General features: G+C 37.9%; 1 protein-coding gene and 1 pseudogene across 2 annotated transcripts; one reads left to right on the plus strand and one right to left on the minus strand.

The window, feature by feature from the left end:
- Positions 1 to 25,974: 25,974 nt before the first annotated feature.
- ITGAV (integrin subunit alpha V) lies at positions 25,975 to 113,303 on the plus strand. Of its 2 annotated transcripts, none has more exons than XM_058549385.1 (30): positions 25,975 to 26,460; positions 36,873 to 37,000; positions 60,328 to 60,419; positions 62,922 to 63,036; positions 68,016 to 68,077; positions 70,032 to 70,077; positions 72,633 to 72,758; positions 73,951 to 73,995; positions 74,806 to 74,849; positions 74,937 to 74,993; positions 78,212 to 78,264; positions 78,673 to 78,875; positions 82,515 to 82,706; positions 84,907 to 84,952; positions 86,339 to 86,446; positions 88,126 to 88,184; positions 89,740 to 89,894; positions 92,688 to 92,825; positions 97,049 to 97,116; positions 97,778 to 97,925; positions 98,457 to 98,549; positions 100,391 to 100,470; positions 100,844 to 100,924; positions 101,408 to 101,513; positions 102,130 to 102,288; positions 103,116 to 103,229; positions 108,258 to 108,371; positions 108,472 to 108,579; positions 109,164 to 109,286; positions 109,545 to 113,303. In XM_058549385.1, the coding sequence occupies exons 1-30, from the start codon at positions 26,279 to 26,281 to the stop codon at positions 109,638 to 109,640; spliced, it is 3,141 nt and encodes a 1,046-aa protein (XP_058405368.1). In that variant the 5' UTR covers positions 25,975 to 26,278; the 3' UTR covers positions 109,641 to 113,303. The 2 variants fall into 2 exon arrangements, with proteins under 2 accessions (XP_058405368.1, XP_058405367.1); XM_058549384.1 differs by having other exon boundaries at positions 25,976 to 26,460; positions 36,870 to 37,000.
- A 4,958-nt stretch (positions 113,304 to 118,261) lies between these two features.
- LOC131410458 (tRNA selenocysteine 1-associated protein 1-like) lies at positions 118,262 to 119,111 on the minus strand (annotated as a pseudogene).
- Between the last annotated feature and the right edge of the window lie 6,682 nt (positions 119,112 to 125,793).

Genomic DNA, 125,793 nt, shown 5'->3' on the forward strand with positions numbered 1-125,793 from the left:
CTCTGGCATTCCTGGTCCCAGACTTTTGCTTGCTGCCTAAATTTTGCCTATGTGCCAGCTTTCTTCTGAATGACACCTCAGCTGTACTGTCTGCCTGGATTTTTATTTTTCCTTTAGACACTGTATCTCTGTCTGCTGCATTTCCTATAGCCTGAGTGCCAGGCCCCGCTCACTGCTGTGTCCAACCTAGGCCATTCCGGGGACAACGTCAGGTACTCTCCCTGAGAACACATGTGGTATATTTTAGTAACTTTGACGAATTTTGCTTGGTGTCTCAGGTACTCGCAGATTCCAGACTTCCCGGCCTCTAACTCCAGGCATGATCTTTTGAGGGGAGTTTCACTGTTTTCCTCTTGGCTGAAGATCCATATTCCACTTGTCCTGGTTGATCAAAACTGCTCTCCAGGGGCTGGCCTCTTTTCACACTCTGCTTTGCCTTGTGTCCAGATGAAACTCCTGGGCTGTTTGGGCTCTGTGTCCTATGCGACCATCATGTATGCTCTGTACTTCTATCGTTTCTTCCCGTGACCCTAAAATATGACTCCCCTTTGATGTTAGACATTGGATAACTGGCCATCACTAGACTGAGTTTGCAATATCCAAATTTAGCTTCTGGTATTTGGCCTTTTATCAAATTGTTGATCTCATGAAGTGTCAACAGTCTTGTCAGAGATTACTCCCAGGAGAATCCTGATAACACCAGTGATAGCATTCAGCCAATAAAGGCTTACATTTATTATGCAGTTAACTATGTACTGCCACATCCCTAAGCACTTTCATCCTATTTAATCTTCACTGAAACAGTATGGGGTACATGCCATCAGAATCCCTATTTCACATATGCAGACATCCAAGGTTTGAGAAGAAAGAAAACGATTCTGGTGGCAGGTTGGATGAAACGAATAGAGAGCCCTTCCTGCCAATACCTAGAACTGTTAGACAAAATAAATTATATTTTAAATACCTAGGTGAGCTTGCAAAAAAGAATGGGAAACCATCAGACATTAAGAGGGAACCAAGACTCAGTGTGGTAAGGTAAGCTGACACCACATCTGCACTGGGCTGGTTGTAAGTTTAAAATAGACCTTACAGACTAGAGATTTGGGTTTTATTCCGCAGAAACAAGAGGCCAATAGAGATTTGAAACTGAGACCTCCATATGAACCAAGATCCATACAGGTCCCCCACTTTGGTGAAAGGAGAACTAGAAAAAGTCTGCCCATGGGCACCAAGAAGAGTTCAAGGAAACTTACCTCCGCCTCGACAACTGGGTCCAGACCAGTGATGTTCAGCAATGCCTGGTAGAAACAAAGGAAAGTGCATTATGAGGAGTACTTCCATAAATAAAGCCACAGGAAGTCCCCATAGCAGAAGCAATCCCTGACGAATTCTAAGATATATAAGAAAATAATTTGTCACGAGCGTGAGTCAGCAGATACTGGAATTGGGGAGACAAGCACCTCCATGAACTAGAGAAAAGAGAATAATATGAAATAGGCTATGAAATAAGTATTTTGACAATAACTAAATACATGAAAGAAGGACGAGAAACATAAGAAAAAAAAACAAATTACAATGAAAAAAGAACAGGTGGATTTGAAAAGGACCAGATAGAACACCTGGAAAAGAAAAATATAGTCATTGAGAGGGTAAGTAACTTGCTTGAGATCACTCAGCTAAATAGTCATGGAAGTGGAACTCAAAGTTCAGCTTCATCTGTCCCACACTATGTTCAAAACATCAAGGGGCCGGCCCGGTGATGTAGCAGTTAAGTTCCTGCCTTCCACTGTGGCAGCCCAGGGTTCAACCAGTTCGAATCCTGGGCGTGGACCTACTCACCGTTCATCAAGCCATGCTGAGGCTGCATCTCACATAGAAGAGCTACAACTCTACAACTATGATACACAACTATATACTGGGGCTTTGGGGAGAAAAAGGAAAAAAAAAAAAGAGGAAGATTGGCAACAGATGTTGGCACAGGACCAATCTTCCTGGGGAGGGGGCAACACATCAAGCGGCACTAGTGCCCCACAGATCAAAATGTAAGCTAATGAATTCCACAGGAAAACCTCACTCTTTCGACTTGGCGAAATCTCTTTACTGAAAATCACAGGCAGGAGTTTGAGCTAAACCAAAACTAAACACTTGCTTTTCTATAGGGAATTAACAAGTTACAACAAAAAAGGTTTTGAGATGGGCAAGGTCAACAGGAAGATTTTTATAAATCACTGAGTGAACAGAACCATCGGCGGCTTTAACCATGAATGACACAACTCATCTATTTTCCTCTGTGCTTCTGAACTCTTCGTCCTTTGCTGTACGCGGCGTGTGGAGGAGCGGAGTAGGAGGCCGGCTGAGATTACCGGGTGGAGATGGAGGTGATATTTAAGAGAGTCGAAGGGTATTTGCTGTTTTGAAAAATTCAGATTCTGCTCCAGTTAGCTCTCTTCTTCTCCTCCCTAACTATTCTGCCCATCCTGACAAACAGGCAATTTATGAATGATTGTTGCAAACTGAGTAATGATGGCAACTGAGTTTGCTCGAGTTTATTGCTCTAGAGAACTCGCAATAACCAAATTACGGAAATGCTCTGTGCCATATCTGGGTCATGGAGCTAGATTTTTTTATATCAAACTGTTCTCATGAGGTTTGTCGTATTGGACATTTAACAAATACATCGTTGTTTTCAGGAAATATAGTCTCAGTGCCAGGACCTATAGAGTTTATTTTTAATGAAAAATTCATTATTTTGCCCTTCTCGTAGATTAGCACTGTTTTGCAGATATTTATAGCTGCATTCCCAGGATCTAATGTCTCCTACTGTTCTTTCCACACTTTCATTATGTCTTGGGAAAGCCATCTCCTGTATAAAGTGCTCAGAATGTTAGCGAACACAAAGAAGAAGAGAATGTGAGAATTATGTGGCTGATGCCAGGTGGTAAGCTGTAATGACATGAACGTGATAGACCCCTCTGTCCAACTGATGCCTGATTACAGGGCGGATTGTGTCCCCTCTCCTCCAAACATGCTAGAACCTTCGAAAAGGTGTGTATTAAAATCTGAATCATGAAACTAGGGGTTTAAATGATCTTATACAGCTAACTAGGACTGGTCTGGTGTCTTCTGCTTTGTGTATTTTCAGCGTGTAATTTGATTTTAGTTTTTGTCAGGCGACCAGAACCTGGAAGATTTAAGGGCACTAACTAAAATTGGGCCGTCTGTTGACTCCAGGACGTGCTCAGCAGCAGTGCGAAGCTGCTCATGCAGGTAAGCAGCTCTGGAGAAGCGTCCCTCTGCAGTTAGTCATTCAAGAAAAGGCAGCTTGGTCATCCTTCAGGCTGTAATTACATTCTATTCCGGTGACCGGTGGTAATTAATTGAACTGTGTGCCCAATGTAAAAATAAACAAACACAGGGGAAACAGCAGTGTCTGGTAAATGCCACAGGCATTCTTGGAATTCAGGCTAGTTTCTTTGAATGGCTGAAAGGAAGTGAAAGCCTCCTTTTCTCCTGGAACAATATCAGGTTGTAGCAGGCAGCTGACCTGCGATAGAGCCCCAGCCCCACCCCAATGAGCCTTGGTTTGGTAACTTTTGGTAACAAAAACAGAAGCTTTACAAAATAAAGCATTAACATTGCTTATAGTCTCGCAAAAAACATCAGTTACTTGTACAGACCTACGCAAAGCTTCGCCTAGATGAGCACTTCGGAAGAAAGGCAAATAAATGCACAGACCATTGAGGATGCATTGAGTGCAGAATCACAGACTAAAAAGCTAGAAGAAACAATTTAATTTCATCCTTCATTTCTTTCTTTCTTTCTTTCTTTCTTTCTTTCTTTCTTTCTTTCTTTCTTTCTTTCTTTCCTTCCTTCCTTCCTTCCTTCCTTCCTTCCTTCCTTCCTTCCTTCCTTCCTTCCTTTCCTTCCTTCCTTCCTTCCTTCCTTCCCTCCTTTCTTTTTTGTGAGGAAGATCGGCCCTGAGCTAACATCTGCCAATCCTCCTCTTTTTTTGCTGAGGAAGACTGGCCCTGGGCTAACATCTGTGCCCATCTTCCTCCACTTTATATGGGATGCTGCCACAGCATGGCTTGACAAGCAGTGCGTCGGTGCGCGCCGGGATCGGAACCAGTGAACCCCGGGCCGCCGCAGCGGAGTGCGCACACTTAACTGCTTGCACCACCGGGCAAGCCCCCATCCTTCATTTCTTGATGGAGACACTGAATTTAAGGAAGGTATTAGGACCTACCCAGGTTAGTTAGTGGCAGGGCTTGGATCTAACCTGCAGCCTCTGCAAGTGAGTCAAGAGGTCTTTCTATAATAGAATACATCCTCAGAGCATGAAAGGAGGAATAATTTTTCTGTAGTCTAGAACCCCGGAATCTAGAGGCTAGGGGAATTCAAAAGCAGTTAACATTCTGTTTTCTTTAGTGTTAGACTTTTAATTTCGTCCTTAATTCAAGCATTTTCACGCAGCTAGTGGAAATAAGACTGCAGAGTCTTTTTTTTCTTGTTTTGTTTAAAGTACTCTAGACAGTAGCCATTGAAGTACTAATGGCTTTTTGACATATCTGCATATCAATTCTACTAAGCACTTTTTAAAAATGGTATTTAAATTTAATTTTAAGAGGATATATATCCCTGCCATAAATGGAAAACAAAAGAACACGAAACAAAATCATTTGTCATAAATAGAAGGTAACCTTAAAAATGAATACAAAGTAATGTTACTAAGTTCTCAGTAGATACTGTTGTCTACTAAAGATTTCCAGTCCAAGGCTGCCCTTCTTTGTTAAAAAGGAAGATTAGCAAATGTGAGTGGGAAATGATTGATAGAAATCAGCGCCAATCTGAGACCTGACTTTTGTTACAATCAGAAAGACTGAAAGAAAATTGAAAGGGGAATACAATTCTTACTGATTCACTTATATAACACTTCAAATAACCTCCTTAACCATTGGTTCAGTTTGGAGAAAACTACTACTGTTAATGCATTTACTATCACTAATACTGAAAATGAAGGTCCTCTAAGATCCTGTCATTCCCTGCAAGGACTATAAGAGGCAGCGCCACACAGTGGAGCCCCGGCTATATTCAGATAGTACAGGATTTCACCTCTAACTTGACTTGTTTGGATTCACCTCCTGGTTTTACCACCAATTATCTGTATGACCACGGGCAAATCCTTATTCTCTAAGCTTCAGTTCCTTCATCTTTAAAATTGGAGTAGCAATAGTACTTGGGGTTGCTACAAAGATTTAAAGGTCTAATGCATATAACAACACATAGTGAGTGCTTAATATACATTAGCTTAGTTACTGTTTTGTTATCGTATTGTACACTGCACTGCTGTACTGGGGGCCAAGTCTTAAGAAAATGTGTATAAGCCTCTCATGGCCAGAAGAGTAAACTACCATTATTTAGAACAAAAACATCTTTAGGTGGCTACTCTGTGTGCAGGACAGATCAGGGTAACTTCCTCCTCATCATGGGAGATTTCTGTTGCCTAAGAGTCGATTTCTACTTTGCCCTCCGCCAGACAAAAGTTCTCTGCAGGGGCACACTAAGGAGAGAACCCACAGTTAAATGTGTGCACAACAATTTGCCACCCACCCCCTAATGGTCTTGTTGTACCTCTTCTGAGCCAACTTTTCCTGTTGGCAGCCTTTCAACCTGCTGATGGGGCCACCCAAGGTTGGCGGCACATGTGGGCTTCTTAAGGTTGTTTCCCAGGCCACGGTAACTATTGCTAGAGTTGGTGAGGGAGGCAGGTGAAGTAAAAAGTCTGGTCACAGATTCCAGAATGTTTGGACACAAGGTAGGGAATTGAGCAGAGAAGTGACGGAGGGTATAAACTAGGCATGAACTAGAGAAGAGAAGAGTATGCATGATGAAGGAGGTAGACAAAAAAAAAAACAAAACAACCCAGGAGAGAGAAAAAAACAGAAAAGAATATTCTGTGGAATAGCACTCCAGTGCAAAGTACAAGAAACCCCAAAAGCATTCTTCAAGCTAAACAATACTGCAGAAAAGATTGTGATGTAAGGAAGATGGCATAAAAATGGATGACACTAAAGTAACAAAATTCCAAGAAAAAAGAGGAGGGTGTTTGGTTAAGAAATAAGGCTTTTGTAGAAGTTTCCCACAGCTAACTTTATGTCAGCACCTGTCTGTTTTGTGTAAATATGTGCCATGAAGTAGCTTTGAAGGCACACTTTTATTTTTGTTGACATGTCTTTATGTGAAAAACAACAAGAACTTAAAGATTTGATTTTCTTCCTTAAGTCACATTCCTTGACTCTAGCCAACCCTCACAAATGGTAACAGAAGATAAATTCCAGTCTTTTCCAAGCCAGGCTGACTCTGAGGTGGTGACTGTTTGGTTTCCATTAGAAACAATAAGAGGAATAAATTATTTTAAACTCACGGAAAAATGTGTGCTACAGATATAAAATTTCCAAATTTGGAAAATATTTAGCGATCTAACAGTTAAAATAAAATCTACTGCTTTTCTCAATTGCTTAGAAAGCATAACTGAAACGTGGAGGCATTGAAAAGACTGTTCTTTGGTGGTGTTCCTTCACATTTCAGTCTCTCAAGATCGCAGTTAATGTGTAATAACCATCATGCCAATTTTTTTTAAAAAACTTTGCCTCCCAGCCAGGTGATAATAAGCATTAACCAGCATCAGCGTGGCCTCATCAGAGACAGCGGTTCCCCCCATTGGCTGCAACTGAGGAGGTGCTGGCTCCTGCCTCCAGCAAGTCGGATTTAATTTGGATAGATGCAGCTTGAACATCGGAAGGTTTAAAAGCTCACCGGATGATTCTAACATGCAGCAACGTTTGAGAAACACTGAAACCTTGCTACTAAAAATTGTAGTCCATGGAGCGGCAGCATTGCTACCACCTGGGAGCTTGTTAGAAATGCGGAATGCCAGGCCCCACCTCACGCTGCTGAATTAGAATGTGCATTTTGCCAAGATTCCCACGTGGCTTATATGCACATTCAAGTCAGAGAATCACTGCTCCGGGGAATTGTCTTTGATAATTTTTTCTTCCTCTGATGTTAGACAGTAATTACGTGATTAATAAAAGATGAAAGAAAAATAGCTCAACTTTAGTTCTGTAAAAGTCAGAAAGACAGACTTTCCTCTCTGTGACATTCTGCAGAGTAATAAAAGGTGGATGATATGAAGTGAGATCCATATATGTAGGGCTGCCAGATAAAATAGAGGATGCGAGGTTAAATGTGAATTTCAGATAAGAGATGATTTTTTTTTAGTAAAAGTATGGCACAAATATTGCCTGGAACATACATATGCTAAAAAAGGATTCACCGTTTATCTGAAATCCAAATTTAACCGGGCATCCTGTTTTTTTATTTGCTAAATCTGGTAACCCTACATGTATTCCCAAGAGTGTCTCTTTGCTCTCTAGGCTCTCCCAGTAAAAAGAGGGAAATGATACCATAAATGGCCAAGTGGCTGCCCTCTAAGCTGTCTAGACTGATTGACTGTAATGTTGGTTCTCATCCCGCCCAGACACCGGGACTGCGACTTCCCTAAGCCGGGCTGGTGACTCACCCAACTGGGAGAGTAATGGGAAATTTACTTGCTGACTCAGGAAGACATAAACCTTGGCAAACTTTTCCTTCAGTCTAAACCAAAAGAAAAAAACTTCCAAAAGCAAATGTTAAATACAGTACAATATGTTTAAAGCGCTCTAACGTGAGGCAGCAGACAAATTCAAGGCTTTGTCATAGCATGTTTTCCGTTTGTTGAATAGAAGACATTTTCATGGTTTGTTTCACTATTGCACTCAGAGGCCGGTATTTTTCTTAAGAATTACTGCTATGTAAGCCCCCTCAGAGGCCACTTTCCAAGAATACATTTTAGATCCCTTTTCTTGATACTGCATGTACTTTGCAAGTGAAGTGGCAAATTCTCAGAGCAGAGACGTGGGTGTGGCTTGGATGGCCACCCTCCCTTTGTCACTGACTCACAACAGGCCTTGCAACTCTCAGCAAATCCGATATCTCAGTCCTTCCTCCTGGAATGATTGTTGAATTTTATAACCTGAACCTAACTCCTCAGGTCGGCTTCAACCCACTTTATTCTGTCCCACCATTTTACCATTTTTAAATAAGACTTCTTGCTGTTCTCAAAGTCACAAAGGATAGGCTATGGTAGAAGAGGAAACTAAATTTATATTAGCCAATTCCGACTTTTTTTTTTAATTTGGAAAATTTTTGATCAGAAAAATCTGAATAAAATAGTTGTGAAAATATGCAATCCTGTTATATTAATGATTTTTTTAAGTAACTCCATAGTTGCCTCTGAGTAGGTTGAAAATGAAAGGGTAGATATCCCCTCTCTTTTTGACCTTCTGAATCTTGTCTGCTGACCCTTATATTTAACGTCATGATATTGACAGTCCTGGTTTCAGGACCTGAAAGCAAACCAACTTGTTTCTAGCAAATACAGGCAGAAACTTCCGTTTCAAAGCAAAGCCCACAAATACCGTATTCCAGAAGTTTCATAACCACTTCAATCACCGCAGACATGATGATGAAGGCTAAAAGTATTAAGTACCTAATATATACTTAGCAATACACTACAGTGTGTGGGTGAATATAGCCACACGCTTTGCAGGCGACTCTATCAAGAAATGGAGTCTATTTTCCCATACTTTGAATCTGGTCTGGCTTGTAACTTGCTTTGGCCAATAGAATGTGGCAGAAATGACGTCGTGGGAGTAAAGCCTGGGCCTCAAGAGAGCTTGTAGCTTTCACCTTTGCCCTCTTGGAATCCCACCTTGAGAATGCCATGTAAGAAAGCCGCTCCCGGTTTCTGGAGCCAAGTAGAGGATGAGAAGCAGGGAAAGGCGAACTGAGGCACCCCACCAACAGCCAGCACCGACTGGCAATGTGCAAGTGAGGCCATTTTGGACCTTCCAGTCTAGTCACGTGTGTCTCCACCAGAATGATGCTGCCTGAGTGGGCTCCCTGGAAACTGCTACTCAACCCACATAGAAACATGAGAAATAACCAATCATTGCTTTAAGCCACTATGTTTGGGGGATGGGGAGAGGATTGTTGCTTAGGAACAAGTAACTGAAACTCCCCACAGGAAATTGTTAAAAAGGCAGACCCCAGGTCTCCAACCCAGAAATTCCGATTTAGTAGGTCTGGTTTGGGATCCTGGTATCGCATTTTGCACGCAAGGACCCCCAGATGGAGGTGGTCCTCGGGTCACCCCTTTAGAAAACATTCTAGGGAAATTTCCTTCAGTCCAGAGCAGGCCCGAGGCAGGTGGCCACATAATGGTGCATCGCACCTGCCAGTGGTTCTGCGGTTGTGCAGCACACGTCTGCATCACCATATGAGTGTCCAGAAGAAGCAATTTTTCAAATGTTTGTGTGAAAAGATAGAGCCAATATATATATTTATATTTTTATATATTTACTTATATATGTTTATATATTTTATATAGATATAATTTTTTACTTATAAAATAGAAATTGAAAATGTTATTTTTATTCTTCCCCATTTGCCTTATGTGGATTAACTGGGGAGGAGGTTGAGCGAGGCAGCAGTAATAGCACAGGCCTCCTGGAGAAACAAAGATTTAGGGGGAGATTTTGAATGAAACTGATAAGCGCTGAAGTCTTGAAATAAGAGGTTAGGTATTAAAAATGCGGCAGAGTTGAGGCAGATGCAAAAGGAATGTGCAGATTTTCTTGAGCATCTTGAAAGGAAGAGACAGGGGAACAGGGAAGGCAGATGCTCAGGGAGGTTTATTTGAGTGGAGAACAATAGCAAGTGCAGGTGAATATTCTGAAGCAACTACACAAAGACGAAGGTCAATCTGCTGGAGTGAAACGACAGAATCTTTTACTTAGATGGCCGCCCCTCTCATTATCCCCGCAATGGGGGCGTCATAGAACTAAGCTGGTTTGAAGTGTTGAAAGTCTTGGCTTTCGGTTGTGCTGGATGGTGACCCTTGGAGCGTCTGGATCTGGCTTTTATGTGTTTTATATATGTGAATTCTGCTGACATGCCATCAGAAGAGAGGGTTCCACTGCCAGGAAGTATTTGAAAACCAATGAGTTAAAGCGTGAAGGAAATGTTATTTAATTGAAGAGAAAGGTTAGTTATCAGACAAGTGTTATTTTAGTTTCAGAGATGGGCTCTCCTCGGGCGTATATGAAAATTCCCACACAGCCTTCTCGCGGTTCCCTTGTGCCCTCAGGAGGTGATGAGGACCAGAGACCCTCAACAGCTGCTCTCTCCCAGGCCCTTCCAGGAGGTCAACCTGCATTTTCTTTGCCACAGTGAAAGTGAAATAACTTGTGGTAAAATCCCCAATTTCTAGTGTAGTAACATAACTTCTACTCAGAAATCCCTCTTTTCAGGAGCAATTTGTGACGCTTCAGTTGCTGAAATAGAGTAAGAAAAAAAATCAAAGCTATTTACAGGTAGTTGGCATAGATGATCCTTCCTGGCTTTTAGGGGCAGAAGACTCTCTGACACCAAATTATGATTTTTTTTTCCTCTTTTCTCTTGGGGAAAAGATGGAATTAACTGTCACTCTTGAGGAAATCACACAAATATATGCAAGTTTTTGCCTAGAATATAAATTACACATATTGTACTAAGGGAAAATATATAATATTTGCATAATTATGGTGAGAATCTTTTTGTTTATAAATTATGATTACTTGCAACTTAACACATCTGTATTTGTCGGGATTGGCTAGGGTATAATTACAGTATCAAATTAACTCACAAATCTCAGTGGCTTAACCCAACAAAAGCTTGTATTTCACACTATTGAATGTGAGACACATTTAGTAAAAATACTGTCTTTCTGTATACCAAGACAGCATGAGTAGAAAACAACACAAATTATGCTTTCTAGCCAATAAAATTCCCATAAAAATAACGAGAAGCTTTTCTGTCAAGGCTAAAATAAATTGTCACTAAATATAGTAGCAACCAAAGTGTTATGAGGCCAAGAAACCATTTTCAGACCATCACAGCCACAAAACTAGGGTTAACTGAGGAAACAGCTTGTTAGATTGACATCATTTTCACAACATCTAAAGATAAATTTATCATTTATCTTACAGAGAAAAAGTTTTAAGCCAACATTGCCTTTTGACCACAAAAATATTATGCCAATGATCAAATAATTTTTACACGTAGTTTAAAACTAACGAAACCAGGTTTACATAACAGTAAGGACTGAGAGAATATTTAAATGTTTTGTAACTGAGATAACTGGTTAATACTGAAATTATAAATTTGGGGCACCTGTGGGCATATTTTCCTCCCTGCATAAGTACTAAGATTTATATGGGAAAAAACTTCTTGAGGACAAGACACGTTACTTATGAATCCACAGTGGACATGTATTGTATTTGTATGCCTGGCTGCATTCCTTTCTTTGCAGAACCACCCTCCCTTCATCCTGAGTGGTTAAGAACATTGTATCGATTACAGTGCTGTGCCACGTCCTCGCTACGGAGTGATCACCTGACCCAGACATGGCCAATCATAATATCTCACTCCTCTGAACACAGTGATTGGTTGAGCAATTATTATAAACAGAGCAGGTAAGAATCATTGCATAGGACCGGTCCCGTGGCTTAGCGGTTAAGTGCTTGCCCTCTGCTACTGGTGGCCCGGGTTAGGATCCCGGGCGCACACCGACGCACCGCTTCTCTGGCCATGCTGAGGCCGCGTCCCACATACAGCAACTAGAAGGATGTGCAGTTATGACATACAACTATCTACTGGGGCTTTGGGGAAAAATAAGGAGGAGGATTGGCAATAGATGTTAGCTCAGGGCCTGTCTTCCTCAGCAAAAAGAGGAGGATTAGCATGGATGTTAGCTCAGGGCTGATCTTCCTCACAAAAAAAAAAAAAGAAGAATCTTTGCCTAGAGCTGATATACTGATTTGAGAAGAAGGCAGCTTTTTAAGTTAGGATGGGATTGCTAACCTATGACACATGGCCTAAGATTGCAGGTAACTATCTTCCCTGGTCAACTAGGAGAGGATAAGACTAAAACAAAGAAGGAAGCAGAGCTGGAAAAGGAAGAGGGCAAAAAGAGGAAGGGTGGGGTGGCGGGGAAAGGCTACATTCCCTGGGAATTGTGTTGTGTCTGAACCAACTCTGAGTTTCCTGGTTATATGAACCAATCCATTCTCTTTTTGCTTTAGCTAATGTGACCTGGGCTATTGTCACTTGCAATTGAAAGAGTCTACACAAACATTTCATTCTTAAAAGCCCTGTAGGATCTACCAGCATGCCTTGGAATCTTACATGTAGTATGGAGTCAGTAAAGGTTTTAATTCAATGAAAACATAGATGGATCTATCTTCTGGCATCATTGAAACGTGTTGTAGGTGACATGGCGTAATTTTGTCAAAATAATTATTATCTACTTGCTTCTCTAACTCAACTCCAAGAAAAAAAGATACTCTTTTTTTAATTTTTTGAAGTTCCATTTCCTCTATGTAACATTGGATCCTCACAGTATGGCTGAATTCTTAATTAATGTTCCCATGTGAAGTAGCACAAGATAATCTCTTTTTCTCTCTCTCTCTCTATATATATGTCAAGCTATTTTCAATCACTTTTTTAATCCATACAGTTTTCATTTTCATATGATTTATTTTCCAAATGTTTGTCCTGCCATTTTCTAGTGCTCATGGGAGACAATATTGTAAGTGGTTGTGAGAGTCTCAGACCTGTTTACAAAATCTTATTTAACCCGTATTGTTTATGGCTGTAATATAACAGAAACAGAAATGCTCTTCAAGAGCCTTGCCTTCTAGTCCCCATAATACCTGATTCTATGACCAGGGCAAGTCTTCTCTGAAACCATTTTATAGTAATATATAGTTATATAGCATATATAGTTACATGAAAAAGAGAAAATTTTATTTCAAAATCTGGAACCAGAATCCTTTTTAGGGTAAGAAGATTTTTTTACTTAGTTTTTTATGTGAAATTTTGAGTCTGACAATATAAGTCCCCAACATGGTCTGAAAATATAGGGCAAAACAAAGAGAAGCCTGAATTGTTCAGAATAAAAAAACGAGAGAGATTTAGACATGGCCTTGGCCCAGAGGGAAGAAATGGGGGCCTGAGAATGAGGAGAAGAGACAAAAGAGGGTCTGGTGCAGGCAGTACAGACAACATGATGGGAGGTCGGGACTCTGAGGAGGAGACACAGGCGGGGAGAAGTTTCCACAGTAGGAATGCTGAGGGCTTTAAAAACAGGGCTATCTAATATTCACCTGCGACATAGCCCACTCCGCCATTACCCTCAAACTTCTACGGAATTCTGCTACATGTAACCACCTTGCATTTAGGTCGCTTGGTGGAATCAATGTAAAAGGGACCGTGTTCCATCTTTGGGTTGAGATAGGGTACGTGCAGGGTTGAGAGAACAGACCAGATGCAGAAGTGAGGTACAAGCGAGACTGAGACCTCCACACAGGCTGAAGCCACTTTCAGACTCTTGGGAGACACTGGGAAGGATGCTGGCAATAGCGGGAATTATTTACAGCCCACCAGACGCACACCTCAGATGTGCAAGGAATAGCACATTCTTTACTTTACAATCAACTTGACTCTGATTCAGAACCCTCGTTACTCCTGCGCGACCCCATCAGTTCCTGTGGCTTTGCTCCATCCGGGCGGAGATCTCTCCATGAATCTAGAAGTGCCTGCGTTTTGGTCCGGCCTCCACAGCCTGCTACCCGGCCATCACATTTGAAGACGAGAGAGGGGTCCCAGAGAGAAAGGGCTACTGAAGGCAGTAAGATGGGAAATCAAGAAGGTTAGAAATGTTAATGCCAGCGCAGATTCTGTTTTTTTCCACTACACTTGGCACACTGTAGTTCTGTGACGACGAAATGAATGAATGAATGAATTCCAGAGATGAGAAAAAAGGAAAATTTGATCCAGAGTGGAGAAGAAAATGGAGAAGAAATAGAATTTAACCACTCATTGTTTGCAGCTATGGTGATATAAAGTTGGAAGAGACCTTAGAATCCCTTCAAATCTAATCTTTTCACCTCCGTATGAATACTATACTATTCTATAACTATACTCTCCAATTTGGGAGTCACTAGCCACATGTGGCTATTAATATTAAATAAAATTTGAAATTTAATTTCTCAGTCATACTAGCCACATTTCAAGTGCTCAATAGCCATATGTGGCTAATGTAAGTGTTTGAGACAGGATAGATACAGAATATTGCCATCATTGCAGAAAGTTCTATTAGAGAACACTGACCTGTTACATGCATATCCAATGATCATCCAGCCTTAGCTTAAGTTCTTTTTAGTGAATGTCATTCACTATTGCATTTTGGATCAGACATAATTGTTCGGTTGTCCTTGAAGTCTTCTTCCATGTATTTATCCTAGGCTTTTTAGATGTATGAAAAGATTTATTCTCCACAGGGAGCATTTTATTGTAGTAACTCTTTAAAAATTTTGTTAATGATAAAGATATTCGAAATTGAGATAGAACAACTAACCTGAAATGGTTAGAAGTTAACTCACTTTCTTAAAGAGTCTCATTTACGCCTACAAAAGTAGCACTAAATAACCATCTCTACAATAGTAATTGTTTTTTCAAAACTCAGAAGAAAAAAAAAACTAACTGTAGAAATACCTTTATGCTTCACAAAAATGCTGAACAGGTGCCAAACTTTTATTTAATTCTTTTATGTTTCTATGAGCTAAACCTAATGTAATTATGTGATTAAGGGCTCTGTGTCTACCTCCTCAGAGAGTGTAATCATTTCCTATTAAATCCAAATATTTAACATTTCATGAAAATCCCCTGGCACATTTCCATAGTGACTGAAAGGTGGAAATCCTTAATTAGTCTTCAAGTTTTTAGAGGAAGTAAGAGTGGAGAGTTTAGAAAAACTCCCAAATGAATCATTTAAAAGGAACAAAATTGGTGAAGGCACCAGCCCCTCTAAAAGACTATTGCTCACAAGAACTTAATTCATACCTGTTTTATTAATACCAACAATTGAATGAGCTTCCATAGAGTATATGAAACTCTATTAGGCACTAAAAACTAAACTGACTCTGCTTTCTGTAAATAATAATAACCTTGTATCGTCAAGAAAACCGTCAGACAATGCTTCTGTTTTAGCTACTTAAAAAGGTAGGAAGAGTGGTCAACATATCTAGAACAATTTCTATCAAAATAAAATAAGAATACAAATGTTTGGTACTCAAAATTTAAATATATTGTTTGAGAAATTAAAGTGAGTATATCAGTTAGGATTAGGTTAGTCAAGGTATAACTGAAAAACCGTAGTAATATCTGCTTAAACAAAGATAGAGGTACATTTTTCTCTCATATAATATAGTCTGCAGGTTTACTGTCCAAGGCAGGAATGATGCATTCATGGTTATAAGAAACCCAGACTTTCTGCTCTGTAATTTTTACATCATGACCTCTATTACCAAGTATGCCTCCCCATGTTTGCAATCAGGCTGCTGCAGCTCCAACCACTACATCCATGTCCCAGGCATCAGCTGTAAAGAAACTGCAGAGGAAAAGTGCTCCTGATAGTTAAGCTAGCCCTCTTCTAAGAGCTTTCCTAGTAGCTTCACCTGACAACTTCTACTGACATCTTCTGGAGATATATAAGGGAGCTGGGAAACAGGGTTTTTGTTGTTTTTTTTTTTTTTTTCCAGCTAGACACATTATTGCCACCACACAATATGGGGGTTTTATTACCAAACAAGAAGGGGACAATGAATATTGGGTAGGTAGCTGGTAGTCTCTGTCAGAGCAGGTGGATTATCAATTCCCTGTGCTATTCTTCCATTGTTGGACTGGTCGCATTATATACACTTATTTATACAGGAGACAGAGTTGTGTAGCAGTAAAGAGCATAGGCTGTAATTAGAGTGATCCTATGTCCCAGTTTGCCCTAGAAAGTCCCAGTATATAGCTGTTGTACCAATATAATTATCATCAGGATCCCTATTACTCTCTAAAGTGTCCCAGCTGGACAATAAATTATACAGTCACTTTAGCTAGGATAGACTGGCTGGAACAGCTCTAACACTTCTTAGCTCTGTGACCTTAGCAAATTACACAACTTCTCTAAACACATTGTATTAGTTACCTCTGGCTGAATAACATATTATCCCCAAAATGTGTTGGCTTGAAGCCACAAATATTTACAGCTCACAGTTTCTGTGTGTCAGTAATGAAAGAGCAGCTTAGATGAGTGGTTTCTGGCTCAGGATCTCTCTTGAGGCTGGATGTTGGCCGGGGCTGCTACCATCTGAAGGCCTGACTGGGGAGAGGGACCCTGCTTCAAGATGACTCACCCAAGTGTCTGCTGGGAGGAGGCCTCAGGTCCTCACATGTGGGCCTCTCCATAGGGCAGCACGTGTGTTCTCCCCACACAGTGTCTGGCTTCCCCACTGAGAGAAAGAGAGAGAGAGAGAGCAGGAGGCAGGGAGGGAGGGAGGCCACAGTGCCTTTATGACCTAGTCAACAAAGTTGCACAGTCACTGCTTCTTCATTCTGTGCATTCAAAGCAATTCACTAAATCCCACCCACACTCAAGGGGTGGGGAATTAGGCTCCACCTATTGAAGGGAGCATGTTTTAACGTCACCACGCTTATCCTTCTCCTCTGTAAAATGGGGTAAAATTATCCACATGCAGTAACTGTATTGTTATGAAGATGCATAATCCATATAAAGCATTCTAATAGAGCACTTGGCACATAGTAAAATACATCCCTTAATAAATGTTAGCTAATATTATTTACTTAAGTACTTGTCTAATTAAATTGTAGGCTTCTGCAGGGGTCATGTCTGACTTTTTTGGTAATTCAAGCTCCAATTAAAGTGTTGGGGATATGGGGGGACTTAATAACAAATATTTGGTGAATAAATGAATTATCAACATATTCTTTAATAAGACCAATTAAGTGTTTCTGTAAGTGGAAAGAAAAATAGTTCAATAGTCATGTGAATAAATTTATTTTATTGATGTTAAAAATCAGATTTTCATAGCTCTATATTTAATAGTGTCTGAAAAAGTGCATACTAACGTAATGTGTACGAAGTTATGTAACTTGAATAATATTCCCTGGTATATAATGCTATTATAGGATCACTGTCTTACATTCTTGATATTAAAATTTCTCCTGCAAAATTGTGTTTTGTAGACATATGTCTAGCTATGTCTTTTTGAGACATATAGATTCTTTTTACTTACCAAAGAAAATATTTCAATAATCATTTAGATAACATATTACTAAACAATAATAGGATTAAAGCATATATCTAAGGAAAAGAATTTCAGGAACTATACACACATGTAATATATAAACGGTATGTTTTTGTCATTAATGAGACATTTTCTTGCCATTTTTTCCAAGGAAAAAATAAATATAAGCGTAACTTTGTAGACTATAGTTTTTAAAGATCTTCTGGTTATGAGTGTTTACATTTATCATAAACCTGAAGGGAAAAAGAGTTAGAAGTTTTGGTTTCTAATCTCCAGTACCAGCAAGGCTACATTTATACAAAATGATTAGTGGGAAGAAAGTATTAGCAATCATCTATGAAGTGCCAGAAACATTTTAAATTATACCACATGAATCCTTTTATGAGTCATGACATAAATAAAACATAGGGACTTTGTTATGCATTATGTTTTAAAATGTATTTGCTAATTATGAATATACCACAAATACTTTGCTTTCTATAGCTAAGCCTTTCACTTGACTTTTCAGTGATAGAAGAATAGCTTGGAGAACGTTACCCTCTTCCAAACATGGATTTTCTTGTGGAATAAGTGCTGTTCTGAGAAATGTGATCCATTTCTTAGTGCACATCAGAGCACACATCAACACTTCAAGCCTTTAAAACGGATTAAATCCCCTTAAGTAGTTATAATGCAAGAGGATGCTGTAATCTTTAATTAGTTTAAATGGACTAGTAGACATGATTTTCCTTTTACATTTTTACAATATGTTGATCATTTGAAGGGAAATTCCGAAATCCACCACCAGGCATGTCCTTGAAATAAAGAAGGCGTATCTTTTGTTTTTTTGGTGAGGAAGATTGTCCCTGAGCTAACATATGTGCCAATCTGCCTCTATTTTGTATGTGGGATGCCGCCATAGCATGGCTTGACAAGTCATGTGTATGTCCGCACCTGGGATCCAAACCCCAGAACCTGGGCTGCTGAAGTGGAGGGCACAAACTTAACCAGTATGCCACCGGGCTGGCCCCATCTTTTTTTTTTTTTTTTGCTGGGAAAGATTGGCGCTGAGCTAACATCTGTTGCCAATCTTCCTTTTTTTTTTTCCTCCCCAATGCCCCAGTACATAACTGTATATTCTAGTTGTAAGTCCTTCTAGTTTTTCTATGCGAGCCACTGCCACAGCAGGGCTACTGACAGACAAGCAGTGTGGTTCTGCAACCAGGAATTGAACCCCGGCCGCCAAAGCAGAGAGTGCCAAACTTTAACCACTAGGCCATCAGGGCTGGCTCAAGAATGCCTATCTTGAGAGCACAGTGGCATTTCACAATGAGAGGCAGAGCACTCCAGGAGTGCACAGGCCATTTCTTGCTATTTATGATTCATTTTTATCTCCTTCATAAACCCCAAACCCTAATCCTAAATTGCAACAAGGAATGAAAAACAGCTACAAAAGCTTAGAAACACTATTCTAGATGAAGTTAGGTGTTTAATCTTATTTCTTTGTTAGTTATACAATGAATCTACTAGATATTCTTGGGCTTTTCTACTTCTTCAAAAGTATGTATTTGTTCATTCTTTATTCAAGAATATTTATTGAGGGGCCGTGCTCTCTGTTTCAGCAGCCTGGGGTTCACCGATTCAGATCCTGGGTGCAGATCTACACACCGCTCATCAAGCCATGCTGAGGTGGCGTCCCACATAAAGCAACTAGAAGGATGCACAACTATGAAGTACAATTATCTACTTGGGCTTTGGGGAGAAAAGCAAAAAAAAGAGGAGGAAGATTGGCAACAGATGTTAGCTCAGGGCCAATCTTCCTCAAAAAAAAACTTAAAAAAAAAAGAATATTTATTGAGTTATTACTTTCATGTTAATTTATAAAGGTCACAATTGCTTTTTTATTCATACATTCATTCATTTATCCTTCAACAAATACTTCTTGGTTTCTTGCTATTCAATAAGAACAGTGCTGAACATTGTACACATAATGATGGATAAGATCAACATGTTCGTTAGAATTTTATTTGTCAATTATACCTCAATAAAGCTGGAGAGGGAAAAAGATCAACATGTTTGCTTTTCTCATAGAATTTACAGACAGTTTATCAACAACTTGTGATTTTTTGAAGTATACATTCAGCACTATATTGAATGTTATGGGAGAATATACAAATTAAGAAAACATAGCTCCTATTTTTAAGAAACTGATAATTTCACTAGGAAAAAAAATACTAAGATGCCTGAAAGCATCAAGAATTGATATTAAATAGAATTATATTCAATTATTGTCAAAAACACCAGGAAATAAATACAAGAATAATTAAACGCTAAGTTGTGAGTGGATTAGACCTGGAAATACAAGCCGTTTTAAAGTGAAGGGAGGGCTGGCCCCGTGGCTTAGCGGTTAAGTGCGCGCTCTCCGCTGCTGGCGGCCCGGGTTCGAATCCCAGGTGCGCACCAACGCACCGCTTCTCCGGCCATGCTGAGGCCGCGTCCCACATACAGCAACTAGAAGGATGTGCAACTACGACATACAACTATCTACTGGGGCTTTGGGGGAAAAAAAAAAGGAGGAGGATTGGCAATAGATGTTAGCTCAGAGCCAGTCTTCCTCAGCATAAAAAGAGGAGGATTAGCACGGATGTTAGCTCAGGGCTGATCTTCCTCACACACAAATAAATAAATAAATAAAGGGAAGGGAAAAATGAGGCCATGTAAAGCTCCCTGGAGAGGATGAGTCTTGAGCTGAACACTGAAGTTTGAGTGGAATTGGGATGGGCGAGCAGGGGAAAGAATGCTATTCCAGGTGGAAGAAAGAAGACCGTCAGGAACACAGGCACAGAGGAAGTGGTGCGTGTGGCATATTCGTGAGCCTCGGGAAGACCTGCACAAGTGCTCACCTACCGAAGCTTCCCCCACAAGATGCTCTGCTCCCTTCAGGCATGGAATGCCAAGTGCGTGTGCTTCTAGTCACAGGTCTGAAAGTTACCTTGTGTTGTGATTTCTATTTTGGTGCTTTGAATCTCAGATTTCTAGGATATCTTCTAGCATAGGTTTTTCAAACCCTGAAAGATTGTTTTACAAAGGACCACAAGGGAAGTGCTCAATAAATGTATGTCTCCAGGAGGAAATATGGCTGGATATTTAAAATATAAGTTTGACCCCAAGAGAAACAATATGTTTTATATGTAGTTTGTGTGTGTGTGTGTGTGTGTGTGTGTGTGTGTGTGTGTGGGGAAGATCAGCCGTGAGCTAACATCCATGCTAATCCTCCTCTTTTTGCTGAGGAAGACCGGCTCTGAGCTAACATCTATTGCCAGTCCTCCCCCTTTTCTTTTCCCCCAAAGCCCCAGTAGATAGTTGTACATCATAGTTGCACATCCTTCTAGTTGCTGTATGTGGGACGCAGCCTCAGCATGGCCAGAGAAGCGGTGCGTTGGTGCATGCCCAGGATCCGAACCGGGGCCGCCAGTAGCAGAGCACACGCACTTAACCGCTAAGCCACGAGGCGGGCCCCTATATGTAGTTTCTTAATCCGCTCACTTTCTCTTCACACTTGAGGTTATGTAGTGATGTCATTGTTAATTTTCAATTGTGGCATTCCTATATGTTACATTCTTAGGATTTTTATACAACAGTAATCAATATGGTCTATTCAGTTTGACCTTTAAGGCACATGGTATTAAAAAGAAAAGATGAGGGCCAGCCTTGGTTGCCTAATGGTTAAGTTCAGCACACTCCGCTTTGGCGGCCTGGGTTTGGTTCCCAAGTGCGGACCTACATTGTTCTCTTAGCAGCCATGCTGTGCTGGCAGCCCACATACTAAAACATAGAGGAAGACTGGCATGGATGTTAGTTCTGGGTGAATCTTCCTCAGTAAAAAAAAAAAAAAGATGAAAAATTTAAAACAAGATTTTTTAAGCGAAATGAGTAAACTGAAAGCATGTTGGAGAAAAAGGAGATGTTCAGATAGTGAAACGTTATCTATTAATCAAGCTAGAGATAAAAGACAGTACTTATTTTATTTGGCTTGTCAACATACTCAGTCCTGAGGGGAAAAATCAAAAGAAGCTTCCTGCATAGCAAATATTTCTATTAAGCAATAGTCCATTTAAGTTAAACCCATTTAAAAACAAAAACAAAAACAAGACAGGAGAAAAGAGTTGCATTTTTGTTTTTGAAACTTCAAAAGATTAGTTATCTATATTTTGTTCTTTAAACAAAGGAACTAAGATATTTCCACATTTTCCCCAACGTTTATCTGAAACTTCTTAAATTTGTAACTAAGTTTTCCCAGTATATGGAAGGAGTGTCTGATCTAAAGGCAACAAATGATTGACTTCCTACTGTTATGAAAATATATTGCTGAGGATGAGAAACAATTCCCTTTTTCTTTTTTTGTTTGGTGAGGAAAATCGGCCCTGAGCTAACATCTGTGCCAGTCTTCCTCTATTTTGTGTGTGGGTTGCCACCACAGCATGGCTGCTGACGAGTGGTGTAAGTCTGCACCTGGGAACCGAACCTCTGAACCCAGGCCTCTGAAGCAGAGCATGCAAACTTAACCACCACACCACCACGCCAGCCCTGAAACATTTCCCTTTCTCATTCCCAATATTCATGGATGTGAGCCAGTTTATGTTATTCTGCCTAATGTGAGGGAAGGATATTTGAATGGGACCAGATGACTTTGTTTTGGGGGGGGGGGCTGTCAACAACCACCCTAGTTACTCTGCGAAGGTCACCGAGGCCCCAGGCTCTCAGCGATGGAGAAGACCTTGGAGATCATCACCAGCTCCCTTTCTTACCCACAAGGATATGGAGGTCAGGAGATGAGAAGAGATTAGCAGAGGGACTAGACATACAAAATTGTCTCTGCTCTTTCATATTAACCCCACAAAATATTCACTTACAACTATTTTCTTCATAGTAAAACTTTAATAGATAAGGACCATTTTTAGTCTTTACTGAAAGCTTTGTTTAATTACCCTTTCATAACTTCTTCTTTGACAAGCCTTGCCAAACTAGTGGAACTAATTTGATAAATACGATCAATAATAAAGTTTGATTAAAATATTTTATTGGCAAACATGCTGTAAAAAATTCAGATTAATTAAGGGTAAAGATAATCTGTTAAGTAAATTTTCCAATCACTTTGAATATATTACATCCCTTTTATCTTTGTTTATTCTTGTATTTTTGTACTGTAAAAGGCAACCTCGTACTAATGATCGTGAGCTTGGAGTTGGACCATCACAAGTTCAAAATCTGCCTCTGCCATGCTACCTTTGTGACCTTAGGAAAATTATTCAATCTTGTAGAGAATCAGTTTCTTTATCTTTAAAATGGGGCTACTAATAGAGCCTACCTGATAGGGTTTTATGACTAATAAATGACTTAATATATACCAAAATGCTTAGGACAGTGCCCAGCACATAATAAGTAAGCTTAATAAAAATGTTAGTTATTATTAAGTCTCTGGACAGTAAAACTAATTCCATCATGAAGCTCAGTGTTGAGCTCAGACGATACAAAGACAATAAGGCATGGTTCCTGATAGAAGGCTTCCTGAAGGACATGATGATGCCTGACACACATCTTGAAAGAAGAGTAGGAAACAGCCAGATAGAGGACATTGTGTAGGTTTGCATGTGGCAGAAGGATGAAGGCTGGGGGAAGTGGTTAAGGGGCAGCGCTAATGTTTTCTAGGAAGATAGAGCCCTGTGACCAAAGATGGCGTTCTGGGGAAAGAGTAAGTAATTAATTTAATATGCCTACAGCTACTCTGTGAGGTGGGGAGTGGTGAGAGCATGACGATGAATAAGACCACGCTGGGGACATGTAGAGCAAGGAATGCAGTGAATCAAGGCCGGAGACCTGGACAAGCCTAACACTGAAGGGGTAGCTTAGGAAGCAAAGCCCAGAAAGGAGGCAAGTCTCCCGCCTCCCTTCTCTTCTCTTCTACCCACCCAATGAGCAACCAGCGCTGGCTGAGATCTTTTGTAATACAGACCAGATAGGAAAAGGCAGCACTGGGGGTGGGAGTGGGGACGAAGTCCGAGAGGCCATCTCCTTAATAAGTAGCTGAGAGAGGAGAGGCAGGAGGGAGTCAGACAAAAAAGCAACAGCAAGAAACACCGTAGGGTTGGATTTAGGGGATTAAAGGCTCTGACGAAATGGAGAGTAGAAGAAGGGGATTTCAGAAGGGTTTCCGTGGATTATGAACTGAATCCCCCTTGATGTTCTTTGAGAGAAAAAAATCTGAAATTCCCCTTAAATTATTCTGGGGTAACTGGACTGAGATTCTTTTTGTGCAAAGACAAAGCCAAGCGGACCTCTGTTTTGATGATGGTTATGGAAGGCACCGTTGGATAGGTACCGGGAGAACTAAGAGAGTATAATAATAGTCCTACAAATTTCCTGTGACTGCTGTACTAAATGGATAGTAGAAGTATTAACAGCAACAAGCACTGTTCAATTCTACAGGGTAAGTGTTATCATCATTTCCATTTTATAGATAAGAAAACTGAGGCACAGAATGGTTGGAGTGATTTGCCCAGAGTCACACAACTAACTAGCACTTGGCGAAGCGAGGAATTGAACTCCAGCATTTGAATTTACAGAAACCAATGGAATCAAGATTTTTGCTAAAGGACAGAGGGGTAGAGGGTAAAATTCAATGTCAGAATTCTTTCTACTATCTAATATTTTATTTTCTCTGTAGGACAGTGATTATACTTAATGTAGGTATATTATGCAGCTCTTTTAAGTTGGAAAATTGTTCGAATATAGTTTAAACAGTTGAGCCATAGGACTGGGAGAGGGGCATAGCTTTTCTTCCGTAGAATGAAATATGCTTTTCCCTTTCCCGTGCACAGAGTACCCAGCACATTGTGGATTCTGGATAAGCACTGGCTGAATTGATTTGTACTGTAATAAACTCCCTCAGTTTGCAAGGCTCTAGGCACATGACTGCTCAAGCATGACTACACTATTACAAAGGGTAGTCATGTGTAACCCAGGGTGCCTTAAGGCACTGGGTTAGTCTGGTTCACTGTCTCCTAACAGAAATGTGGTCCTGAGTTCACTCAGGTTTTGGTGGACACACGGGTGTTGCCATTGCTTTGGCTTCTTCCTTTCCTTGGACTTCTCTTCTTTCTTTCCTCCCCTGCTCTGGTCTGTTGATCCTCTGTCCTGGGTCAGAAGCTGGGGAATGGAAAGGCTTACTGGACCCAGCCAGAGTTTAAACCCCCACACTCTTTTGCCCTCCCTAGCTGGATGGATTTCCAAAGGGAGTGGTTCTCAGGCTTTTAAGGCGTAAAAGACCCTTTGGGTTTATGGGTACATACCGGCCTCTTGGGTGTACCAGGGACGACTGTGAGGAGAAAGGAATGTTTGTATTTATATGTAGGTATTTGTGTAGGCTTGCCTGTCTCACACAGTAATTTCCTTTAGGCAAGTGCTGGACCATGGCTTGTAAAACACGCCCAAGGTTTTGCTGCATATCTTTTAGCCAAATTTAAAAATCAAAATATATAACGCAATTAAGTACTATAAATTCAAATTAGATGTTTCATTTCAATTTATATACATATCCCTTCACAGGATTAATTAAGAGCTTTAGGTTAATATGCATAGTGATTGAGTTTTAACAGCTACTTCCGGAAAACAATTTGAAATTACTCTTCTAGTACTTGTAAGTTTTTAAGGTCCACACAATGCATTTATACTTTCAGTCTTGTTCACCAAATTCTTTAGCCTGTGATACGCAATATGGGAAAGTCACTTCTCTGGGCAAAGCTTACTCATCATTTCATCTCCATTCATTCACTCAACATTTCATTGATTGCTTGTTATCTGCCTGGCAAGGTGCTAGGATTTGGGAATATAAAGAAAAAGGTCAAGGTTCCTGCCCTCAAGGAAGTCTCTCAGTGTGCCGTCAGGGGCCTGGGCGTGGTGCAGCCTCCAACAGCAAGGAGCCTTATTTCCATGGTGCATATTCCTTCTTCCAACTCCAAAATTATGTCTCTACCCAAATGTCCTAAGTCGAGTTATCCGAAATCATACAACTTCAGCTGGTAAATCAAGAACAAGGTTTCGACTAGTCTGTCTTGATTGGGAACGATTACAGCTGATTCTTTGCCTTGCTAATTCTTTCGTAGACCTGAAGATCTTCTTGAACACAACTCGCCTGGGAGAGGGTATGCTAGCATTCTGGAAGTTTATAATTAAGTTCAGCGTTTGCGTGTGGGATAGAGTGGGGAGGAAAACGACCATTAATTATAGAGTTTCGTTCGTGAGACCCTGCCAGGCTTTTAAGCAGCATAAACGCGAGAAGCGAATAAAGCTTTCCTCATTTTCAAACAAATGTCGCACGGGAGTGCCGAGCAGGACCGGGGAACGTGGGGTGTCCTTGGCGCTCGGGTGGCCGAGGGCGGGTTGGGACGCTCGACCATGCTCCCACCCTCCGCCCATCCTCCGGGGGCTGGGGGCGAGGCCGCCGCCCGGGGCTCTGACGGTCTGGGGCCTCGGCCCAGGCGCCCGGCTCTCGGGACGGGAGGTAACAGCGCGCACGGAAGTGCGCTCGCCTCTCCCAGTCGGAGGACGCCTCTGCTCCTCCACTTCCTCCTGCGCGGCGGTCCAGCCTCCCGGGCCGGCTCCTCCCCCTGCTCTGCCTCCTCCCCCTGCCCGGGGCAGCTCTCGGGTCGGGGGTGCGGCGCTCACCCCGGCAATCCCAAGCCCGAGACGCTGCGCTGAGCGGCCGAGCGGGAGGGAGGCGAGGGGCCGCCCGCGCTGCTGTCCCCGCCCCGCGCGCCCTGCGCCCCACTCCCCAGGCGCCTCTCCGAGGCTCAGCCCTCCTGCCTCCGGCGCTGTCCCGGACCCGCCGGGAGCGAGCGGCCGGCAAGTCTCGGCGCGCTCCGGCGGCGGGCCGAGGGCTCCGTGCGCTCCGGGGTGGGTGGCCGCGGCTCCGGGCTCCGCGCCCCGCGCGCACTTCGGCGATGGCCTCGCTGCCGCGGCGGCTGCGCTTTCGCCCCCAACGCCTCCTGCTCCCTCTCCTCGGATTCCTGCTGCCTCTTTGCGGCGCCTTCAACCTAGACGTGGACAGTCCTGCCGAGTACTCCGGCCCCGAGGGCAGTTACTTCGGCTTCGCGGTGGATTTCTTCGTGCCCAGCGCGTCTTCGTAAGTGGCCGCACTTGGGAGGGGACTCGGCCCCCTTCCCCCCACGCGCACCCACCCTGCGTTTCCCCACTGGGAAAGATCTCTGGGAGAGATCCGGGCGTCTGTCTGTCCGTCCCCCTCACCCCCCACAGGGTGGTTTAGATTCTGGGCGGATGAGATTTGGGGGAGATGAACCCCCGCGGCACCCACCACCCAGTTCCCCCGCCTCCTCTCTTCCGAGGGAGAGCTTTGAAACAGACCTGTGCTTAAAATTGGGGGCAAGTGGGAAATCAACAAAGGCTGGTCGGGCGGGACTCCGCGCCGCCTCTGCCAGTGTCCGGGACTTGGTCAATTTCATCTCCGAACTTCTTTTTCTCCCGCACCAGTGAGCCTTCCCGGTCGTCTTTCTGCTTCACAGACTTAGACACCCGACCTTTTCGCTCTCCCTAAACAAGCCCTCCCCCACTCTTTCCGCCTCTCTGTGTGATTGTTTCTCCTCTTTTACTCCTTTTCCAGACGTTCTGATGACTAAAATGCCCATACTGTCGTACTAGATTCATTGTGTCTTATCTCTGGGACTGCCAGACCTCTGAACATTTGAGGGTGAACAGATGAATTGAATGTGTCATCTGTTCTTTTTATAGTGATTCATTATTTAGGTCATTGTTCAGAAAGAACAGGGGTGTTTGCTGAGTTTTCATTCACTACAGGTCATTTGAATACTGCAGTGTTTAAGAATTCAGTTATGTTTTCAAATTGCCAACGTTTCGAGTTGCAAAGACCGTTAGGGTTTGTAACAGAGTTATTGTCATTATTGGATTAAAAATTGTCTCTGACTTTACTGAACGCTGACATCATTCGCACCACCCCACCCCCAAGTTAGCGTTAGAAATACTGATTTAATGTGTTCACTGGCTGTCTTCTGATGTTTAAATCTTGTTTTCAAGAAGGAGAACTGTTCTTAGTGTTCTTTCTGAGCTCTTAGAAATTGTAACAACATATTTTTGTTTCTAAATTTTCTCTATATTTTGAGGTTTTGCTTTTTGGGGGGAGACAGGATAATTTTGATGGTCGGTATTTAGATAGGACCATTTTTCCAGTTCATCCATGCCTAATTTGAGGATGATCTAAATATTTTTCCATGACTGTTAGAACATTCAGCAGGGTTTATTCCTATCTTCTTTCTGAATGTTGCTGAATATCATTCGTCTTGGCGACAACCTGTGCAGCAGTAAGTAGGTTGGAAGCAGTTGGGAGTGGAAACTAGACAGTTTTGTGTAGTGAACTCACTTTTGTTGTTTCCAGGTTCAGTGCTTTCTGTGAGACCTGAGTACAGATTTTCCAAAACAATAAAAATAATCATTAACTTGAGCAACATTTACTACCTTCTCATTTGATTTAATCATTTGTCAGCCTTATCTGTTATTTAAGAAATTTTTGTTTCCAGATATTTTTAAGTGTACACCTTTATGGTACAGACGATGTTAGTTGCTCCCAAGGGTGCCCTCTTAGACTTAATTTGTACAGAAAATCTAATAATTTTGAAAATATATGTTGTCTTTTGTGAAGAGTTAGTACTTAAAGTAGCGAGAGTTAGCACTTAGATACTTCAAAGTTGATGGAGTGTTTTGCAAATGTTGCTTTTGGTTCTGTGGCGACCCTCTGAGTTCAGCAGTGTAAAGATATAGAACCAGATGATAAACTTTTAAGTGTTTTTACCATGGAAAATGCAGTGATATTGAACTGTTGGCATGAGATATTTACTGTTTTTGGTTACAAGGCTGGATGGCTCATCCTTCTTGAGTAGTCACTGTAGTTGTTGAATATACTATGACCTCACAGGTTTACATGACCTCCCATGAGGCGCCTTCAGTGCTAAGGTAAAATTGAACTTGGCTTGGTTTCATATAATATTTTGAAATCTTCATCAGTGACTTTGTTGTTGGTAGACTAGTGACCTCTAGGTCTAGCCTAACTTAAAAAATAGAAATCAACTTTGAGATTTTTTTAAAACAAAATATTTATAAACAAGGGTTTCTGCTTGCTGAATTTTTCAGATTTAACAAAGATTAATGCAAAATTATTCTTAATTTTGTAAAAAGGTACTTTTAAATTTAACAAGCAGTGAAATGCAAGGTACATGGGGGTGCCATTTGCAATATTACCAGTTGTGTTTATTGTTGTTGTTATTTGGTGTGATCATAAACTTCTAAAGGAAAAAAATTCACATTATGTAAAAGTGTTTGCTAATTAAAGATTCCTTTCTTCTGAAGGAAGAGTGCCTGGATTAATGAGGAAGCAAAGTTAACAAGGTCTCTGGCTGTTCTGGTTTCTGTAGGTGTCTAGATACCTCCGGCAAGCTATGGAATTGTTTTATGTCTCATTTTTTTTATTATAGAAAATTGTTATTGAATTATTCCCATATTGTTGTGAAAACTAATGAATCAGTGTTTATTAAGAGAAGGAAAGATAAAATACTCAAGAAAATCTCTCCAGAAATGAGTTTTAGGTTTGAAGTGAAAAGTCACAAAAATAGTGATTTAAAAATCACGAAAAATAAAAAATTAGCATTCTATCTATTTTTTCCTGTATGTGTTAATTTATGGTGACTATATTGCCAAAAAATTTAAATTACATAAAATTTAAAGATTGTATACAGGCCAAGAAGTCAAGTCATGTTTTTTGGTGGAGAATAATTGGACAAATTAAAAATTGCACCCTAGGTTTAATTGTAATAATGATATCTTAGATTAATTAACCTATTTTATAATTTACAAAGCACTTTTACTCAGGATGTCTCATTTCACTCGACAGCACAAACCACCAGGGGAGCTAGTGAAGCAGAGAAACACATTTTTACGGATGAGGAAACTGAGGCCAGAGGAGTGGGTAGTCTTTAGTTGTTTGAGTAGGTTGGTGGGGGGGTAGGGGGCGAGGTGGGCTCACAAGACAGAGGGTATGAAATTCAAATTTCATTTAATTTTTATATTCAAATTTTAATTTTTTTTTTCCTGAGGAAGATTTGCCCTGAGCTAACATCTGTTGCCAATCCTCCTCTTTTTTTTGCTTGAGGGAGATTAGCTCTGAGCTAACATCTGTGCCAGTCTTCCTCTGTTTTGTATGTGTATTGCTGCCACAGCATGACTTGATGAGTGGTGTATGTCCGTGCCCAGGATCTGAACCGCCAAACCCAGGCCGCCAAAGCAGAGCATGCTGAACTTAACCACTATGCCATGGGGCTGGCCCCAAATTTTTAATTTTTAATAACAAAATAATTGAACAGTGTACTTATTTGTTCTTCAAATATGCTATATTATACAGTTCTCATTTCACATATATATTTATTTTTAAATAATGCTATAATGAGCAACAGTGGATTGGAATTCTTGCCTTTTTCCATATTAAACACTAATGGAGCTTTATTTACAGTTATTTCAAGTGTTCCTGTGCCCCCAAAGACCAGGTGTCAGTGAGTGTGCCCTGCTCGCAGAAGGTCCTGCAGAACATTCAGTGGTTCTCAATCCTAACTTCCTGTTTGCAACATCTGGAGAACTTTTAAAATAAAACTGCTGCCCTGTGCATGTTAGATCTAAAAGCAGAGCTCTCACTCCATATTCCAACAGCCTGGGGATCATTTCTCCTTGACTAGCCCATCTTACCTCAGTTTGACTAAAAATGAACTCTTGTACCAAGTGATGTCTGTTGCACCTGTTTCTATTAATAGTACCATCATTTTCTCTGTCGCCCTGGAAATAGTTTCATATTCCTCCCTCTCATTTTCTATTTTTCTTTGTCTCTCCTACTGTGCTCTCCTAATATTAGTCAGTGATTAGTCACCAGGCAGAAGGTCCTAGAAAGTCATCCTTCTTAATGTTTCTTGCATCTATCTCTGCTTTCCACTTCTACTTTGACCTTCTTATTTCAGTCCAGTCATCACAAGTGTGGTCTATGGTACTCAGGTCCTCATCCTTTTCTTATCATTTGGCTCTTAGACCTGTGAAACATCTTACACGTTTCTAATAGTTTTATCTTTCTGAAGTAGCTTTTTGATCCAGGTATTCTGCTGCTAACATTTCTTCAACAATGCTTCCATGGCCAGAGAGCAAGTCCAAACTACTTAACTTCGATGAGGGCCCCTTTCAGTCTGTCCCAGTCTGCATATACTTTTAAAAATTCATGGCCTGTTTCTCCCCTCACCATTGTGACTGTCTTCACAACCCTTTACAAAATGATGCCAGCTCATTTTCGTGAACTTAGTGTGTCTCTGGCTATGTTGGTTCTTATTTCTTGTCATAAATAGTATACATGCATAGACTATAGCCTTATTATTTAGAAAGCAAATCCTATGTTGAATACTCCTGATGAAGGCCCAAAGTTTATAGGACATTATAGAAGAGAAAGGAAAATGTATAGAATTCGTAGTTACTGCAGCTGTTTTACATCATATAAATGTTGATTCTAGCATTTTTTGTTTTAATGAAAAGTAAATCTAAGACGGAATTATAGCCCTGAAATAACATTCAGCACTATTTTATACACATTTTTTTCTATATAGGTACAGTATAGGATAATTTTTCAGAAATTCCTTTTGGTGAAGGCTCACTGGTCAACCCAGAGTCAGCCAAATATATTAGAGATGCTTTATCTTGGAGAAGGCAGTGCTGAAAGCAGCCAAATAACTTAGTTCATTTGGAGGGTTTAAAAAATGTGCATATTGTTTGGCTGGTCACCTCTCCTTGGTAGTTGAGGTCACATTCCCTGAAGCTAGGGCCCTTACAGTACTCTGTGGGTAGAAAGTGCTGCATCCTCTTGGCTGGTGTGTCTGATCCTCTTGTCTGTCTGTCTCTCACTCCCTTCCTCTGCCTTTCCCTCCCTGTCTCTCCTTTTTCTCTCCTTCCACCTCCCTGGTCCTCTCTCCTCTACCTCTCCTCCCCTCCCTCTCCCTCCATCATACTGTCCTCCCTCTCTCCCTTCTCCCTCATTCCCCGCCCCCTCCCTTTCCCTTAAAGTCATTTAATGGAAATGTCTCAAGTCATTTAAAAAGAATGGTGGGGATGGGGATCCTGATGTTGTTCATGGGCATAGTTTTTGGAGGGAGATGGAGTCTGTCAGGAGAAAGTTGCAGGCTTGTGAAACTTAAGTTGCTGGGCTTCAGATTTTTGAGGCTGATAATCAGTGAAATCTCTGTCCGCCTCAACCAACCCTATGTATCTTCCCTGGTCTCCACCATTATCAGGAAGTATGCAAGCCAACTGTTTTCTACCCTTCTCTTTTTTTTTCTCTTGAGATCTGGTATTTGAGTTAATTAATGGCCCTTCCAGAAAACTGAGGAAGGAAAAGCCCTTTTAAAAACAGATTTTAACTTTTATATTTTCTACTTAATTAGGGAGTATTTCGTTAATTGTTATTTTTAGTTCTGATGCTATCATCTTATATTTTTATGATGCTTTCAGATTTTCTAAGTTTGCTTTTATCTAGTGTCCATGTTCAGCAAATTTGTTTTTTAGGTGATTACAGTGGGCATTGTTGTCTCCATTCAATAGAAGAGGAACCAGGCTCAGAGATTTCAAGTGACTTTCTCACTTGTGAAATGGTGATTATAACCTTTGGTCCCAAACTGTGTGTCTTAGACAATGCTGCTTGTATTGCAAAAATTTTTTTTTTCTGGTGTGTCACTTCTCTTATTCTAATTAAGCTGTTGTAGACATTCATTACACCTTCTTAGATGAATTTTGAGTAACAATTATTTAATTTTTTTATAAAGCATTTCATTAACAGGCTTTGTTTTGTTATTGTGGCAAAACACATGACACGAAATTTACCCTCCCAACTCATTAACAGGCTTCTGTTTCTATATGTGTTGCTTTTATATTCCTTAATTTTCTCAGGTAGTACTTTTTACCATTCTTTACCCTTTATTCTATACAAATATTTAATTTTTCTCTACACAACTCCCTCTTAAGACTTTAACATTTGTCTAAGACAATTTTACTTTCTCCATCTCTCCATTTTTCTCTTTTAAAAACTTTCTATAATACTCGTAAAAAGTAGCGTAAATATCATGTTGACATTTTAGACAAAGAACTATATTCCTCAGCTTTTTTCCCCCATTAATCTAGCATTTAGAAATTGACAGTACTCATACATTCCTTTTATATTATTCTCCCATTTCTGTGGCATTTCACCAGTGTGCAAGACTGCACATGAAGGTATGCTTAGGGAAACTTGATGAACTCCCACGTTAGTACATCGGATTACCATCCTTTTATGCCTGTGATGTGCAGATGGTCTCATGAAAAGCAGCAGCCTTGTTCCTGGTCTTATCCAAGGAACTAAAGCCCTGTGCTGCCAATAGAGGGCCGTTTTCATCCAGAACTCTCCTACTGTGCTCTTTTTTCTCTGTCTTTGCTGAAGGCCGAGTCCACTAATAACTTTCCAGCCCTCTCTGTCTTACAGTGCCAAGTAAAGAAAGTATCTGAAATCCAAAATAAAGAAATTATTTTAAGGATAATTTAGATAATTGGATGTTTAATAGAAGGGATTTCTGTGTTCTATAGTGGAAATGGCTTATTTATACTATATGGCTATTTTTTGGTGTGTGTGAGGAAGATTAGCCCTGAGCTAACATCTGTTGTCAATCCTCCTCTTTTTGCTGCCGAAGATTGGCCCTGGGCTAACATCTGTGCCCATCTTCCTCTACTTTATATGTGGGACACCTGCCACAGCATGGCTTGATTATCAAAGCGGTACGTAGGTCCATGTCCGGGATCTGAACCTGCGAACCCTGGGCTGCTGAAGCGGAGCACGTGGACTTAACCACTGCGCCACTGGGCTGGCCTCACTATATGGCTATTTTAAGATTAAGATCTATTGCTATCTGGGCCAGCCCCGTGGCTTAGCAGTTGAGTGCGCGAGCTCTGCTACTGGCAGCCCGGGTTCGGATCCCAGGCGCGCACCGACGCACCGCTTCTCGAGCCATGCTGAGGCCGCGTCCCACATACAGCAACTAGAAGGGTGTGCAACTATGACATACAACTATCTACTGGGGCTTTGGGGGGGGGGAGGAGGAGCATTGGCAATAGATGTTAGCTCAGAGCCCGTCTTCCTCAACAAAAAGAGAAGGATTAGCACGGATGTTAGCTCAGGGCTGATCTTCCTCACAAAAAAAAAAAAATGACCTATTGCTATCCAATTTACTTGCTACTCAGCTGTCAGTTTCCTTCCTTGAGCGCTTATTATGTGGCAGGTACAAAGATAAATTAGAGTCCCCTTTGTTCAAGGAGGCAATTTATTGTAAAGTGGGAAGAATAGCTTTGACAAAAAATTATAAAATTTTGTGTAATGTGCTATGTGATGACAGTCTAGAAATTAGTTTTGCTTATAGGTTTCTAGACAGATTCTGATAACTGGCTCTCCTGTCCTGATGTCCTAGAACTTGGCCATTATCCACACCACTAAAATCGTAGGTATACCTGTGCTTGTGCTATGCTCATTAGGCCCATTGCAGGAATGGCCCTGTGCCTTTTCAGGTGTAGACCCTGAAAACTACACTTATCTGAAATATTCTTTTTCCCTATCATGTCCTCAAAAATAATTTAATTCAGATGAAGGGCGAAGTTGTTGTTTTTTTTTATTTTTTATTTTTTTGTGAGGAAGATCAGCCCTGAGCTAACATCTCTGCTAATCCTCCTCTTTTTGCTGAGGAAGACCGGCTCTGAGCTAACATCTATTGCCAATCCTCCTCCTTTTTGCAAAGCCCCAGTAGATAGTTGTATGTCATAGTTGCACATCCTTCTAGTTGCTGTATGTGGGACGCGGCCTCAGCATGGCCGGAGAAGCGGTGCGTTGGTGCGCGCCCGGGATCCGAACCCCGGGCCGCCAGTAGCGGAGCACGCACACTTAACCGCTAAGCCACGAGGCCGGCCCGAAGGGCGAAGTTTTGTGGTCAAATTTTTTACCTGTTGAAATGAAAAATTTCATATATATGTATATATATAATTTAGCTGTTACCCAGCTCTCCTGTAGAAAAGGAGGGGGTGATGATGATGAGCTGCTCTCTTATCCGTAGCCTAACTTTTTTTCTTATAAAAACTTCTTGCTGAATGAAAACTAAGTTGATTTCTTACCCAGAGTCATTTGGCTGTGATGAGAGAGTTAGCCTTGGTGTTTTACTGATGCCAAATATGACTGCATAAAGCTTTATTACACAGGGTGTGGTTTGGTTGGGAGTTTTTTCTTTATTTTGAGTACGGAGTTTTCAGATAAGTGTCAGAGAGCAGGATTCCTGTAACCTGGCAATTCACGCAGCCAGCTCTTGACTAGTCTAAATGTAATTTGGCAGATACCACCCAGAAGGAATGAAATTGAAATTGACAATAAAAGTAAAATGAATGCATTCCGTATTTAAGATGTAGGTTTGTTCATAATTGCACAAAAAAGTGAAATGCAGTTGTACATGTTTCCTCTATTAGAAGAATTTAAGTGACAGTGTGTAATGAGGAAATGAAATGGTAATGGCGATAGCATTTATCGAGGGCCTTTTGTGTCTAATGGCAGCCCACTTTCTTCTCCTGTATTTCAGTCAGTTTCTTCTCAGTCTCTTTTACTTTATCCTCTTTCTCTACCTGACTCTTAAATGTCGTTGCCTCGCAGAGCTCACTCTCTGGTCCTCTTCTCTCTGAAGCTTCTCCCTGAGTGTTGACATTCTCAACACATTATCTTTATGGCAGAACTCTCCTCAGAGCTCTAGAAGGCCAATTAGGTGTCTCACAGATATTTCAGACTAATGTATTGAGAACTGAATTCTTGGTTTTCCTGTAAATACTTAATCTGCTTCCTGCTTCCCTTCTCTCTAGGTTTTTCTAGCAAAGTAAATGGTTCTCCCATCCATGCACTCCAGAACAAAACCTAGGTGACATTCTTTAATCTTCCCCAAATTTATCCTCTGCCATTCCCAGCTTGCCCTCCTACGTCAGCCACACCTCTTTTCTTGTAAGTCTTGGGGACCAGGCTCTTTCCTGCCTAGGGTGTACCTCTGCTTGGGGTGCTCCCATCCACCTCTTCATCCCACCCCTTATCCCACCTTTCTCCCCTCTCACCACACCCCCAGCACACAAACACTCCTTGGCGACCTTCTAATCCTGTACATCTCAATTTACTTACAGTCCCCTTGCTACTTTATCTAAAAGAGGTCTCTCCTCCCCATTCGTTAAAGATAACTTCCTTAGACTTCCCTTTATCTAAGGGAAGTCTCTCTCCTCCATTCCTTAGAGGTACCCTTTACCTAAAGGTCTCCCCTCCCTGTTCTCAAATAATCTCTCTCAGCCAATTGTTGAGTTCTTTCATAGCACTTGTAACAGTGAGTGATTTCTTTCTAGGCTAGTTTCTCGTCCTCTTCCTCAAGGGACTGTAAGCCCCCCTGAGAGCAGGAACCAAGCTTGTCTTATTCATCCTGGTATCTCTGGTGCCCAGCACTGTGCCTTATGTAGAGGAGATAATCCATATCTTTTTCTGAATGAGTAGTAAAGAACCAAAGAAAAGATCTCTTGTACTTAAAAATTTGACTCCTGACTATTTTATCTTCCCCTAATTTTACCCTGATAAGAAATTGAATAGTTATCCTATTCTTTGACCAGGGATTGACTAGATTAATTTTGTGAAGAGAAATTTGTTAGTCACTATTTAAAAAAAAAAAAAGCGAGGTACAGTAGTTCTAGAATAGGATAAGTTTTCCAAATGGAAAAATGGTAATATTTAGAACTACCATACTTTATTTTTTTATTTTTTAAATTATTTTATTTTATTTTTTCCCCCAAAGCCCCAGTAGATAGTTGTGTGTCATAGTTGCACAGCCTTCTAGTTGCTGTATGTGGGACGCGGCCTCAGCATGGCCGGAGAAGCGGTGCCTCGGTGCGCCCCCGGGATCCGAACCCCGGCTGCCAGCAGCGGAGCGCACGCACTTAACCACTAACCCATGAGGCCGGCCCTAGAACTACCATACTTTAGAATAATTTTTTTTCATTCAGCATTCAGGATATAGAAAGTGTATAGCAAACTACAAAAAAAAAAAAAACAACAAAAAACAAAAATCAAAAAACTTCTCTGACTCTATCCAGCATATATTTTTTAATACCTTTATTGAGATATAATTGACAAATAATAAGCTGTCCATATTTAAATTTGACGAGCATAAGTTTTTAAATGACCTATAACCCTGAGGTTGCCTTACAATATGCTGTTAGGAGGAATAAACCATGTTGGATAATGTATGCATGTAAGAGAGCACCAAATGAATAACGAAGATTATGCCCTCAGTGAATGGTTTTTAAAAAATATTTGTGGATAATATCCAGAGAATGCTCTTCCTAAATCATAAGATATTGTTTATAATTTGTGCCATTTAAAATCTTGTCTTTCCTTTTGTCTTTTAGCAGGATGTTTCTTCTGGTGGGAGCCCCCAAAGCAAACACTACCCAGCCTGGGATTGTGGAAGGAGGACAAGTCCTAAAGTGTGACTGGTCTTCTCACCGGGGCTGCCAGCCAATTGAATTCGATGCCACAGGTAAATGTTGATGTGATGGCCCTTTGTCTTATTTTATGTCACTTGATTTTTTTTTTAATATCATTTAATTTTGAAAGCACTTGCTTTGGCTTAAATGTAAAAATTTAATAAATAATGTACATAAGCACTTCAGATCCCCAGAGAAAGTTGTATGAAGACAAATGATTTACTATATGATTTTTTCCTACAATTTTGTGGCATATAAAAGCTTTAAAAATACATTGTGTTGGGGGCCGGCCCTGTGGTGTATCGGTTAAGTGCGCTCGCTCCACTGCTGGCGGTGCGGGTTCGGATCCCAGGCTTGCACCGATGCACCGCTTGTCAGGCCATGCTGTGGCGGCGTCCCATATACAGTGGAGGAAGATGCACATGGATGTTAGCCCAGGGCCAGTCTTCCTCAGCAAAAAGAGGAGGATTGGCATCAGATGTTAGCTCAGGGCTGATCTTCCTCACACAAAAAAAGAAAAATACATTGGGTTTCCATTGCTTTGGACATCTTCAACTTTAAACTGATAGCGTCAGTCTGCAGAAATCTGGGGAAAATCTTTTAAGATGTTTTTGCACCTCTGCTGAGAAGAGGGAGCTCGTAGCAAGGCTTTTTGTCCTTTCTTTGTCAGCAAAATTAAAGCATGATTCACTGACAACTGTAGAAGATCAGCTTTCTGATCATGAATATATCTAAGCCTGGGGTTGTGCTACCAAAACCAGTTGAGGAATCTTTTGTATTCATGTAGATTTGGTTGACTTTTAAAAAATCATTATCCAAAATTTCTTGGGAAAATTATGTGTAATGGTTCTGATAACATTAGAATTTTATCTAGAGTGACAAATTGCAGTGTCAGGATTGTGGTAGTAAGGAGAAAAATTGCATAAGGAAGATGGGAAATAAGATATAACTTAAGTTTTACATTTACATCAGTGAAATAAAATATACATTATCCTGTACACGTTTGTATTGGTATATTTATGTATATTTGTGAAAGCTTAGAGCATCCTCAAATAGTGTGACATTCTTCTGGTACAATAGGTACAAATTTTTTTTAACGATTCTGATTTGCTGGCTTTGACGGAATATTTTACGATAAGCCTGAAGAAAATTAATCCTTATTTCCATTTGTTATTTCCTGCTAGTTCTAAAATATATTCATTCTGGGAATTATAATTTCATGAAACAGGAACTATGATGCGGACTGTTCCATTTGACATCGTGATCAGGGCCAGAATGAGTGTCAGTCATTAAGCCAACTCTTATAGGAGTCAGATCACATGTTTGTTTTTTTCCATTTGAAACCATCTACCTTAAACCCTATTGTTTTTCCATATATGGCTGACATTTGGAAAACCCCGAGTATGGAAATAAGCTCAGTTTTACCACAAATGGAGAAATACAGTCATGCGTCACATAATGACATTTTGGTCAACGACAGACTGCATGTATGACGGTGGTCCCATAAGATTAGTACCATATAGCCTAGATGTGTAGTAGGCTGTACCATCTAGGTTTGTGTAAGTACACTCTATGATGGTCACACAACGACGAAATCGCCTAACAATGCATTTCTCAACACGTATCCCTGTTGTTAAGCGACATCTGACTGTACGTGCGATTCAGAATATTATGGGTCAGGGCATTTGTATCTTCTAACAAAATATGAATACTCATAAAATGAAACTGTAGTTCAGTTTTCATAGGTTGAACTGTTCAGATATGTTTCTGTATTCAACACCATAGGTTTTTATGTAGTGCAAGATAATTTATTAGTGTTCTTTTTTTGAAATTTGGCTTTATATAATACTTTATTGAAAAAATAGTATATGCACCTGGTAGGAAAGATTTTGAACAGTCCAAAAGGGTATACAATGAAAAATAGGACTCCTTTACATCAGATTGCTCAGAGGCAATTATTCTAAACAATTTCTTTGCTCCTTCTAGAATTTTCTTATTCCTACACATGTACATATCCTTTAAAAAAAGGGCAGTTCACAAATAGGAATATACTAAGTATGCTGTCAGGCACCTGACTCCCCCCACAACCCCCCCATACCTAACAATGTAAATCTCTTATAGATCTTTCCATGTGACATACATGGATTTACCTCATTCTTTGCAAATCACTGATAGTATTCTATTGTATGTACAGCCCAATTTATTTCACTAATATTTTCTATTGATGGGCACTTAGGTTGTTTCCAGTCTGTTGTTATTATAAACACTGCTATAGTGAAAAGCTTATACACAGGTATTTGTGCAAATGTGTGAGTATGTCTATAGGATAAAGTCCCAGTGGGGGATTTTTAGATCAAAGTATATGTATATTTAAAGTTTTGATAGACACTGCAAATTATTCTTCACAAAGGTTTACACCCCTCCAATTGTGTTTTCTGACACCCATGCCAATACCATTTATCACCATATTTTTAATTTTTGTCAATTTTATATTGTTATAGTGTTATTATATATTATGTATATATATATAATATATATCTTATATTCTTATAGTTTTATATTGTTAGATTAATTTGCATTCCTTTAGTTAACAGTAAGACTAAGTATCTTCTCATTTGTTTATAACCCCTAGTATTTCTTTTCCTGTGAGCTACTTTTAATGTATTTGCACATATTTCCTATTGATTTGTGAATATAAAAAATGAATCTCATTTGATGGCACTCCATCCTTTCAGTTGCTTAGGCCAAAATCTGGAGTCATGCTTAACATCAAATCTGTCAGCAAGTCAGAATCTAACTGCTTCTCCTCATTCCACTGCTGACATCCAGGTCCAAGCCACCTGGACTGTCGCCCTAGATTCCTGAATTAGCAAGGGTGTTGCCGGGACACAGATGGCACGCTTAAATTGCGATAGTTTGCCTAGTTTTTAGTAAACGAACTATTTACAAAGGATTGTGGAGGGTCTCAGGGAATGGTAGTACCTGGGCACTAGTTAAAATTCGGCCTCCAGGCCTGAAGGGAGAAGGGGAAGGGAGCAGTTACCAGAATCCAGACAGAGGACCAAGTGGAGAGCACCACGTGACAGGAGCTGTGGCTGTTGTCAGAGGGCAGTAGCCAGCCCAAAGTGACCGGAAGGGAGGAGCAGGGGAATAAACCCTGACCTCACTCTGCTGCCTCTCTTTGATCCTCTGTGCGTGCCTCTCACTGGCTGAATGCAGTTGGGAGCCAGCGGGCAGGGCAGTCCGTGAGTTCATACTGGTCAGCGTCCTGGGCAGAGAGCGGGGTGGAGAACGGTAGAGAGGAGCGCTGGAGGGGTAGTTGGAAGAGAGCCGGCACACCTCCTCACTGTTCTCCCCACTTCTGCCCTGGGCACCCTGATTGTTGATTCTCTACAGCAGCCAGAGTGATTGTTTTTTTTTTTCTTCTGGTAAGGAAGATTGGCCCTGAGCTAACACCTGTTGCTGATCTTCCTTTTTACTTGAGGAAGAGTGGCCCTGAGCTAACATCTGTGCCCGTCTTCCTCTGTTTTGTACGTGGGTTGCCGCCACAGCATGGCTTGATGAGTGGTGTTGGTCTGTCCCCAGATCCGAACCCACCAACCCGGACTGCCAAAGCAGAGTGTGCTGAACTTAACCACTACACCACCTGGCTGGCCCAGAGTGATTCTTTTAAAATATTCAGATCATAACACTCCAGCCTAAATTCCGCTAATATCTCCTCATATATGTCACAATAGCCGAGAGGACTCAGTATGCCAGCCCAGTGTTTTGTCTTTACCTTCATCTTCTAGTTTCCCCTGCTTCCCTCTCTTCCAGCCTCTCTGGGTCTTTTTGCAGCCGCTTGTAAACCGTAGGCACATTCCCACCTCACCTTTGCCTGGGCTGTTTCCTCTGCCTGGAACGTTGTTTCCCCAAATGTACGCTGGGTACCCCTCACCACCAGCTTCGAGAATTGCTCCGACATCATCCTCTCAGTGATGCCCTGACCATCTTATTTAAAATTGCAATTCCCCTTTCCCCAAATGCTTCCAAACTCTTCTCTGCTGTGTTTTTCCCTGCGGTACTCACATTGCTGTATAAGTGATTTATTTTTAGTTACTGTCTCTTTCTCTCAGTGAGGATGTATGTTCCATTAGGATAGCTTTTATGTGTTTTGTTCACAGCTGAAACCCCAGGGCCTAGAACAATGCCTCGTGCCTGGCACAAGTTGGTGCCAATAAATTGAATAGGTGAATGAGTGAATGAGTCATCAGAGCTTTTTCTATAGTGAAGAAATGACTGAAGTCCTTTAGTTATGCATGTACAAATATGTTCTCTTTTGTCCTTGCTGATGTTTCTGTAATCATTTTGTATAACTTCTGAGACTTATGAAAAGAATATACAAATTAAGATTTCATTTTTTAAATTAGAAATTTTATTCAAATAGTTTGAATTTAAGAAAAGAGGACAATATAGATTTCAGTAGTTTAGTCCTGAAAATGTATATCTGCAACAGCACCATTAGACTGTGTTTTGACTTTATGGAAGAAGTGCTTACAACCTCCAGCATCCTCCTGAGCTGTCCTCACACCTCTGTCCCGAGGAGCTCTCACCCCGTCATAGCCCAAACACGGAAACATCTCTGCGCCACAGAGGTCTTTTATCTTTTCCATCGTCTCGAGGGAGATCGTGGCTTTTCTCTCTTTGCCTCATTGGGGCTTGTGTCAAGGGAGATGGCAGCTGAGCAGATAAATATGGTTTCTGGAGGCAGACTGCCTGGGGCTCAGACCCCGGCCCTGCCACTTACCAGCTGCTTGACTCACACAGGTGGCTGTCAGGTTACCGCCACCATCTCCCAGGTGCAGTGTCCTCATCAAACCTGCTCCATAGGTATGTGTTCAACTGAATAGGTTGACTTATATGCTGGTTAAGACATACAAGTGCTTAGTACAGGGACTGGTGCATTGCAACAGCTCAGTCAATTTAAGCCGTTTTATATTGTTATTATGTGCTCACTTCGCTGGGACCCTGCCTGTTCCTTCATTTATCTCTATGTCTCTGCTGTACACTTGCCCTTTTCCTTTTTTTTTTTTTTTATTTAGACTTTTCAAACATCTTAAATTTTTTCTGCCTGAAAAACTAATCAAAACAGCTTTCCCATGAAGAGGTGTCTTCTCTTAGTCATTTTCCTTTCTCCTTTTCTTCACATCCAGGATATTGAATACTGTGCCTCTCATTACTTCCCGTATTCAACCACCTCAATCTGACAGCTACCGAACCCCAGCCCAGCGATGGCCCTAATCGTTAGTGGCAGGCACTTCAGTGGACACTTGTGCTCCCTCATTGAACTTCTCTTTTACGGTTCACCGCATCGACCGTTGCTTCCTTGTTTCAAGTCTCTGCTCTTTGTCTGTCTGAAGTTATCATGTGCCCTTATTCCTCCTAACCTTCTTGATACTTTTGTGGATTTTGCCCTTCGCCTCTTCTTTCTTCACTCACTCCGTATTTGCTGTGTATCATGGTGTCATGAAAAGGAAATAGGCCTTGAGTCAGACAGACTTGGGTTCAAATCCAGGCTTTGTCATTTTCCCAGTGTTACCGTGGGAAAATTACCTACCTTTCCACATGCTATAATACATTCCTGGGGTGATCATGAAGTTTAAATTAGTTAGTTTCTCTGCTTTATTTTATTGTGTGTCTGAGTCTAGAAGAGACTTTAATGCTTAAAAGGGCTCCATCCTCATGTTTTAATACTTGGGAAATAAAATTTATAAAATTATTTAATTTAAGTTAGCTCTGATTTATATGATGTGGTAGATATTACAACTGTTCATCAGTATCATGTTTCTAAAACTTTTGTGAAACCCTTGAATTTAGGTATGCCCATGTGAGTTTTTCTAGCCAATAAAACATGAGCAGAAGTGTGTCACTTGTGGGTAGAAGGGTTTAGGAGTTGGGGCATTGTTCTGCCTCTCCCCTTAGGAGATGCCATAGTGAGTAGTGATAGTTTGTAGAACCTCCATCAGCCTGGGTCCCTGAGTGAGGAAGACCTGAAGCATAGACTCGTACTGACCCACAACGTATGTGTACAAAATAATCCTCTGTTATTTTTGACTAATAGATTTTGTGGATGCTTGTTACTACAGCATAATGCAGCCTAACTGAATAATACATATAGGGACATTAAAATTGGATATTATCAGTAGTCAGCTGTTGGAAAATGGCTATTAAAACCCTTTTCTATTCTACATGCCAATTAGATCTTCTGTTAAGTTTCTTGTTCTATTGTACTGGGTCCTGAGTGGCTAAGTGACTACATATCATTGCTTATGCTAAAAATGGGCCCTGGTTGGTAAATTGCATTTAGACTGGGAGAAATATAAATAGGCTGTAAATACCTGATGGAGATGTCCCAGCTTTGGATTCCCTGAGTACAGTGACTCTAATAGCTGACATGTTCTTCGCGGGAACTCTGAAAGAAATGGCTATGGAGTCACTACAAGAGATACCAGTCCTATGGGGCGTGAGGCTTTGAAGCCAGGGTAGCTCCTTTACCCACCAGATCTCATTTCTTCATACCTGAGTTGTCACCTGGTGAGGCGAAGAGAAGAGCTCTGGACAGCTGCGTGTCCTACTGCACAGGGACGTTCATGTCAGGACTCTCCTCAGGGAGGTGTGTCTGCTTCTGTCCCGTATCCTCTGAATAGACTGGTGCTACGTGTGGCCCTGGGTAGTTTTGTGAGTCTGCAAGTTTAGCTGAGCCTTGAGAAGCTCCCATGTCGGTTGTTGCATCAACATTTGAAGTTTGTAACTGTAGGAAGTACTTCAGGCTCATTTGTTTCTTGGGCTGTTTCTCCCTACAAAAAACGGGATAGTGACTTTATCCCTTCCTGTAAAAAGAACACACCTCAGCTAGCTCCAGAATCACAATAAAAATTTTTATAGTCAGGTGCTTTTTGGAGATGCTATATATGGTTGGTGTTAAATAGTGTATTGTGAATGGTCCTTTGCCATTTCCCTCCTCTTCCTTTTGGTCAGGTTCTGCTATACAGGCAGTCTTAGTGCACTGAGTACAGCTCTTTTTTTCATTAAGCTGAAATTTACGTTGATTTTCTTTTTTTTCTGGTTATCTTATGATATGTTTGTTTTCCTGACTAGACTGTAAGCTCTCCAAAGCAGGGAACAAATTTATTTCTGCTCACCATTGTTTGCTAGTATACGGAGAAGTCCCTGGCATGGGGGGTAGGTTGCATATGTGTGTATATTGCACATGGGTGTTGGGTTTTTCGTGAAAAGCAATAAAAATAGACTCTGGTTAAGTTTAGCTGAACTGGAATTTATTGAAAGTATATTGCTAAGTCATCAGTTTTCTGAAAAATGAGCAGGAACCAAGAGAAGCTAACAGAACTGTTAGTGCTGGGTTTTTCTGAACTGGAATTGCTGTTGCTGACTGTAGGACAACATCATGAGAATAATTCTTACCCATCCCTGCCTCTGCATCACTTGCTAGAGAGTCAAAGCTTTTGTGGGGGGCTGGCCCACTGGTGTAGTGGTTAAGTTTGTGTGCACTGCTTTGGCGGCAGGGGTTCACGGGTTCGGATCCTGGGTGTGGACCTATGCACCGCCCAACTAAGCCATGCTGTGTGTGGCAGGCATCCCACATATAAAGTAGAGGAAGAGGGGCACAGATGTTAGCTCAGGGCTAATCTTCCTCATAAAAAAAAAAAAAAAAGAAGCTTTTGTGGTGGTATCTGATTGGCTGAGTCTAAGTCTTATGCCTGTGAAAGTCAGGGAAAGCCTGTCTTGTCTCACCCGATTAAGAAATGAGAGATTATGAGCTTGTATAGGGAACTAAAACTTAGGGTCCTTCAAAAGAGGATAAAGAATAGGAATCAGAGAAGTCTTTCTCTTTTTGGTTAGAAAACAAAGTAATAAAAAGAAAACATTCTTTACGAATACAAGGTGTATCTATTACTGGTCAATATAATTCATGGACTAATTTTACTTTCAGTGTTTACCAAAGATATGCCTAGATATTAGACAGTGTATAATTTATTAGAAGGCCATTTCGCTGTAGCTTGTCACCTGCATTAAGATGTATAGTGGTAGCTGAGGAAGACAGTCTGGATTTTGGTTTTAAGATAGCATAACACTTAGTTTCTAGCTTTTAAAGAAGAAAGATGATCTTTTGGCTTTCCTTCCTACCCCAGGGCATGATTTTGTGTACTGGGGGAAGAGGGCAGATTTTAAAAATATGTTTGGAAGACTAATCTAAATTTATTTCACTTTAATTCTGGTATAAATTCAAATAGATTTATACCAAAATAAAAGAGGCATAACTGGAAAGTATCTAACTCTGCCTTTGAGGAAGCCTTCCCAGATCGGTTGGTGACCTTTGAGCTAGCTAATGAAAAATGAGATGGAGTTGACCAAATGTGGAAGAGAGTTCTAGGGAGAGGAAACAGTATGTGCATAGATTAGTAAAAGATGCTTATGAATGAGAATCAAGTAATTCCTTGTCACACTCATATATATATGTGTCTATATGTGAGTGTAAGGTTTGTATGTGTAGAGTGAGGGCAGTGAGGCGTTGAGGGCATGATGAGAAATGAAACTAAAGTAAGCTGAGGAAGGATCTAAATTAATTTTAGTAAGTTACTCTAAACTAGCAGTCTAACCAAATAAATTCACCACACAGCCTGACAGACACAGAGCATTGTATTAAAAATGAAAGGGTCTGGAGCTCAGTGGATGGATCTAGTGTCCTTGGTTCCGGGCCCTGCTGAATAGATTTGACATGAATATTCCAGAGAAAATGACACTTTCAGTACACAATCTGTTAATTTTCCTAGTCGTTATTTTTGGTAGACTTGTACAGGTTACACAATTCTCTTTTAAACAATTAAGGGCAAATATAGGGTTCTGTGATGAAAAGTTTAATATAGTAGAAAATTCAATCCAAGATGGCAAGCTTACTTGCTGCTTTGATTTTTTTGAATGATGTTTATGCATTAGTGAGCCTGCAGGAACAAAAGGAAACCTCGGTCTAAAATTTACCCTCTCTTGGATTTGTGAAATTTAGCTCCGAAACGTGCTAGCTGTTAATTTTCTTTCAAACTGTTGACCCTTGTTTGTCTTCTTTTTCCTGCTGGTTTTCTTGACATAATATGTAAACAAAGCCACAACTAGGAGGAAAAAGGAATGCCTACTGTCTCATTTTACATGTTTGTATAGTGATTGGAATATTACAATTTGCCATGAGATAGTAGTTTCCCTCTTGGATATTTAAACCCTACCATCTAGTGACACCACACAATTTGTAGGTTTTAACCAAGGTCTGCATAATGGCTGAAAACTGATGTTTCCCTAAATTGACAGAATAATATGAACTTGGAAGCATTGTGGAATTAGTGAAAATGAAAAGGTCATTTTGGGATATGATTTGTTTGTTTTACACTAGGAGGATTGATATGTAGAAAAGACAGTTTATCGAATGTGGATGTGGAAAAGTAGAATTTAAGCAAAGATTAACATATGATTTAATTTTAGGATTAATGATCTGTGTATTTTAGGAGGTAAAAATATTCCCAAACTGTATTATATTCGGATGCAAAATAATATGGGGAATATGCATGTAGCAGGCAAGGGGTAGTCTATTATCTCAACTTTGTCTTCATGCCTGAATCAGTTTCTTATTGCTGTTGTAACAAGTTCCTGTAAACTTGGTGGCTTAAAAACAACACAAATTTAATATCTTCAGTTCTGAAAGTCAGATGTCAAAATGGGTCTCACTGGGCTAAAATGAAGGCATCTGCAGTGCTGCATGGCTTCTGGAGGCACTAGGAAAGAACCGTGTTCATGCCTTTTCCAGCTTCTAGAGGCCACCTACATTCCTCAGCGTGTGGCCGCTTCCTCCATCTTAAAAGCCAGCAGTGGCTGGTCACTCTTTCTCAGGCTACGTCACTCTGACAGTAACTCTTCTGCCTCGCTGTTGTGATTACCTTGGGCCTCCTGAGATAATCTAGAGTAACCTTCCATTTCAAGGTCCTTAATTTAATCACATTTGCAAAGTCTCTGTTGCCATATAAGGTCACATATTCGCATGTAAGTTTTTGACGATTAGGACCTGGACATCTTTGGGGGGTGGTGGTGGGGAAGGGGCATTATTCTGTTTCTGCAGTGCCCTTTTATGTATTTTGTTGTTTGCTGTTGGTTATACTACAAGCTACTTTAGGGCAAGAACAATGCTTACGTAAGTAGGCCTTGTTCCCTCTCGTTCCTTTTGTCTCGGCTCTGTGATTATGAGGAATGCGAATCAGGCTTAGAAGATCCAGGCCCAAATTCAGGCTCTGCCACGCACTCCGTGTGACCTTGGGCCAGTGACTGAAGTTTACCAGCCTCAATTTTTCCCATTGTCAAATAAACATAATACCTACCCCTCAGGGTTGTCATGTGGGTCAAATGAGATAATGTCTGTGAAGGTACTTTGTAAACAGTGAAGCAATATACAAGTGAAGAAAGGGTTGGTTGTATCATGCCCATATTGCAGCTGTGGGGAAGTGAATAATTACGGAAAAGGAAAGAAATAAAGATAATTGTGGATATTCTTAACTAGATTATATCTTGGTTTGTATTTTAACCTGTTATGATGACATTTGGGAAAATCCTCTCCTTGCAACATGCTTTCCTTTTCTAGGAAGCGCATGTTACTGACAGACTGACCATTGCCCAGTTGTCTCAATAGCAAGTCTTTTCCAAAAAGATAGACTGATGATGCTCCCCGAAGGAGGAGAACATGTAGCACCTCGCGCCATCAAAGTCTCTTGGTTTAGGAATACCACCTTGGGCCGGCCCCGTGGCTTAGCGGTTAAGTGCGCGCGCTCCGCTGCTGGCAGCCCCGGGTTCGGAACCCCGGGCGCGCACCAACGCACCGCTTCTCGGGCCATGCTGAGGCCACCCGTCCCACGTACAGTAACTAGAAGGATGTGCAACTATGACGTACAACTATCTACTGGGGCTTTGGGGGAAAAAATAAATAAATAAAAACAAAAAACAAACCCAGAAATACCAGCTTGTCTGCATGATTGTTTAATACATCCCTGAAAAAAGGGAGAAGCTCCTCTCTTTATATTCCCAATTCAATGAATGGATGTCACTTCTCACCAACAATATCTGTCCTAGAAAAAGTCAGAAGTCCAATTACTCCCCTGCCCACCCAAAACAGCTTGCTGGAACACTCTCTGCTTATTCCCAGAAGGGCTTGGCTGTAGGCTGTGGGCAGACCCCGGCCATGCCAGGTCTCTCTGGTCAAGAAAAATGCTTAGGAGTATTTTCTGGGTATATTCCTGCTCCTTGCATTTAATAGCAAATAGAAAACTTTAAGCCTCCCTGTGGCCTCTATGCCATACAGTTTTCAACTCCTTGCAATTAAAACAATCAGACAGACTCAGAAACGGCCTCTTTAGTTTGACTTTGTCCTCTTGGTGAATTTTCTGTCTTTCGGGGTTGTGTCTAGATATCCCTACAGTTGCGACAGTCCTGCAAATTAGAAAGTTAAAAACACAGAGAAAGGTAGTCTCCCTTTCCTTGTTAATACAAAACAAATTTATTCTAAAGATTTGTGTGAGTTTTTTTAATGAAACTGTTTTTCTTGATATAATCTGTTATCCCTTGGTGCAGAATTATACAATTGAAGAGCTGTTAGGCAACCTAGAAGTCAATTAATCTAATTCTTTATTACTAGTTGGCTAAGATTCATGCAGTTAGTCAGTATTTTAACACTTTAAATGTTTCACCCGAATTAAATTCATAGGATCCTTTAAAGCCCATCCCCTTCCCTTCCCACTTTGACCTGACTCATACCCTTTATTTTAAGACTTAACATTGACTTGGCTTTTTTTTTTTTTTTAATCTTCAGTAAAGAGTTTTTGTTTTAAAATGTTAGATGCTTTCAGGATCATTTCCTTCTCATCACTAGGAGGAAACAAGCCAGCATTGATAAAGCAGTGGGTGTTTTCAAAGGGCCTGTATTCTTTGTGCTGGCTCCAGCCAAATCATCGGAATTGCTCATGGAAGGACAGGGAGATTTTGAGTCTCTGTTCCCTGTGGTAGTAATAACTCAATAAATAAATAAAAACCAATCCCAGCTTCATCCTGTTTTCTTGTGACTCTTTTTGTTTGCTCTTGGAAAACAGTTTTATCTAACTTTATATAAAAGGTGTTTCTGGACAGCTCTGTGTAAATTAGTAACACTTTCTCATGTTTGTAGATTATGAGTTCAGAACTTATTTTTATATTCACAACTGATGAGTTTTTCAGTAGTCTGGACTCCAGACACTTTGGATTTAGAGAACTTTATCTCTTGTCATTTTAAGTCAATATAATTATGCATCTAGAGACATTTGAAGACACTTTGAAGTTTTTAAAGCAAATCATCCTTTCACTGTTACTAATATCTAACCACTACTTATTGTCTATCCGAGTTTCTTAAATAAACTAAGAAACCATGTTTTCTTACTAAGTCAAAGAAATCATTAACCTCCATTTTGGTCTTCAGTAATATCTGGAATTTAGATTTTTTTTAATGAATTATGTTTTGCAATATTCTACCGTTAATAATTGGACTGTAAGACATCGAGGAATGGGAAGGATAATGCTTGTCAAAATTGCTAGGAAGAACTTGTTCAATTTAAGTGTTCTTGAATTTTATGAACTAAAACTCCTTTATGTGCGGGAGATGAAAATGTAAACATAAAGTTAACTAAGGGGGGATCTAGAAGCTCCTAACTAAGCTTTTGTATGTGAAGATTAGTGGATACATATCCACACTACTTTTTTTTTTTTTTTACCTTTTAAAACATTATGCAAATAATGCATATTCATTGATTGGAAAAATGAGAAAACACTTGAGAGGCAAAAAGAAAATAAAAATCTCCCAAATCCTACCACCCAGGAAACCGATGGCGACAGGATATATTTGTATGGGTGTGTATAACATGTTTGCGTATGTACCTTGTGGCCTCTGTATATACTCTGCGTGTGTCTGTGTGTGTGTGTAAATATATAAAATTATAATGGTTACTCAGTCTGTCTCCTATTGTGTTGGGCATTTTGCTTTTTTTTTTTTTTTGGTGAGGAAGATTGGCCCTAAGCTAACATCTGTTGCCAATCTTTCCTCTTTTTGCTGAGGAAGATTGGCCCTGAGCTAACATCAATGCCTATCCTCCTCTATTTTGTATGTGGGATGCTGCAATAGCATTGCTTAATGCATGGTGAGTAGGTCTGTGCCCGGGATCCGGACCTGTGAACTCCGGGCTGCCGAAGCAGAGCATACGAGCTCAACCACTACGCCACTGGGCCGGCCCCTTGCGGTTTTTTTTTTTGTTTTGTTTTTTGTTTTTTGTGAGGAGATCAGCCCTGTGCTAACATCCACCAATCCTCCTCTTTTTTTTTTTTTTTTTTTTTGCTGAGGAAGACGGCCCTGGGCTAACATCCGTGCCCATCTTCCTCCACTTTATATGGGACGCCGCCACAGCATGGCTTGCCAAGCAGTGCGTCGGTGCGCGCCCGGGATCCGAACCAGCGAACCCCGGGCCGCCGCAGCGGAGCGCGCGCACCTAACCGCTTGCGCCACCGGGCTGGCCCCGCTGTTTTTTTTTTTAAACTATCATAACAATGCTTTGAACATGCTTATTAAGTTTTTGTTCATATTTTTAATTATTTATTTAGGATTAATTTCTAAAAATTTAGGAATCAAGGAAATGTGTTTTTAACACACTTTTGATACGTATTTGCCAAGTAGGAAAACATTGATACAACTTGTCTGCAAACCAAGCTTGATAGTTTCTTTCTTAATCTGACAGGTGAAACATTTATCTTATTTTAATTTGCATTTCTTATTTCTAGGGAGGTTGAGTCTTTTCTCTTTAGCTCTGTCTGGTTTTTTTGTTTTGTATTATCTATTCTTATTCTTGGTCTGTTACCCTACTGATGCATCTGTTTATTTTTCATTAATTTTGAAAAAGTCTTATTATATACATACATTTCTGTTTATTGTTGCAGGATTTCTGAAACCTGACAAGTTTGTCATTTGTTTTTTTAAACAGCTTGAGGTATAATTTACCATAAAATTGACCTAAGTGTACAATTCAATGAATTTTACCATATTTTTAGAGTTTTACAGATATTATTAAAATGTAATTCCAGAGCATTTCCATCACCCTAAAAGGAAACCTTGTGTTCACTATTAGCCACTCCTCATTTGTACCCCCAACCCTAAGCAATCACAATTTCTATGTCTATGTATTTCCCTTTTTTGGATATTTCATATAAATAGAATTATATAATATGTGGTCTTTTGCGTCTGGCGGTTCATCCATGTTGTCTCAGGTGTCAGTGCTCCCTTCTTTTATTATTGCCCAGGAGTATTCCATGATCCCTTGTTTATCCATTCACCGGTAAAGGCACATTTGGGTTGTTTCTACTTTTTGTTTATTAGGAATAATGCTGCTACTTGAACATTCATGTGTAAGTCTTTGTGTGGATCTATTTTTCATTTCTCTTGGATAGATACCTAGGAGTGGAATTGCTGGGTCATATAGTAACTCTATGTTTAACATTTTAAGAAACTGCCAAATTCTTTTAAAAAGTGGCCTCACCATTTTACATTCCTGCTAGCAATAGATGAGAGTTGTAGTTTCTCCACATCCTTACGCACACTTGTTATTTTTTGTCTTTTTTTTTTTTTATTATAACCATCCTAGTGAGTGTGAAGTGGTATTTCATTGTGGTTTTGATTTGCATTTACCTATGGCTAATGATGTTAAGCATCTTTTTATGTACTTGTTGGGCATCTGTATATCTCCTTTGGAGAAATATCTATTCAAGTCCTTGGCCTACTTTTAATTAGGTTGTTTTTTATTCTTTAGCTGTAAGAGGGAGATATGTATATTCATTCTGGATACAAGTCTCCAGTCAAATACATGCTTTGCAAATATTTTCTCCCATTCAGTGGGTTGTCTTTCAGTTTCTTTATGGTGTTTTTTGAAGCATAAAAGTTTTAAATTTTGATTAACTCCAATTCATCAACCTTTTATCTCTTGTACTTTTGGTTTCCTAAATCATTGTCTAACCTAAGATCATGAAGGTTTATTCTTGTTTTCTTATAAGCATTTTATACTTTTAGCTCTTACATTTAAGTCTGTGATCTATTTTTAGTTATTTTTTTGTATGGTTTGAGAGAGAGTTTCCAAATTATTCATCTTGCATATGGATATCCAATTGCCCCAGCACCATTTGTTGAAAAGACTGTTTCTTTCCCATTGAATTTTCTTGACCCCTTTGTCAAAAATCAGTTGACTGTAAATGTAAGGGTGCTTTTGATGTTAAAATGGACTATTTACTTACTACTAAAAAATCTTGCTAATTATAAGTCACCATTGGCTGTAATACATGTTCAGATTTCAAAGATGTTAGTATCTGAATATTTGCAGCTCTGACTTGATGAAATACATTATTTCACAACGGCCTTACTTTACAAATACGTGATAATAGCAATGTCTGACTGCCTCTTCATCGTCTTCTCTCGATTTTCTTTTAGAGCGTTTGTGACTCTCCAGAAATATCTTATATAATTATTATTTCTCTCCCTTGAAAGCAGGGACCTTATCTGTCTCATTTACTGCTATATTCCTTGCATTTAGACATAGGAGGTACCCATGATTTATTTATTTAAATGAATGATCAAAGAGATTTCTTCTGACTTGTTAATTTTCACTAATGTGATATAATATAAAAATAAGCAACATGGGGAAATTTTTCTTTCAGGCAAATTTGTTATAGGAAGTTCAACTGAGCAAAAGTGATGTTTGAGGTAAAAAACTGCTTAAGGAAGCAGATTGTCTATTTTATTAGATGAATGTGGGGGTGGCATTGTTAATAAATAAAAACCAAAACAGGGTAAATTTGCAATTCATCATAAAGGAGCATTGACGTCGGTTGTACGTCAATAAAACAAAACAAACACACCAGACCTGGGTTTTATGTTTTTGTCTTCTTAGGCTCTTTTTTTTTTAAATTAAGATATAATTAATATATAACATTATATTAGTTTCAGGTATACAACATAATGATTCACTATTTGTGTATACTGCAAAATGATCACCACAGTAAGTCTAGTTAACTATCCGTCACCACACGTGGTTACAGAATTTTTTTTCTTGTAATGAGAACTTTTGAAATCTAATCTCAGCAACTTGCAAAAACGCAACAGAGTATTATTAACTATAGTCACCATGCTGTACATTACATTGTTTTAATAGCCACTTTTTTGGGCTCTCTGATGACCTAAATCATTTCATTATTAATAGAGTCATATAGGAATGAATGGGAACAAAATGACTAAAAATACAGGTAACTTCCAAATAGCGGTTTACTGTCTTGCTTGTCTGATGCTTTGGCATTCTTCTTGACTTTGGCCCTTTCCAAAAGGATGACATAATATTGTTGCTCCAAAAGATATTTTTAGGCGTGAAAGAAGAAACAAAAAATTTAGCTTTAGGGTAATAAGATAACTTTGTCTTAAAAATAAGCACCCCCTGTAATTCTGGGGTGTTGAATATTTGGCAGTGTCTTTGAAACACTCCAAGGAAATGGGAAGAAATGAGGAAAGTTGGCAGAGTCTAAAGCTATGACAATTCGCTCTGTTCAATATGCTTCTGTCCTCAAATATTCAATCACGGGAGTCTAGTAAAGTGCAATTGACGAATTTAAAAGCTGAAAAATAGACATTAAATTTTCGTTTCTAGTGATTTACTTGCTAGTTAACTTCAGGTTTCTTTTTTTTTTTTTTAATTTTATTTATTTATTTTTCCTTCAAGGCCCCAGTAGATAGTTGTATGTCATAGATGCATATCATTCTAGTTGCTGTATGTGGGACACGGCCTCAGCATGACTAGGGATGCGGTGTGTCGGTGCGCGCCCAGGATCCGAACTCAGGTCGCCAGCAGCGGAGCGCACGCACTCAACCGCTAAGCCACGGGGCCGGCCCCTGCTTCAGGTTTCTTTAGCAACATTTTTCTCTGTGTATTTTTGAAAGTGATAGTACAGAGACTTATGTTAATTTATATAATACAGGTCAGTTTCTTCTCATCTTTACCCCATTGTGAGAGATACTCTTTTTCCCTTTAATTTATTTGAGAGATGAGAGCCAATTCCAAGGTGTTTTACAGAATTACAGACAGAAATCCTTGTTCGTTCTTGACCGCTGCCTGAGGAGGCATTTCTTCCAGCACTGGAATTTCTGCAGTTGTCTTTATCCGATTTCCCTCTCAAGGCTGGTGGCATGGTCCAAACAGCCTGTGGGCTTCCGGCATCACTTGAAATGGTGACTTCAGGGCTGTGACTCAAAATATTTGCTTCACTCATGCTCCTGGATTAGCTGCCAGTTTCAGCCAGCTCATGAATGAACTTCTCATCAGTCTGTTTGGAGAACAGGCTTTCCTTTCCTTTCTCCCCACCCACCTCTATTCACACTTCCTGCAAGTGAAACTCTGCCTGATGTTGAATCAAGTATTTTCAGACTTAATCTCTGGAAAAAAAGTTCTGGTTGGTAAAAAAGAACCTCCTATTGAGCAAACGGTAATTTGAGGTTATGACCCTGTTGAAGCTGAAGGCCTTCAAAGCAATGGGTGATAGATAGTTTCTTGAAGACTGTTGACAAAGTTTTGGATGCCAGTATATGCCAATGCATTATATTCAGATATATTTGACTTCTTTTGTTTGGTAATGTAATTGAAAACACATTAATCACATGATGCTTTAAGACATGGCTGTTGTTTTTGAGCACATCTAAGTTTTAATAAAGCTCCAGATTTTTCAAATGTACCTTTTTATCAAAAACAACCACGTTGCCTGATGTTTTTTCACATTTGACTGGTGCTCCTTCATCCTCATTCAATACTATTGATAAATAGCTTGCCATATGGAAAGAACTATGGATTTCTGTGCTCCACAATACTTGATGATGTAAATAAAACCAAAAAAAAAAAAAAATTGTAAAAATTGTACTTATTTTCCATGACATTTTCTAGCTTAAGGGCAACCTGATGTCCACAAAGGCAGATATCATAATCATTATGGCAGGGGATGTTTTCGATGCTTTTTTATTTTTTTATTTTTATTTATTTTTTTAAAATTTTCAGTTTTTATTTTATTTTTTTTTATAATTTTATTTCATTTATTTTTTTCCCCCAAAGCCCCAGTAGATAGTTGTATGTCGTAGCTGCACATCCTTCTAGTTGCTGTATGTGGGACGCAGCCTCAGCATGGCCGGAGAAGCGGTGCGTCGGTGCGCGCCCGGGATCCGAACCCGGGCCACCAGCAGCGGAGCGCGCGCACTTAACCGCCGAGCCACAGGGCCGGCCCTCAATGCTTTTTTAAAATAGGAAATAGAACATGGTAGCAATGAGAAGCCTATGCCGCTTGACAGAGCACAGCAGCGGCCTGTGCCGGCACATGCGCATTTGGAGAAAAGTCCATTTGTTCAGGGAAAAAAAAATTCACGGAGACAATTTTTCAAAGTGAGAGGAAGAGAACAGGATAACATTTTACGAAGAGGAAAGTCCTCGTCAACCTTTCAGGAATATAATTAAAGAAAAACTGCTTCGTGTAGAGGGCAATTCAAAAACCCCATGAAGCCTGTTAGCATTCTAGAAAAGCTCTGAACAACCGCTCCCCTCCTGACCCTTCTCGCTAATCACAGTGAACAACTCAAAGTTCTCTGGAAAAATCAAGAATATCCACTCTTTCGTTTCTTTGCACAGGATGTTCTCTTGGCCCAGAAAGCACTCCCTCCCTTTTCCTGTGCCACCCTTCTCCCGGTACTCTTTACCTGTCCTCTACCCATAGCTCTACCGTAATTACTTGTTCCCGTGACTGCCTCTCTTGTTAGACAGGTATTTCCTTCAGAGGCAGACTACCATTTCATCATGTGTTGGGGTCATAAATGGACAACTGCAGCTGAATTTTCAGGTAGGGTTTGAATCAAGAGTGGAAGGAAGGTTTTCCAGGCTAGAGGGCCTTGCGTACAAAGGCCTGCAGGTGGGAATGAGTGTGACTTGTTTAGGGGACTGGGGACTGAGGGTAAGGGAACTCTCACGTATAAAAAATAGGTATATCTTGGACCTTGTTAAAAATTTACCCATCAGAATAATATTGTATATTACACATCATTTTCTGGGGAATTTATCATTTTATTTTAGCAATGAGCCCATGTCTCAGACCCTAACAATAGTTTTATGCTGAGCTTTTTGTGTATATTGGAAGAGGAAGTAGATGTGACTTTGAGGGAATATGTAAGTCTCTTAAATAAAAATAGAAATATTTCTAAATTTGCAACTGAAGGAGATACAGGGGATTGGTTAAATAAACTACTGTATGGCTGTATAATGATGTACCACACAACAATGAAAATGATGCTGTAGGTCTACCTTTGTGACATACTGTTAAGGGGAAAAAAGGTACATACATTTATATATAATAATAACTGGAATGTTTTTTTTTTTTTTTTTTTTTTTTTGTGAGGAGGACCAGCCCTGAGCTAACATCCAATGCCAATCCTCCTCTTTTTTTGCTGAGGAAGACTGGCCCTGGGCTAACATCCGTGCCCATCTTCCTCCACTTTATACGGGACGCCGCCACAGCATGGCTTGACAAGCCGTGCGTCGGTGCACACCCGGGATCCGAACCGGCGAACCCCGGGCCGCCACAGCGGAACGTGTGCACTTAACCGCTTGCGCCACCGGGCCGGCCCCATAACTGGAATGTTTTTTAAATAGTGGCTTAAAAATATCTATTTTACGTATAAAAGGATTTTCATGTATTCATGAAACAAGTCTTTAGGATAGACACCAAAATATTAGCAGAGGTCATTTCTTAATGGTGGGGTTGTGGTATTTAGATTCATCTTTGCATATGGCTTTATTTTATGTTTCATGTTTTAATTTGGTAATGTTTTGTAATCAGAATAAATACAATAAAGATTCAAATAAAGAGAAATAGAAGATATCCTGTTTGTCCCTTATAGTACATATCATGTGTACTTGTTGGTTGCTGTAGTTTTATTTCGAAAATTTTCAAACTTATGGAAAATTTGGAACTGTAATACAATGAACAACACTACACCCTTCACCTAGACTCACCCCTGTTGCAGACAGTGTGACCCTTTACCCCAAAATATTTAAGCACGTATCTCCTAAGAACTAGGACCTGCCCTTACATAACCAGGGTACTATCATCACAGACTAGAAAAGTGTCATTTATTATTGCAGTACTGTTATCTGCTCTACAGTCCATATTTAAATTTCCACACTTATGCTAATAAAGTCCTTTGTAACATAAAAACAATGTTTAGACACAAGATTCGAAGATCACATCCTGCCTTGGGTTGCTGTGTCCCTTTGTTCTCTTTGAATCTTGAACAGTTCCCTGCTTTTTTCGTCTTTCACGACATTGACATTTTTGAGGAATCTATATCATTGTCTTAGGCAGGAATACTTGTATTGGCAGGAATAGAGCGATTTGGTTCTGTATCATTTTGTTTTTGAAGTTTTAGAGATGAAGAGAAACTATATGGAGCCTTAATTTGAACCTTTCTGATGTGGTACTTCTGTTCAACCTAAGATTTCCTCTCATAGAAAAGCTTGGCTTCTGCTTGGACATCTTTAAAGTCTTGCTGAAAAGGCTTTGTTTTAAATGAAAACAGAAGCAGGAAGGAGCGGTTGTTGCACGTTTTGTTCAAATACAATTAGCTCATAAACGCGGTTCCCTCGGGCTAAGATTACTTGAGTTGATCATGATGCTGTGATCTTAAGGGTTGGTGAGTAGAAGTGAATCTTCCCGAGCAGCAGCTGTTTCCTTCACAGTCTTATTTCTCCTGATTCACTAATGTGAGGGGGAAAATGCCCTCATTTCCTTTGTAGAAGGGAATAGAATAGAAAGCCAGCAACACAGTAGGTTAGCTTGAAGTGGAATAAAAAAAGTCCTATTAAATATCTTGTAACCATAAATTTTATGGTTAAAATCCTTGAAAAACTGTCAATTGAATTTAGTTCTTCCAGGGGCTAAGCTTCTTTGTAGTTGTAGGTCAGGCCCTTTTGGAAATAGCATTATATCTTTAGAATATATATTACTCAGACTCCGCTGGACTATACTTTAGTAACAGCATGCTTTATTTACAAACAAAACCCCAGATCTTACTTAAAAAAAGATTTTTTCTTGCTCATGTCATCATCTAGTGTGGATCATTTGGCTGTTCTTGTGGTTTAGAAACTTGGACTGAGGCTGCTTCCAGCAAGCAATTCTGTCTATTCTTCTCCCTCAGGGATGGGAGAGAGAAAACATGGGGAACTCATATCCACTCTTTTTTTCTTTGTTTTTTAATGAGTTGACTATTTTTGATTCCACATATAAGTGATATAATGAAGTATATGTCCTTGTGTGTCTGGCTTATTTCACTTACCATAATGTCCTCCAGATCCATCCGTGTTGTCTCAACTGGCAGAATTTCCTTCTTTTGTTTGGCTGAATAATATTCCATTGTATGTATATATCAGTTTCTTTTTTTGTTCATCCGTCAATAGACATTTAGGTTGCTTCCATGTCTTGGCTATTATGAATAATGCTGCAGTGAACATGGGAGTGCAGATATCCCTTGGAGAGAGTGATTTCATTTCCTTTGGGTATATACCCAGAAGTGGGATTTAATTTCTTGAGTAACCTCCATACTGTTTTCCATAATGGCTGTACCAATTTACATTTCTACCGACAGTATACAGTCTTTTTTCTCCACGTTCTTGCCAACACTTGTTATCATTTGTTTTTTGATAATAGCCATCCTAACTGGTGTGAGAGGATACCTTATTGTAGTTTTGATTTGCATTTCCTTGATGATTAGTAGACTCATATTTACTAACTGATTTGAATTGGAAGCGACACCTGCCACTTTGGCTCTTAGCTTATTGGCAAGAACTAGTTATGTGGCTTTAACCTAACCATGGAAGGATGGGAAAGGTAAGGGAGTCTGTGGACTATCTGGTGATCTGTAGGTCACTGATGTGTATTGTTTCCAGTGGGGAGAGCGTGGTGCACATACGCTTCAGAGGCAAGCCAACCGCTGTTGGGAAACCTTGGTTTTCATGGTAAAGGGCATGTACTAGCTAGTTCTGTGTATGTTCCTCCTTTCCTCTACTTACATAACGGTTCCTTTGTCACCACTGACAAACAACAGTGGTGTTTACAGATAGAAAGAGACCTTTGGAGAATGACATATTAAAAATTTTTTTTCCGAAACAACGAAAAAGTTAAAAGCATAGTACAATGAATAATGTTACACCCTTCACCTTGCCTGTAAGACATCTGGCATTATTGAAATTCTCATTGATTATTTATAACTCTTCAACTGGTCATAAATCTTTAGAATGGAATTGAATAACTATAAGCACTACCTTAGATGGGTGAGGATTAGGGAACAGATTTAACCAAACGTTTTGATGATATTTACCTGTGGGCTGGCATTCTTTAAATTGACACTTGTCTGATGTGTTTGTCCAATATAGTTATTGAAATATATGTTTATAAAGTATAATTATTATAAATAGATTTTAAGAGGAATAAACTAATCTTTAAAAATAGCCTCTCCTTTTCAAAATACTTTATGCATATATTTCTGTAATTTTTTCCTTGACCAGATCAAGAGCTTTTCCATGGAAAAGATTTTTATCTTTTTCTTTTTAAATCTACAGTGCTTTACCTGAGCGCCTGGTACTTTTGGAATAATTTTCTCAATAATTGTTTGCATGTAGTGTGGCAAATCTAATTCTTTTTCCTACCAGCCAAATCACATCTCCTAGATTCTAACTCTCGTGTTACCGTGTCATTGGCACACGTTTTAGTCTTTTACTACAGGTGTTCTACAAAGGCGTTTCATAGCGTTTTATTTTCATAAATATCTTTATGCCACAGGAAGAACTTTCGGGAGTACAGAAAGTAATCATATTTGTTTAATAGTTAATTATTTTACAAGTATTTGTTTAATATCAAGTATTTATTTAGTAATTATCTTATAATTTAGCAACTGTAAGACTTCACTTACTGTTACTTTTTCGTATCTGCGTTATGATAATTGACGGGGTTAATAACAACCCTGAGATACTTCTAAGTTATCCTGTATTTTATTTTTCTGATTAGTTGCAAGTCCCTAATGCATATAAAGTATATGAGACTAGCCAATGTGGAATTTGATTTATCAGTGGCACACTCTTTGTAAACCTGGCTGGATTGGAATAAACTGAGTTATGCTAAGAATATATATTTTGTTTCTCACCTCTCACAATATTTTTTTTAGGCAACAGAGATTATGCCAAGGATGATCCATTGGAGTTTAAGTCCCACCAGTGGTTTGGAGCATCTGTGAGATCAAAACAGGATAAAATTTTGGTAAGTCTTTTGGATATTTACTCATAGGTGAGTTTAGTCAGTTTGTGTGGAAACAGGAAGTTTTATATTTGAAAGCTGATAGTAAAACTCACTGTGCTCAGGGGCACAGGGCATAATGAGATAAAATGGCTCTGATCAAAGGCCACCCCATCTAAGGGTACCGTCTCTCTTGCCCTTCACAGACAAGTAGCTTCTGCTACTTTCCACCTTCTTTCCTACATTGTCCATTTCTCCTGCCCATCTTGGTAGCTCCTGTCAGTTCGTTTTTATCCAGCCAGGTTTAGGAATAGTGTGCCTTTGATTAATCAAACTCTCTAGTACATCCTTTCCTTAAAAATAAAACCACCTTCCCTTTGCTTTGTCTTCCCCTCTGCTCTGGCTCCATTCCTTTGCTCCCCTTTTCAGAGACTTTGCAAGTGTTTTCTATAGTAACCATCTCCATTTCTTCACGTCACGTTCTCTTCCCAACCATTCCAGTCAGGCTCGAGTAGGCACGGCCAAGGTTACCCTTGACTTTCAGGTCACTGAAATCCACTGGTCCTTATTCTCATTTTTCTTGTCCCCCTCAGCACCATTCAGCAAGGTCTGTTGACCATTCTTTTTGAAATAGTTTTCTTCCCTTGGCTTCTGGAACACTATACTTTTCTGGTTTTCTCCCATCTCGCTGGCTGCTCTTTTGCAGTCTCCTTTAATGGTCCCTCTTTCTGCCCAATTTCTAGATGTTGGGGTGTCCCTGAGCTTTGTTCTGAGCCCCCAGTCTTCTCTAACTACACCTTTTACCTAGCTGCTCCCATCCTGTCCCATGGCTATAAATACAATCTGTGTGTCATAATCCCCAAATCTGTATCTCTAGCTCTCAAATTCTCCTTGGATCTTTAAAGGATCCATATTCCCAAACTACTATTTGGCATTTCCATTTGGATGTCTCACATATTACTAAAAATGAACATGGCCAAAATAGAACTCTTGTTACCCTCCATCTAAAAGGAAAAAACACAAAAATAACTGCTATACAAAACTTGCCCAGCTTATTTAGAGGCGTGACTCTCTACCCCGTCCACCAGCGAGCCTTGCCAATTCTGCCTCCAGCTTCCAGAATATATCCCACATCCATCAATAAATCATCATCTCCACTATTTCTCCCCGGTACCCAGCCACCATCATTGCTCACCTGGGCCAGTGCAGTGGCCCTTCTCATCTCTCTGCTTCCTCTCTCGCCCAACTACAATCCATTCTCCATACAAGGACCAGAGTGAATCAGAGCGTTTCACCTTCTTGATTCAAACAGTCAAGCAGCTTTTCATCACTCTCAGAATAAAAATCACATGCCTGGCTTTTATAAGCATCTCTATAATCAGGTCTCTGGCTGCTTTCTCTTTGGCATCATCTCACTCCATTTTATGTACTTTAGCTACACTGGTCTTGTTATTCCTTCCACATGCCAAGTCATTTCAATTAGTACCTTCGTGTTTGTGTTCCTCTGCCAGTGTTATGCTCATCTTGTTGGTTTTCACTTGGCTAGCTCCTTGTCATTCTGATTTCAGCTTGAATGTCATTTCCTCAGAGAACCCTTCCCTATTTTAACTACCTGTGTTGTATTTATTAGTGTCTTTTTTTTTTTTTTCCACCTGATTGTGGGGCATCGGGAAAGGATTTATTGAGGAAGTGAAATTTCAGCAGAACTTTCAAGAACATGTCAAATTTTAGGAAGTGGAGATAAAAGGTGGGGTGAGAGTAGGGGCATTGTGGGCAGAAAGAGGCACAAAGAAGCGGAAATAAGCAGAAGTAGCAAATAATCCACTCTGGAACATCAGGTACCTGTAGAGAAGTAGCAACAATGACCGACTTTAAGTTTTTTCAGGGTAAATATAAAATAACCCAATGTTGATGTCTGTAGTGTTGTGTACATGTTTTGCTTCAAAAAGTATTATAGAAAATTCATTGAACTTTTTTTCAGCAAATTAAATTGTTACACTTTTGGTAGATTACTTTGCTATTAAAACATGCATTATTCTACTGCTTGTACATGGTATTGAAATCTGTGACTCTGAAAACCAAAAGGTCATAGTTTATTCAGAAAGTAAATAAAATAAGCACTGCAAATTCTTTTACTGTCTTCTTACTTAATATATTATTTGCCTTATAATTTAGGGGTATATTCTACATGCACAAGAGTGTTATTTAGTTAGAATGTTGATTCAGTCTGAGACCTTCAGCTTAGCATGTAACATCGAGAAGAATGCTACCTGAAATAATTTTTCTATTTTGAAAAGAAAAATCTACAGCTATGAGCTTCAGAAGAATAGGAGAAAAGCACTTCTTTTTAAATCTTTATCTACTTTATCCATTACTTAGTGATAGGGAATTTAAGGTATAGGATAGGTTTGATTAATTTTTATTAATGCTTAGAAAGTGACATTATACTCTGAGAGAGTATAGATTGTCTGAAACACTAATTTTTTCAGAGAATTTCTATGTCATGGACTCCTCCTTTGAATTCAGGCCTGTGCCCCGCTGTACCACTGGAGAACTGAAATGAAACAGGAGAGAGAGCCAGTTGGAACATGCTTTCTTCAAGATGGAGCAAAGACTGTTGAGTATGCTCCATGCAGATCAAGTATGTATAGAAAGTTGTACCAGCTTCTAAGAAGAGGGCTGGGAAGCCTAGTTGGTTAAAAATGTATGTGCGCGTGTGTTAAATTTGTAGGCATATTGTGATGTTTGATGACAGCAAAATGAAAACAATCCTATTCATGTAAAGAAATTATGAATATGCAGTCAACAGGTTTATCTTGTCTCCCTAAGAACTAATTTTCATCTTCCTTGGTTAGTAGTAACTAGTATGTGATTTTGGAAACCTGTATTTTTAGTCCCTATTATTCAAAAGATGCTTCACTGCACTTCTCTACAGAGATGTGGGACCCCCACAACTAAAGATTGTGATTCACTAGGTCTAGGTCAGGCCCAGGTACCTGCATTTTTAATAAACTCTACAAGGTAATTCTGATGGATACTGAAGTTTGAGAACTACAGCTTTGTATTAATGGTGTTAAAAATTAACAATTATGTCTTAAAGAGCCAGAGTTTACATAGGAAGGTAAAACATTAAGCTTAGGAGTCTACATCTGAATTTCCCTGCTTTTAATAAGAGTTTCTTTGTCAGTCTGTTACCAAGCCTATTCCTCTTTTGATCATCCAAAAGATCTCACACTGTTCTCTAATCTTATTTGAAATTTCAGGTGAAATTGATGTTGTGACTAAAGATGATTTTGAGCACTTATAATTTTGATTATGCTTTTCCAAACTCTGTACATCCTTTTCCCCTTGGAGATTCCAGTTCTTCTGCCTCCCCACCTTTGTGGAATTGGCCACCACTGCAGATCCTCTTTATTCCAGAAACATAAAAACAGCTTATTGAAATGCAGTGTGGTGTTTATACTGGAAACACTTTTTACGCCATTATTTTTTGTGTTCCACTCGTCACCAGGTGGTTTAGTGGAGAGAATTAGTAACAAAAGTACGACATTGTGTAAGAAGACTCTTACTGCTAGATTCTTTTTTCCCATGTTAGACGACTTGTGACACCAAATCAAAGGAACTAAGTCCTCAAAACTCTAGGCAGTTGAACCTTGGAGAAACTGCGGATGATTTCATCAAACACTTATTTCTTAGCTCAGCACCTTGACCCTCCTTGTTGTAAGTGAGAGGTAAACATCAAAAGAATGTTCCCTACCCAGAACCACGCTGTTTATTAGGATAGGTCAGGAGCACACCCTACACAGGGTGGAGGAGGTTGGCAGCTTTGTCCTCGGTGCTTGATGTCATCTGTGTCATGACCTTTCTGTTGGTATTTGGGTCATAGTACTGTCGTCTTTGGTTGCGTATGGAAAATATGAGGGCTAAATTTGTGTTTTTCATTTCTGTATTGCAAAAAATGTTCCTATTGTGAGAAGGTAACTTTATGGCTTAGAAGAATGAGCTAACTCTCCTATACGAGTTTTGTAACTTGTCATTTATACGATGGACGCACAGGCAAAATTACCCTTATTCTCATATGATAGATGTGGGAACTGAGATTCAGACAGGTGAAGTCACTTTTTCCTACGTCTTATGGTAGTGAGGGGTCTAATGAGGATTTGGACCCAGGTGTGTCTTACTCCAAAGGAACGTTTCTCCTGTTATTACTAACAATAGAAAATGTTTTCCATTTCAGTTGCCTCTGTATTAAGCACAGCTTTTCTACAAAGAAAACATCCTGTTTTCATAAGTATAGCTTTGGATAATTTCTGGTGCATGAGAGAACACGGAACCCTTCTGAAAACAAGCTTTGTAATGACGATCCCCTGTGGACATACTGCCCTGTTAGGCTAGTCGTTTTTGTCATTTTGCCTCTTCAGTAATAACCAGCTCTTTTCTCAACATCTATTTAAAGGATTAGGGCAGTGTTTGCATGATGCATCTATTATATAATGCTTTCACTTATTTGGTTTAGGCACAGAAATTATAAAATCATTTTAAACCTTGTTTTCTAAAATATTTAACATCCAAATCAGGCCAGCAAACTATGGCTTATAAGCCTGTTTTTGTAAATAAAGTTTTATTGGAACACAGCCACACCGTTTGTTTACATGTTGTCTATAACGGGAGAGTTGAGTTGCCACAGAGACCGTATAGCCCCTAAGCCGAAAATGTTTACTTTCTGGCCCTTTACAGGAAAAGTTTGCTGATCCCTGATCTAAATAACAACACCTCAAATCTTAGAAAAAGCACAAAGAACAATCTTAAAAAAGCAAAGTGATTGCCTTTCTTCCTAGTAAATCTGGCTTTCAGGATCCCTTGATCCTTGTACATGCTTTTTGGCTCAACTTTGGAAATATCCAGCTACCTACAGGCCTAAATTACGAGGGGCAGCCTGCCCAGAGGAAAAACACTCAGGAGTGGGAATCTGAGAAGCTGGGTTGTATTCTCGCGTTCTGCTGGCGATGAGTGTATGGCTGTTGGTGATTCACTTAACACTCTGCGCCTGTGTTTCGTCATTGGTAAAACACTGATTTGGACGAAAGACTTCAGTGGTACAATGTTAGTGTTTTGTCTCTTCATACTTCAATAAATTATGCAGCCCAGTGATTTTACATGAGATGCCAGTTTTATAGGGCTACATTGCTCACTTCTTGATGACTTGGCTTGTTTTGGTGGTGGTAGTTTGTGGGGTTTTGTTGTTGTTGTTCATTTGTTTGTTTGCTTTTGTTTTTGACATGACCTATGTGGACACCCTGGGCACAGAACTTCACTGTCTGTGAAAAACTTACCTTCTCACTGATTGCATTTGCTTTTGGCTTTTCAGAACTGTCTCTCTGACCATTCTCGGCATTACACAGTAGGCCAAACATCTTTGTTCTAAAAGTGCCTGAGCCACAAAGCATGTGACTTACATACTCTTTCAACTCTGTGCTCAGACTGAGTCTTTTGTTCCTTCTGTTGACTTTCTGATGATAATGTTATTTGTATACAGGTTTTTCTCACTTAGGATTTCTAGTTGGCTTTTCCGTCCACTTGTTCACTACTCAGGGAATTATAAATACATCATTGATTTGAGGTAGTGCAGCCTAGCAGTGTAGACACACCTAGGCTCAGATTCATGCTTTTTTATGTACTAGCTGGTTGACCATGGTGAGGTTACTTAATTTCCATAAGCTTTAGTTTCCTTTAAATTGTGAATAATAATAGTATCTCTCATAGGATTGCTGTAAAGGTCTTAGAAGATAATACCACAGAAAATGCTTTAGTACAGTACCTGGCTCACAGTAAGGGCTTGATAAACATTAGCTGCTCTTACTATCATCATCAATAATATTATGATTTATAATATTGTCAGGATTAACAAATGAGAGAAATATTAATTGTAGAAATGAAAACAAAAGCCTTCACTGAAATAGGTTATAGTCAACATAAAATAATTTATTGGTATAAACACTCAGTTTAATATGTACCTGTTAAGAAAAATTTAAAGGACAGCCATGTTTTCTAGCTGGACCTTCTGGGAAACCAAATAAAGCAGATAATTATACAGTATGATAATCAAAAAAGGATGTCTTTATAAATAGCCTGAAATAGTTCCCCCCAGCTGCAACTTGAATAAAGGAAATAAACGGCTGACTTGAGGTCAGAGCAGAATTCCTTAGTATGATTCACTAGACACTGGAAACCCCAGGCCCACATTTTCCCATTCCCTCTTGGTTAGAAAAATTTACATTGGGGTAGCATTACACTCTTGAGGCTATTTTCTAAAAAGTATTCTAAATTTAGGTATTAAGTGTGTAGTCTTGGGGCAGTTCCCAGGTTTTTAAAATGGCTTCAAAATTTTTGATGGGAGTATTTGAAAAAATTCTTGGAAGTTGTCCTCATGACTGAAAATATTTTTGGTTCCTGTATTTGGGTGGCAAATGTAGCATAATTATTTATATATTGTAACATTGGCTACAAGAATTCCTTGGTAACTCAAGAGTAGTGTTTCCCATTGTTCCTTGTTATCCTCAAGGTAAAAAAAAGGAGAGAGTCTTCAGGTTCATCCTTACCCCTTTTCTGGGCGCAATATTACTCATGATAGAGTTAATGTAAATTAATTGGCTAATTGTCCAGGAATTGTCTCCTTTTGTGAGAACTACAAAAAAAGGAGTAACTACAAAAGAGTAAAACTATTGAGTCTATTATCATTTGCAAAATACTTAAAAGTCTATTATCATTTGGAAAATACTTAAAAGTGTCATGTTTAAAGATGTTCACTTCCATTAGACCCCAGGACTAAATGTGTTGTGAGGATAGTTTCATATTTTGCTCTTCACAGAACATTAAGTAAGGGTCTGACCATCTCCTGGAATTCTGAACTATACTTTTCATAGATTTTTTTTTATTGTTGTTGGCTATAAAATATTTGTATAGGAAATGTGTGTGTTAGAAATGTGTGTATTCTCTTTACTCTAGTATTCATAATAACTTAGCAAAGACCTAACAATTGTGGGGCAATAATAGTAAGAAATAGGAATTTCAGATGGGAGTTTTTAACTCACAGATCACAACTCATCATTGTTTTATGAAATCAAAATAGTGGGTCATAACCAGTAATTTTTTAAAAAAGGAATTAAATATAATAAAATAGAAAATATAATATACTGTACATAAGAACAGTGATATTGTTTTGTGAATTTTATTTTATTCGTCTATCTATTATACACACATATAATGTGTGTATGTTGGGTTGGTGGGCTGTGATATAAAATATAATCTTGCTGTGGGTTGTAGTTAAAAATAAGTACTTTGAAATCCACCATCTCAGGTGATCTTTCTATTCCCTGGGGACTGGTCTAGCTACTTTAATCTCTCCGTTGCCATATCTGAGAAAATGGTGCTGGTGAACATGCATACTGACTTTTTTAGAACTGATGATAGCTCATTAAGTGCCTGAGTGAATGAGCATCCCCAGAAACTAAACTAGTACATTATCTTATGATTGCAGTGATATCAGATTTTTCTCATGTTTTGTTTTGTGTTATTTGTTTGTTTTTGGGTTTGTGTATGTTTCCAATCTTTTTATTTTAGAAAATATTGATGCTGATGGACAGGGATTTTGTCAAGGAGGATTCAGCATTGATTTTACTAAAGTAAGTTCTCATTTAAGACTGAATGAGATTCAGATCTACCTTATTATCTAAACAATGGTTAAAAATAATTGGTCAATACTTTAGCTTCTCTATAACTCTTACCTGTTTTATGAAAACAGCTAATAAAAATGACCCATGATTCTTTGCCTTATTAATTCTCTCCCTTGTAGACTTTGTTTATTTGAAATAGACATCAAAATGGGAGTGAAGGATAGTAGAAAATCTCCTCAGTAGACAATAGATAACTATTATGGCTTAATATTAAAATTTCCAGTTAGATAAATGTATAGAATATTAAAGTTTTCTGTTTTTGACTGAAATTGATTTTTCACAAAAGCTATCAGTGGGAGCTTTATTACAAAATTAGAGTTTTAGTTAATAAATGCTGAGAAAGATGCATGTTTGCCACTTATTATGTGTCTAAAGATACCAAGTAAAGCTGAAGCAATTTAATTATTGTAAGAAATCTCGTATGCAAGGCTCTATGTATTTTTAACTAAGCTCATATGCTCTCCAGAGCTGATAGTTTTTATCTAATTTTCTAAAATAAGAATTTTGTTTATATTTTCCAAGGAATTTTTTCTTAAGAACTTTTCTTTACATAATTTTCTTTTGTGTGTGCGGTTTTTTTTTGGTGGGATATATGAATATTTGAATATCAAATTGAGGATATTACTCCTAGAGAGGTCTCAAAAATATATTGATTGATTAAAAGTAGAGCTTCCTTAGAAAGCTTAATATGGCTTTCTTAGAAAATGCAAGCAAAGTGTGCCTTAAATTTATTAAAATAGCAGAAACTATATAATTATGTGATTCAGAAAAGCTAGTAAAGCCTTTTATTTTTTTTAAATTTGTATTTTATCAAAAAATACTTTTTTCTAGACTAGGTACTAGTAATTATAGTTAACTTGCCTTACTAAGTAATTGATTTTAATTTGCTCAATTTGAAATTCGTAATTTAGAATTTACTCATAATTACTCATAATTCAAAATTTAAGGAAGCAAAACAGAGGTAAAATATATTAATAAATATTAGGTTTAAACTTGCATGATGTATTTTCAAATAGGTGTTGTATTCGAAAAAAAGTGTCGATGTTTTCTGTACCTATGCCTGTTTAACTATAACCCCAGAAATAGTCTCATATACCGTGAATGGTCACTGCTAAATTCACTGTTCGCTTTCTTCAACTCATTTCTGAAAAAAGGGTGTCATTTTAAAGCAGACAACCTGGGCGTAGCTTTTACACAGCCAGGGCAGGAGATTGTCTGCTGAAAGCTTGACAAGGCTGTATGTCCTTTGGAGGGGGAAAAATTTCTCTTACCTCCAGCAAGAAAAAATTTCTAAAATATGCTCAAATACTAAATACCTTGAATTAAATACTTTTAACTTGTTATAGATATAAGAAATGCTAGTCCAGTGTAATTTGTATATATAATATACTCTGAAAAATTTACCCTCTAACTTCACTTCCGTTTAGATCTGCCAGACATAAAAATAATTTTCCTTTAGCCGAAAAATTTTTAATGATTATTGGAAAGGAAATTTGCCTATGTGTCACAAATGTAATATACAAAGTTAAGGAGTGACTTTTTTCCTTATTGTGACCCAGTAATACTTTGCAGTGGTACTTCATGCAAGTGTACAAAGAAGCCATGGTCTGCAGAATATACATGTGTATATGTTTGTATATTTTCATATATTAAATGAATATAACTTTCCTTTTTGATTTTTATTGTAGTTTATTTTATTGTATTTTAGAAAAGGTACAATGAAAATTACTAAAACTGATTAGATGAGTTTGAGATGTATGTTTTTGTTTGCTTTAATATATATGTATACATGTCATATACATGTATACGTGTATACATAGCTTTTATGTTTAGTACATTGCTTTTAGTTTCTAAAGCTACCTGTTTTTACATATATATCTTTTTGTTGTTTGATTTAATCTAGGCTGACAGAGTACTTCTTGGTGGTCCTGGTAGTTTTTATTGGCAAGGTAGGTTAATATTTTTTAAATTACCCAATAATGACTGTGTTTCAGACTCACCTGGCTTATCATGTGCCTATGAGATTTTTCAAATTATTTTAAAGAAAGAAATGGAAAAATACAATTTAAATGTATAATCGCTATCTGTAACAAAATATTTTTTAAAAAAGGATTATAGCATCATATATATAATAAAATATATAACATATTATAATATATAATATATATCATATAAATGTATTCCTAGTAGAAAATAAACTGAATATTTTTAAAGTAAATTTATAAAGTAATTTAAAATAATTTGTTTTTATTGTTTGTGGTATGTAGTTCTCCATCTCTGTGCTCCAGAGACTATGACATAAGCATTAGGAAGTGTGAGGAACTGATCTGCAATAGTTAAATTGTCACATTCCAAAATCTCAGTTTTAAAAGTATTTTGAATTTACTCATTAGAATATTTTAATGGTTAGTGTCTCATTAATCACTGGCATCCAGAATGATTTCTTTGGGGAGTTTTAAAAAGAGAGGATCTTATTAAGTTTCAAAAGAATATAATTAAGCTGGCATTGATGTAAGGGTAAAACACTACATTCTTCCGTCATTCTGGGAGGCCTAATAAAATTACCATTTGAACAAATGTGTAAGAGATCATTATTTTCTGACAGTTTGAAAATAGGTAACTAAATCTACTTATTTACTTATTTTGTATTTCATTTATCATTAGATATACACAATTATTTATTTAGTCAATATATTCAGATGTTTATTTTCTGCTAAAAAGTGCCATTTATAAGATCTGAACTTGTTAGTTGGCATTGTGATGTTCAAGCATCGGTCTTTGGAAGAACTGGAAAACCTGTGACTATATTGATTTGCAAGTACTTTCTGATACTGAATTTTTCTTCTATATTCTACAATATGCTTTCCTTACCTCTTTGTGGGAAAACCCATACTTACTTTTGCTTTATAGAAAGGGAAGCTAAAGAAGACATTTGCTGAAGGGAAATAGGATGGAAGGAAAATAAGAAGGAATGAGAAATGGGAGTAAGGGAGAAGTTGAAAGGGATGGCAAAGGAGAGAATGAGGAAAAGAGAAAAATCAGGCAAAGACAAGGATCAGTATGAAAGACGTACTAAAACTGAAAATTTTGAATTTCTATGAATTAATATATCTATTGAAAAATGAAATGATTTAGGAAAATTGTAATTGAGTTTTATAGGTTTTTTTGTGGCTTGTTTTACAGTTTTAAAATGAAAACAAAAATAGTTCTAATTCCGTATGGGAAAATAGGAAATGTTAATACTTTCTAGTTAGATGTAAAGCATGGATTTATTTTTCCTCTTTACTGGTAGGGGTGTCCTTCAGTGGAGGGGAGGGAAGTGTCTGATGGGCCTGCCTGGGAACCAGAGATAGATCCTGTGATTCTCAGTCAGGACTGCTTGTGAACTCTGTGTTTTTAGAGACACAGCTGTGAACATGTTTAAATGACTTGTTCTTTTAATACCTTGAGTGCTGTATACAATGTTTGTATGCATTCCTATTTATTATAAATTAGGACAGATATAGATACTATTGCTATTATGTTCATTGGAGTTTTATTATAAATGGGCTATAATATGTAACTAAAAGACTCAGTGGCTGGGCAGAGACTATTTTGTTTTAATAAGATTAAAATCAGCAGGTTTCATCCTGAATAAGTAGGTTAGAATGAATTTTTCCATAGATCTCAGAGTTGTCTTTGTAAGAAGAGAGAAAATAATGTTGTTTTATTTCAAAGAGATGATGAATTTTCCGATGTTCTTTGACTTAAGAAATATTTATTGAATTCCTCCTATGGGTTAGGTACTGTTTAGGCACAGAGGATAAAGCAGTAATCCAGACAGAAAATGTTTCTGCCATGTAAACTCAACCTCTGTGACTGGGCAAATTGGAACAGGACTGAAAATTTTAGCTATTATGAGTTTTTTCCTAAAACAGCAGAAATGAAGAGATTATTTTCCCATGTTTTGGAGATGACATTTGATAAATCAGCCAGCCTTTCTTGGGGCAGGAGGCAGTCAGATTTTTTGTAGTCGTCTAGATTTCTTGTCTACCTAGTAGCTTAAGGTTGTGAAGAAAAGTGAGCTCACCCATTCAGGCTGCTTCATACAGGTATCCAATAACTCATTAAAAAAATTCAGTTGAACCAATTATTCTTATTATAAAGGGAAAAGTATTGCAGTAGATTTTTCAAGTTCTAATGGATTTGGTTGGGAAGCAGTCCTTGATTTTATCATTCCATTTATTTAACATCAGTTGTTTTTAGTGAATGAAGACAAATTCTGTATTCATAAATTTTTATTAGTAGAGACTAATTTTAAGTACTAACTTGGATAGTAATAATTGTGACTTAAAAAATAATACCAAATTTCAGATTTAGTATTATGAAAGGGGAGAGTTATTTAAGGCTAATAATTAGAAATACTAATATCTAACACAATTTTCTTTAATGCAGGTATCATGCATCATCTGCGTCATAAAGTTTCCAGTAGAAAGTTATCATTTATTTTATGTATACATTTCAGGTCAGCTCATTTCGGATCAAGTGGCAGAAATCGTATCTAAATATGACCCCAAAGTTTACAGCATCAAATATAATAACCAGTTAGCAACTCGGACTGCACAAGCTATTTTTGATGACAGTTATTTGGGTAGGTAAAACCAAAATATGGGTTTATTTTATAGAGTTGTGGTATATTTGTTCTGTAGTTGCATATTCTGCTTTAAGTAGGAAACTCTTTTATGTGAAATAGATTAAGATTTTCTTTAAATATAAGGAATATAATTTCAAATTGTTATTGAGTATGTAGGTTATGTTATATTTCAGTGGTTGAAATTTAAGAGGGTGATTTTTTTATACAATGGTAATTATAATAGATAACCTTTAAAATTTTCTTCCTATATTCTAGGTGTTGTTCTAAGTGCTTTATCTGTATTAACTTATTTAATCCTCATGACAAGTACATGAAAGTGTACTGCTGTTATTATTCCCATTTTGTAAAAACTGAGGCACAAAAAGGCAAAATACCTTGCCTAAAGTCACTCACTTATAACTTGCTGTTCTGAGATTCGAACCCAGGCAGTGTGACTCCTAGACTTTTATTCACTATGTCAAACTACAGTTTTGGTCTTTAAGATTTATTAACTTTTGTTCTCTCTCTTTAAATTTTTCTTATTCCTTAAACCAAGTACACATGACAGAAATAGTACTTTGCTGACTGAAAAAATCTGATATTTGTTGCTCCTTTATGATGAATTGCAAATTTACCCTGTTTTTTTAATTGAGATATAATTGACATAGTTTCAGGTGTACAACATAATGATTCAATATTTGTAAATATTGCAAAATGATCACCATAATAAGTCTAGCTAACATCCATCACCACACATAGTTACAAATTATATTTTTCTTGTGATAAGAACTTTTAAGATTTACTATCTCAGCAACTTTCAAATATGCAATACAATGTTATTAACTATAGTCACCATGCTGTACACTACATCCCCAACACTCATTTATTTTATAACTGGAAGTTTGTACCTTTGACTCGTTCACTCATTTCACCCACACCCACCCCCTGCCCCCGGCAACCACCGATCTGTTCTCTGTATCAATGAGAAGTTTACCCTGCTTTTAACTGACTCCTTTGTAAAGTTGATAAGTCTTATTTTTCTCATAGAGATATATTATTCTAATAGAGATTCATTTATCATATACATATGAGTCTATTACCCCTAGAGGATAAAATATTACATAATTAAAGAAATTACTTGGTTATATTTTCAAGGAAAGCCTACTCAGCAAGTACGCTGAAGGTAACTGTTCCTTTGCTCCCTGTTTAGGTTACTCAGTGGCTGTTGGAGATTTCAATGGTGATGGCATAGATGGTATGATGCGCTTGAACTATATTTAATCTCTTTAAAAAAATTTAGACTAGGCATTTGAAACAAGTAGCATTGAAAAATCTCAGCAATTAAAGAGTTTTCAAACCGCTATTATGGAATATGACAGGAGAAATGAGGGAGACATTAGTACGTTGATATGAGCTGAGTCTGTGTTACAGTTCTTCTAGCAGCTGCTGGAATTGAGCCAGGTGCTGGGGCCTCAGTCCCTTTCCCATCTGCTTCTTTCTAGCCCCAGCACTGTCCATTATTTCTTCAGTGCCTGCCTTCTTGCTTTCAGCAGATTCAGTCCTCTTCGAGAAGCGTAGTTTCTTCTTTCTTTAGGCATAATTTGTAACCTGGGCTCTGTCTGTAAGATGGTTACCTCATCCTTTTTCTGTCCATCCATCTTGCTTCAGAGCTCAATCTGGGAATCATAGACTTGACCTGATTTTGATCACATTTCTCTACCCTTTTTCAGTTTGCTCTGTATTGTTTCTCATTACTGTAAATATAGCTTTTCTTCATTCTTAGGTCACTTTATCTTGTCTGTTCTCCTTTAATAAGATTACAAATGTCTTGAGGGCACACATGCATTTATTTGAGGGTCCTCAAGATTCTTCTGTATTTTGTAAAGATTTGATTTTGTGGTTAAAAAATGCTGTGATCATTTATTATGGAGTACCAATTTTTAAAAATCTCTTATTTATTGTCTACTGAACTAAAACAAAACTTAAAGCTTTCTGACATATCTCCTTCCTTTTGCAATTTCCAATATTGGTTTTAAAAATGAGTAATTAAGTTTTTTCTTTTCAGACTTTGTTTCAGGAGTTCCAAGAGCAGCGAGGACATTGGGAATGGTAGGAAAGTTAAAAGGTGCTTTTAAAAAAACTCTAGGTTCTCTTATATTTTCCCATATTTCATATACTTTCGTTTTTCCTGCACAGGTTTATATTTACGATGGGAAGAACATGTCCTCCCTACACAATTTTACTGGTGAGCAGGTATGCTTTTAAAATATTTTTTTCACTTACCTTTTTTTTGTGTGTGAGGAAGATCAGCCCTGAGCTAACATCCATGCCAATCCTCCTCTTTTTGCTGAGAAAGATTGGCCCTGGGCTAACATCCGTGCCCATCTTCCTCTGCTTTATATGGGACGCCGCCACAGCATGGCTTGATAAGCAGTGCCTCGGTGCGTGCCCGGGATCTGAAGCTGCAAACCCTGGGCCGCCGAAGCAGAGCGCACGCACTTAACCACTACATCACTGGGCCTGCCCTGATTCACTTAACATTTTAACATCAGCATTTCCTAATATGTTAAAACTTTTCGGGGGCCGGCTTAGCGGTTAAGTGCGCGTGCTCCGCTACTGGCGGCTCGGGTTCAGATCCTGGGTGCGCACCGACGCACCGCTTCTCCGGCCATGCTGAGGCCGCATCCCACGTACAGCAACTAGAAGGATGTGCAACTATGACATACAACTATCTACTGGGGCTTTGAGGGAAAAAAAAAAAAGGAGGAGGATTGGCAATAGATGTTAGCTCAGAGCCGGTCTTCCTCAGCAAAAAGAGGAGGATTAGCATGGATGTTAGCTCAGGGCTGATCTTCCTCACAAAAAAAAAACACAAAAACCTTGTCTTGGCAATATCCTAATGGTTTAATATTCGACATATAATAAATATTGGTTTAATATTCAGTATTATAGATATAAAATAGGCTTTAAATATTTCACCTTTGTTTTAACCAAAGTAATTTGTTTAAGCAAAGTCTTTTGTAATTGCATGTTATAGCTTTTTTTTTTTAAGGAAATACAAAATCAAATTGCACACACACAAAACCAAAAAAGCTTCCTTTTTTGCTGATGGCATTAAATTCTCTTTTAAGGAATGATCTATGCCTTTTAATTTTATTAGATGCAAAACAAAGCATGACACAGATGTGTGTATTATAGGTATTACAATAGCTAAACTTTGTTCATACTACATGAAATAAAACATTCTTCAGTTAAAAAGTAGTATTTTTAAGTACTAGACATTCTCTACAAGTACAAGCATTTTATAACATTCTGTATTGCATGTGTCAGAGAATTTAATGATAAGTTAGTAATGATAAAGGAAAAATCAATCAGTGGGTAGAGAAAAAACTAACATCACCTAGTTGACAGATCTGGGACTCAAGCCCACTCTGGTTCAGTCAAGATGGTTAGGCTCTGCAGGAGCAGTGACAGGATGAGGAACTAGACTCAGTCCCTGGAAACCTCTTCCCCTGTGTATGGCGGTCAGAGTTCATGCCGCACGGAACGGCCTGCAGTTGACAGGCCACTAGTGTTGTGGCAGGGTGGTTTTCCCTTTGTGCTGTCATGACTTCTTTGCCTCAAACAGCTTCTCCTGTCAGATGCCTGTGTGAGTCTCTGGATCGTGTCGTATGCAGTCCATGGTGCTTTCTTTACTCCTCCTCAGCTGTTTTTTTGGGGGAAAACATGAGCTTTGCACTAGGACAGACCTGGGCTCTGCGTGCTCAGTCTGACTGCATTGGACGAGGTATTTACCACTGTACATCAGGTGGCTCGTGGATAAAAATAGGGATACCGGTAGCTTCTTCATGGGGTTGTGGAGAGAATCAAATGAAAGAAAACATTTCAATCATAGTGCCCAGGACAAAACTTGTCTCAGTAAATGCCTTCCTTTCTTTACACTTTCAGCCTGAATACCCTGAGAGGCTAAGGCCCAAGAGCAGTAATTTGTTAAATTCTAGTCAACACATCAACATGATACTCCAAATACAATACACTTTATTACACATGCTCTGATCTTGTCATTGAATACAGAATGCACCTTTCATTTTCTTAATTGAAAATGTATCAACCCAAAATAGATACATGGAAATCTCCCTTATTATTCCCTCTTGATATCTCAGCTAATCAAATTTTGCTAACTTTGCTTTTTTTGGTTTGTTGACTCATTCTTCACCTTAGGTCATCTTTAATCTGTCTTCTCTCCTAGTTTTGCTTTGCATGTTGGGCTCTCTTTAGAACTTTCCTTTTTTACATTTATTTCCAGCTTGGTTGCTCCATCTATGACAGCTAGCAGTCTCCTGTGGTGGGAGAGAGGACGTTCCTTCTTTCTCTGCATGATAAGCCCATAATAAACCCAAACACATGGGCGGCACCATGGCTTAGCGGTTAGGTGTGTGCGCTCCGCTGCTGGCGGCCCGGGTTCGGATCCCGGGCACGCACCGATGCACCGCTTCTCTGGCCATGCTGAGGCCGCGTCCCACATACAGCAACTAGAAGGATGTGCAGCTATGACGTACAACTATCTAATGGGGCTTTGGGGGAAAAAATAAATAAATAAAATTAAAAAAAACAAACCCAAACACAGGGGCTGGCCTTGTGGATAGGGGTTGAGTGCAGCGTGCTCCGCTTCAGCAGCCTGGGTTCACAGGTTCGGATCCTGGGCACGGACCTACACCACTTGTCAGCCATGCTGTGGTGGTGACCCGCATACAAAATAGAGGAAGATTGGCACAGATGTTAGCTCAGGGCAAATCTTCCTCAAGCAAAAAAAAGAGGAAGATTGGCAACAGATGTTAGCTCAGGGCAAATTTTCCTCAGCAAAAAGAACAAAAAAACAAACACATTCGTACTGTGTGTGAAATTGAAAAGCAAAACTACTGGCGTAAGTTGAGATGTGAGGCAAAAACAAACTCTGTTCCATGACTTTCCAAACAGTAATTTCTTTAAAAATTACTGTAATAGTTTCACATAGGGAGAGCCAATTATGACCTATTAATAATTATTATCTATTATCTGTACTGCATAGATGTCCATTTATAACTTCTTGGGTTCAACCAAAACGTCTGTGTGTGTCTGTATGTCTTTCTGATAGTGTGTTTGTGTCTGGCGTGTTTCGGGTAGTGGAGAGGAAGGGAGGAAATAAGCCTGAGAAGAAGCGTTGATTGTGCTTGGGCTTAAATGGCATGTGCTGAAGTCCCTGAAATGATATGCATAGGGTGTGTTTTACCCATAAATCTGGGAAAATAAACAAGTCTCATTACCTGATTGTCATTGTGTTGGTAGAATAAACAAAAGAGAAGAATTTTAGATTGAAGCACTATATGCAGAGAAAAAAAATAACCTTTTCTATTTGATAAATATACTGCAGTATTAATTGTCTAAACTAGTTGGATGAAATGTAAACATTTCATTTTTGTCTTGTTATCCAGATGGCTGCATATTTTGGATTTTCTGTCGCCGCCACTGACATTAACGGGGATGAGTAAGTTGAAAACAATGTTTCCAGAAACAGTTTTTCTCTCGTGTTTATGAACATTTTACTAAAATTAAACATTTTTTCTTCTGTTTCTTTGTCCGCTTCCTGGTAATCTTTCTATTTAAGGAAACAATCTGAAGCAACCTTATCATGAATCCTAGAAAACCTCTGTGTTGCTCATAATTTCTTTCGATAGCTTTTATAATATGAAGAAATAATGTAATTTTATGAATTACTCATAGTTTCTTAAAACTGTTCAAGGAAGGTTTGCATTTGAAATGATCATTTTATGCTTCAGTGTGGCTATGAGAGATGTGGAAAGAGGGAAACTGAGTTTTAATAAGAAAGAAAATGGTTATTAATAGTCAGATGGAATTTGATCTTGCTTTGGCGAAAAAGATTCTGTTCTTTCAGTTATGCTGACGTATTTGTTGGAGCACCTCTCTTCATGGATCGTGGTTCTGATGGGAAACTCCAGGAAGTGGGGCAGGTCTCAGTGTCTCTGCAAAGGGCTTCAGGAGATTTCCAGACGACTAAGCTGAACGGGTTTGAGGTCTTTGCAAGGTTCGGCAGTGCCATAGCACCTTTGGGAGATCTGGACCAGGATGGCTTCAATGGTAAGGTCAAATTCAGCAACTGTGGGTCCCTGATTATTGTGTGTCCACCCGGAAAAGTCCTGTACTCGCATCTGTAAAGGTTCACACAAGCAAACCTCCTTCCTGGAAAGGATTGAGTGACAGTGAGTGACACATCAGGTTGAACAACAGGTTGCTCTTTTTCCTTAAAAATCAGAAAAAAATTTTCAAAAATTGCTTCTCATGAATTATGATTCATGCAGCCTCAAATTGGAGTGTTGGAAGGGTTAATTTCTGAAAGGAACCTGCGTTCCCAGGGAGCCTGGCGCTTGCTGGTGATTCTGTGTCTCTGTCCTGCTTGGCAGCAGTGCCCTCTACTGGCCATTTGGTACAAGTGTAAAATATACTCCCAGGCACATTGTCAAGGGCATGCTGACTCGGATGCATCCTCTAAGGTGTGGTTTGCCATTGTATTTTTAGAGCCATAACTTTGTTGTGGCTGCCTAAAATATTCTGGGGGACGTTATATCTCCCTTCATGGGGCAAGTAAAAGACATAAGCTCATTATTTAATTAATAGCTGTAGATATATTTCAAAATAAAAATTGGCTTTTACTATAGAATGAAATATAGGTTACAAATTACCAAGATTTTTTTAAAAAAGAATACTATTAAAAACTTTTGTAGAAGTCACAGAATGGAGAGTTGAACTGTTGGTTTGTTTGTATGATCAACCATATATAGGGATATGCCCCTTAAAATATGAAGAAAATTATAAATTAAGAAGAAAACTTAAAAAATACGGATGAGTCTTACATCTCCCAAGCAGTAGTAGAAAGGGAGACGTTGATTTGGCCTCAGGACACCAGTCCTGCCTCATGGATAGTTTTATGTCATGCACTGGAAGTGTGACTTCTAAGATTAACCCTAAAACTTTTCCATGTTAGTGGAAAACTACTCAAAGGGACATTTTGCTTCCTAAAATAGAGTCTTAAAGATTTTTACAACCAAGAGAACTTAACAGAACTCAATTGGAACTCTGGTATAAAATTCAAAATAGAAGGTGAAAAGAATACCATAGAACAGACCAAACCACTACTTATTGAGAACAAAAACTGCCTAGAAAACAGAGGGCCAAAGCTGAGATTCCACCTTGAGTAAATTGAATGAGTCCTTTGCTGTAGTTGGGCCTCTGGCGCTGGGTTTTCTGGGAGAGCCTGGACACGTTTGCTGTCACCTTGTCTTGAGGATATTTCCGCCCCTTTAAAGAAAGTGTCCTCAATGTCACCATCCAGCCAACATCGCATCCTGCTTTCTCTACTTTTATTAAAATGTATTATCTGTCAACACACAATTATAAACAACAACAGCAGCTAAAAGATATTGAAGTTTTATAACGATTTTACAAAGATATTTTATTTTTAGAGATAGATACCATAGGGGATGACTTTGTTCTCTCAGGGTTTCTCCTGGGGTCTCATTGTCCCAAGTAGATTGTGAATGGTGATGTCTTTAGTGAAAAATGATCTGAGCCATATTTATGTAACTATAGTTTATGTATATATATTTATAGTTTATATATCCAAAATGAGCTATTAGTTATAACCTGGATCTTTTCTTTGTTCAGACCTGATGACACTAACCCTTTGTTATGCCAATGCTCCTCTAGTCCTCCCTTTCCACCTACACCACCAGGAAGACCCTAGGTACCATCAAGAGGGATACTGAAAACAGTAAAGTTATGTTACACAATTACGTGCAGTTTTTGTCAGTACTCCTCCAGAAAGGCAGAGGAAAGAAAACACAGAAAAGAGCAACTAAAATGATCAAAGGAAGAAATCACTGAATGAAAAAGTAGTACTCCCCAGACAGGACAGATGCCAGCCAAGAGAGAAGATGATTAGAGTGGATAAAGTAATGAAAGGTTTAGAAAACTTAAAGATAACTTTTAGTAAACAATTTCTCAACACTAGAGCCATCTTCTGTTGGGAAATTATATTTTAATAAATACTTTCATAATGCATATGTCAATTTAGAAGTTACGCTCATCTTTTGAAACTTGAAAAAGGATAAAAGAAGGACTCTTACATAATTTAAATACTACTTTTTTGTAAGGATAACAGATTCTTAGTTGGTGCTTACCGCAGGCCAGGTACTGTTCTAAATGCTAAAAATGAGAGGATAAATTAGAGCCCATCCATGTCCTTAAGGAATTTAACATCAATAGGGGCAACTTTTATGTAAACAAATAAATACTAGAATGTGATCATCGCAGTGTTTGAGATATTCCTGGGCGTAGTAGTCTTAACATAAAAGAGGAGTGATCGAGGTGTCTTTGGTGTCTCAGAGGATGTGCCACTGAGGAGGCTGAAAACAGTGTGGGTGTATTAAAGAAGTTGAGGCAGTTTGGAATGGCTGGTGTGTAGGTGCTGTCATAGGTCATAGCAAGATGGACATGTCCTTGCTCTCATGAAGCTTATGTTTTGTGGAGGAGCCATAGAATAAACACATAATGGGGAAGTTCAGGTAGTGATCAAGGCTGTAGGTTAAAGCAAAAAAAGGCAATATCATGTGATCAAGTGCCTAGAGAGCATGATCGAGAGGGGAGAGTCCATTGCTTCATAGCATGGCCAGGGAGGACCTCTCTGACAGATGACATTTGATCTATGATTTGGACAAATGGAAGGAGCAAAGCTTGAAAAGCTGGGGAGCAAGAGCTGTTGAGGTAGAAGGAACAGCAAGTATGAACCCAGAGATGGAAACTAGCTTGGTGTGTTTAAGAAACAGAGACAAAGGCCGTGATTGATAGGAAGAGTGAGTGAGGGTGAGAACTGGAGGTGGGGGTGGTGGGAGTGGTGGGAGTGGTGGTAGATTGAAGGGACAAAAACGGGTAGTGTTTAAATGCTTTGGGAGATAATTGGAGGATTTGAGGAAGGAAGGCCACATGATATTAACCTTTGGGAGTTTTGAGGAGAATGAATGATAGGGGCAAGAGTGGAAGTGAGAGGCCGCTTAGGCTGCTTTAGGGGTCCGGGGAAAGGAAGAGAATGGCTTGTCTAGGGTGGTACCAGCAGAGACAGAAGAAAGTGGACACCTTTGTAACATATTTTCGAGTTAAGAAAGGTCATAAGGACCATTTGGTGTTTTATATTTGTTTTTTAAAGAATTTAAAACTTTTTAAATTTCTGTTTTTGTTACTTCAATGTAAGTTGAGCTGGATTGGGATGAAGTCATAACTTTGAAGTATCTGAGCAAAACCATGCCCAACTAAATTAACTAGAATTTTGAGAGCTAAAATGAACCTTAGATGAATCTTTTGACATGTCCCCTCCCCTCCGTTGTAAGGTGAGGCATGTGACGTCCAGAACGGTTAGGTGATTTGTCCAAGGTCAGACCCAGAATGTGGCTCCAAATTACTGTCATTTCCACACAGTTTGACTGGAATCTCCTTCAATTAGATTGTTAAATAAAGGATATGCTACTGAACTTTGGGTCAACATTTATTGTGATAAATGGGTTCTATAAATATTAAGATCTTCTCCATATAAATAATAAGTACTGAGACTTCCTTCTCTCTGTCCTTGCCCTCCCCGTTTCCTTTCCTTCTTCCTTCCTCCTCCTTCCCGTTCTTCTCCCCCTTCTTCTCTCCATCTCCCCCCCTCTCCCACCTTTCCCCCCACAGATATTGCCATTGCTGCTCCATATGGGGGTGAAGATAAAAAAGGAATTGTTTATATTTTCAATGGAAGATCAACAGGGGTGAATGCGGTGCCATCTCAAATCCTTGAAGGGAAGTGGGCTGCTCGGAGCATGCCCCCAAGCTTTGGCTATTCAATGAAGGGAGCCACGGATATAGACAAAAATGGATATCCAGGTGCTTTCCTAGAAATGCATAGAGCTTCTTAGACTTTTCAGTCCTGCTAGCAAATAGTATTAGTTACTGTGCTCTTGATTTATATTATAAATCATTTCAGTTCAGTACGTCAAGTATTGTTCCAGCCCATGCTGTTGTTCAAGGCACTGTTCTCATCACTGAAAGGGATACAAAGCAAAGACAGCTCAATTTGCTGGGTGCTTCCAATATAAAACACATACCCTGAGTTTCTTTTATTGTCTTGAAGTCTGCAATCAAGTGTCAGAGAAAAATATTGTAGAAGCTATAAACAAAAGCTAACTGCTCCTTCTAAGTTTTTAAATGTCAGCTATCTTTTTTTATTTTTAATGATCTAGCATTTTTAGGCACTTGACTAACCATTGTGAATTTTAAAAAAATATGTCATCTCATTTAATTCTCCCAAAAGGCTGGTGAGGAATATAAGCTTGCTCAGCTCATTATTATACCATTTTCTGGATGAGAAAAGAGACTGAGAAAGGTAATTTGCCCAAGGTGCCCGCTGGTTTGAGCCAGTACAGGAAGTGAGGCCTTTTTCTGGCTCTTACATACTTGGGAGTGTTATAGTGAATCTATTCTTAAATGAAATATAATGCAGGAAATTTAGATTACTTTTGTTGTTGAAACAGTTAATGAGCTCAATATACAAATATGTTGTAGTGCTTTTAGAAATAGCAATGAATTTGATTCTTATCTATGTTAGTATTATTTAAAGAAATTTTTTTGTTATGAATGCAATATATTTATTATAGAACTTTTAGAAAATACAGCAAAGCATATCTTTCAATCTTTTTTCCAATGCATTCACACACATTTTTTAGCAAAATAGAATTATGCTTTATGCACTGTTAAAAGCATATTATATTCACTTAAAGTATCAAAAATTTTTCCTCATATTATTAATTATTCTTCTAAAACATGAATTTTATGTTCCCCATGCTATCAAATTGTTGTATCATCTATTTAACCTTATTTTGGGGCATATATATCCTTGTATATAATTCTGGTTCATACCTCTGATTATTTTCTTAGGACAAAATTCTAGAACTGCTGTGTCAAAGATACGCACTTTCATTTTTTAAGACTGTTGGTATTAAACTACAGTCCCACTCTCTCCAAAAGAAAGTCTTGCAAACTTTTTAAGCACTCACCAGCAGTAAGAGAGTGACAGTTTTCCCACATTTGTGCCCACACTGAGTGTCATCTTTTGTTTCTTTCAAAATAACTTTAAACTATATGATACGTGGAAAATGTTATTTTGTTTTAGTTTACAGTTTTTGATTATTAGTGAGGGTAAGCATTTTTGTTTATTTGCATAGATATTTACTTTTGTGAATTTCCTTTTTATATCTTTTTTTCTGTTTTCTATTGGAATGTTTTTCTTTTCTTTCATTCATGCATTTTTTTTTAAACCTGTGCCAGTGCCTTAAATATTGAGGATATTAACTCCTTAACTTTTATATGTATTTCCCAGTTGGTCACATTTGCTTTTTGGGCATAAAGAAGTTCTTAAGTTTTATGTAATCCAATCTGCCTGTCTTTATGGTTTCTCATGTACTTTTCTGCTTAGAAAGGGCATCCTCAGACTTAGCTTGGGTATACCATGAGACAGAGCTCTGATTTCTTTTTTTCCTAGTTGTGAACCAGTTGTACCAGCTACATATAAAAATTAATGCATTCTGTTCTTTTTGATTTGAATGTTATCTGCTATCATTCTAAGTATTCTAAGTATATATAATGTGCATTTTTGGTTTTGTTTTGTTTTTGAAACAAAATAAATAAAATGGAAAAAAGAGAAATTTACAATGAAATTGTAATGTATACTTGTATAATGAAATTGTAAAATCCACAGGTGTCTATAAAGCTTTTTCCTTTGGGGGTGTGTGTGTCTATGGGGTTATAAACTTCCTTATTGTTGCTGATTTTTACTAAATATCCATTACAAAGATTCTTGTCTACTTGGATGAAAGATGAGTTTTATGAGTGTTTGCCATTGATGATAGCTTATTTAGAGTTTTTCATATATTTTGGCCTTTTAGATATTATCTTACAGCCACTTGATGAAGAATAGTTTTGAGGCTAGTCTAAATCTTTATTATATGCATTAAATGTTTTATAGAATGGTATGTGAATTTAAAAAACCATTATTGTTATTGACATATTTTTTCTACTCTCTTTTAAGACTTAATTGTAGGAGCTTTTGGTGTAGATAGAGCTGTATTATACAGGTGAGCATGTTTCCGTATCCTGAAATGGACTATTCTGAATTATTTGAAAGTTTTATAGTTAAGTACCAGTCTTTGAATTTCAGTTTAATTTTCTTGAAGTAATGATAAAATTTGTTTGTTCTTTCTGTACAGGATTTGCTCCAGGCAAGTAGTATTGATACAAGGAGATCCCAAAGTAGAGAAAGCTGTAGGCTTTTTATTGAGAAAAGTATTTAGAAATTTTCCCTCTTTGTTCTTTATATTATATTCAGAGATATTCTCCTGCATTTTAAATCTCTCTTTAAAAATTATACGAGTTTACATTTTCCTCTAAGAGACAAGAAGTTAACTTGGTGTTTGTGCCGCAGCATTCTCTGCCCACAAGGGCAGTGTGTAATGATTCCTAAAATGAATATTTTCTTTAGAGCAATATGTATAAATCCACATATCTGTATTTCCCAGCTTCATACATATTCCGTTATTCTCTGTGTTTTGTCCAATCCTCATGCCTTAGAATATCATCTGGCATCCCAAGTAGATTAAGATGTTTACTCTTCTATGGGCCATGTTTATATATGGCAGGAAAACTAACATTGGTGCTGGGTAGGGGGATTTGTGATGGGGCAACTTGATTGTGGCTCTCGGTGCAGCGTGTGTCCATACAGGTTCCCAGATTTATCATGATTGAGACAGGCACAGTGACCTGCGCCTACTGTATTTTTGTACGGAGTTTAAACCGGTGCGTCTGAACTTTGGAAAACTATTTATTTTAATTTATTGTTTCAATTTTTAAGTGCCGTTAATGAAGTAATACATGCATGTAGTAAAAATTCAAACAATGCAAAAAGGGCGCACAATAAAAAAAGTATACTTTCTCTCACACCAGTTGCTATTTATTAGTATATCCTACCAGAAATAGTCTATGCATTAAAAAATCGTGTGTGTGTATATGTATCTTTTGTACGTTGTAGGGTTTTTTTTCTTTTATACTGAAATTCTATCTTGGATATATTAGAGATGATCCATAACAGCACAGATGGATTTATGGCACTCATTTCCTCCACTGTATTGCATTGCGTTAGGTAAACATCCTACGATCTTTCACCATTCTGCTTTAATGGACTGAGTTCAGATGGGTTGGCCAATTGACCTGCTTTGCCTGGAACTGTGGGATTTACCAGGACGTGGTGTCTGTGCTAAAATCAGGACAGTCCTGGGCAAACTGGGACCGTTGGTCATTCTGTGTTGAAGATGTTTCTATTCTTTCTGCTATTAATAACAATGCTTTAGTAAACATTGTGTGTATGCAGTGAATGTGAACCTAAAATGCTTAGCCCAATCTAACATTTTAAACAACTTGTTTTTCTTTCTTTCTTTCTTTCTTTCTTTCTTTCTTTTTTTCACCAGGGCCAGACCAGTTATCACCGTAAATGCTGGCCTTGAAGTATACCCTAGCATTTTAAATCAAGACAATAAAACTTGCCCACTGCCTGGGACAGATCTTAAAGTTTCCTGGTAAGGGTATTTGTTTAATAGCAGTTATTATTGTGATTATTGGTTCAATCATTATAAAAACAATTGAAAATGAAGGTGGGGGGACTGAAATATTGCTAAAGCAGTTTCATGTCACAGATTGGATTATAGAAATATTGTTCCAAAGAAGATATCTAGAAGGCTCTAGAAATATGCTACAAACTAGCATAAAATTAACTTTTGAAAAAACATGCATGCTTAGTGAATATATTCTAAAAGAAGTAAAAGCTCATAAGATCTCAGAACTCATTTATATTTAATTCTAAACAGGCCCATGATCAATTTAATTTTTAAAATACATGATGTTTTTCAGATTTAATATCTGTGAATAACTGTATGGAAAATATTATTTTGCTCTAATATACTGGTCTTCTACTTGTTCCTTTACTGGTTTCTAAAGAAAAATATAATGTTTTTTGTAAGTTCAATGAATTCTTCTCTAGTCCAGTGTTTCTCAAATCTTCATTATTGGTATGCCACTTTTTGCTATATTGCATGATTTTTGCTATATTTTCATTCTACCTGTATTTGTAATTTTTTAGGATTTTTTTCTTTAAATTGACTCATGTTTTACTTTAAAACCCTTTAAAATAAAATGGAGAAACCAATATCTTTCTCATATATGTCAAAATAAATATAAAATTAATGATGAAAAATCTTGACCCATATACTATTAAAATCATGAATACCTAACTTGAGAAACACTGTTTATGTTCCTTGTTTGCACAGGAAAATCAGAGAGAACTTATAGATGAAGGGTAGAATGATTGGAAACTGGGACAATTTTACTTGAAAAGAGCTAATGAAAAAATATTTTTCCTGATTTTGTTTTGAAATTATTATTATAGTTATTAACATCATTTTTCAAATTTTTATTTCTTTTCATTGGATTGCATCAAAAATTCGGTAATATTTGGTCTTCATTTTTATTGATTGGCAGCGAAGTTGTTTTCAAGATTTTGGCTTCAAGTTTTACTGCCTTTCTTCCCTTCACTCATCCTGCATGTCCCTGTGAAGTTGCCAATATGATGCTTATAATTGTGCTAATAATCATACACTAACTAGAGCAGTAGCTTTCAAATGTTTTTGACTCTGGCACATAATAGGAAATACACTTTGCATCATAATCCAGTGAACACATGTATGTAATTAAAAAAACACTTTCATGAAATCTTACCATTGATACTTTAGTCAATTTTATTCATTTAATTTGTTTTTTTTAACATGCTGGACACAACCCATTAAACTGATTTCATGACCTGTTAATAAGTTGTGAAGAACACTGTTCTAGAGGAGCTTGCTGATTAAAGGAGGCTCTGGTGGGGCTTTTGATTGAATGGGACATTATTTTAAATCTAGACTGTCATTTCCCTCATTTTGATTTATCATCAGGTTCTATAAACTTGAGAGGAAGTTAGGAAATTCTTTTCTTTTCTGTTTTTTTTCTCATCAAGGTACTATGGAAGGAAATGTGCTTAAATTACTGAAGGATGAGTTAGATTATTCTGTGTAGTTTTATGTTTTAAGAGTAATATTAAGATGAAAAATGATGTAAGGCTTCACAACGTAAACTGTGTATTAGAAATGTGAGATTTGGGTGATATTCAAAAATATGTCTAAACTGGATTATAGGATTTGTATATATTTTTATTTTCCTACAGTTTTAATGTCAGGTTCTGCTTAAAGGCAGATGGCAAAGGAGCACTTCCCACGAAACTTAGTAAGTGTTCTATGGAAAAATTATATTATTTTAATGATGCCGCATACACAGCACTTGAAAAATGTTTTAGGATATTTGAATAGTTACTCAAATAGTTGTTACTGTTGTTTTTTATTGGAACATTTATGCTTAAAGACATTTAAAATTGCAGTGTAATTACTGTGGCAGCTCTTAAGCCAATTCAGAAATAGTACGTTTATTTATTGACATTGTGAACAAAATAGCCCGCTGAACGGTAAATATGGCCTTCTGCAAGTTAAGCAGTGACCACTGTGAGATCAGTGAACTCTAGGGGAAATGATGTTGTTTATAAGTAGATGATCTACTGAAAGGGTTATATTTTATGCTTGAAGAAGCACCCAGCAAGCACAGGAGTAGAGGTGACTTAGAAATAGTGGAAAGAGGGAGAAAAAGTTTTGGCCACTGAATTTAACCCACACAGAAAACTCAACCTTGACTCTTCCTTTCTGAAAAACGGTATATGTGGTCCGGAGAGCAAGGGAGGAGAGTTAAGTAATTGATGCCAAGATTTGTCAGCATGTTAGTGACAAGTGCTCAGGATGAATAATAAAGGGGAAGAGGGCTGGATCTCTTGGGTGTGTTTGTGTGTGAACGTTCACATCAGGTAGCAAGGCAAGGGGTCACTGGAAGGCGACTTTTCAGTGAGGACCTGAAGGACGTGAAGGAGCTAGGGGCTGTCTGGAGGAGTATTTGCACAGAGGAAATGGCAATTTCAAGTGGCCTGAGGCAGGAGCGTGCTTAGTGTGTTTGAGAAACAGCCAAGTGTGGGCGGATGGAACAGAGCTGGAAGGAAAATAACCCTGTCACCCATGTCACCCAAATTTGACATGAAGTTCACAGTTCAGAGAAAGTTGGAAAGAGATGTGTGGTTTCAAAGATTTACACTCCTTTAAAGAAACTGCTTAAAGAACTGAATCTTAGGAGGAAGTAATCCTAACAACTGTGCTTCAGACTATAGGCTGCACATTCATTTTAAGATGATTCTTGACTCAATCAACTATATTTGGTCACTTGCTTCATGAGGGACAAATTTATCTGACAATTTGATATGGTAGCTTCATTAGAAGTAGGACTTGCAAGTGATGCAAACTGTTCATTCATCATAGTGTTAAATACAGTGGTAGGTTTGCATGCTAGTAAATATTTCTTAATCAACAGGAGTCCTGCTACTTGCATTAATGATGGAAATCTTAATTCACATATATTTCATGCTCTGAACTTCCTCTTCTCAGCTTAAAGTAAAAGAAAAAATTTCTCCTCTGATAGTTGTTTTACTACCATCATTATCTATTGTCTGAATTAATATATGACATGACTTTGGGGATGGTTGGATTAGTTATTTCATTAATTATTAAATATTTATTCAGAATTAGTATGTTGTGATCTCACTACAATGTATAGACATCTTTAATGAATTAGAAACAAATTACATCTTAAGGACTAAATGTCTGTGTTTACATGAGAACTCTAGGTATCTGGGACAGATAGGTGTCCACAACGATTATGTTGGTTATAAGTCCTTTGGTTTGTGTAGACTTCCAGGTGGAGCTTCTTTTGGATAAACTCAAGCAAAAAGGAGCAATTCGACGAGCCCTGTTTCTCCATAACAGGTCCCCAGGTCACTCTAAGAACATGACCATATCAAGGGGGGGACAGATGCAGTGCGAGGAACTAATAGCATATCTGCGGGTAAGAGAGACTTTTCTGCTTCATTATCTTTTCTTTTTACACGTTATTTTTTCTTTTCATCTCAATGATTTTCACTTTCTGTAAATTTTGGCATTAAATCAAAAGGAAAACACAGAAAAATACACTTGAGGAAATATGGCTTTTCAAGTGTCAAACCTGAGTAATGGACTTCTACTCCTGGCCAACTGGATAGTCCAAATGGCCTTTCCACAACCATGCACTGAATAAATTATGACAAACGTGGTTCTTAAATATTGCTGGACTCTCAAGACATTAAAAGAAATTCTTCGGGTCAAAAAAAATAAGCAATCAATTAAAAAACTGTTGACTAAATTTGACTTCTGAGTGCTGTGCAAATGTGTGAGCCAGGATTGCTGGGGAGGCGTGGAGCCAGGGGAGAAGATGAGCAGGAATTGCAGACACCAGGATGGGGATTCAGACTCTCCTGGGGCCTTCGCCAGCCAGGGGTCTGACTGAGCCTTCTGCTTTAGGTCTCGACATTGCGTGATGCTAAAGTGTTCCCAGGACAGAGGTGCACCCTGCCTCCAACAAAAGCAAATGCAGCCTCTCTGGAACAATCTAGTATGGGCTCCAGGATTTCCACAGGTTAAGCTCAATCAAATATGAATTCATTTTTAAAAAAAGCACTAAATGTACAAGGAAACAAGCCATTGGACGAAACAACAAATTTTAAGCCTGCAAAGCCTTGAGATGTTGAAATTATCAGTTACAGAGTATAAATTTGTATCAAATGTTTAAAGAAAGAAAGGATGAAATTTTTAAAAGGAAGACAAAAACATCAGTAAAGATTTAAAAGATGCAACACAATTAACAAGCTCGATTTCACAGACCTATATAGAACTCAACACCCAACAACTAGAGAATATAAAAATGGACCATATATAGGTCATAAAGGAAGTCTAAACAAATTTCAGAGAATCGGAATAATAGAAAATACACTATTTGATCATGGGGCAATTTTTAGAAATCAATAACAAAAAGATAAATTGGGAATTAGGAATTGTGATTTTAAATAACTTATGGATCAAAAAAGAGATCATAATGAAAATTATTTAGAAGCAAATCATAGTGAAAATACTATATATCAAAATGTGTGGGATGTCACAGAAGCAGAATGTGAAGGTAAATGTATAACCTTGAATGCTATTTAATTTTGGAAAAAAATGAAGGAAAAAACAAAAAAAAATTCTAAAATTAGGAATCGAAAGGGAACATAACTACAGATAAAAGAGGGATTAAAATAATAGAGTATTATGTATAAGTTTGTGCTAAGACATAGAAAAAATTAGACAAAACAGGGAAAAGCTTAGACAAAACAGGGAAATTCTTAGAAAAACATAACGTGATTGCGATAAGAGGAAATAGAAAAGCTGAATAATCAATTTAACCGTTTTAAAAATTGAATTGGCAGTTAAAAATCTTTATACAAAGGAAACACAAGGCCCAGATGGTTTTATAAACAATATCTACCAAACCATAAAGAATAAGACATTCTAGTATTAAAATCTTTGAAAGAATAGAAAAACAGAAAATATTTCCAACTCATTCTATGAAGCTAGTGTAATTGGTACCCAGACTGGTCAAGAATAGTACAAGCAAGGAGAATTTCGTGCCTGTCTTACACAAAGACATGGATGTAAAATACTAAACCAAATATAAGCAAACTGAATCCTAGCAGTTTATAAAAAAGATGAAATAAATAGACCAATTTGGATTTATTCTAGGGTGGGTTAACATTACAAATATAGAAGTGTAACTTAACACATGAATAAACTAAAGAAAAAACATGACCATTTTAAGTGCAGGAAAAGCTTTTGACTAAATAACTATTCATTAGTTAAACAAATAAGACAAATAGCTCAAGTTATAACTACGAGGAAGTACCATCTTACATTCAAAGAAAGTCTGCCAATACCTGTTGATTGGTCAATATGTGAATTAATGAGAATTCTTTCACATTGCTGATGGCAGTGTAAGTTGTTATGAAGATTTTGGAAAATAATATGGTATTATCTTACAGAGCTGACAAATCTACTTGCCACTATGTAGAAAAATAATCATTACAACACTTTTTTTTTGTAATGGCAAAAACCAAAAGCCCAAAACAATCCAGATAACCTTTGACAGCAGAATGGATAAATAAGTTGTGGGTTTATTATATGATGAAATGTTACTCAACAGTAAAAATTAACCTCAGCTACACGCAACAGCACGGATGAATCTTAGCAAGAGGGTCGGACAGAAAGCAAATCACAGAAGAATACATATCATCTCATTTTTAAATAAAGAAAAAAGGAAAAGCAAACTAAAGAACCTATTGTTTAGGGACATATGCAATATAATGAAACTATGAAAAGCAAGCAAGAGAATGGTGAACTTAAAATTCACGACAGTGGTTTCCTCTGAAAAGGAAGGCAGAGTGCTGTAGAGAGGAAGGAGCACGTGGGTAGCTTACCTGATATCGGTAATGTTCTAGTTATTATATTGGATGTGTGTTTGAGTGCTCACTTTATTAACGTGCCTCGTATATTTTTGTGTGAATCAAAAATTACATTATAAAACAAAAATTGGTTAAGGGTTCTCACTGGATCATGATAATCTTTTTGCATTCTCTATTCTTATTCTTACAGAACTGTAGTTTTTTGGAGAGTTTTGGTAGAATTGGATCAAGGATGAATACAGCTGGCTTTGTATTGTGCACTTATGAATTTCTCCAGATACTTTGATGTCATAGATGATGTCATCGTTAATTTGAAGCTTTTCCATTTCTAGGATGAATCTGAATTTAGAGACAAACTCACTCCGATTACTATTTTTATGGAGTATCGGTTGGATTACAGAACGGCTGCTGATGCAACAGGCTTGCAACCCATTCTTAACCAGTTCACTCCTGCCAACATTAGTCGACAGGTACTGTACTTTCTCAATTTAAAGTCTTACAGTTCATATTTTTAAATATCATAAGAGATTGCTTTTATAATGTTGGGTTTTTAGTCAAAGAAGTCAGGGGAAGGAATCTGAATTTTCAGGTGAGAGATATTTAAAGCCACCCAGAACTTAGTGATATAGAGAGAAAGACAGGGTCATATTTCATACACATAAATAGTAAAATAATTCAAGGCAAACAACAAAGTGCCAGTGTAGTTACATAGTATTTTAGTATTTTGCTAAACAAGTTTTATATCTATGTTATCTTTGATTTACATTTTAATTATAAAAAATAGTATATGTACACACATATATGCATAGGTATATAGTACACAAATCATTCTTTTCATAAAAGCAAAACAACATAAAATTTCATGAAGACAATACTATAATATTTTTGGAAAATTCTATGTAAAACCTATGTATTCAAGTGTTATTGTATTTCCTTTCTCTTCTTTTTTATTACATATTCATATTTTTAAGTTAATATTTCTGCTCTTATAGAATGCTTTACCCTAAATTTAGGTGGTTGTTTCTTTTGTCTAACTTGCTAAGATCTCATAAATGCTTATATATATATATAATTTGAGAAGACTATATTTGGCAGCAGCATAAGGCAAATTATATTTTAGTCTTTTGTAATTTTTATAAACAATTTATTTCATATTTCATTTTGCACATGAATAGTATATGTGTCACTTTCTACCACCCATTAATATGGAACTTGTAAATACAGTTCTGTTAGTTCATTTTTTATTATTTTTTATTTTTAGTGGATATACAATATGATGTTGACTAATAATAATACAACATCTGAGCCTCTTAGGGTCTGTCATTCAATTTTATATTTTTTAAATAGCTAATTGTTACTCATCCCTTTACATTAGGTGTTTTGATATTGGACTTATGATTATTTTTTCTTTATAATTTTAGAATTTTTTCAAAATCATTTATTAGTGTTAATATTACTTTTGATTAACTTACTGAGAGCACCAATCTCTTTAATACCAATACAATTTTAAAGCCATCTAATCAAATAGGTTAACTTTTGAACCTCCTTTGTGGGAAATAATAACTTCAGTAACATTTGGCTTCCTTTTTTTCCCCCGCTTGTTCTCATTCTTCATTAACTGAATCTTTTTTTGTTTCTTTTGTGTCCTACATTTGTTTCAACAATGATATTATTTACTTTTAGGCATCTTTCCTTCTGCATTCTTAGCTTTATTATTTACTCTCACTTCTATGTTGGTTACCTACCCACTGTTCTTATTATTCTTCCTAAAATGGATTCTTCATTTCACTAGTCATATTATAAACTTTTTTACTGCACTTTCTATAAAGTACTGCTTCCAATAGAAATATACAATGTGAGCCATGTTTGTAATTTTAAATTTACTAGTCAGCAGCATTTTTAAAAAAGGTAGAAAACAGGTGAAATTAATTTTAATAATATATCTGGATTAGTTTGCTAGGACTGCCATGACAAGGTAACACAGAATGGGTGGCTTAAACAATAGAAATCTATTTTCTTACAGTTCTGGAGGCTTGAAGTCTGAAGTCAAGGGGTCGCAGAGTTGGTTTCTTCTGAGACCTCTGTCATTGGCTTGTAGATGGCCATCTTTTCCCTGTGTCTTCACATGGTCTTCCCTTTGTGTGTCTGTCTTCTAATCTCCTTATAAAGCACCACTCATATTGGATTAGGGCCCACCCTAATGAAGTCATTTTCACTTAATCACCTCTTTAAAGACCATATCTCCAAATAAAGTTGCATTCTGAGGTATAGGGGACTTAGGACTTCAACATATGAGGGAACACAAATCAGTCCATAACAATATCCTAAATATTATCATTTCAACATATAATCAATTTAAAAATTATCAGTGAAATATTTTACATTCTGTTTTTTACTGTCTTCAAAATTCAGAGTGTATTATTATGCACTTACAGCATATCTCAATTCAGATTAAAGTTAAATAAAATCTATAAACCAATTTCTCAGTCACATTAGGCACATTTCAAGTGTTCAGAAGCTCCATGGGGCTCCCTAGTGGCTACTGCATTGGACAGGGCAGCTAGTCTAGGGTTTCCCTTTCTGCACCCCAATCCTTGGGAGTAGAGATTTAGTGCTTTCTGTGGAAAGAGTGGTCTTTTTTCTTGCCCTCCATTTATTCTTTCAAATATGTTTTCAGTTCTTACTCTGTGCAAGATATTAAGTATAACTGTAGAGATTTAATTCTTTGTGAATGGAAGACATTGCTCCATGCTTTTCCATTTCTGAAAATATCTTTCCTGATAGCATATTTTAATACTTAGCTGCACCAATGCTGGCCCGGTCCCTTTTCTTCAACATAGTGTGGTAGTTAGCCAACTATCCCTTTACCACAGTTTTATTAATATTTCAGACATACTTCTCATTCCAGACTTCAGATACTCATCATTCTAACTGGGACTGTTAATACACACCATTTCACTAGTTAATTTATTATCTTTAAAATCCACTCTTTTTTTCTGAACTGATTTATCAGTGATTATATTTGGTGTGACTTATGGAATCATCACAAAGTTCTCCTAGTAGTCCTGACCTTTTTTTTTCCTTCTTGAAGCACATGGCAACTGCTTCTGTCTAGGTCGTTAAATTAATTCATGTACATTGTTGGGTTTCATCCCAATTTAATTGAGAGTTAAGATCTCTATCATATAATTTTATTCTGGGTAGCTGCATATCCCTTGTGACTTGGAAGCATACAGTTATCATCTTTTTTTGTGTGTGTGTGTGAGGAAGATCAGCCCTGAGCTAACTCCATGCCAATCCTCCTCTTTTTGCTGAGGAAGACCGGCCCTGAGCTAACATCTGCTGCCAATCCTCCTCCTTTTTTCCCCCTTTCTCTCCCCAAAGCCCCAGTAGATAGTTGTATGTCGTAGTTGCACATCCCTCTAGTTGCTGTATGTGGGACGCGGCCTCAGCATGGCCAGACAAGCAGTGCATCGGCACGCGCCCGGGATCCGAACCCAGGCCGCCAGTAGTGGAGCGCGTGCACTTAACTGCTAAGCCACAGGGCTGGCCCCAATCATCTTTTTTTTTTAAAGGAAGCTTTTCATTATTTTTCCCCTTTAAAATCTTTTTCTTTCTTCTTTTTGCCTGCCTCTGGGCCTGAAGCCTTTGGGATATTATCAATAGACAAGCCAAGAGTGGCTTCATCTTTTTTCTTTTCTTCTTTTCTTAATTTTATTTATTTATTTATTTATTTTTGGTGAGCAAAATTGGCCCTGAGCTAACATCTGTGCCAGTCTTCCTCTACTTTGTATGTGGGATGCTGCCACAGCATGGCTCCTTGAGTGGTGTATAGGTCAGTGCCCGGGATCCAAACCCACGAACCCCAGGCTGCTGAAGCAGAATGCGCGAACTTAACCACACCACTGGGCTGGCCCCTTTTCTTAATTTTTATATTCCTTCTTTCACATCCTGCCCTGCTTCTTCTGTTACCTCCCACAATTTCTCTCTTGTGGATTTTCCATACTGCTCCAACTGGCACACTCTCATGGCCCGATAAGAGGGAGAAAGTTCGGATTTTTGCTTATTTCAGCTCTCCTGGATCGGCTAACTTTAATTCTTCCAGTTCCTTTTCCTTCATCTCTTTCCAAACTGCCATGCATATGCTGGCCTCATTCTGTTCAGTTTCTATTCCCTTTGGTCTGCCTGTCTGAATTGCTTCTCTATACCTACAGCTCATTATTCTTTTACACTCGGCAGCCACGTTTCCATGATGTTGGCAGAGGCATCATCTGTAAGCAGAAACCCTACAAGGGAGTTTATCTTGCCCAAGATCACACAACTTAGCTAGCAGCAGCAGAAGCTGATCCCTCATTTCTTGACTATTACTTACTTTTCTACATGACACTTCATTCCAAAATCATAACAGCTAATTTGAGATATAACTAAAAAGTTTCATCTAATGGTATTATATCCTGTGAATCTTTTCCTTCCTTTTCATTCTCGATTGGCTTCACTGACCTGTTTAAAAATAAGCAGCCATGATCCCTTTTGCATTCAGGTATGCAAACAAGTTGATGCGTGTATATAATATAAATATATGTGTGTTTGTGTATATGTATATTCACATACATCCACATATATATTGATATATACAGTATGTGTGTCCCGTACTATTTTTTCATGTAGAAAAAAATAAAATGTTTTTTCGTAGGCTCATATTCTACTTGACTGTGGTGAAGACAATGTCTGTAAACCCAAACTGGAAGTTTCTGTACATAGGTAAGTTTTGCTCCAAACAGTAAATAGTATAATAAGAAATTTAAATGGAACAGCAAAGTTTTCTATTCAAAATAATAATATATTTTAATGAGAATAAGTTATATAGAAGGATAAGGTACTATTTTATATAATTGTAAAACAATATTGAACTTTTAAAAAAAGTTCACTATTTTCACTATTCGTCTAGGTTGACAGTTCTGTTTCCATTCAGCATTGAGTAGTAGTGTCACATAGTAACATTATACTCCTTTAAAGATACACTTCCTTGTAGATATACTCTTAACTAAAGGAATCTGATTACACTTTATATGGTATATAAATTATAAAGAATATTGTGAGAATCATGACAAATGATTCATTCAGCTTTTAGAAAAAATCAGGGAATTAATAGTACTTACTAAGATATAAAATTACTTCGTAATAGATATGAACGATAGTCGTATACTAGTGGCATCAGTGTTTTCTTTTACTGAGAGGAGCCTTGGATTTGCACCCAGTGTGCTATTTTCGGTTTTCTGTTGGGCTGTGAAGTAGTCTTAAAATCTCTTGAGACACTGTTGAACACGTCAGTGCTGTCTGTGTATTTATCTCTTATTTCTTTGAACAGTCATGCTCTCCCGTGCAGTCTTTTTTCATTGTCTAGATTTGTATTAACTTGCAGTGATCAAAAGAAGATCTATATTGGGGACGACAACCCTCTGACATTGATTGTTAAAGCTCAAAATCAAGGAGAAGGTGCCTATGAAGCTGAGCTCATCATTTCCATCCCACCGCAGGCTGATTTCATCGGGGTTGTCCGCAACAGCGAAGTAAGCAAGCTGCCTCTTTAAAAATCGAAATGCATTGTAGGTCTCATTAACATTAATGAGCTACTCCCCTATTCAGTGTTGTACAAGCTTAGCCATTCTACCTAAGGCTGAATTGCTAGACAGTGGAGTGCCTATCTTACATAATTCCTTTCAAGCCTAATACTTTTTGCATAATGCATTGATATGACATTTTTAGAATTGCCAGCGAAGTGTCCCTGAAACAATGTCAGAAGGATAAAGTGTCTGAGCCTATCCATCAAATAATTTGTGATGGGGAAATATGGTTATGTCACTAAATCCTCTGGGGATCTTTCAGAAACACTTTTACATTTATATGTGGCAACTGTACACAATTCTGGCTTCTCCCGGACCCCCTGTTTGCTCAAATAGATGTATTTGCTTTGTAAAACAAGAAACATAAATATCCAACTGCATGCTCTTGTCTAGGAACTTTACAGTCTTATGGCTTCTGCCTTTTTTTTTTGGTCATTAATTTATTTCCTTTCACTCCTTTTTTTTTGTCTGTCAAAGACCTTAGCAAGACTGTCCTGTGCATTTAAGACAGAAAACCAAACCCGCCAAGTGGTATGTGACCTTGGAAACCCAATGAAGGCTGGAACTCAAGTAAGACATTTTAATTAAATGGATTTTTTTTCTTTTAAAGCAAATAGCATATTTTTCTGTGGGTTTTCCCATAGTATTTTTTTAATAAACACTTCAAAATAGTGTCTTGAAATTGGTTTTGATTTAGAATGTAATGATTAGCAGACTTTGGTTTAGTTTTGACTAGGATACTAAAACAGTGGGTTGTGCTATTACACTGTGTTCAACAAGCTGCTCTTTCCACCGCCTTCAATTTGGTAAATGGATGAGAACATGGTTTAAACTAAGGACTGAATTGTAACTTTGTTATTTTAAACTAGCCGCTTTAATGAATCCTCAAAGCTACTGTGACAAATACCAAGACTGTCCTTAGTTGGGGTAGAATTATCTCGTTAACTTGAAACCTATGTGGTGCTCTCCCAAGCGGGATCAAAGAGCACTCCCCTTCAGGTGGTGGGGAAGGGAGCCCAGGAGCTTGAGAAGAAGCACTCAATGGGTCACTTCCCAGATCCTCTAAAAACTGAACAAAATATACCTTGTAGAATTCCTAGTATCAAGGAAAAATGGCAGTATATTTTGTGTTACTTTTTCAATAGAATTGAATTTAATAGCACATATTGGTAATTTGAAGATCTGTGATAATATGGGGCTAAATATTCTATATTTACCCTTAAACAACATCTCTCCTATTAGGTGTTGTTCAAGGGTACAAACTTGCAACTAGTATTAAATAGTTTAGTCCTAGAGATCTAATGCACAGCATAGTGAATATAGACAACAGTATTCAATATTCACAGTATTAAAATCATCAGACTTCTTAAGAGACTAGGTTTTAATTATTCAAAGCACAAAAATGAAGTGTTAATTATGTGACATGTTAGGTGCTAACTATGGCTACAATGGCAATCATATTACACTTTATAAATGTATCAAATCAACATGTTATACACCTTAAATTTCCACACTGTTATATGTCAAATATATTTCAATTAAAATAAATAAATATTCCGTATTTCTTTAAGTATATTTTCTATTAAAAGTCATTATTATGTCTAGATGTGTGGTCTCTTAGGGAAGAGGGCTTGAACTAAGTATCCTGAATTGCATGTTTTCACATATATTCAACACGGTATTTCATTAACAAGAGAACATGCTTTTTATTTTTTCATATCCTCACTCTCTCTAGCTTTCCCACTCACAGCTCATTCAGTATAGATAATTTCAGGTTATTTCAGATGTCCAGCTCCAGGCTATGTAAAGTGGGAGGCAGTTTGATGAAGTCCCCCCAAAGTGCCATTTTTATGTGTCATTTATATGATGCCCAAGAAGCCTGCTTTCTCTTCCCTTGTAGCTCAGTTGTTCTCTTTAAATAACAATCTTCTGCCTGCAGAAGTTGGGATGTTCAGTGTTGGTAGAGTTGTGAGAGATGTGGAGAAATTCTGGTTCTGGCCGTACTTGTGCCTTTATTAACCAAGTTCTCTCTCTCGTAAACCGTCCATTTCTTCCTTCTTGCTCCATTATCACAAGTTCAGTTGTTAGCTTCCTGTGACCAAATAATTGTGCATACTTGTTGTACTTTCATTCGATCAACAAACATTTACTTTTGCATTTTTTAGAAAGATAGTTAATATTATACAGAGATATAATTCATAATTGCTCTTACCTAGGCTCCATTATGGATTGGCCCAAGTATCATAAATAAAAGAGATTTGATAGATCAGATTTAATTATCTTTGTTAGAGTACTTTCAGTTTTATTGTAAGCTCAGAAAATCCCTATTTTAGAACATTCTTTTTTTATTTGAAATTTCACCACTTAGACCTTGTTTTAACTAACATTGCCATCTTTTCCTCCCCCTTCAGCTCTTAGCTGGTCTTCGTTTCAGTGTGCACCAGCAGTCAGAGATGGATACTTCTGTGAAGTTCGATTTACAGATCCAAAGGTATGAAAACAACTCTTTTCAGTTTAGAATGACTATTGAGGAAATATTATTTGTTATATTATGTAATGTACTTTAAATATTATGTAATCGAATAGACTAAAATTTAAGTACCTGATGATACCATGTTTTAATCAATAGTTATAAGAATAACTTTGTCAGTTTTGAGTTTGTAAAACAAAACTAAAAATTAAGAAGTAAAACTTGATCATCTTTTTGGAATTAAATGCTAATGAAAATCTATTTTGATTTTTAAGTGTTTCATTTCTTTGTTGCTTTTAATTTGTTCATTTTTAGTTTTACTGCATGTACCTCTGTATGATTTTGATGATGATTATGCTCAGTTCAGTCTTAAATATATTTTTTTCTTTTTCAGCTCCAATCTTTTTGACAAAGTAAGCCCAGTTGTATCTTACAAAGTTGACCTTGCTGTTTTAGCTGCTGTTGAGATAAGAGGGTCAGTATGATTACCCAGTTGAGTATCTCATTCTCGTGATTTGAACTACTTAAAAAAGTAGTTACTTTTTAAAAGTAACTATTAGGCCCCTAGCTTGTTTTGTATAGTAGGCACTCCATGTCAAGTGGTGGTTTTACTTGAGCTGCAGCTGCCATAGAAGAAGGTCTAGGTGTGTTCCAAAGCTCCCAATATTCGTTTGGTAGTCCTCTGGAAATAAACCAGACGTGGCAACAGCAGGCACAAAATAGATTTATTGAACTTGTACACAAACTGACTTATCAATTCACGTGTTACATTAGAGTCAATAAAGCATTGTGTGTGTGTCTGTGCATGTACATATGCATGTCTAGTTTTTTTTTCTCTCTTAAATGTATTTTTTTTTAATAGTTCTGATTTTATCCATTTGGATACAGGGTGCTTTTGAAAATGAACTGACCATATCATTTTGATATTCATGGTAGGTTTTCTTTGGTCATTGTTTAGAGTCTCAAGTCCTGATCATATCTTTCTTCCGATTCCGAATTGGGAGCACAAGGAGAACCCTGAGACTGAAGAAGACGTCGGGCCGGTGGTCCAGCACATCTACGAGGTTTGCATGGTTGGATTTAACTGATACCTGGCAGAGAGCCAACAGAAAAGGAACAGATAGACTATTTTTTAAAAACAAGTCTATTTAATTTTTATATAAACTCTGCATAGTTTAAGTTTGTACCAGAGATTTCTTTGAATTTTTTCCCGGTTCATAAGTTCATTTTTATTAGATAAGTATTTCACGTGGTGAAAGCAGTTTATACAAATTGTTGTTTAAAACCAGTTAGTTCTACTTGAATGAAAGCAATAGGTCATTGAGGATTTTCCCAAGGACATTTTGCAGTTTTGACTAAAAATTAAAAGTGCCTATAGCAGATCATCAAAATTTTGTTTCTGTAGGAAGAAAATTTTCTATGTCATTCTTTCATCAATAACTTTTTTATATTTTCCTCTTTTGTTTATATTTTCATCCTGACACATCCTGCCCTACACTAGAGGCAGATGTTGTGTTTGATCTCTTTTGCATAATGATGATCATGTTGTAGTATTAGAGTTACTATGGAAACTCTGCTGTTATTCAAATACTGTTGCTAGTGATCTGTAAAGTTGATGTAGGGGAAGGATTATAGAATCGATTTCTGCCCAAAATATTTACATTTTCTTCCCTTCATTAGCTGAGAAACAATGGTCCAAGTTCATTCAGCAAGGCAATGCTAAATCTTCAGTGGCCTTACAAATACAACAATAACACCTTGCTGTACATCCTTCAATATGATATTGATGGGCCAATGAACTGCACCTCAGATATGGAGATCAACCCTTTGAGAATTAAGGTAATGTCTTTAACAGCAGCTTTTCAGTATGATGATATTTTATTGCTTTTCTTTCTAAACCTATAAAAGAAATATATGAAATAAAACAACTATTCTCATCCACAAACCCACTCTGCAAAAATATTTTAGTTCATAACCAGTACACTAAGGATTAAATTGTTTATTTGTAAAATGAGTAAGGATTAATTCTGTGAAGTCCTAGTGAACCATGTATTTAGGAAGTGTTTAGTGAGCCTCAGGAGGTATTCTTAAGTGACTCAGTTTGACTTTAGTTCCATTGTATTGTCATTTATCCACTATAATATTGTGTCGAGGATGTTTGTTGTTGGAATTTTTGTCTTTGGGATAAGATACAACATTTTACTGCTGGCTCTCTTGACTTAAATGACCTAGAAAAAGGTCATTTTATGGGATTCTGTATACTTTTGGATATAGTCATCTCCTTCTTACCACATATGTTTCAATAAGAAGCTGTTGCACAGTTTGAACTAAGGAAAGTTAAAACAAAAAATATACTCATGATTGACACTCATCACAGATGTATACTGTGAAATTTCAGGCTGTCTCTGTGTATTTTATCAGTTTCCCCTCTAGCTATGCAAGGGGAGAAAATCATGGCTAGGCAGAGGTAACTTTTTTCTGCGTATTAAGGACTCTAATCTTTATTTTCTGTGCTTACTTTTCACCATATATATTAAGTGGTGAATTTTCTGTCATACCAAATTTTCGGTCGCTGTGTTTTAATCACATACAACAGTTGATGCCAAAATGTCAATGTAAAATGTTTTCCATTATTATTTACCACCAGTTTATTGATATAATCCTAGATCTCAAATTCGCAAGGAACTGAAAAGAATGACACAGTTGCTGGGCAGGGTGACCGGAACCATCTCATCACTAAGCGGGATCTCACCCTCACTGAAGGAGATGTTCACACTTTGGTAAGCGCCATCTCAACAACAAGCACTTTAAATATTTAAAAATAAGTGATTATAGAACCGATGCCAAAGAACATTTCAAAAATAACAACAGCTGTGCTTGAAAGAACTACATATATTTTTATACCATCCAGTCCGCTTACTTTCCTTGTTCCTAGTCAAATTAACACCACATTTTCTTCAAATGATCTATCTTTATGTATTGCTAATAAAAAATTTTATGTTCCAACTTATTTTTCTCACTGCACTCCTTTAACTGACATTTCTCTTGGCCTCACCCTAATCTTTGAGGCTTTAGTGTAATACTGCAGGAAAAACTCAGAAGGCCTTAACAAAAATATATTACAAAAATGGTTATTAGCATTATGGTTAACTTTTGTTGAGTCAGCCTATGTAATGACTATAATATTATAACGGGGCTTATCATTTAAGTGTTTGAAATTTAACAGATCTGCAAACCATCACCTAGCAGAGAACCTGGTATAGTGTTTATGTTCATTGGCGATCACCAGTTACCTTCACATCACAGCAAATTCCATGGTCTTTCTTAGTTCTCATCCAATTCAACTGCTGAGTGATTTTTGGCACAATTAATCACTTCCTCCTTCGTGAAGCACTTATCATTCACTTCTAGGACACTACTCTCTTCTGATTCTCAGCTTACCATAACTGACCACTTCTTCTTAATCTCCATTTCCAGACCTTTAAACTCGATAGAGTATTCCAAGGCTCAGATCTCAAATTTCATGTCTGCTCCACCTACATTCATTCATTAGATCTGTGCTGTCCAATATTGTAGATACCTGCCGCATTTCAGTAGTATGTGGCTAGTGGCTCTGCTTTGGGAAGTGCAGATATCTCCATATTGATGATTTCCATCATTGTAGGAAGTTCTGTTGGACAGTGCTGCACTAAATGATCTTATTCACTCTCATGGCTGTAAATGCCACCTCTGTGTAGATGACTTTGATGTATATATCCAACCTGATCTTCTACATTGAACTCTAGTCTCCATTATCCAACTGCCTACTAGAATTCCTCTTAACTATCTAATAGGAATCTTAAGCTTAATTCTAAGAACATACCCTTGAGTTTTCCCAACTGTGCTCTTTCTACAGGGTTCCACATTTCTGTAAGTATCAACTCCATTCTCTGTCCAAAACCGGGCGTCATGCTTGACTCCTGTTTTTCTCTCAGACCTTACGTTCTTAATATCAGCAATCTCTATCAATACCTTTCTTTTTTTTTTTTAGATTTTATTGATTTATTTATTTTCCCCTCCAAGCCGCAGTAGATAGTTGTATGTCATAGCTGCACATCCTTCTAGTTGCTGTATGTGGGACGCGGCCTCAGCATGGCTGGAGAAGTGGTGTGTCGGTGCGCGCCCGGGATCTGAACCCGGGCCGCCAGCAGCGGAGCGCACGCACATAACCGCTAAGCCACGGGGCCAGCCCAATACCTGCTTTCAAAATATCCAGAATCTAGCCCTTTCTCACCAGCTCCATCACTGCCACAACCTAACCCAGGCCTACTTCCTCTCTCACTTGGACTATTGCCAAACCTCTAGTTGGACTCCATATATCCATCCTTTTCCCACTACAGTTTATTTGCCATGTAGAAGCCATAGTGATCCTTTTAAATATAGGTCAGGTCAGGTCACTCCAGTGCCTTCCCATCTAACTCAGAGAAAGCCAGAGCCTGCAAAGCCTTTAAGCCCATCACGATCTTGGCCTTTCCACTTTTCTGCCTGCATCTCCCCTCCTCACTCTGCGCCTCCCATTTTGGGCCCCTTGCTTTTCATTGAACAGACAGCCCCAAGCATGTTTCTACCTCTAGACTTTGAAAATTGCTGTCCCATCTGCCTGGAATGCTCTTTGTCCAGGTAGCCCTGTGGCTTACTTCCCCATCTCCTTCTGGTGTCCATAAATGGCAGATTATGACAGGACTTCCTTGATTAACCTGTATGAAATAGGAATTACTTTCTCCCCTCACCCTGCTTTCGATCCTGTACTCTTTATCCTCCTACAGAATTACATTTTTTAAAAAATTGAGATAAAACTTATATAACATAAAATTCACCATTCTAACCATTTTAAAATATACAATTTAGTGATTTTTAGTATAGTCACATTGTGCAACCACCACCATTATCTAATTCCAAAACATTTTCATCATTTCGAAAGCAAACTCTGTATCCGTTGAGCAGTCACTACCTGTTCTTCCCTATCACTAGTCCCTGGCAACCGCTAATCTGCTTTCTGTCTCTAAGGATTTGTCTATTCTGGACATTTCATATAAATGAAATCATATAATATGTAGTCTTTTGTGTTTGGCTTCTTTGACTTAGCATCATGTTTTTCAGGTTCATCATGTTGTAGCATGTCTTTGTACTTCAGTCATTTTATGGCTGAATAATATTCCATTCTATGGATATACCAAATTTTGTTTATCTGTTCATCAATTGATGAACATTTGGGTTGTTTCCACTTTTTGTCTATTTTGAATAGTGCCACTCTGAACATCCATGCACAAGTTTTTTGTGTGAACATATGTTTTGATTTCTCTTGGGAATAAACCTAGGAGTGCAATTACTGGGTCATATGGGAACTCTGTTTAACTTTTAAAGAATTGCCAAACTGTTTTCCAAAGTGGTTGCACCATTTTACATTCCCAACCAGCAATGTATGAGGGTTCCAATTTCTCCACATCCTTTCCATCATTTGCTATTGGCTTTGTTTAAAAAAAAAAAATTTTTTTTATAGTCATCTTCATCAGTGTGAAGTAGTATCTCATTGTGCTTTTGTTTATATTTCCCTAGTGACTAAGGATGTTGAGCATCTTTCTATTTGTATATCTTCTTTTAAGAAATGTCTATTCAAATCCTTTGCCCATTTTTAAATTGGGTTTTTTGCCTTTTATTGTTGAGTCATAAAGAGTTCTTTATATATTCTGGATACTACCCTTATCAGAGCTATGATTGCACATATTTTCTCTCATTCTGTAAGTTGTCTTTTTACTTTCTTGATTGTATCGTTTGATGCAAACGGTTTTTAAATTTGAAGAAGTCCAAATTTCTTTTCTCAAGTTTCTTTTTTGTTGCTTATATTTTTGCTGTCATATTTAAGAAACCATCACCTAACCCAAGGTCCTGAAGATTTACACCTAAGTTTTCTGGTTTTCTAAGTTTTATATTTTTACCTCTTACATTTACATCTCTGGTCCACATTGAGTTAATTTCTGTATATGTTGTGAAGGAGGGGTCTAGATTCTGTCTTTTGCATGTGGCTATCCAGTTGTCGCAGCATTGTTTGTTGAAAAGACTGTCTCTTCCCCTTAAATGGTCTTGGCAGTCTTGTTGAAAATGAATTGACCATAAATGTATGGATTTATTTCTGGACTTTCACTTCTATTCCATTGATCCATACATGTATCCTTATAGCAGTACCAAATTGTTTTGATTATCATAGCTCTGCAGTATGTTTTGAAATTAGAAAATATTAGTCTTTTAACATTTTCTTCTTTTTCAAGATTGTTTTGGCTATTAGGGGTCCCTTGCAATTACATGTGAATTTTAGGATCAGCTTGTCCATTTCTAGAAAAAAGATAGTTGAAATTTTGATAGTGATTTTATGGATCTGTCTATCAATTTGCAAGTACTGCCATCTTAACAATATTAAGTCTTTCAGTCCTTGGATATGAGATATCTTTCTGTGTATGTAGGTCTTTAATTTCTTGCAAAAATATTTTGTAGTTTTCAGTGTATAAGTCTTGCACTTCCTTGGTTAAATTACTTCTACATATTTTATTCTTTTTGGATGCTATTTTAAATGGGGAATTGTTTTCTTAATTTAATTTTCAGCTTTTTCGTTGCTAATGTATAGAAATACAACGCATATTCGTATTTTTGTATTGATTTTTGTATTCTGCACATTTTTTGTGCTTGCCTATTAGCTCTAGTAGTTCTATTGGGGATTCTTTAGTGTTTTCTGTATATAAGATCCTGTCATCTGCGAATAGAGATAGCTTTACTTCTTGCCTTCCAATCTTGACCCCTTTTATTTAATTTTTTTTCCTTGCTTAATTGTACTGGCTAGAAAATTATGAACAATGTTGAATAGAAGTGTTGTGAGTGGGCATTGTTTTCTTGTTTCTGATCTTAGGAGGAAGGCATCCATTTTTTTTACCATCAAGTATGATGTTAGCTGTGGGCTTTTCATAGATGCCCTTTATCAGGTCAAGGAAGCTCACTTCTATTCCTGGTCAGCAACTGGAGGTGCCACTTAACTGGATAGCATTGTTGTGAGGTGTATGCATCTGACGTGTCTAATGCAGTTTGACCAGCACGTAGAAGGTGGTGAATATTTATTACCTCTGATTGCCTGCCTTCAAGTTCCTGATAAGAACACTGAATGTAACAAAGACCATCAGCGTACACTTGATTTCTACAGGTCTGACATGGAATAACTGTTAAAGATTCAGTCTGTTTCTTTGTCTTTTCCACAGACAAATTGTGATCTGATTTTTATGTCTTACTAAAATCACCATGCTCTCTGGGGCCGGCCCCGTGGCGTAGTGGTTAAGTGCACGTGCTCCGCTGTTGGCGGCCCGGGTTCGGATCCTGGGCAGGCACTGACGAACCACTTGTCAGGCCATGCTGGGGCGGCGTCCCACATAAAGTGGAGGAAGATCGGCACGGATGTTAGCTCAGGGCTGATCTTCCTCACAAAAAAAAAAAATCACCATGCTCTGGTTTACCTAAAGAATGTTGAGTCCTAGCCATAAAAATAAATCTTTTAATATTATAGATCTTTTCCTTCTGTAACAAATCACATTAAAACCAACCCCTTCATAACAAAAAGCATTCATAGATTCAACTGTTAGCCTGTCCATTTTAAGCCTTATTCCTATAAGGCAAAATAATCTGGATCATCTCTTTAGCTGTCAGATAAAACAAGTAAAATGTATAATTTTCATATGTTGAAGAGACGAGAGAATGACCTTTTCTTGTAAGTAAATAATTTGTTTTGGCAGGGTTGTGGAATTGCAGAATGCTTGAAGATTGTCTGCCAGGTTGGGCGGCTAGACAGAGGAAAGAGTGCCATCCTGTATGTGAGGTCTCTGCTGTGGACCGAGACCTTTATGAATGTAAGTGCACAGATGCGGCATTCAGCAAACTTCTCCATTTTTTCAAAGAAATGAAAAAGGCCTGTCATCAGAAAATCATATCATTGTTATTTCTGTACAGAAGGAAAACCAGAATCATTCATATTCTCTGAAGTCGTCTGCTTCATTTAATGTCATAGAGTTTCCTTATAAGAACCTTCCAATTGAGGATATCTTCAACTCCACATTAGTAAGTCATTGATCTGGGGAAATGGAATAAATGCACTTAGTTCAATGCCATAGATATTTTTATTTTATTTTAAATAATGGCAGTTAAGCTATTTTGATAATTTGATGTAATTAAGAGTTGTTTATAGGATTATGATCTAGTTTAATATTATTATTTTACTCCTCCACCTCAGAGTTATTAAAGCTTTACTTGAGTATCTTGTATTATGTAAGAGATTGTTAGCATATACTAACTTTCATAGGGGGAAATTTGGGAAATTTCTTCTCCCAAAGTTAACAAGTTGGAAATTAACTGCAATAAATGAAAGCACTGTAAAGATCTTTAATTTGATGATTAAAAATGGGACGAACACATCATAAACTGGATAGGATTATTTAAAAATCATTTCAGAAGCAGTCAGAAGTTAACCTGTTTGGGAGAGTTTTATGTGTATATGTGCACGCTACCAATACCAAATAAATTATCATACACAAGAAAAGAAAAGAATGTGAGTACCATTAAAATAAAATATAGTAGGCATTCAGATATTTGTTGAATAAGTCAGTGAACTCTTTTCAAAACTCAAACTTGTTTTCCCCCAACAGGTCACCACTGATGTCACCTGGGGCATTCAGCCAGCACCCATGCCCGTGCCTGTGTGGGTGATCATTTTAGCAGTTCTTGCAGGGTTGTTGTTACTGGCTGTTTTGGTATTTGTAATGTACAGGGTAAGTAAGGGACTAGGCAGAGAGGGAGGGAAGGGAAGCAGAAGAATAGAGGAAGGGAGGAAAGGAAGAAGGAGGAAGGGAAGGGAAGGAAGAAAGGGACCTTTAATGATGACGCATGAGGAGCATTACGTATTATCTGAGGGAAGAAAAATTGTAGCAGGTGCCATTTAAATTTTCTTGGTGATACTATAATCACTCAGAATACTTTTAATATTCTTCACTGATATGGCTGTAATATAGTTTTTCTTCAACTGACAGATGGGCTTTTTTAAACGTGTCCGGCCACCTCAAGAAGAACAAGAAAGGGAGCAGCTTCAACCTCATGAAAATGGTGAAGGCAACTCGGAAACTTAACTGTGATTTTTAAGTTATGCTACGTCCTGACCCGTTAGAGTCACCAACTTCATTCTAGGTTTCAATTTCCTTCATGAGAAATTAAATTCCAAGACTGTGCTGCTGATGGTGCCCATTGTTTTAACCACAAAATGAGAGCAATATTTGTCAGCCTTTTTGTTATAATTAAGTTCAGACATACATTTAATACACATCCACTGACTTGTGTTTTTAGGTATTTAAGTAATGAAATTTCAAGTGATAGTTCTTCAATGTACATAAGACAGGTAGTGCCTGAGTTACCACTTTATATAAAATAGTACCTCCTACAATTATTGTTTCTGATTTTGTATGTTGGGTTTTGTTTGTTGTTTTTGTTGTTTTAAAGCCATCCAGATTTGGGCCTTAGAATCCACATCTTTGGTACAGGTACTTAATGTTAATACACATTACACTACAGTTGAGTTTTCAAGCTACTAACTTTATAACCACATGAACTTGGATTTTAATATTACCTACATGGTAGAACTTAAAAAAAAAAAAGCATGATCTCATCAAAATTCTTTTCTGTAATAGCAAAGGTACAGTATTTTGTTTTAATATGAAAATTGGGTACATGCTATTAAATTTTTATTTATATTTAATCCACAATCCACTTTATTACATTTTAATTTGTGTAAGTTTTATTTCAAATCCTTTAAGCCAACCTATACTAAAAATTAGTTCTATAACCAAAAATGCCTCTTTTGTGTAATCGTTTAATTTCCGCTACACATCATGATGCTTAAAGTCATATGGAGTTGGAAATCATTTCCAAAGTACGTTTGTTCCATTGAACTAGTCTGGCTATTACAATACAAGAAAAAAGCATTTTAATGAAAAGGCTCTGTTTGTAGTTCTTTGATAGAGTTGCTTATTAATAGTACATTCTTAGATTAGAGCAAGAATTTTTAGTTGGCATTAATTTATTTTCCTCCTATATATGTATCTTTCCTTATGTTTCCAAAACTGTTACTGAGAAATGGTCAAGGTCAATGAGGAATCTTTACAACTTACAGGAACCTGCACCCAACCTCCCAAGCCCATAGGAAATGCTTAGAATTGGAATTCTCCAACTAGCTCACTGGTTTCCTTCCAGCATGATGCTACTCATGTGGATATCACCACAGTTTTAGCAAAGTATAATGTGTAAAACCAGTCTCAGCTATCAAAATGACTTCTAAATGGTACTTTTATAAGCAATTCAAGTTATGGAAACCTTTTAAAACTTTCTTAGGCTTATTAACATAAATTACTTTTGTAGGATTTTTTAAATAAAAGCTGCATAGGTGTCAAGTTGTAATTTTATATGCCTGTAGGGTGATGAATCTTCTAGAGGAATATGTGATTTATTCACAGTTCCTCAAGGCCTGGGAATGACTATTAATTATACCTATTTTTGTGCAATTACATCATGTTGTGCATTAGAAATTGAGAGTTTAATAGCTTTTTTAACTGCTGTCTTCATTAGGTAATGATAAATATTTTCCTTAAATAATTGAATATTTTTCTATATTTTAAAAATAGTTGAAATTTATCTTGCCGTGTCTTGTGTTATAATTCCCTACACAAGTGGCTAAGCTAGAATATATTCATAAAATAGAGGCAAATGTAGGTGAGTTATATAAGTTAGATTATTGACAAGACCCTGTATTTAGCTCTAATGAATTTCAAAATTAATAGGTTTTGTAGTATAGATTTTATTAGTAGCTTAAAAGATCCTAGTCATATGCAATAAGTATTTTTATTACCAATAAATTTAAAATTTTTAAGAAAAAATATTTTTATCCTAGAGCCTGCCACCAGATGGTCACTAAGTTGGTCTATAACAACTTTCACCTTATATTTTCCCACCTAATAGAGTCATTCCTGAAAATATATGTTGGATAGAAATTCACTCTTTGAAAAGAAGGTTACTATTTGCTTTTGCAATCTGTTCCTTTTATGGCCTCTGTCTCAAGGTATAACCTTGTGTAGGAGATTGAAGGATGTTTCATTGGAAATTAATGTGCTGTTTTAAATTGCCTTTATGAAATGTAGTTTTAAGCAATAGTATTTTCTTTTAAAAAATGAAAATTTATATCTCTACACAAATATGGTAGAAGTGCAATTTGAAAGTCTACTCTCTAAAGAAAATGTTTGGGAAAATGTTGGGCTTCTTTTTATCCTAAAGTAGCATATGAATGTATTTGGTTGAAATGTCAAAAAATAGTCCTATGAAAACTATTTTAATTTTCAAACATTTTAAATACTACTATGTTTGTGTGATTTATTGAGAATTAAAATCCATTCGAGTGTAAAACTCTTATAATCTGATTCAGTTTAAAAAAAAACATATGCGTGAGGTAGACAATATTTAAAGCATTTGATATTAGTAAAAAAGTATTCATACTGTTATTGATTTCTTATGTAGGCATTTATTTGAGAATTGGTGTTTTGAGAAACATTTGTGTGAGAAACATTCTTTCCCTTTCTTCCCTGTACCTTTCTCTTGTGATTAATTATTATTGTAATTCTGATTAAGTTCTTAATAATTCTGAAGTGTAAAACAGTTAATCAAAACATCAGTGCCACAATTCGACCTGTGTTATGAAACTACTTATTCATAGTAAATTCTCATTAATACTTTATATTTATATAAAGAGAAAATTCAAGTATTAGTAAAAGAGACTATTCTGGCTTCTTTAAGAGGGCTGTAAAGATTTTTGATAATGAATGATGACCGTAAGAGAGAGATTTATGTGGCAAAAGTATAGTATATAATAGATCAGCTGGTTTTTATAAGGCAAACAGAATCTGTAAGATGATAGACATTCCTGTGTTGCAGAATGTAGTGCAGAGCTTGGAGAAGAGTAAGTCTTTCTTGGAATACTTGTGTATGACCATTGCCTATCTCAGTGTCACTTTGTTTGTACTCTTGAATAGCTTGTATATGTGGTAGTCTGATAAATAAGAAAAAAATATAAAATTTGAAAATTGAAGATAGGATCAAAAATGGTGAATGAGATGACTTAATACTCACTGTTTTAGAGAGTATCCCCTTGGACTTTTTGGTAGGCTAGTTAGCACGATGAACCTATGGGCGTGTAGCATGCATATAAGCTTTTATTTCACGTAATTTCTGATACATAATGAACTTTTTGGGAGAGGTACTGAATCTTTGATTTTTATTGTCATTGTTCTCAAGTGCAATATAACAATGTAACCAAACCTAGATAATTTCAAAGTCATCATTAATTTACTAAACCTAATGTAAACAGATTGATTATTATGTTTGTTAGCGGGAAGGAGTGATTCTGCTATGGATACACAAATGAAGTTATTTACCCTGAATTGTCCATTCTACATTCTTTTTCAGGCTAGACATGAACTATTCTCTACTGGTTTTAAAACACTTTAAAATATCTTAAGGTAACTTGGAACCTGTATATATCAAATTAATTTGCTACCTAAGTAACATAGAAAGTAATTGTCTTTGTTTAGCTTCTCTTGTGATCACCCACATTGGGTGAGACATAAAATGAGTGTGTTCTAAAATTTGTCATTTGCTAACTTGATTTGAGTTAGTGAAAATTGGTACAGTGTTCTGCTTAGTTTCCAATGTGTAACTTGTACAATAAACTTGAGCATATGGTGCCACTTTTATGTATGGACTTTATACTTTCTTTCCATGATATTGTTTTGTTTTTTAATCATGTGAGCCAGCATTAATGCACTAAAAGAATGACCTCAAACAGGTGACACACCTCTCTTAAAGTCTGATTTCTTAAGAGTGTTAGTTATTTGAAAAAAGGTAACACAAGAATAGCAAAAGAAACCTAACATTAAAATACACCAATTAGGGGCCAGCTGGGCGGCATAATGGTTGGGTTTGCGCTCACCACTTCAGTGGCCCAGAGTTTGCAGGTTCGGATCCCAGACGTGGACCTACGCACCACTCATCAAGCCATGCTGTGGGCATCCCATATACAAAATAGAGGAAGATGGGCACAGATGTTAGCTCAGGGCTAATCTTCCTAAGCAAAAAGAGGAAAATTGGCAACAGATATTAGCTCAGGGCCAATCTTCCTCATCAAAAAAAAAAAAATACACCAATTACAAGTCATAGAATCATAGTCATTTAAAATTTAAGAGGGGTTTCCAATTCCAATAAAGGCAGAGTGGCTTGTATCCTATAACAATGAACAAACTAGGAAGGAAAAAAAAACTTTTTGAAGACACTGAAGTTCCCAAAAGCAGGCAGAAACTTGAGGGGGTTTGACTCTTAAGGAAGGGAACCACGCTTTACCCCCAGGTCACTGTCTGTTGTGTGGATAGAATGCAAGCAAAAAAAAGCCCTCTCATTTCCTGAAATGATAGGACTCCCGTCGCGGCTAGAAATTGAGGATGAAATCTAGGAAAGGAAGGAGCCACATTGTAGGAGGAGGGAATATTTTCCCCTCAAATCCTTGGCTGACCCTGACCCTGCTCTAGTGAGACTCTAAGGAGCCCAAAAGGAAAACAACAGTTGGAAGGTTGAAAGAGCTGAGCAGTTATTCCAGCTGCTGTCCACTGCTGGAGGAACAAGAGATGGGAGTTCAAGTCTTACCCAGTGACAGGGGCTTGGTAACACCCCAGTCTTTCCATTGAAACTCTGGAGGATCTTTGCCTTAGGAATAAATACTACATCCCAAGATTAATTAATTCACCCTAGGACAAAGGGGAAACCCAAAGGGGCCCACCCTAACGAAGCATAAAACCAAGCTTCCACAAGTTTAAGGAGATCCACCTATGATTTAATTGCTCCTAAAGGTGGTTCCTTTCAGAGGAAGATACCACAACCTAAAGACTACAGTGTGTCATCCACAATGTCATGTGTGTATGTGTGTGTGTGTGTATAAATGGGAAGAAAGAAAAAATAGTTGACCCATAGTTTTGAAAAAAATTAGTCGATAGAAACAGACCCACAAACAATTCAACAGACATTACTTTAAATAACTATGATAAATATGGTAGAGTCTATACAGGAAAACATGAAAATTTTGGGTGAAGAGGTGGGCATTTCAGGAAAAATTTGGAAACTAATAAAATAGACTCAAGTGGAAATCTTGGGACTAAAAAATACAGTATCTAAAATTAGAAATTCGTCAGAGGGGGATTAAAAGTAAGGTGGATAGAACAGAAGAAAGGATCAATGAACTTAGAGATAGATCAATAGAATTCATCCAAACTGAAGCACAGAGGGCACAAAAGAAACAAGATTAGGGGGCCAGCCCCCGTGGCTTAGCGGTTAAGTGCGCACACTCCGCTACTGGCAACCCGGGTTTGGATCCCGGGCGCACATCAACGCATCGCTTGTCCGGCCATGCTGAGGCCGCGTCCCACATACAGCAACTAGAAGGATGTGCAACTATGACATAACAACTATCTACTGGGGCTTTGGGGAGAAAAAGGGAAAACGAGGAGGATTGGCAATAGATGTTAGCTCAGGGCTGGTCTTCCTCAGCAAAAAGAGGAGGATTGGCATGGATGTTAGCTCAGGGCTGATCTTCCTCACACACACACACACACAAAAGAAACGAGATTAAAAAAATAAACAGCCTCAGTGACCTGTGGGACAATCTAACTAGGTGCAAAAGCAGTCTTAGAAAAAGAGGAAAGAGAAAATGGGGCAGACAAAATATTTGAAGTGAAAAAGTTTCCAAATTTGATCAAAAATAGCAACCCGAAACACTGGAAGCTTAACGAACCCCAAACAGGACAATCACAGACACCATCTCTACACCATGTCAAACTGCTGAAAACCACAAGTTAGAAGGGGTGTACCTCACCTCTTCGTACTGTTAGTGTTGCCCAGAGGGTTCATTACTTGTCCAAAGCAGTCACTGGCAGGATTGGGACTACAGTTTACATAGTCAAACTCCTAGTCCAGTACGCCTTCCGCTGTGCAATACTGCCTAGATTACCAGTCACAGTTTATAAAAGGGATTTGCTATTATCTAGTGAATCGGCTGAGATGCCTGAATATCGATTGGTGCAACACCAATGCTTTTCCAAGTGATATCTTTATTCACTTTCACCCTGTTCTTAATTGCCTACAGAGTTATAGGTTAGATTCTCTTTCACACCCTGGTTTCCTTTCTTTGTCAGCCTCATTTCCTGAAGCATAACAAATATATAAATTGGTGGTGTTTTAATAAAAGGAGTGTTTAGATTTTGAATTTGAACTTTACAGTAATTTACATTCGTGTTATTTTTAAAAACCTAATTGGAAGTAATTAATCTCAAAGTTCTACACTATTTCTCAGATTAGAGTGTTGAAATGGCATCACTTTTTAGTCAATCTTTTATTCAGAATATTAGTTACTACAAAGTTATTACTAAAAAGCACTAAGTGATATATATTATCAGTAGTAGTATTTAATTTGGAGAATTATGCTCTCTACCTGAGTAATAGAAATTATTCTTGATCTTGTGTAGGGCACATGGCAAATTTCCTGTAGGCAAGAAAGTTCTAGTGGCTTATAAATAGTCTCATCTTTGAACAGTGCAGTTAAAGTTGTTTTTGAGATTATAAGTGACACAAACACCTTTAAAATTCAGAGATATTGTCACCTAACTGGCAGACAAGTGAATGATTTTGCAGTTTGCAGTATAGCTTAAGTGAGGAAATGAAGAGTTTATTAAAGAATAAGCAAATTTCCAACTTCCTAGTAATACCAATTTTGACTTTTCAACTTGAACCATTACTACTAAACCAGAGCCAAGCACTTCACCACAATGTGGTGCTCAATTATCCAGTTGAACTTTAAGGGTTTTTTCTCAATTACTCCACAAGTATTCAGTGATTCCAAGTAATAGAGACTACACAGCAGTAACTAATTTCACCTTGTTCCCTCTAGGCAGCCACAGCCTCTCAAGGGAACCCTAAAGCAGCTGCAGTACAGGAGTGATTCAATGACAGAGCTGAGAATCTGGTTTACACATCATACGGAAATAGTCCCTTCTTGTCACCTCTAGTTCTCCAAATCCAGTTCTTCACCCTCCTCACTCCATATCCTCCCCTAGACCCATGCAGGCTTGGTGACTGGATGAGCCTCATTACTTTATCATGCCTTGGACAATGAAGTAGTTTTAAATTTCCACAAAGTCCTTTTGCCACGAAGGGTAACATAGTCACAGAATCCAGGGATTAGCTCATGGACATCTTTTGGGGGGTATTATTATGTCTACCACAGTCCACCTCTGGCCCTCAAAGAGTCACATTAGTCTCACATGCAAAATACATTCAACCCATCCCAAAGTCCCCCCAAATCAAACCATTACAGCATCAACTCAAAGTCCAAAATCCCTTGTTAATCTCATCAGATTGAATGTCCCAAATCTCATTATCTAAATCATCTAAGCTAGATATGGGTGAGGCTTGGGTTATGATCCATCCTGGGATACAATTCTTCTCTATATGTGGACCTGTGAAGCTAAAGAAAAAGTTTTCTGCTCCCAAAATACAATGGTGGGACAGGCATATGATAATAATTATAGACATTCTGTTCAAAAAAGGGAAAAAAATAGAAAAAAAATTCACTGGTCTGAAGCAATTTCAAAATCCAGCTGGGCAAACTCCATTTGGTTTCAAAATCTGTGAATAATTCTCTGTGGCTCATGGCTGACTCTCTGAGTCACCCCCTTCCACCTCTCCCCCTACAAAACGTAGCACAAGTTTGCAGCTGAGTATTGTTATCAGCCTGTTTGTACTGGCAAAATTTTGTGGGTCCAATATGCTTTTCCATTTGTACTCTATCCCTTTTAGACCAAGCTGGCAGTGTTTCTGCTGATATAAAATTTACAAGAACCTTGTGGATCTCCTGTGTATGTTAAGGAGATTCACTCCATTGGACCAGAGACTACTCCACAGATCTTTCCTAAATAATTCCATCTCTATTTTTGGCTTCTGCTGAGATGTCTGAGGGGATCTATAAGTCATATGCTTAATCTCTTCAAAGAAAATTTTCTGAAATATTAGGAAAAGTTTGTACAGTCTCTGTGTTGTCTCTAGAGCAAACTTTCTTGACAGTAAATATCTTAATTTTAGCATCCTTTGCAATCTGGATTTGTTGAGAATTTCCCAAATCATCAAGTCTGGTTTCCTGGGTTCTCTTTTTTCTTAGATTCATATCTATTTAATGAATTTAGATAATTAAGGTCAAGAAACACAAGAGGAGGTTGAAGGACTTGGCACATAGATGGCACAGTAATACCCCTCAATAGGATTGTCCCTAAAACAATCCCTTTTGAAAATCTAGACCTGGTCTTGGAGCAAACTCCAAGTCTTGAGCCTTTTGGTCTAGGTTTAGCTGGCTCCATCACTTCCTATCACATATTGGGCCATCCTAGCTGGAATGCCTAATGAACTCTTTTCTACCTAGCCACCAGACTTGGAGCAAATCTGTTGGAGGAAGGAGGATACATGAAAAGCCATAGATAAAATTGCCCACTATTTGACACACAGCAGATAATCCACGCATTCTAACTTCAGAGAATCTTAATGATTTACATGCCTGCCTCCTAAGCAGGGCTCTAAACCCAGCGTTTAGTAGCTGTTTGAATCATACGAGCCACTTTGGTTAATAATCCCAGACTCTCCTTATCTCCAGGAGAATGGATAATCCTACCCGAGTAAATGTGTTCTGGTCACAGCCCCACCTGGGATGGTACTTCTGGTACTGCTGGTAACACTGGTTGTAGTTGTAACTGTACATCTGACTATATTCCACTGGCTTCACATGGCTCTCTTTAGGGATTGCCATGCTCAGCAATGCCAGTTTAGACCCCAGTCCCACAGCTCCCTGGCACCCTGTAAGGGTTCACTTCTGTTCCAGTTCATTGGTAAATTTCACAAAACCATAGCCTTTTGACATAAAGTAGATAGTCCATGCATTCTGACCTCAGAGAATCTTAATGATTACATGCCTGTCACCTGAGAAGAGCCTCTAAACCCAGGGTTTAGTAGCTATTTGAACCATATGACCTGCTTTTCATCCGTGAATTCATCCGTGAATTTCACAAAACCATAGCCCAATGGTTTCACAATACCACAGCCCTGGTCCAAAATGGCCTTGCCTTCCCGATAGGAGGAGTAAATGTTGATGAAGAATTCTAAAAGCATGCCACCACCCACATCTGGGGTCAGGCCCTCCAAAAGAGGGAGTACTCAGGGCTATTATTTGGTTATTTCCCATAAACGTTTTGCAGGTGTGGCTCCTCGAAGACGTTTCCCGTTAATTTTATGCAAACACTTCCCAGCTGTTGCCAAATCTGTGACTTCTACAAAGCAGTAGCCAGCTGGGATCCCAGTGAGGCTGTTTTGGATAATTCTGATGCTCATCATGGTCTCCCCCATGGTGGCAAAGACTCTGGCGATGAAGTTCTCATCCACGTAGGCTCCAAGTCACCCAACCACAGGCTGGCTTCCATAGAATTGTTGTAAATTTTGAAATTAGGAAATGTGAATCCTACTACTTTGTTCTTATTTTTCGAGATTGTTTGGCTATCCCGGGTCCCATGCAATTCCATGTGAATTTTAGAATCATCTTGTCAATTTCTACAATGAAGTCAGCTGGGATTCTGATAAGGATTGTGTTGATTCTGTAGATCAATTTGGGAGTATTGTCATCTTAACAATGTTAAGTTTTCTGATCCATGAACATGAGACGTTTTTCCATTAACTTAGGTCCTCTTTAATTCTTTGAACAATGTTTCATAGTTTTCAGAGTACAAGTTTGCCATTCTTTTGTTAAATTGATTCCCATGTATTTTATTCTTTATTTGCTGAGGAAGATTCACTCTGAGCTAAATCTGCTGCCAACTTCCTCTTTTTGTATGTGAGCCACCACCACAGCATGGCCACTGACAGTTGAGTGGTGTAGGTCCCCACCCAGGAACAGAACCCAGACCCCTGAAGTGGAGCATGCAGAACTTAACCACTAGGCCACTGAGGCTAGCCCTGTATTTTATTCTTTTTGATGCTACTGTAAATGGAATTTTTCTTAGTTTCATTTTTGTATTGTTCATTGCAAGGATATGGAAATACAAATGGTTTTTATAAATTGATCTTGTGTCTGACAATCTTTTTGAACTTGTTTATTAGTTCTAATGTTTTTTCAGGGGCTTGCTTAGGATTTTCTACACAAGATCATGTCATCTGCTAATAGAGATGATTTTGCTTCTTTCTTTCCAATCTGGATGCCTTTTATTTTTTTTCTTCCCTAATTGCCTAATTGCTCTGAGTAGAACTTCCAGCACAATGTTTAATAGAAGTGGTGACGGTAGGTATCCTTGTCTTGTTCCTGAACGCAAAAGCATTCAGTCTTTCATCACTAAGTGTGATGGTTTTTTTGTAGATGCCCTTTATCAGTATGTGGAAGCTTCATTCCATTTCTAGTTTGTTGAGCATTTTTATCATTAAAGGGTGTTGGGGGGGCTGACCCCGTGGCTTAGCAGTTAAGTGCACACGCTCCACTACTGGTGGCCCAGGTTCGGATCCTGGGTGTGCACCAGTGCACTGCTTGTCCAGCCATGCTGAGGCGGCGTCCCACATACAGCAATTAGAAGGATGTGCAACTATGACATACAACTATCTACTGGGACTTTGGGGAGAAAAAGGAGGAGGACTGGCAATAGATGTTAGCTCAGGGCTGGTCTTCCTCACACACACACAAAAAAAAAAGGTGTTGTATTTTGTCAAATGCTTTTCATGTGTCTATTGAGATAATATGTGGTTTTCATTTTTTTTTAATTTAGATATAATTGACATATAACATTATATTAGTTTCAGGTGTACAAAATTATGATTCGATATTTGTGTGTATCCTGAAATGATCACCACAATAGGTCTAGTTAACATTTGTCACCATACATAGTTACAAATTTTTTTCTTGTAATGAAAACTTTTAAGAACTGCTCTCTTAGCAACTTTCAAATATACAATACAGTATTATTAACTATAGTCCCCATGCTGTACATTACATCCCCATGACATTTATTTTATAGCTGGTTTGTACTTTTTAACCTCCTTCACCCATTTTGCCCCCCTTCTCCATCTCTGGTAACCACCAATCTATTCTCTGTATCCATAAGCTTTGCTTTTGTTTGTTTGTTTTGTTTGTTTTTTAGTTTCCATACATGAGATCATACGGTATTTGTCTTTCTGTATCTGACTTATTTCACTTAGCATAATACCGTCAAGGTTTATCCATGTTGTCAAAAATGGCAAGACTTCATTCTTTTTATGGTTGAATAATATTCCATTGTATATATACACATACCATATCTCTATCCATTCATCCATCAGTGGACACTTAGGGTTGTTTCCATAACTTGGCTATGATAAATAATGCTGCAGTGAACATGGGGGTGCAGATATCTTTTCAAGTTAGTGTTTTCATTTTCTTTGGATAAATACCCAGAAGTAGAATTGCTGGATCACATGATAGTTCTAGTTTTAATTTTTTTGAGGAATTTCCATACTGTTTTCTATAGTGGCTGCACTAATTTACATTCTGACCAAAAGTGCACAAGTGTTCTCTTTTCTCCATATCTTCTTCAATACCTGTTATTTCTTGTCTTTTTGATTAATAGCCATTTTAACAGATGTGAGGTGATATCTCATTGTGGTTTTGATTTGCATTTCCCTGATGATTAGTGATGTTGAGCACCTTTTCATGTGCCTGTTGGCCATTTGTATGTCTTCTTTGGAAAAATGTCTATTCAGATCCTCTGCTGATTTCTTAATGGGATTGTTTGTTTTTTTGCTATTGAGTTGTAAAATTCCTTATGCATTTTGAATATGAACCCTTTATAAGATGTATAGTTAGCAAACATTTCCTCCCATTCAAATGTTTCTCCCATTGTTTCTTCACTCTGCTGATTGTTTCCTTTGCTCTGCAGAAGCTTTTTAGTTTGAGGTAGTTCCAGTTGTTTGTTTTTGCATTTTTGCCTGTGTTTTTGGTGTCATATCCAAAAAAATCACTGCCCAGACTGATACCAAGAAGCTTTTCCTTATGTTTTCTTCCAATACATAGTTTTATAGTTTCAGGTCTAGTATTTAAGTCTTTAATCCATTTTGAGTTGATTTTTGTACATGGAGTGAGATAAGGCTCTGATTTCATTCTTCTGTATGTGGATAACTAGTTTTCCATTTATTGCAGAAACACCATTTATTGCAGAAACTATCTTTTCCTCATTGTGTGTTCTTGGCACCTTTGTCAAAGATCAGCTGATGAAAAATGCATGGATATATTTCTGTATTCTCTATTCTGTTCCATTGGTCTATATGTCTGTTTTTATACCAGACCATGCTGTTTTGACTACTATAGCTTTGCAGTGTATTTTGTTTTTGTTTTTTTTTTTGTGAGGAAGATCAGCCCTGAGCTAACATCCATGCTAATCCTCCTCTTTTTGCTGAGGAAGACTGGCTCTGAGCTAACATCTGTTGCCAATCCTTCTCCTTTTTTTCCCCTTTTGCTCCCCAAAGCCCCAGTAGATAGTTGTATGTCATAGTTGCACATCCTTCTAGTTGCTGTATGTGGGACGCCACCTCAGCATGGCCAGACAAGCGGTGTGTTGGTGCGCACCCAGGATCCAAACCTGGGCCGCCAGTAGCAGAGCGTGCGCACTTAACCGCTAAGCCACAGGGCCGGCCCTGCAGTGTATTTTGAAATCAGATAGTGTGATGTCTCCAGCTTTGTTCTTTTTGCTCAAGATTGCTTTGGCTATTCACATTCTTTTCTGGTTCCATATGAATTTTAGGATTGTTTTTTCTATTTCTGTGAAAAATGCTATTGGAATTTTGGTAGGCTTTGCATTGAGTCTATAGATGGCTTTGGGTAGTATGGACATTTTAATAATACTAATTCTTCCAATCCATGAACAAGAGATATCATTCCATCTATTTGTGTCTTCTTTAATTTCTTTAACCAATGTTTTATAGTTTTCAGTGTTTAGATCTTTTACCTCATTGGTTAAACTTCTTCCTAAGATTTGGGCTTTTTTTTTGGATGCTATTGTAAATGAGATTGTTTTTCTTAATCTCTTTTTCTGATAGTTCATTGTTAGTGTATAGAAACACAACTGATTTTTGTAGGTTGATTTTGCAATTCAAATTGTAAAAATTGCAATCCTGAAATTTTACTGAATTTGTTGATTAGTTATAACAGTTTTGGTAGAGACTTTAGGATTTTCTATATATAGGATCATGTCATCTACAAACAGAGATAATTTTATTTCTTCCAATCTGATTTGGATGTTTTTTATTTCTTCTTGCCTAATTGCTTTGGCTAGAACTTCCAGTACTATATTTAACAGAAGTCTTCAGAGCAGGCATCTTTGTCTTGTTTCTGATCTTAGAGAAAAAGCTTTCTGCTTTCACCATTGAGTATGATGTTAGCTGTGGACTTGTCATATATGGCCTTTATTATGTTGAGGTACACCCTGTTAATACCTAGTTTGTTGAGAGTTGTTTTTTTTAATCTTGAAAGGGTGTTGAATTTTGTCTAATGGTTTTTTTTCCATCTATTGAGATGATCATATGAATTTTATCCTTCATTTTGTTAATGTGGTGTATCACATTGATTGATTTGCAGATGTTGATGGATGTTGTTGGAGGAGGGCCTGGAGCCTGAGTCCATGGAGGCAGTCTGACCCTGGGTCCACTGGAGCCTAGGTCTGTCGTTGCTGGCCTGGCGCTGGGGTGGGCCTGGAGCATTGGGCCACAGGTGCTGGCCTGGAGGCTGGGTCTAAGGTACTAGCTTGGTGCCTGGGGCCTCGGGAGCCAGTCTGGTGCTGGGGCAGGCCTAGAGCCTGGAACCACAGGGGTGGATTCTTTCTCAATTCTTGATAGCATTCATTTTTTTTCCCAGAATTATTTGGCTTCCCTATAATTTTTTTAATCCAACCTTTCTTACTTACCCAAAAGAAATATATTATATATATATTACACACACAAACATATTAGTTGATCCTCATTATTCACAACTCCATGTTTCTGAATTTGCCTATTTGCTAAAATGTATTTGTAACCCCCAAATCAGTACTTTCATGGTTATTCCTGGAAATGTGCAAAGCAGTGAAAAATTTGAGTTGCCTGACATACATATCCCCAGCTGAGTTCACACAAGGTGAAGCTCTTCCTTCTTTCAGCTCTCACACTACATACAAGTGTCCTTTTTGTGGTCTATTTAGTGCCAGTGTTTTTTTCAGTTTTGTACTTTCCGTTGGAGATTTTGTTGTTTGAAATGGCCCCCAACTATAGTGCTGAAGAGCTGTCACTGTTCCTAAGCCCAAGAAGGCTGTGCTGTGCCTGACAGAGAACATACATGTGTTAGGTAAGCTTCTTCCAGGCATGAGCTACAGTGCTGTTGGCTGTGAGCTCAGTGTTAATGCACCAACAATATATAATAAATAAGGTGTCTTTAAACAGAAACACACATAAAACAAGCTTATGTATTCTTGGGTTGATGAAAATGTTATGACCAGAGGCTCACAGGCACAAAACTGTATTCCTCTTAGGAGTAATAGTTCAGTATTTGCTAATTTAGTGTTCACAGTGACTTTATAGAACATTAACAAGAAAAAATAAGAATTGACTATATATAGTATGAAATTTTATATATGTTATAAAATATATGTAAATGAAAATGAAACAGAATAAGCATACATACATTAACAAAAGAAGTAACAGCTGACGTTTACTGAACAGTTTCTATAGAAAGAAACTCTAATTTTACATTATCTCACTTTGTATGACAAAATATGTCTTAAAAATATAGTATAACAGCCAAATTGCCAGATTCAGATCTTGGGTGGCTGCTTAGGACAGTATCAAGATGAACTGGTAATACACACTGCAGGATAGGTGATAGGCCACGGCTCGTTCAGTGGTAGTCTCTTTGCATTTGGAGTGCCTGTGGGACATCTCATAGTCTAATGTAAATGTGATCTGACTGTGACCTCACGTCATTCACCATCATACTTGCTTCAGCTGATTTATCTGATTGGACCGTCCCTCTCCACCCCCACCGTTCTTACCTGTGTTCTTCCCAATGTTTACAACCTCGCCTCTTTAACTGGCAAGCTCCCTTCGAGCCTGAAGGGCTAGCTTAGACATGACCTCCTCCAGGCCACGTTTGCTGACGCTCGGAGCTTTGATTAGCTGCCCCTGCTTTGAGCTTGCATGACACCTCATATTTCCCCTTGGGACTCTGTTATTTAAAATGTATATTTACTTGCCTATATCCTCACTAGTGTAGGTTCCACAAGGGTCAGGGCCATCATGTTCACAGCTGAGTCTCCAGCTCTGACCACAATGCCTAACAGTGATTGTTTGATTACTTGGTTGATTAAATCAATAAATCAATTTTATGAGGCAGAGCTACTGGTTAATGGAGGAGGGCCCTGGAGTCAGACGGCTCTGGTATCCACCACTTATAGCTATGTGTGTGATTTATACACGGTTCAGGCCTCAGTTTTCTCAAGTGTATAGTGGGAGAAATTATAGAGCCTAAAAGGTAAAAAAAAATGAGATAATGTAAAATTAGAGTTTCTTGCTATAGAAAGTGTTCAGTAAACGTCAGCTGTTACTTCTTTTGTTAATGTATGAATGTTTATTCTGTTTCATTTTATTTATATATATTTTATAACGTATATAAAATTTCATACTATATATAGTCAATTCTTATTTTTTCTTGTTAATGTTCTATAAAGTCACTGTGAACACTAAATTAGCAAATACTGAACTATTACTCCTAAGAGGAATACAGTTTTGTGCCTGTGAGCCTCTGGTCATAACATTTTCATCAACCCAAGAATACATAAGCTTGTTTTATGTGTGTTTCTGTTTAAAGACACCTTATTTATTATATATTGTTGGTGCATTAACACTGAGCTCACAGCCAACAGCACTGTAGCTCATGCCTGGAAGAAGCTTACCTAACACATGTATGTTCTCTGTCAGGCACAGCACAGCCTTCTTGGGCTTAGGAACAGTGACAGCTCTTCAGCACTATAGTTGGGGGCCATTTCAAACAACAAAATCTCCAACGGAAAGTACAAAACTGAAAAAAACACTGGCACTAAATAGACCACAAAAAGGACACTTGTA

The sequence above is a fragment of the Diceros bicornis genome, chromosome 10, assembly GCF_020826845.1.
Source record: "Diceros bicornis minor isolate mBicDic1 chromosome 10, mDicBic1.mat.cur, whole genome shotgun sequence".
Taxonomy (NCBI): domain Eukaryota; kingdom Metazoa; phylum Chordata; class Mammalia; order Perissodactyla; family Rhinocerotidae; genus Diceros; species Diceros bicornis.

Excerpts from the sequence above, each read along its gene's own strand:
- ITGAV (XM_058549384.1), top strand. The coding sequence starts at position 26,279 with ATGGCCTCGCTGCCGCGGCGGCTGCGCTTTCGCCCCCAACGCCTCCTG. Across the intron at positions 88,185-89,739 it reads AGCACTTCCCACGAAACTTA|ACTTCCAGGTGGAGCTTCTT; the intron begins GTAAGTGTTCTA and ends TGGTTTGTGTAG. Across the intron at positions 102,289-103,115 it reads TCAACCCTTTGAGAATTAAG|ATCTCAAATTCGCAAGGAAC; the intron begins GTAATGTCTTTA and ends ATATAATCCTAG.